Below are 140837 nucleotides of genomic sequence, written 5' to 3' on the forward strand. Positions count from 1 at the left end.
GTAGTAAGCCAGCACTACATATAGGAGAATATAGCACTACATACCTCTCACATCCAGTGATATCTTCTGGGGGACAAGGTGGCTAAAAATGGCCAATTGTGCGGTCTTGAGTTTTTTTTCTGTTACGGCCTTCACCGAGCGGAAATATTTTTTTATATTTAATAGCTCACACATTTTCGGACGTGGTGATATGTAATATGTTTATTCTTTGTAAATTTTATATGTAAAATTGGGAAAGGGGGAGATTCAAACTTTTAGTATTTTGGTGGGTTTTTTTAACTTTTATTTTTTTTTTACTTTTTATTTAATAACCATTTCTTCCCTTAGGGACTAGAACCTGGATCTTTTCATCCCTTGTCCTATTCACCCTGATAGAGCTCTATCAGGGTGAATAGGATCTCACCCTCTCCCTGCTGCCCTTTGCTTTGTGCACACAGCAGCAGGGAGGTTACCATGGCAGCCAGGACTTCAGTAGCGTCCTGGCTGCCATGGTAACGATCTGAGCCCCAGCAGTGTAATCTGCCACTGCCACCAATGGAGGGGATGGGACCCTGTGGTCACCATATAACAATGAGGGAGGGGGGGCTTGTGGCCAGTGATAATGGGGGGGGGGCGAGAGGGCGCACTGCACCACCAATGAATGTAATTAAAGAGGACCTTTCATGGGTCCAAAGAATATGAACTTAGTAGCAGGCTGCTTAGAGAGGCGCCCAGGGATCTAAGTGCGCTTACTATTATTCCTGGGCGCCGCTCCGTTCACCCGCTGTGGCCCCCGGTATTTTCAACATTCAGAGCAAGGAGGAGGAGACGCCAGTGTCTCTCCTTCTCCCTGACAGCAGCGCTGTCCAATCGCAGCGCAGAGCCAGAGAGGAAAAAAAACCTCCCTGGCTCTGAGCTGCGATTGGACAGCGCTGCTGTCAGGGAGAAGGAGAGACACTGGCGTCTCCTCCTCCTTGCTCTGAATGTAGAAAATACCGCGGGCCACAATGGGCGAACGGAGCGGCGCCCAGGAATAATAGTAAGCACACTTAGATCCCTGGGCGCCGCTCTATGCAGCCTGCTACTTAGTTCGTATTCTTTGGACCCATGAAAGGTCCTCTTTAACTCATTTATACAAGTGTCGGCAGCAGTATAACGGACCCGGCACCCGGCCTCAATAACAGGGCATGCGATCTGCAGCAATTAACCCCTCAGATGTGGAACCTGAGGGGTTAATTGCCGCGGGTCGCACGCCCTGTTATTGAGACTGGGTGCCGGGTCTGTGATACCGCTGCCGACACTTGTATAAATATGTTTTACATTCATTGGTGGCGCAGTGGCCACAGCTCCTCCCCTCCTCCTCCCTGCTATCCTCCCATTGGTTGTAGTGGCGGCCGCGTCACAGTGGAGAGGGAGGGACTCCTTCCTTCTCCACTGTGCTAGTGAAAAGAACGCAGGCTGCGCAGGAGCACGGCAGTACAGTCGCAAATGGCGACAAGACTAAAAAGGCTTGTCGCCATCTGCAAATTTTAAGGCGCATTGGCGACCGTTTTGGTCGCCATCTGGAGCCCTGGGACTGAAACATTCAAGTGAAGAGCTTAGCCCCGCCCAGGCCAGTGATACTAGTTGTGACGTCACTGGGCCTGCAGTAAATAGCGAGAAGGCCGCAGCGCTACTGCCAGCGCCACTGCCATCTCAAACAGCTGATCGGCAGGGGACCCCCGTGTCAGACCCAGAGGAAAGATCATCAGTTTAAAATAATTATAGAACTCCTTTAAGGGGAATGTTCATGCACAGAAAGGCACTGTCCAATCATTGCTGGCAGTGGCAAACTGAATAGGAACACATTTCTTTGTCAAGGGGACAGGTAGAACCCAGATGGCAATTTACCCATCAATTTCTAATAGAAAAAATAGCGGAATGGAGAGTGATAAGAATAGATGCTCCAGAAATAATATTAATGTTCATTGGGAATGCAAGTAGTTACCAAAACAGACATGTCAGAAGCAGGGACAGGCCCTTTTTAAACCTGTATGACGTACAGTTATGATTTTGGAATGACAGGAACGGAGGAGCGGTGCCCATGCAATCACTGTGTGAACTAGCATTGACTTACATCTGCGCTGATCCCAGATTCTATCAAGTGACCACGGCATCTAGGCAGTTAGACAGAGGGAGGGAGCTCCCTCTGCCTCATTTGAAGGGGTTACCTCCCAGAATAAGTGATGACGGATCACTTGGGGTCCAACCGATGGGACTCCTAATGATCTGAAGAACGGAGTCCCCTCTCTCAATGGAGCAGCAGTGCACATGACGGTCAGTCGCTCCTCTTACTTCTATAGGATGGACGTACACATCTTTATACCACTTCACATCCGGGCCATTTCCCCCTTCCTGACAAAGCCATTTTTTGCAAATCTGACATGTGTCACTTTATGTGGTAATAACTTTAAAACGCTTTTACTTATCCAGGCCATTCTGAGATTGTTTTCTCATCACATATTGTACTTCATGACAGTGGTAAAATTGAGTCAAAAAATTTCATTTTTAATTATAAAAATTTTTTACAAGAAATTTGGAAAAATTAGCAAATTTCAATTTCTCTACTTTTATAATAGATAGTTAAACCTCCAAAAATAGTTATTACCTTACATTCCCCATATGTCTACTTCATGTTTGGATCATTTTGTGAATGTCATTTTATTTTTTGGGGACGTTAGAAGGCTTAGAAGTTTAGAAGCAAATCTTGAAATTTTTCAGAAAATTTCCAAAACCCACTTTTTAAAAGGACCAGTTCAGGTCTGAAGTCACTTTGTGAGGCTTACATAATAGAAACCACCCAAAAGTGACCCCATTTTAGAGACGACACCCCTCAAGGTGTTCCACAAGAATTAATGGAAAATGGAGATGAAATTTCAGAATTTCACTTTTTTGGCATTTTCCAAAACTCAATATTAGCCATAGTTTTTTTGTTATTTGGGCGATTGTCTTATGTAGGGGCTCATTTTTTTTCGGTATGAGATGACGGTTTGATTGGTACTATTTTAGGATGCATATGACTTTTTGATCGCTTGGTATTACACTTTTTGTGATGTAAGGTGACAAAAAAAATTGCTTTTTTGACACACTTATTTAAAAAAAATTTAAGGTGTTCATCTGAGGGGTTAGGTAATGTAATATATTTTTATACAGCAGGTTCTTACGGATGCGGTGATACCTAATATCTATACTTTTTTTATTTATTTAAGTTTTACACAATAATATTATTTTTGAAACAAAAAAATAATAATTTTAGTGTCTCCATAGTCTGAGAGCCATAGTTTTTTTTATTTTCTGGGTGATTGTCTTAGGTAGTGTATAATTTTTGCGGGATGAGATGACTGTTTGGTACTATTTTGGGATGCATATGACTTTTTTATTGCTTGCTATTACACTTTCTGTGATGTAAGGTGACAAAAAATTGCTTTTTTGACACCGTTTTTATTTTTTATGGTGTTCACCTGAGAGGTTAGGTCATGTGATATTTTTATAGAGCAGGTTCTTATGGATGTGACAATACCTAATCTGTATACTTTTTTATTTACTTAAGTTTTACACAATAACAGCATTTTTTAAACAAAAAAAAAGATATTTTAGTGTCTCCATATTCTGAGAGCCATAGTTTTTTTTTATTGTCTTAGGTAGGGGTTCATTTTTGCAGGATGAGATGACTGTTAGATTGGTTCTATTTTGGGGGGCATACGCCTTTTTGATCGCTTGGTTTTGCACTTTTAGTGATATAAAGGTGACCAAAAGTGTTTTTTTAGCACAGTTTTTATTTTATTTTTTTGACGGTGTTCATCTGAGGGGTTAGGTCATGTGATATTTTTATAGAGCCGGGCGTTACGGACGTGGCAATACCTAATATGTATACTTTCTTTTGTTTATTTAAGTTTTACATAATATCATTTTTGAAAAAATAAATAAATCATGTTTTAGTGTCTACATATTCTGAGTCATAGTTTTTCTATTTTTAGGACGATTGCCTTAGGTAGAGTATAATTTTTTGCGGGATGAGATGACTGATTGGCACTATTTTGGGGTGCATATGACTTTTTGATCGCTTGCTATTACACTTTTTGTGATGTTAGGTGACAAAAAATTGCTTTTTTGTGGCACTGTTTAATTATTATTTTTTTATGGCGTTCACATGAGGGGTTGGGTCATGTGATATTTTTATAGAGATGGTTGTTACGGACGCGGCGATACCTAATGTCTACTTTTTTAATTTATTTATTTTACTTTAACACAATAGCATTTTTTAAACAAAAAAATGATGTTTTAATGTCTCCATGTTTCCATGTTCTGAGAGCTATTCTTATGTAGGAGCTCATTTTTAGCGGGATGAGGTGACTGCTTTATTGGTACCGTTTTGTGGGACATACCCCTTTTTAATTACTTCGTGTTACACTTTTTGCGATGTAAGATGACAAAAATGGCTTTTTTTAAAACAGTTTTTATATTTTATGGTGTTTATCGGACAGGGTGGATCATGTGATATATTTATAGAGCCGGCCGTCACGGACGCGGCAATACCAAATATGTCTATTTTATTTATATTTTCCAATTTAAAAAAAAAAAAAATTCAATTACTTAATTGGGGATAAATTTTTTTTTTTTTTTTTACATGTGAATTTTTTTTTGTATTATTATTTTTTTTTTACACTTTGTGTCCCCCATAAGGTGACACAAGACCTCTGGGGGACATTCGACTTCATTTTTATTTTTTCACTATTGATTTCTCCTGTAACTGGGGCTGACATAGAGTACACCCCACAGAGTACACCGCTGTCAACGGGGATCCGGCAGTTTGCGGCTTTTAGCTATGCTGGATATGGTGGACTTCAGCAGGCTGTTTCTCTGCTGATACAGCCTGCTGGATATCACGAGTCAGATGTGAATGTAGGGTAAGACATGTCTAAGTTGGTAATACTTGTTTAACTTCTTAAGGGCTTATGCACATGGACGTACTAGGGCTTTGTGAAAGCTCTACATTGTAGTGAGTAGTAATGTGGCACCCATAAAAGTCTGAGGCCATGGATGGAGCTGGTAACTGCCCCCAATGGGAAGTACTCAATGGGAAGAGCTGTGTAGTTCCAGCAAGCTACTTGGGAACAGCTTATTGTCGGGGACCCCGCCAATTAGATATTGTTGACCTGTCCAGGGGAGAGGCCATCAAGAGAAAAATCCTGGAATAGCCCTTCAAATAGGTTCTCTGCTATATTTAGATATTTATAAGATCCACGATTAGAGCAAACTGATTGGTATAACAGCAAACCTTACGTATAACCTTTGTGTAACTGGTTCTCTGCAATGGTCGTCTGTCTTCCTGACACTGGAAGTTTTGGTGGCCACTCAGTACATGATATAACATCTATTCAGGCTATGGACACCTTCAAGGCAATTTTTTTTTTTTGTAAACTAATGTACTTTACTCATTTAGGGCTAAAACAATTTTTTTTCTATTGGTCTTTATTAAAAGTTTTCAGCTGTTTCTGAGTTACAGGGGTTAAAAATCAGTCTATTTCCAAGCTGTCACATTCTGTTTTCTTTGAATCCAGTCATCTGACGGCTCACATGTTGCTATTAGCTCCGATTTCCTGATCTCAGAAACATTCATAGCTCAATTCTGATCCAACTGATAGGAATATGGCTTAAATAATTATTTATGAGGTCAGAAGATCAGAGATAAGAGCTACACATAAGACGTTAGAGATTCAAACAAAAAAGAACATGAATTTTAACCCCAGGACTCAAAAACGGCTGAACTTTTTTTTAATAAAGACCGAATGATTTTTAGCCAGAAATGAGTAAAATACATAATAAAAAAAGACCTGAAGGTGTACATAGCCATCTTGCAAAAACATCTGGAGATTTAACAAAACAGGCACAGATTCCAGACCACAGGGACAAAATGAAAAATCCAACGTGAATGATTTCTACTACTTCATATCATGAATTAGCACATTTTCCTCTTTGGATTTCCACAGTCTCTACTAGGTTAATAAGGCTACGTTCACACGACCAAACAAAAAATGCCACGTATTCTGGTGTAATATGCATTCAAACTATCAAACACCTTCCCACTGATTTCTATAGGAAATATACACCCAAATGCCTAAACTAATATGACACACACAATTACAGGAATGTAAATGGGGACATTTTTGGCTTTACTCTAAAGTCATGTAGAAAAACACACATTATAGATCACTCATTTATTACAGCAAAAAAAGAGTCAGAACATTACAATACAGCTGCTCAGACTTCCCATATAGAAGCAATGCTGGATTATAAAGTGTTTGAGCACAAACAGCATAAACTGTCACCAACACTATACGGAAAGCTGTTGACCCTGTATAATAAGCTGGAAGCCTGAAGGTGTTTCGCAGGACTTTGCTGAATACATGATGGGAAGAAGAATGTCAAGTTCATAGGAACATTCACCTATTCTGGCTCTAACAACGGGTCATTTTTCTTCATGAATGACAAAGTTCTCCAAAGTGAGTCCATCTGCCAAAATCCATTTACTGTTTCTATATAGACAGTCACCTGCAATATCCAATTTCTTAGAGCAATAGAGCCATGTCCAATATATTTAGATGCTGGTGTGCTGTAGGAGAATACTGTTAAGAACTGTACTTGTATAGTAATAACGTGAAGGGTCCAAAGTCCACGTATGGATGTAGGAACTTAAGACTTCAGATTTTGCTATTGATTCTAACACATACAAGGACTGTGGGATAACCAATAAGAATTCTCCATTAAACAACACCCAGAAATGGGGAGACATGGAGCACATGAAAGTCAAAGAGGAACCTCCAAACTAGCAATTTTCCAAATGATTCGGTGATCCCAAAACTGCAAGGACTATTCGACAGCATCTCTTAAGCAGTATTACAGAAAGACACAAATCCTTGTTCTTTGTGTGCAATACTGAAATATCTCCTCACAATCCCAGCGATTTCTGCACAGTCAGCCTGGCTATCTTGTCAAACTGCTCCCGGTCTTCTCGCCACATCTTGGACGCATCCACATTTGCACCACTTTCATCATTGGGTTCTGCAAAGTGAAGAAAAAAATAAATAAATAAATATATATATATATATATATATATACAGTCAGGTCCAGAATTATTGGGACATCATCACAATTGTAACATTTTTGTCTCTTTACACCACCACAATGGATTTGAAATTAAACAAATGTGCTTTAACTGCAGACTGTCAGCTTTAATTTGAGGGTATTTACATCCAAATCAGGTGAACGGTGTAGGAATTACAACAGTTTGCATATGTGCCTCCCACCGGATCCGGCCTTCCGGCAAGTGTTAAGGATTTTTGGCCGGAGAGAAAACTGCTGCATGCTGCAGTATTTTCTCCAGCCAAAAAACGTAAGAGGGACTGAACTGATGCATCCTGAACGGATTTCTCTCCATTCAGAATGCATTAGGATAAAACTGATCGGTTTTTTTTCCGGTATTGAGCTCCTGTGACGGAACTCAACACCGGAAAAGAAAAATCGATAGTGTGAAAGTACCCTAAAAGGTCATAAACACTTATTTAAGCCACATCCTTATCAGTAAGATAAGTGCTGAGCTATAATAAGTGGTTATAAGGTCAGAGATCAGAGATAAGGAGCCCTTCAGTTCCCTTTCTAATGGAGTAGAGAGAAAACAACATTGCTTACCGGTAATCGTTTTTCTCGATACCCATGACGGCACCCTGTGCGACTCAGGACCTCCCATCAGGACAGGAAACCTGAGAAGATAAAAAGGACACACCTCCACACAACACCAGTAGAAGAAATAAATTGTTCTCCGGAGAGAAGTGACAAAGGGTTAAAAACCCCCTTTTTTTTTTTTTTTTTTTTTTTTTTCTATATTACGTCATATAGACCTGGCAAAAAGCCATCAACAAATATATATATATCTGCTTGGGAAGGGAAATATCGGGTGCCGTCATGGGTATCGAGAAAAACGATTACCGGTAAGCAATGTTGTTTTCCCCTCACCCATGACGGCACCCTGTGCGAGATAAACTATAAGTAGAACCTAGGGGGGGGCCACAGCCTGAAGGACTTTCTCTCCAAAGGAAGCATCAGAATGGAGCTGTAATCTGTAATGTTTAAGAAAAGTATGCGGGGAGCTCCAGGTAGCCGCCCTGCAAATCTGGGCTAACGATACATCAGCTTTCTCAGCCCACGAAGTAGACACCGCCCTCGTAGAATGGGCCCCAAAACCTGAAGGGGGGGGGAGACCCAGGGAAATATAAGCTCTAGCTATGGCCTTCTTCACCCATCTAGCAACAACCCCTCGGGATGCTTTTTTCCCCCTATTTCCTCCTAAAAACTGAATCAGGAGGTTCTCGTCCTTTCTCCAAGGAGCCGTAACATCTAAGTAGACTAACAAGCATCTCTTGACATCCAAGCAATGAAACTTTTCCTCCAAGCTATTGGAGGGGTTAGGAAAAAAGGAAGGCAACACAATGTCTTGGCTCCTATGAAAATCGGAGACAACCTTGGGAAGAAAAGAAGGCAAGGGCCTAATAACTATCTGGTCATCCTGGATGATCGTATAGGGCGGAAATGCCGAGAAGGCCTGGATCTCCGATATCCTCCTAGCCGAGGTAATAGCCAGGAGGAAAGCCATCTTAATGGATAAGATGTCAATGGGAACCTCTAGTAAGGGTTCAAAGGGTCTATCGGTTAGGGCCGTCAAGACCCTATTTAGGTCCCAAGGAGGGGAAAGAGGTCTAACGGAAGGACAGATTCTGGCAGCGGCAGAAAGGAAACGCTTGACCCACGGGTGGTTTGCTAATTGGAAGTCAAAAAAGTAGCTCAAGGCCGACACCTGAACTTTTAAGGTGGAGGCCTTGAGCCCTTTGTCTAACCCTGCTTGTAGAAAGTCCAAAACCTTAGGGATTTCAGGAGGACTAAATGGATCAGGGCTAGAACCCAAAAAGGAAGAAAAGACATTCCACACCCTATTATACTTCCTAGCTGTTGACGCTTTTTTGCTACCTAGAAGGGTGGAAACAACTTTGCTAGAAAGCCCTCTCTTCAACCAGATGTCCCTGTCAATCTCCATACTGCCAACTGAAGAATCCCCGGATTGGGATGCCATACAGGCCCCTGGGAGAGTAGATCCTCCCTCGGAGGGATCACCCAGGGAGGGCCCCTGGCTAGACTTAAGAGGGTGGGGTACCAGATTCTCTTGGGCCACTTTGGGGCTATCATGATTATGGTGGCTCCCTCCGTCCGTACTTTTTTCAGAACCTGCGGGATTAGGGAAATAGGTGGGAAGGCATAGCCGAGTTCCTGGCTCCAATCCTGAGCCAGACTGTCTACCGCTGTAGGATTCTCTGTGTAATCTAGGGAGAAGAACCTCTTTGTCTTCCTGTTCTTCCGGGTGGCAAAGAGATCTATAGTTGGGGTCCCAAACATTGTTACAATCTGGGAAAAAACTTCCTCGTTCAGACTCCACTCTGCCTGCCTGAGTTCTACTCGACTTAGAAAATCGGCCACCGTGTTCTCTTTCCCTTTCAAGTGTATTGCGGATAAGACCAGGTTCCTGTCTTCCGCTATTTTGAAAATTTCCTGGCAGAGGAAGATTAGGGATGGTACTTTTGTCCCGCCTTGATGATTTATATAGGCCACTGTTGTTGAATTGTCCGAGTAAAATACCAACTTTCTGTTGGAGACCTCTGGAACTGCCACCTTTAGTACTCTTTCTACCGCCTTGAGCTCCTTGTAATTTGACGTGCAGACCCGGGTTTTTAAATCCCATCTTCCCTGCCAGTATTTTCCTTCTGAATGAGCTCCCCAGCCCCACGGACTGGCGTCTGTCGTTATCAGCATGGGTTCTATGAAGGACCAAGGCATTCCTATCGAGAGGTTCTTCTAGGACGTCCACCACAGAAGGGAGTACCTTGCTCTGGAGGAAAGATGAAATTTTCTCTCTAGTGTTTGTGGAAGACCATTCCAAATCTTCAAGATATCTGACTGTAACGGTCTCGTGTGGATCTGAGCGAATGGTACGGCTGGAATTGTAGCCGTCAGGTGCCCCAGTACTGCCATCGCTTCCCTGATGGAACATTGGAAGGACCGGAAAAGGAACCAAACATGCTCTATTGTCGAGGACACTTTCTTCTGAGGGAGGAATGTCTTCTGAGCCGTAGAATCTAGCTGCATTCCTAAAAAGGTGCAAACTTGAGAAGGGGTTAGACAAGATTTTTCTTGATTCATTTTCCACCCCAGATCCTTCAACAGAGAGCACACCAGGGTGAGCTCTGCTTGTAACTGCTCCCTTGTTTGGGCTATGAACAAAAAGTCGTCCAGATATGGTACTACTACTATCCCAGATGATCGAAGGAATGCCACCATCTCCGACACGACCTTGGTGAAAATTCTCGGGGCTTGAGAGACCCCAAACGGCAGTGCCCTGTATTGTAGGTGCAGAAGTTGGCCCCGTACTTGGACAGCCGTCCTTAAATACTTTTGGGAGGAAGAGTGAATTGGGACGTGATAATAGGCATCCTCTAGGTCTATACTTGCCATCCAGCAACCCTGGTATAACAGGTCTAAAGTTGTCTTTATAGTTTCCATCCGGAATTTTTTGTATCTCAGGAATTTGTTTAGACGCTTTAGGTTCAGAATCATACGAAAGGAACCATTGGGTTTCTTTATTAAAAAGAGTGGGGAGTAAAACCCCCTGCCCTCCTCCCTCCCCGGGACCTGGCAAACCACTCCTTTGTCCAACAATAACTGAACCTCTCTCTCCAGAACTGTGGATTTTAGAGGATCCTTTGGAGTTGGAGTGTGGGTGAAAAAGACTTGGGGATAGGAGCGGAACTCCAACCTGAATCCCTCCGCTATCCCCCCCAAAACCCACTTGTTTTGGGTGACGTTCGCCCAAGCCGGGAGAAAGGCAGAGAGTCTCCCCCCAACCTGGAGTCTGGCGTCATTGCTTGTCTTTTGGTTTGTTATCCTGGGATTTAAACAGGAAACCGCTAGTTTTTCTTGGAAATCTATCCCTTTCCTTCCTATCATAGGGCTTACCCCTCTGTTTTCTAAAGCCCTGCTGGGGTTTACGAAAAAAGGGGGGTTTTTGAGGGACAGGAAACCCTTTTTTCTTGTCAGATGCCTTCTCCAAGATGTCATCCAGGGAGGATCCAAACAATCTATCACCCTCACACGGAAGGGCACACAGCCTGGCCTTAGACCCCTGGTCACCCTTCCATGACCTAAGCCAAATGGCTCTTCTAGCCGCATTTGTCATAGCTGAGGACTTGGCAGCAAAGCGCATAACATCCGTAGAAGCATCCGTTAAAAAATCTGCCGCTTTAGCAAAGGTGGGAAGAGAAGCTAAGATTTCCTCCCTGGGCTTTTTTTTTTTCCCTCAGATGTTTCTCTAGCTGTTCAATCCACAATCTTAAGGACCGGGATACCCAAGTGGCTGCCACTGCGGGTCTAAGACAAGTAGCGGAAGTTTCCCATGCCCGTTTAAGGTATATATCTGCTTTCTTATCTAATGGGTCCGACAGGCAACCCAGATCATCAAAGGGGAGGGCAGATCTCTTAGCTATCTTAGCGACTGGAGCATCTACCGTAGGAGCCCTATCCCAGCTGGAGGAAACTTTCTCTTCATAAGGATATTTCCTTTTCACCGAGGAGGGTAAGAAAAACTTTCTATCAGGATTCTTCCATTCTCTATTGATGATCGCTTGCATGTTATCATGAATAGGGAAGACCCGATGTTTTTTAGGGCCTAATGCCTGAAAGGCCTGGTCCGCAACTGATCTGGTCTGCTTAACTTCTTCTAATTGCATGGTTGCTCTGACCGCTTTTAATAACGGCTGCGTGTCCTCTGGGGAAAAGAAGGATCTCCCTGAATAATCTTCATCCGAGGAGTCCGAATCACTAGACAATAGTTGTCCGGATTCTCCGCCATCTTCGGAAGAGTCCAACTCAATACTGTCGTACTCTGTATCCTTTCCTGGTTTATCTGGGGACCTGGCACGGCTCTTACTGAATGCTTTAAAGGACGCCTTAATAATAGATTTCATGGATTTAGTAAGGGTCTGGGATTGCTCTGCTACCAGATTATCTATACACGCTGAGCATAACGCCTTCTGATAAGATGCAGATAGGGGCACTTTACACTCCGCACATTCCTTGTGTCTTGTCTTAGAAGATGATTTTTTAGGTGGTTTAGGGATCTAAAAACAATCATAAGAAACACCATATTAGAATAAAAAGGAACGCTCTCACCCTGAAGCTTTTCCTTTTTTCCCCATCCTCAGACCGGTACCGGACTTGCAGGCCTCAAGGGTTCCTGGGGTTCAGCGCGTCCTTCTGTAGGCTCCGACATGATTGCCCAGGATCGCTACGTGGCACATCCAAATTGTGCCCCAGCTGGCTGCCTGAACCTGCCGCCGTATTTGTATTTTAAAGGACGCGCTCCGGCCTCTACTTCCGGGTCCTGCACGGGCTAAGCCCCGCCCCCCCCGACGTCATCTCCAGGAGACGGCCCCGCGCATGCGCATAAGCGCACGGACGCGCGGGCGCCATCTTGGAACTGGGCAGAGCGAGGAAGAGCATGGGGAGCCGCCTGGACACGGCCACAGCGGCTCCCCGCAGGGCCGGAGAGAGGGCAAGCGCAGGCAGACTTATGGGGAGCGGCTTCCGGCACGGCCACAGAACTACCGCTCCCCAGGGATAGGACTTCCCACGGCACTCAGCCACAGACCTTCCCCAGCTCCGGTGTCTTGGAGGTACGTCTTCAGCAGTGCTGCTTCTCAGGATCTCCCATCCGGAGGACAGGAAACCTGAACTGGTGTTGTGTGGAGGTGTGTCCTTTTTATCTTCTCAGGTTTCCTGTCCTGATGGGAGGTCCTGAGTCGCACAGGGTGCCGTCATGGGTGAGGGGAAAATACAGATCCTGCTAGCTGTGCAGGGAAAACAACTCATCATTTTTAATAAAGAACAATTGAAAACATGATTTTTAGCTCAAAATGAGTACAATGCAATAAGAAAAAAAGCCACCAAAGGTGTATATAGCCTTTAAGTTAAAATATTGGCATATTTATTATGTGCTTTATACACTTTCTATGCTTCACTAGACAAGGGGCATGACTTAGTGGTAGGACGTGGCTTAGCACATGACAATGTGCACAAATATTTGCACAAAGTAAGCCAACCAATAGGTGGTTTGAAGATACGCAGAAGTATCCAAAATGTCTAGCAATAGCCAATGTGATCCATTAGATGGAACTGCCTGGTCTAAGTTTACACTGTCTACATATTAGGATTATTATATCTTCCTCATTGCCTTTCTTTAGTGCTGGACACACTGCAGGAACCAAGCAGCCAAGAATAAAAAATTTTTAAAAAACTACAGGTCCCCAAACACGTTAGTGCATTTTCGGCCGAACCTGCCGACAACGGCGGGTTCTGCAGACACACTAATGTGTGTGGAGAGCTCCTGACTATTCCCTGACAGATGGAATGGGCGAAAGGAATATTTTCATCTGATACTTTTGTTCTCCTGGGAGAAAATGTATGTATTCTCACCGCTCCCCATTTAATACATGTACACCTTCTGCTGAGCTGAACGTGTATGTGTGACCTGTACGGGAGTCAGAAGAGAACAATCGATTGGACGACAGCTACTAAACGTGTATAGCTGCCCTAAATTTGGACTGTTTTTTTCAATCGATGTGTCAGTAGAATGTGGTGCTTACCTGGCTCTGATGTGTATCGTAAAAGTGTAAAGAGTTTAAATGGGTAGCTCCATCTCAGCCATTCATGGCTGAGACCAGAACACCTGTCCTATGCGGCAGCCAGGGGTTGCCTATTACGGACACAGGTTAGTGAGGTATGGGAGTTAGGGAAGCAGCATAGCACCGCAAGCGACACAGTTTGTGTAACTTGGGAGCTCTAGAACCGGGGAGTTCCCTGTGCTATGCTGTTTCCGTCAATCCCATTCAATTGTATAGGAGTTACAGATAGTTACAGGAGTTAGCATATCCTGTTTAATTGTTTCCATAACACTGGCCACCTTTGGTCATCGCATAAGATGGGTGTTCTCATCGCAGCCATAAATGGCTGAGTTGGGAAGACCATTCTAAGTTACTTTTCTAGGAGACATGGCTACAGATCACCATACCTGCCAACATGCTTACGACTGAGAGCAGAATTTTCTCAACACTTTGCACAGGACTCCACCTCTCGGCACTGCTCTCATAGCCCATGGGGTCATCTCCTGGAGCGTGTAGGATTGAGATGCACACCCTGCCATCAGGATAAACTGCAAGAAAAGGCACAGTACAGGATTGTCCACATGCATGAGAAAATCCTCCCAACCAATGAAAGAACGTGCCCCACATTTACTATGAAGTGTCCCACTTTATTATCAATTTTTTGAGACAAAATTCTTGCACAACTCATTTTAGACAATTATTATTGAGTTGAGCCAAAATGAATGCTTTTTTCAAAATCCTCAACAATTTCTTGCTAAACTGGAATGTGGGTGGCTTTTGTCTACCTTTTAGGGTCCATTCACACGTCGGCAAAATGGGTCCGCATCCGTTCCGCAACCTTTTATATTCAATGGGGCCGGAGTGTGCTGTCCGCATCCGCATTTGCGGATCCACACTTCCGCATCCGTGCTTATGTTTCCGCCAAAAAATAGAATATGTCCTATTCTTGTCCGCAATTGCGGACAAGATTAGGCAGATTCTAATATAGTGGCGGCGATGTGCTGTCCACAAGTTGCGGAATGCACATTGCCAGTGCCCAAGTTTTGCGGATCCGCAGAACACTTACGGACGTGTGAATGGACCCTTAGATACATTTAGAGGGGTTGTGCTATAAACGGCTTTTCACTCTAAAGAGTATTTTCATCAAGTTCCTTCTTGGATTGCTTTTCTTTTCCAATTTTACATAATTTGCAGTTTTCTCTCATCTCCCATGCTTGAATCTTACTTCCTGGTGTCCCATCATGCCTTAACCCCTTTGGGACACAGCCCTATTTCACCTTAAGGACCAGGCCATTTTTTGCAAATCTGACCAGTGTCACTTTAAGTGGTGATAACTTTAAAACGTTTTGACTTATCCAGGCCATTCTGAGATTGTTTTTTCGTCACATATTGTACTTCATGACACTGGTAAAGTGAAGTAAAAAAATATATATATTTATTTATAAAAAAATACCAAACTTACCAAAAATTTGTAATTTTTTTTTCCAAGTTTCAATTTCTCTACTTCTATAATACATAGTGATACCTCCAAAAATAGTTACTACTTTACATTCCCCAATTGTCTACTTCATGTTTGGATCATTTTGGGAATGATATTTTATTTTTTAGGGATGTTACAAGGCTTAGAAGTTTAGAAGCAAATCTTGAAATTTTTCAGAAATTTTCAAAAACCCAATTTTTAGGGACCAGTTCAGGTCTGAAGTCATTTTGCAAGGCTTACATAATAGAAACCACCCAAAAATGACCCCATTCTAGAAACGACACCCCTCAAGGTATTCAAAACTGATTTTACAAACATCGTTAACCCTTTAGGTGTTCCACAAGAATTAATGAAAAATAGAGATACAATTTCCAAATTTCACTTTTTTGGCAGATTTTCCATTTTAATAATTTTTTTCCAGTAACAAAGCAAGGGTTAACAGCCAAACCAAACTAAATATTTATGGCCCTGATTCTATAGTTTACAGAAACACCCCATATGTGGCCGTAAATCGCTGTACAGGCACACGGCAGGGCGCAGAAGGAAAAGAATGCCATATGGTTTTTGGAAGGCAGGTTTTGCTAGACTGTTTTTTTTGACACCATGTCCCATTTGAAGCCCCCCTGATGCACCCCTAGAGTAGAAACTCCATAAAAGTGACCCCATCTAAGAAACTACACCCCTCAAGGTATTCAAAACAGATTTTACAAACGTTGTTAACCCTTTAGGTGTTCCACAAGAATTAATGGAAAATGGAGAGGAAATTTCAGAATTTACATTTTTTGACAAATTTTCCATTTTAATCCATTTTTCCCAGTAACAAAGCAAGGGTTAACAGCCAAACAAAACTCAATATTTATGGCCCTGATTCTGTAGTTTACAGAAACACCCCATATGTGGTCGTAAACTGCTGTACGGGCACACGGCAGGGCGCAGAAAGAAAGGAATGCCATACGGTTTTTGGAAGGCAGATTTTGCTGGACTGTTTTTTTTGACACCATGTCCCATTTGAAGCCTGATGCACCCCTAGAGAAAAAAAACTCCAAAAAAGTGACCCCATTTTAGAAACTACGGGATAGGGTGGCAGTTTTGTTGGTACTAGTTTAGGGTACATATGATTTTTGGTTGCTCTATATTACACTTTTTGTGAGGCAAGGTAACAAGAAATAGCTGTTTTGGCACCGTTTTTATTTTTTGTTATTTACAACATTCATCTGACAGGTTAGATCATGTGAATTTTTTCAGTTTTCGGGCGATTACCTTGGGTAGGGTATGATTTTTGCGGGATGAGATGACGGTTTTATTGCCACTATTTTGGGGTGCGTGTGACTTTTTGATCGCTTGCTATTACACTTTTTGTGATGGAAGGTGACAAAAAATTGTTTATTTAGCACAGTTTTTATTTTTAATTTTTTACGGTGTTCATCTGAGGGGTTAGGTCATGTGATATTTTTATAGAGCCGGTCGATACAGACGTGGCGATACCAAATATGTATACTTTCTATCCTCCCCCCCCCCTTTATTTTTTAACAATTTTTTTTTTTTACTTTATTTGGGGAAAATGACATTTTTGTTTATTTTTACTTGAAAACTTTTTTTTAAAAAATTGGGGGGGGGGGCGCTTTATTTTTTCAACTTTTTTTTTTCACTTTATTTTTTGTCCCACTTTGGGACTTGAACTTTTGGGGGTCTAATCCTTTACAACGCATTCCAATACTTCTGTATTGGAATGCATTGGCTGTATGAGTAATACTGTGTGTATTACTCATACAGCTTCCGGCCTGTGAGATCCAGGGGGCTGGATCTCACAGGCTCGTCACCGGAAGGCAGCGCGATGCCTTCCTTAGGCATCGCGCTGCCTTCCATGCATGCGGGTCCCCTCTACAGCCGCATGGGGACCCGATGGCGCCGCCGCCGCAACCGCAGGTAAAAGCCACACACCGCAGGTCTGAATTGACCTGCGGTTTGCGGCGATCGCCGACACGGGGGGGGGGGGGGGGGTCACGGGACCCTCCCGCGCATTTAGCCAAGGTGCCTGCTCAATGATTTGAGCAGGCGGCGGTGATCGGAAATAAACATGACGTACCGGTACGTCATGTGTCCTGAAGAGGTTAAAGGGATTCTGTCATCTCGTTTTCGGTATAGAGCTGCGGACGAGCTCGCGCATCACGAGATTACGGCAATCTGACTGTGACAAAAGGAGGAGATTAGGAGGACATAGGCGGTGCTGGACTCCTTCACAGGGGGGCGTGGCTGGGCACCAGGAAGGTTCGTACAGCCCATTGGGCACCTTACAAAGCTCATTTACATATCTCTAAAATCATTTTTTAAAGGGCTTCTGTCACCCCACTAAAGTCATTTTTTTTTTTGGGCTAGTTAAATTACTTATATTGCGATATATGAAAATATAATGGTCTTACTTACTTTGATTCAGCAGTTTCTTCTAAAAACGAAGTTTTATAATATGTAAATTAGGTCTGCCCAAACCCCTGAAGACGCCAGATCCCTGGCGAAACATGTCGGGTGGCAGATTGTGAACTTAGTGTTTTAACCAGCTAGCGGTTTGCTCAGTGATGGCCCAGCAATGTATATTAGCGAATTGACTAGCTAGGACCTGCAAACACTGATTCCAAGATAGGAGACTGCAAAGTTACGGCAGACACTGCGCAGCACAGTGCTTAGCCGTGTGGAAATAGAGGAGTCTACTAAGCAACCTCTATTGCTGAGCAGATATCCAGGCAGCCACATTGCTCTAACTGGCCATTTAAAGGGACAATGCAAACGCAGCTGAAAATTTTAAACTTTAAGTGTGTTATAGGTAGGAATGATTTTAGGGATGCAAAATAAATGTTATATATTAAATATAAAATTCTAGCACGTGTTAATCTAGAGACAACTAATGGTCTTATATGACCAATTGTAAATAAATAATTGATTGTGTCTCAACACGTGTGTAGGGGTCAGTTTGTAAAGAGAGTTAGCCTGTGTTCATTCGGCGCAGGCGTCCTCAGTGCGCCTGCGCCGATGACGTCTTCTATTTCGGTGATGTCATCAGCGCAGGCGCACTGAGGGAGTTCTGAGGAGGCGAGCCTCCTCATCTCAGAGCGCCTGCGCCGAATGAACACAGGCGCGCGATTTTTGAAATGCCGACAGGGCTGGCCGGAGGAGGAGATCCCGGCTGGTCCTGTCAATCAACACGACGAGGGGGCGGTTTTCTGCAGCAGCTACCAGCAAGTAGCTGCCCTACTTGCTGGTAGAGACCTAATCTACATATTATAAAAGTTCGTTTTTAGAAGAAACTGCTGAATCAAAGTAAGACCATTATATTTTCATATATCGCAATATAAGTAATTTAACTAGCCCAAAAAAAAAATATGACTTTAGTGGGGTGACAGAAGCCCTTTAAACAAAGTAAAAGCACACAGCCCTATAGGACCGGTATATTGCGGACATGCTAGCGGCAATCTAGCCGTGCATGCAGGGCTGTGGAGTCGGTAGATAAATGTTCCGACTCCGACTCCTCAGTTTTATGTACTTCCGACTCCGACTCCCCGACTCCTCTGTATTAATATGCGAATGTATTTTATACATTCCTTATTAATCAATCAAGTGGCTGGATAGTAGCAGCAGGCATAAACATCAGGAACAGGATCTTTACCAGTTCAAAAATACAAACCACATTATTTGGTTGTATTAGAACAGAAACAAAGCTTATCTATAATGAACCAAAAACAAAATCTGTAAAACCTAGAAATGGTTTATATTAATCTTGAAATGTAGTTATAGGCTTAGCAAATGCAAATCAATTCAATGTAGAGTTCTAAGGAAGAGAATTGCCTCTGCCAGATCCTCTTTCATAGAGGCTCTTAAGTCAGACTTTATTATTTTTAGGGCTGGAGGTAGTTGGGCTGCTGCTTTCTCCTTTGTGTGCTTATCTGCTGCTGAAGATAGGGCAGTGGGAGGATCCAGGAAGGGGCATTTATTCTAAAACATGATTTCCCTAGTAGAATCCCATAGTCATGTTTAAAGTTTAAGCTAACAATCAGAGTTTACAAGTTTTTATAGCCTTAGCTAAATGACAGCATTTTTTCCAATGGTTTACAGCTTCAGTCTTGAACTATTGGCCCTCCATTCCCTTCACTTATACAAGTGTCTCTAGTCCTGCAAAAAACATATTTATTTAATCCCTTATCAGTGAGAGGCTAGGTTACACATGGACGCTGCGTTCCCTGTAAAAGCAGAACACAACACTATGGAAAGTATAAGTATTGCAGCTCCTAATTGTGCGTTGCGTGCCATATAGTGAAGCATATGAAAAGCATGCTTCTTCATGGTCACTTAACGTGTTCGTTTTGCGGTTACGTGAGGCACTGCATGCATTGGTCTTTATTCTTACAGTAGAGAAGTCATTAATTATAACTTTTTGTGAATTGGGACATTTAAACTTGCTTTTTTTTTTATTCCAATCTAAATTTAGTAGGAGTCGGAGTATTGTTTGCCGACTCCGACTCCAGGTACCCAAAATTTCCCCCGACTCCGACTCCTCGACTCCGACTCCACAGCCCTGCGTGCATGTCCGCATCTCTATAACCAAAAACGAGGTGACAGAATCCCTTTAAGGCAGTGAGATGTGTCCTGACATAAGAAGGACATGTAACACTAACCAGTTCATTTTCTACCTGCTAATGCCCACGATTTGCAAAATTCATCATTATGTTTATCTCTCAGTCTGTCTATTATCTATCTGCCAGTCTATCTATGCATCACTGACATGTAATGGACATTGCACATAGAGGAGTGGTTATTGAATCAAGGGATTGGAAGCGCTGTGAGCATGTGCGTCCTGTATTATAAGGCTTCACTGCAGGACATAACCAACAGCAACTGAAATCAAAACAGATTTGTCACAGGGCACACTGGGCTAATAATTTTAGAATAAGGCTACCTTCACATTAGTGTTTTTTGCAGATCCATCATGGATCTGCAAAAACGCTTCTGTTACCATAATACAACCGTATGCATCCGTCATGAACGGATCCGGTTGTATTATGTCTTCTATAGCCATGACTGATCCGTCATGAACACCACTGAAAGTCAATGGGGGGCAGATCAATTTTCTATTGTGTCAGAGAAAACGGATCCGTCCCCATTGAAATTCGTCCCCATTTCTGTCCGCACCACATCGCGGACAGAAAAACGCTGCTTGCAGCGTTATTCTGTCCGCGATGGGGGCGTAACCAAGCGGAACAGAATGCATTTTGGAGCTTTCCATTTCGTTCAGTTCCGTTTTGTCCCCATTGACAATGAATGGGGCCAAAACTGAAGCGTTGTCTTCTGCTATTGAGATCCTATGACGGATCTCATCAGCGGAAATTAAAACGCTAGTGTGAAAGTAGCCTTAGGCAGTTTTGATAAATAGTTGTATTTGTGATAGAACAGCGATATACATTTATATTAGTGCCACAACCACTTTAAGAAGCTGAAATCCATGATTCTGGCACATTCAAGTGGGGCATAGGTCTTAACTTTTTGGTGGACAGAACTGTGGCTCGGAGACAAGATTCTGGTGCAGTGGGACAGATTTCCAGGGCATGTGGAAACATTTTCTGCAGAAGTTAAACCAACTAATAGGTATATAAACTAGACTAGACAGTATAAAGTGGCACCAGATTTATCATCCAGCATCGGCTGCGCACTTTCAGACTGTCTGTCTACAAATTAGTCAGGATTAGGAAATATGGGCCAGTGCCAGTGCCGTGCAGTCAGGTATTAGCTAGTGATGCTGAAGTGCATTCCTGGCTTGTGTAAATAAAGGCCAGGTGCACCGTGTGTTACATAGGACCCTGACGAAGCTCCTGTCCTCATCATGGGAAGTGGTTTACAGCTTCCAGCATCTGTTACTGACTGGTCTGAAGTATCTCACAAAACTGAGTCCACCCCTCACATTTTTGTATATATTTTAGTATATCTTTTCATGGGACAACACTGAAGATCTGACACTTTGATACAATGTAAAGTAGTCAGTGTACAGCTTGTATAACAGTGTAAATGTGGTGTGCCCTCAAAACAACTCAACACACAACCATTCATGTCTAAACTGCTGGCAACAAAAGTGAGTACACCTCTAAGTGAAAATGGCCAAATTGTGCCCAAAGTGTCAATATTTTGTGTGCACACCATTATTTTCCAGCACTGCCTTAGCTCTCTTGGGCATGGAGTTCACTAGAGCTTCACAGGTTGCCACTGGAATCCTCTTCCACTCCTCCATGATGACATCCCGGAGCTGGTGGATGTTAGAGACCTTACAATCTTCCACCTTCCAATTGAGGATGCCCCACAGATGCTCAACAGGGTTTAGGTCTGGAGACATGCTTGGCCAGTGCAGCACCTTTACTCTCAGTTTCTTTAGCAAGGCAGTGGTCGTCTTGGAGGTGTGCTTGGGGCCGTTATCATGTTGGAAGGGATCGGATCATAATCTTCTTCAGTATGTCACAGTACAGGTTGGCATTCATGGTTCCCTCAATGAACTATAGCTCCCCACAGCCAACAGCACTCATGCAGCCCCAAACCATGTCACTCCCACCACCATGCTAGACTGTAGACAAGACATACTTTCTACTCCTCACCTAGTTGCCGCCAAACACGCTTGACACCATCTGAACCAACTAAGTTTATCTTGGTCTGATCAGACCACAGGACATGGTTCCAGTAATCCATGTCCTTAGTCTACTTTCACACTCGCGTTTTGGCTTTCAGTTTGTGAGATCCATTCAGGGCTCTCACAAGCGTCCAAAACGGATCAGTTTGCATTCTAATGCATTCTGAATGGAAAAGGATCCGCTCAGAATACATCAGTTCAGTCTCCATTCCGCTCTGGAGGCGGACACCAAAACGCTGCTTGGTGGTTTTGGTTTCCGTCTGACGAAACTGAGCCAAACGGATCAGTTCTGACACACAATGTAAGTCAATGGGGACGGATCCGTTTTCTATGAATCAATCTGGCACAATAGAAAATAGATCCGTCCTCCATTGACTTTCAATGGTGTTCAAGACGGATCCGTCTTGTCTATGTTAAAGATAATACAAACTGATCTGTTCTGAACAGATGCAGACGGTTCTATTATCTGAACAGACCCGTCCATGACGGATCCGCACAAAATGCGAGTTTTGAAAGTAGCCTTAGTCTGCTTGTCTTCAGCAAACTATTTGCAGGCTTTCTTGTGCACCATCTTTAGAAGAGGCTTCCTTCTGGGATGACAGCCATGCAGACCAATTTGATGCAGTGTGCGGCGTATGGTCTGAGCACTGATAGGCTGACCCCCCCCCCCCCCCCACCCCTTTAACTTCTGCAGCAATGCTGGCAGCACACATACATCTATTTTGAAAAGACAACCTCTGGATATGATGCAGAGTATGTGCACCCAACATCTTTGGTTGGCCATGGCGAGGACTGTTCTGAGTGGAACCTGTCTTGTTATACCACTGAATGGTCTTGACCACCGCGCTGCAGCCCAGTTTTAGGCTACATGCACACGACAGTGAAAAAAAAAGTCCGTTAAAAACGGACACACTGTCAGTTTTTCATGGCCATTTTGCATCAGTGTGTGCATCCATTTTCTGTCCGTGTGTCCATTTTGCATCAGTTTTTCATGTCCGTCAAAAACGGACATGAAAAATTGATTAATTTGATTGGCAGTTATTTCTAGACCCACCCTTCTGAGAACACCCACAGGATGCTAGGCCCCCAGCTAAAATAATTTCCCTCATACTGTAGGATTTTTTATTTTTTTTTACTGCTCCTAGCTTTAATAATGCCCCCATGTAGGACCCCAGCTAAATAAATGTCCCGCACAGTGTATATATATTTTTTTTTTTTTTTTACTGCCCCCAGCTTTAATAAGATAGATAGGACATGTCTTATTTTTGGACGGACGCTATTCACTGGCCGTTAAAAGAACGGCCATGTGAATAGCCCCATGGACCTTCACTGGTGCTAAAAATGGCCGTGTGACGGCCGTTACTTAGACGGCTGTCACACGGCCATTTTTAACTATCGTGTGCATGAGGCCTTAGGGTGTTGGCAATCTTCTTATAGCCTAGGACATCTTTATGTAGAGCAACAATTCTTTTTTTCAGATCCTCAGGGAGTTCTTTGCCATGAGGTGCCATGTTGAACTTCCAGTGACCAGTACGAGAGAGTGTGAGAGCGATAACACCAAATTTAACACACCTACTCCCCCACTCACACCTGAAACATTGTAACACTAACGAGTCACATGACACCGTGTAGGGATAATGGCTAATCAGGCACAATTTAGCCAATTTCACTTAGAGGTGTACTCACTTTTTATTGCCAATGGTTTGGACATTAATGGCTGTGTGTTGAGTTATTTTGAGGGCACACCAAATTTACACTGTTATACAAGCCGTACACTGACTACTTTACATTGTATCAAAGTGTCAGATCTTCAGAGTTGTCCCATGAAAAGATATAACTAAATATTTACAAAAATGTGAGGGGTGGACTCATTTCTGTGAGATACTGTATGTAAGAACTTGCTTTATCTATGCTAGTGACCTGCTTATACTGTATTTCTAAAAGGCTATGTACCACCCTCAGAGGCAATTTTTGTTTAAGATTGCATTTTACTCATTTTTGGCTAAAAATCCTATTTTTCAATTGGCCTTTATTAAAAATATTGAGACATTCTGTCACAAAGGGTTAAAGGGAGTCTGCCACCACCATTTGGCCATATACAGTGCTTACATTGTCCTATAGCACACCTATACATGAATGTTATGGTACCTTTGTCTTTTTCTTTACACTTGCAGAAGTTGGAAAAACAAAGTTTAAATAATATACAAATGAGCACTCGCAAGTGCCCAGGGGCGGCGTTCACTGTGTTGGACCCAAGGCTGTTCTGCCTTTTTTTATTGTTTCCCCGCCCCAGCCTCTGCCAATGCCCGCCCTCCTATTCCCTTGCATCATCCTTCAGTCCGGCAGAGATCCCGCGTCTGCGCACTGCCTCGCCGGTCCAGGGCATGCACACTGCGATGCCCATTGTGGACACGGCATTGCTTTAACTACTGCGCATGCGCTGGCGAATGCCACCATGCCGCTGGTTTCGCGCCGTTCACCAGCGCCTGTTCATCTCAGCTATGTACACAAAAGGGATTCCATATTTTTAATAAAGACCAATTGAAAAAAAAAATTTTTAGCTCTAAGTAAGGCTACTTTCACACTACCGTTCAGAGCGGGTCCGTCTGATGTCTGCACAGACGGATCCGCTCATATAATGCAGACTTGGGATCCGTTCAGAACGGATCCGTCTGCATTATATTGTAGAAAAAATTCTAAGTGTGAAAGTAGCTTCAGACGGATCCGTCCAGACTTTACATTGAAAGTCAATGGGGGACGGATCCGTTTGGAAATTGAGCCATACTGTGTCAAATTCAAACTGATCCGTCCCCATTGACTTACATTGTAAGTCTAGACGGATCCGTTTGCCTGCGCACGGCCAGGCGGACACCCGAACGCTGCAAGCAACGTTCAGGTGTCCGCCTGCTGAGCGGAGCGGAGGCTGAACGCTGCAGGACTGATGCATTCTGAGCGGATCCGCATCCACTCAGAATGCATTAGGGCAGTACGGATGCGTTCGGGGCCGCTTGTGAGCCCCTTCAAACGGAGCTCACAAGCGGACACCCGAACGCTAGTGTGAAAGTAGCCTAAGTATAATGCAATAATAAAAAATGCCCCCAAAGGAGTGCATAGCCTTTAAGTCTTTATTTTACCAGTTTTCCATAGAGTTCTAGACTCAAGTTACAATGGTTTCACCTTACAGAGGTTGTCCTGAAACCAACTAATACTGTAAACCTAACACTGTATACTACAAGCTTAAAATATACACTTCATAATGTACTTACTGTTTGGGTGAAACATCTCACAGGTAAACCTCATTTTAGGTGGACTCAGAGGATAATCGAGAGGAAAGCTGAGAATTGCTGGGAATACTCCGCACTCAAAACATGTGTCTTCTGGGCCCCTATAAAAACATTAGAAAGATAAAATTACATTAGAAAGATAAAAACAACATTTATAATATTTATGGGAAAAAAAGGAATTTCAGTATTTTTCACCTCATAAGACGCAATTCCCCCCCCCCACCACCACCCCCCCAAAATGTGAGGAAAATGCCAGTGAATAACAATGATCATTATGGAAGCACTCATTAGTACTGGAGGAGCAGGAAGCGGTGAATGCAGCTCTCCCTGGGCTCTGTACTCAACTCTTCCTTGTCCTCTGCCATCGGTTGTGCTGTGACTGTGCACAGTGTGAGGCCGCTCTGATCTTACGCTGTGCACGTCAGGTAACAGCAGATCGCGTGGCAAAAAGAAGAGATGGAGCTGGATCCTGGGAGTGGAGGTGGCGGCATCTAGAGCAGGTGAGGTAAGTGGATTTTTTTATTTTAATTGCTCTGTGCAATGGGTTCTGTACTAATGTCTGGGGGTCATTGACAATGGATGGTCTGATCTGAGGTCTGAATGGGGCCGTTATCTGAGGTCTGGGAGTCATTTACATTGGGGGTCTGATTTGAGGTCTGAATAGAGGGGTTCTTCATATTGGGGGTCTGATCTGAGATTTGATTGGGGGGTAATTTACATTTTGATCTAAGGTGTTATTGGGGTCTTATTAACATTGGTGTCTGAGCTGAACGATTGAGGGTCCGATTGAAAGTCTTATTAAAATTGGGGGTCTGATTGGGGCTTTCAGCTGAAGACTGATTAACATTGGGGGTCTGATCTGAGGTCTAATGAAAAAATATATTTTTCTCTTATTCTCCTCTAAAACCTAGGTGCTTCTTATAGGGCGAAAAATATAAAAAGTATAGCTGTGTTTCCATTAAAAAGGAGAAAGGAAAAATAAAAAAAACAATCCTATTACTTTGCGATTAGCTATTACAATGTGATGTAGGTATGGTCTGCTTTAGAAGTGAGTATACACATATCATTGCATAAAAAAAATAATTCTGTTCAATACAGGATCACACAAATTTCAATACTATGTCTAGTTAGACATCCAGGTCCTAAGAAGTTGCTCTTTAATTTAAGAGAGTGCAAATAACAGATATATTTAAAAAAGGACAAATGGTCACAGCGGGAAAATATCACAGTGTATTATTCTTCAGAATGAAATACACTAGGATATTCACGTTTAACACATAAGAGGAACAAACTCATTATGAAGCCATCTTTTCATAAAAAAATAAAAACCCTTACCAATATACTGCACAGCGCTAAATCCATTAGGCACCACGTTCACATGACCAAAAGATGGTAGAAGACAACTGTTGGGGTATATGAATGGCATAGAGGGGGTCCCAGACCAGGAAACTTGTCTGTTTGCAGAGTGGAATGCCTCTGAAAATAATGGATCCATCTCTGCCAGAAGCGTCACAGCCAGGGAGAAGCCTATTGAGAAACAGGGCAGTCTCCTCCTCCCTGTACCGATGATATTAATTAGCATACCAGGCGGGAAAAGTGAACGGGGGGCACAGCAGGCGAATGGAGCGGCGCCCAGACAAACTAGTAAACGATATTACATCCCTGCACTATGACCTTTAAAGTGGCCATACACAATAAATGGCTGTTGGCCAAACACTCATTTGGCCAACGGCTATTCCACTAGACTTCTCCATGTACATGCTTATGAACTGAGATATGGGAGTAAGATTCTGCCAGATACTGTGGCTTACCTCCCTTGACAGCAAATGATCATGCATGCTATTATTCAACAGGACCAATCCTGTTTATTCATAAGATGAGGCAAATTTTGGCAGAATCAGTGGGTTAGTCCAACTTTAGTCTAATGTGCATGAAAATTTTTTTAAGAAAAGATATGATACATCTATAGCAGGGGTGCACAACGTTTCCTGGTTGGGGGCCACATTGCCAGAATGAACCAATGACGAGGGTCGAAATTAAAATTTAAAGGTGTATTAACAACTGAAATATTGTACTCATGGCATATTGAACACACATTATATACCATTAATGTCTAGTTACACTTCCAGGACTCCCATCTAATGGCAGAAATACATGTAAGCAGCCACAAGACATAGGCATACATGTCTGTTACCAGATGGTTGGGGGCCGCACAGAATGGTATCAAGGGCCGCATGTGGCCCCCGGGCCGCAGGTTGTGCACCCCTGATCTAGAGGAAGCAAGGCGAAACGCACATTGGGGTTGGTTTTTTTCACTCCTGGCCTCTGTTCTGTATTACTCTCCTATGCTACTTTTTGCACTTATTTTTCTTTTAATGATGGTTTTGTCCTTACCAGGGTATGTGAGATCGTATTCCAACTTATCAGGTTAATTCCTGTTGGGATTTCTATCTGCAAGGTTACAGTAGCTACTGGTATGGCTACTTATGGCACTTGTGCAATATTATTTGTAGCTAGATGGGTACATAGGTGTACTTTAGTGATAGGTACTTTAGATTTTAGCGATATGTGTATAATAATTATTACTGGCACAGCATACCCTATGTGGATGTGACAATGCGGCCTTGAATGACCAGGGTGAACTAATACTGTCATAGTACCTTCATGTATTGCTGCTATTTATTTTATTTTGCATTATGTTGTTTGATGTATGATTTGTTCTACTAATACATTTTTGTGTAATATCATATGTGCGCTTTTGAATTGGTGTTTTGTTATACATTTCTGCACATATTGCAGTCCCCTTGGATTGCTATATGTGGTGGTTCTAATCTGTAGCACAGTGTAAATGCCAGATTTACCATTCATACCTCAAGTAGAGCTTGCTGAAGCTTTAATCTGAGACTTTATAACTGATGACCTGTCCTCAGGATAGGTCATCAGTATCTGATCGGTGAGGGTCCGACACCCGGGACTTCTCTCAGCTTTTCCTAGGTCAGTGACGACACGTTCATTGGTCACATGGTCTAGGCGCAGCTCAGCCCCACTGAAGTGAAAGGAACTGAGCGCTATACCGAGCACGGCCGCTATACAATGTACAGTGCTGAGCTCGGTAAGCTGCGAGAAGACTGTGGCGCTCACAGGAGCGTTGGTGCCTTCTCAAACAGCTGATCAGCGGGTGTCCCGGGTGTCAGACCCCCACCGATCAGATACTGATGACCCATCCTGAGGACAGGATTACTTATCATGAAAACTCTTGTAAACTAGTTATTACCCAGGCTCCCCAGAAAGGGATGTAACTAATGCATGGTTGAATAGAAATGTTTAGCAGACACATACATCCTACTATGGGTTTATCCTCATCCCTACAGCTCCAGGTGTGGATCCGCTGCATGTATTACACATGTGTCATTTGACAAACCAATAGAAAAGCCAGCACAGTTTCACCTATTATAAATGAAAGGGAGAGAAATAAAGCAGTTTCAGTTAAAAACACTTCAAAGTCCCTCCATAGTCATGTGTGCCTTTTTTTCTTTTCTTTTTTGTTTCTTAGGCGGAGAAAAAAAAAAAAAAGCACATACACAAGACAACACATCCTAGGAAATCAAAGCGTGCTCTAATGGCAAGGTCACGGCGCTCCTCTTAATAGGCAGGGTGTGTGAGGCTATAATTGAACTATCTGCCTGCAAGGCACGTCTTAAAGGATACACGTCATGGAAGAGAGAGGCAGCTGTTTCAAGTGGACAGAGGCTCCACATCATAAACCATCAACTAAGATTAACACTTTTCAGTATAATACTGGTCTTTAGAGGGGCCAAGCAAATGCGGGAAGACGTATTTTCATAATACCAACATCATAGAAAATGAAGGGAAGCAGGAAGAGAACACAAGGCATAAAGTAGGGATGAGAATAAACGGATGATGCTTTAAAGGGATTCGGTCACCAAGTTTTAGGCTATAGAGATGCGGACATGCACGGCTAGATCGCCGCTAGCATGTCCGCGATATACCGGTCCTAGAGGGCTGTGTGCTTTTATTTTCTTTAAAAAAGGATTTTAGAGATATGTAAATTAGTCTTGTAAGGTGCCCAAGGGTCTGTACGAACCCTCCTGGTGCCCAGCCACGCCCGCCTGTGAGCAGGAAAACAAAATACGTCCCACGGCGCAAATTACCGTCAACCAGTCACCAGGATCAAGAAGGAATATTTTATTGCAGCAATACAACGCGTTTCGGGGAATCACTCCCCTTCATCAGGTACAAAGAAGCTGCACAAGTGTAACAGCACTGTGAAGGAGCCGAGCACCGCCTATGTCCTCCGAATCTCCTCCTTTCGTCACCGATAGATTGCCGTAATCTTGAGATGCGCGAGCTCGCGAATGCGCAGTTCCTTCCCTGAGGCTGATGCCAGCACAGGGAAGGAACACTATACCGGCACTGCGCATCGCGAGATTACGGCAATCTATCGGTGACGAAAGGAGGAGATTCGGAGGACATAGGCGGTGCTGGGCTCCTTCACAGGGGGGCGTGGCTGGGCACCAGGAAGGTTCGTACAGACCCTTGGGCACCTTACAAGACTAATTTACATATCTCTAAAATCCTTTTTTAAAGAAAATAAAAGCACACAGCCCTCTAGGACCGGTATATTGCGGACATGCTAGCGGCGATCTAGCCGTGCATGTCCGCAGCTCTATAGCCTAAAACTTAGTAACAGAATCCCTTTAATAAGCTACAATAGCCATATGATATGTCACTGGTTGTTAGATGCTATACCAGACACAACCCATGGACTAAAACAGCACCATTTCTGGGAAACGAAAATGTCTTTTTTGTGAAACCTCAATCAATCTCTTAGGCCTCTTTCACACGGGTGAGATTTCCACGCGGGTGCAATGCGTGAGGTGAACGCATTGCACCCGCACTGAATCCGGACCCATTTATTTCTATGGGGCTGTGCACATGAGCAGTGATTTTCACGCATCACTTGTGCGTTGCGTGAAAATCGCAGCATGCTCTATTTTGTGCGTTTTTCACGCAACGCAGGCCCCATAGAACTGAATAGTGATGGACCATGTGAGGAGCGCAGTGACGTCACCACAGGTCCTTTTCCTCAAAGAAAAAGAAAGAGAAGAAAGAGAAGCCGGGCTGCGCGAACAAGTGGATTAAGGTGAGTAAAAAATTTTAAATTTTTTTTTAACCCCTCCATCACTATTTTACTAAGCATTCTGTATTAAGAATGCTATTATTTTCCCTTATAACCATGTTATAAGGGAAAATAATAAAATCTACACAACACCGAACTCAAACCCGAACTTCTGTGAAGAAATCCGGGTTTAAGTACCAAACATGCCGATTTTTCTCACACGCATGCAAAACGCATTAAAATGTTTTGCACTCGCGGGGAAACATCATGCATTTTCCCACACGTCACCCGCATCTTTTCCCACACGTCACCCGCAACGCCCGTGTGAACCCAGCCTTAGAATGGGGGGGGGAAAGGGTGGACCAAGTAAAGATTGTGTCCCCCCGGACATAAATTGCACTTGACACAAATGAAGTACCGGTATATGTCCCCTGACAATATTTTTTGTGATAATTCATGATTGGATTACATTAAAGGAAATGTGTTACCAAAAAACAGGCTATTGTTTAAATCATGTTTTTATGTTTAATATATTTTTAAGGAATTTTTGGTGAGGTTCTTTTTAATTTTCCATGTCAATATCTATATTTAAACAAAAAACTATCACCAGTGAGGTCTTGTGTACTGCTGAGGCCAGTGGTTGGCTACATCAGTGACGGCATGGAAAGTCATCACTGCGGCCAGGAAGAGGACATCAACAGCAGGCGAGAAAAAGGGTGAGTATTAACTCTTTTGTTAGTTTTCCACATTTACAAGAGCTACAAGAGAGTGTTTCATTAAAGGGGTTATCCAATTTCTTATCCCCCCTCCCCATGTGCTGGGCCCCTCACTGATAATATACTTACCCCGCTCCCCTCCTGGTCCCTGCACCACCGCTGCTGCTTCTCCGTCTCCCGGCACACGAATGAAAACATCCGGTGTGGGTGGGGGGGGGAAGCAGCCAATGGCAGGCAGGGACGAGCCTTCCTAGCGTCACCCGCGATTCTAGGGAGGCTCGTCCACCCCCCCCGACACCAGATGTTTTCATCCGTGTGCAGGGAGAAGCAGCGGTGCGGGGACCAGGAGGGGCGCCCGGAGAGAGGTAAGTATATTACCGGTGAGGGACCCGGCACATGTGGGGGGGGGGGGGGGGGGGGGGAGTTGAGAAACTGGATAACCCCTTTAACTCTGACAATCCTTTTAACAGATGCATCCACCTGCAGTGCCTTCCATGGAGCTTCTATGCAAACAGCACATTGCCACTCCAGTAGCCAGACAGGACCGTCCACGGCACCTTATATATTTTTTGCAAATCTGACATGTGTCACTTTATGTGGTAATAACTTTTAAACACTTTTACTTATCCAAGCCATTCTGAGATTATTTTCTCCTGACACACTGTACTTCATGACAGTCATAAATGTTCACCTTTATTTATGAAAAAATCCCAAATTTACCAAAAATTTGAAAAAAATCACAATTTTAAAAATTTCAATTTCTCTGCTTTTAAAACAGAAAGTGATACCTCATAAAATATTTATTACTTAACATTCCCCATATGTCTACTTTATGTTGGCATCATTTTGGTAATGTAATTTTATTTTCTTAGGACGCTAGAAGGTTTAGACTTTTAGGCCCCCTGCACACGATCAGGATTGCGTGCGGATTTTCCGCGCGGATTTGCGTGCGGAAAATCCGCACCGTAGGTCATGTCCATTGTATTCTATGAGAATTTGAAATTCTCAATGCACACGATGCAGATTTTTTTCCGCGCGGATTTTGACCTGCGGTGCGGATTTTAAAATCCGCGACATGTCAATTAATTTTTTTTTTCCTGACCGGATTTTCTTCATTCACTTAGTGAAATCCGCATGCGGAAAATCCGCACCGAATCCGCACCCAAATCCGTATGCAAATCCGCACCAATTAATGCGGATTGACCGCACGGATTTGCCTGCGGATTTCAGTGCGGATTCTCCGCACATGAATCCTGATCGTGTGCATGTAGCCTTAGAAGTCAACTTTTTTAAGGACCAGTTCAGTTCTGAAGTCACTTTGTGGGGCTTACATAGTGGAAACTCCCCCCATAAATGACCCCATTGTAGAAACTACACTCCTCAAGTTACTCAAAACTGATTTTACAAACTTTGTTAACCCTTTGGCCTCTTTCACACGGGCGTTGCGGGAAAATGAGCGGGTGTGTTACGGGAACACCCGCGATATTTCCGCGCGAGTGCAAAACATTTTAATGCGTTTTGCACTCGCATGAGAAAAATCACGCATGTTTGGTACCCAAACCCGAACTTCTTCACAGACGTTCGGGCTTGGGTTAGGTGTTGTGTAGATGTTATTATTTTCCCTTATAACATGGTTATAAGGGAAAATAATAGCATTCTGAATACAGAATGCTTAGTAGGTGATCAATTGAGGGTTAAAAAAAAATAAAAAAATTAACTCACCTTCTCCTCTTGTTCGCGTACTTCTCGTTCTCTTCTTTACTTCTTAAAAGATGAGCTGTGGGCTAAAGGACCTTTGGTGACGTCAGATCACATGCTCCAATCACATGGTCCATCACCTTGGTGATGGACCATGTGATTGGAGCATGTGATCTGACGTCACCACAGGTCCTAGCCGGTAGTTCATCTTTTAAGAAGTAAAGAAGAGACCAGGAATTACGCGAACAAGAGGAGAAGGTGAGTTAATTTTTTTTTTTTTTTTTTTAACCCTCAATTGATCACCTACTAAGCATTCTGTATTCAGAATGCTATTATTTTCCCTTATAACCATGTTATAAGGGAAAATAATACAGTGAATAGACTATCACCTAGCAACCATGCGTGAAAATCGCACCGCATCCGCACTTGCTTGCGGATGCTTGCGATTTTCACGCAACCCCATTTACTTCTATGGGGCCTGCGTTGCGTGAAAAACGCAGAATATAGAGCATGCTGCGATTTTCACGCAACGCACAAGTGATGCGTGAAAATCACCGCTCATGTGAACAGCCCCATAGAAATGAATGGGTCGGTATTCAGTGCGGGTGCAATGCATTCAACTCACGCATCGCACCCGCGCGGAACACTCGCCCGTGTGAAAGGGGCCTTTAGGTGCTCCACAAGAATTAAAGCAAAATGGAGAAAAAATGTCTAAATTTCACTTTTTTGGCACATTTTCCATTTTAATCCATTTTTTTCTTTAACACATCGAGGGTTAACAGCGCCAAACAAAACGTAACATTTATTACCCTGGTTCTGAGGTTTACAGAAACACCCCACATGTGGTCGTAAACTGATGTAAGGGCACACGGCAGGGCGCAGAAGGAAAGGACTGCCGCATGGTTTTTGGAAGGCAGATTTTGCTGGACTGGTTTTTAGATGCCATGTACCATTTGAAACCCCCTGATGCACCCCTACAGTAGAAACTCCCAAAAGTTACCCATTTTGGAAACTAGAGGATAAGGTGACAGTTTTATTGGTACTATTTTGGGGTATATACGATTTTTAAAGTTTTTTGTGAGGCAAGGTAACAAAAAAATGGCACAGTTTTTATTTTTTACAACGTTCATCTGACCGTTTAGATCATGCGCTATTTTTATAGAGCAGGTTGTTACGTATGCGGTGAAATCAAATATGTCTACTTTCTTTGCTTGTTTGTTTCAGTTTTGCATAATAAAGCTTTTTTTTTTTAAATGTTTTTGTGTCTCCATTTTCTGAACGCCATATTTTTTTTCTGCCAATCGTCTTGTGCAGGGGCAAATTTTTTGCAGGAAGAGTTGACGTTTTTATTGGTACCATTTTTGGGTACATATGATTTTTTGAAAATTCATTATTACACTTTATGAGGCAAGGTGACCCAAAAAATGGGTTGTTTTGCCAGTTTTTATTTAGTTATTTTTACAACGTTTACCTGAGGGGTAAGGTCATGTGATATCTTTCTAGAGCAGGTCGTTACGGACGTGGCAATACATAATATGTATACTTTTTCTTATTCATTTAAGTTTACACAATAATAGCATTTTTTAAACAAAAAAAAAAAGATGTTTTAGTGTCTCCGTAGTTAAGAGCCATAGCTTTTTTATTTTTTGACCGATTGTCTTAGGTAGGGGCTCATTTTTTGCGGGATGAGATGACGGTTTGATTGGTTCTATTTTGGGGGGCATACGCCTTTTTGATCACTTGGTGTTGCACTTTAAATGATGTTAGGTGACAAAAAAATGGCTTTTTTGGCACTGTTTTTATTTTTATTTTTTTACGGTGTTCATCTGAGGACTTAGTTCATGTGATATTTTTATAGAGCAGGTTGTTACGGACACGACGATATCTAACATATCTACTTATTTTTATTTATTTCACTTTAACACAATAATATTATTTTTGAAGCAAAAAAACAAACATATTTTAGTGTATCCATTGTCATATTTTTATTTATTTTTTTGGGCGATTGTCTTAGGTAGGCTCTCATTTTTTGCGGGATGAGGCGACGGTTTGACTGATACTATTTTGGGGGGCATATGCCTTTTTGATCGCTTGGTGTTGCAATTTTTGCGGTGTAAAGTGACAAAAAATTGCTTTTTTTGCAAAAGTTTTTATTTTTTTACTGTCTTCCCCTGAGGGGTTAATTCATGTGATATTTTTATAGAGCTGGTTGTTAAGAACGCGACGATACCGAATATGTATACTTTTATTTTTTTTCATGGTGTTGCACTTTTTGTGATGTAAGGTGACAAAAATGTCTTTTTTAAAAAGTTATTTATTATTATATTTTTTTTTTTTACGGTGTTTATCGGACAGGGTGGATCATGTGATATATTTATAGAGCCGGTCGTTACAGGAGTGGCGATACCCAACATGTATGTGTTTTCTTTTTTTTTTCTAATATAAAATCAGGGGAAAGGGGCGTTTTTTTCTTTTTTTACTTGAAACGTTATTTTTTTATTAAAAACTATTTTTTTGACTTTTTTTTTTACTTTATTTCTGTCCCACTCTAGGACTTTACTTTTGGGGGTCTGATCCCCTCTGCAATGCATTACAATACATCTGTACTGTAATGCATTGCCTGTTAGTGTATTACACTGAGTCATAGGCCTCATGCACACGACAGTATTTTTTCACGGTCCGCAAAACGGGGTTCCGTTGGTCCGTGATCTGTGACCGTTTTTTCGTCTGTGGGTCTTCCTTGATTTTTGGAGGATCCAAACGGATCCGTCCTGAATTACAATGCAAGTCAATGGGGACGGATCCGTTTGACGTTGACACAATATGGTGCAATTGCAAACGGATCCGTCCCCCATTGACTTTCAATGTAAAGTCAGGAGTTAATATACCATAGGATCGGAGTTTTCTCCAATCCGATGGTATATTTTAACTTGAAGCGTCCCCATCACCATGGGAACGCCTCTATGTTAGAATATACCATCGGATTTGAGTTAGATCGTGAAACTCAGATCCGACAGTATATTCTAACACAGAGGCGTTCCCATGGTGATGGGGACGCTTCAAGTTAGAATATACTGAGAACTGTGTACATGACTGCCCCCGGCTACCTGGCAGCACCCGATCTCTTACAGGATGCTGTGATCCGCACAATTAACCCCTCATGTGCCGCACCTGAAGGGGTTAATTGTGCGTATCATAGCTCCCTGTAAGAGATCAGGGGGCACACCCTCCTCCCTCCCCAGTTTGAATATCATTGGTGGCCAGTGTGCGCCCCCCCCCCCGCCCTCTATTGTTTTGTCATTGGTGGCCAGTGTGCGCCCCCCCCCCTCCCCCTCCCTATTGTATTATCATTGGTGGCCAGTGTGCGTCCCCCCCCCGCCCCCCCCTCCCTCCCTCTATTGTATTATCATTGGTGGCCAGTGTGCCGGCCCCCCTCCCTCTATTGTATTATCATTGGTGGCCAGTGTGCGCCCCCCCCCCCCCCCGGCCTCCCCTCTATTGTATTAATATCATTGGTGGCCAGTGTGCGGCCTCCCCTCTTCCACCCCCCCCTTCCCCGATCATTGGTGGCAGCGGAGAGTTCCGATCGGAGTCCCAGTTTAATCGCTGGGGCTCCGATCGGTAACCATGGCAACCAGGACGCTACTGCAGTCCTGGTTGCCATGGTTACTTAGCAATATTAGAAGCATCATACTTACCTGCTGCGCTGTCTGTGACCTGCCGGAAGCTCCTCCTACTGGTAAGTGACAGGTCTGTGCGGCGCATTGCTTAATGATCTGTCACTTACCAGTAGGAGGAGCTCCCGGCCGGTCACAGACAGCGCAGCAGGTAAGTATGATGCTTCTAATATTGCTAAGTAAGGGTAGGCCGCACACTGTGCCACCAATGAAAATAATACAATAGAGGGAGGGGGGGGGGGGGGCCGCACACTGTGCCACCAATGAAAATAATACAATAGAGGGAGGGAGGGGGGCCGCACACTGTGCCACCAATGAAAATAATACAATAGAGGGAGGGGGGGGGGCCGCACACTGTGCCACCAATGAAAATAATACAATAGAGGGAGGGAGGGGGGGCCGGGGGGGGCCGCACTGGCCACCAATGAAATTAAAACTGGGGAGGGACGGGGGTCTTCCCCCTGCTGCCTGGCAGCCCCTGATCTCTTATAGAGGGCTATGATATGCACAATTAACCCCTCAGGTGCAGCACCTGAGAGGTTAATTGTGCAGATCACAGCCCCCTGTAAGAGATCGGGTGCTGCCAGGCAGAAGGGGGCAGTCATGTACACAGTTCGTAGTATATTCTAACTAGAAGCGTCCCCATCACTATGGGAACGCCTCTGTGTTAGAATATACTGTCGGATATGAGTTTTCACGAAGTGAAAACTCATCTCTGAAAAAGCTTTTATGCAGACGGATCTTCGGATCCGTCTGTATGAAAGTAACCTACGGCCACGTATCACGGATGCGGATGCCAATCTTGTGTGCATCCGTGTTCTTTCACGGACCCATTGACTTGAATGGGTCCGCTAACCGTTGTCCGTCAAAAAAATAGGACAGGTCATATTTTTTTGACGGACAGGAAACACGGATCACGGATGCGGCTGCAAAACGGTGCATTCTCCGTTTTTTCCACGGACCCATTGAAAGTCAATGGGTCCGCGAAAAAAAAACGAAAAACGGCACAACGGCCACGGATGCACACAACAGTCGTGTGCATGAGGCCATACACTAAGGCCTCTTTCACACGGGCGTCATGTTTTTGGCCCGGATAAGATGGGGGTGCGTTACGGGAATATGCACGATTTTTCCGCGCGAGTGCAAAACATTGTAATGCGTTTTGCACGCGCGTAAGAAAAATCAGCATGTTTGGTACCCAAACCAGAACCCGGACTTCTTCACAGAAGTTCAGGTTTGGGTTAGGTGTTGTGTAGATTTTATTATTTTCCCTTATAACATGGTTATAAGGGAAAATAATAGCATTCTTAATACAGAATGCTTAGTACAATAGGGCTGGAGGGGTTAAAAAAAAATAAAAAAAAATAAAAAAAAATTTAACTCCCCTTAATCCACTTGCTCGGGCAGCCCGGCTTCTCTTCTGTCTTCTTCTTTGAGGAATAGGACCTTTGATGACGTCACTGCGCTCATCACATGATCCATCACCATGGTGATGGATCATGTGACGGACCATGTGATGACCGCAGTGACGTCACCACAGGTCCTTTTCCTGTGCAGAGCAAAGATGAAGACAGAAGAGAAGCCGGGCTGCGCGAGCAAGTGGATTAAGGTGAGTTAAATAATTTTTTTATTTTTTTTAACCCCTCCAGCCCTATTGTACTATGCATTCTGTATTAAGAATGCTATTATTTCCCCTTATAACCATGTTATAAGGGAAAATAATAAAGATCAGGTCCCCATCCCGATCGTCTCCTAGCAACCATGCGTGAAAATCACCGCTCATGTGCACAGCTCCATAGAAGTTAATGGGGCCAGATTCAGTGCGGGTGCAATGCGTTCACCTCACGCATTGCACCCGCGCGGAAATCTTGCCCGTGTGAAAGGGGCCTAACAGGTTGCCTAGGAGACCAAGCCTGAGGCTGGATCTCCTGGGCACCCGTAGAAGGCAGGTCCCGATGCCGTGCAGGGCATTGGGCAGCCTCTGCACGGCATCGGGCTGTCTTCTCACCCATCGGGTCCCCGCCACAGCAGCGCGGGGACCCGATGGGCTCCCTCACCCACCTCAAATCCCTTCTATGTCGCGGTCAGCGCTGATCGCGGCATAGAAGGGGTTAATATGCTGGCATTGGCTTGTACAGTCATGCCGGTGGATACAGCAGGGGCCCGGCTATCAGTGACTGCCGGACCCCTGCAGTGATCGGGCGCACAAGTTCAGTCAGTTTTGTCTGCGATTGTGTTGTTTTTTCCGCGCGGGTGCAATGCTCACGAGCGTGATAAAAAAAACTGAAGGTTTACAAACAACAACTCTTAGCAACCATCAGTGAAAAATGCATTGCATCAGCAACTACTTCCAGATGCAATGCGTTTTTCACTTCTAAGGGGCCAGGGCTGCATGAAAAACGCTGAATATAGAACATGCTGCGTTTTTCACGCAACGCAGAACTGATGCGTGAAAAAAAAAATGCTCATGTACACAGACACATTGAAATGAATGGGTCAGGATTCAGTGCGGGTGCTATGCGTTCACATCACGCATTGCATCCGCGCGGGAAACTCGCTCGTGTAAAAGGGGCCTTAATCAGAATCACTCCCGTCACAATCAGGAGCACACCGATTGCACAGCTCTAAAACAGAAGCTACAAATTCCGCATGGCTTCACTGTCTACACACACAAGTTGTTTTTCTCCTCTTTTCTGCTAATGAGCTTGTATGGCAACAGTGGGGACTTTTAATACCCTGCAGTTCTGTGATATAGGCAGCTCTGACTTGTAAAGGAAAATATTCCAATAAGTGTATGTTACTGAATAGCTTTCCAGACAATTCTCTGACATACACAGATCAGTCATAATATCATGTAGCTCCCCCTCCCCCTTTTCATGCTACCAAAACAGCTCTGATCCAGCGAGGTGAGGACTCTACAAGGCCACCGAAGTTGTCCTGTGGTATCTGGAACCAAGATGTTCGCTGCAGAGCCTTTAAATGGGTAAACACCCCCTAAATGCTTGGATCCTACATACTTACCTGGTCCTGGACTCCTGCGTCCCTCCGATCCCTGGACGGCCGCCACTGCATCTCCCCATCGTGCAGAACACAACATCCGACGATGTGGAGTGCAGCGAATAGCATGCCGCGACAGTGACCTGCCCCTTGCATTATGTGTGACGTCACCCGTGATGCTAGGGGAGCATCTCACCGTGGCGGCCTGCTATTGGCTGCACCCACCATCGTCAGATGTTCTGATCTGAACCATGGGAATATGCAGCAGTGGCCTTGCAGGGATCCGGAGGGACGCAGGCAAATATGTTCTGTATGAGGCAGGGGTGTTGCTAGGTTAAAACATTTGGGGCCTGGGCCCCTGATGTTTTGTCCCAGGCCCCGAATGTACTGCCTGCCAGATAGATACAACTGTATTGCCATCCTCAGGACGGCAATACAATTGAATCTAATGAGCTGCAAGAGCAGAAGGACCTGTGATGACATCACAGTCCATGTGATCAGTTCTTAATGCAGTAGATGAAAAGGACCTGGGATGATGTCACCATCATGCGACCAGTGCAGGAGAGGACGGCACAGCAGTGAAGAGAATTCCTGGGAAGAAGCTTTGGTGAGGTCTGCTACATGAGGAGAGGTAAGTGAAGAGAGCGGCAGAGCAATGCTGGGAGTTGTAGTTATTTAACTGGGACTGTATGTTAGGGATGAAGGGAGGGAAGTTATTTACATGGGACAGTGGGGTGGAGTGATGTTATTTACATGGGACTGAAAGTTGAGGGGGTGATGTTATTTACATGGGGATGCATGTTGGAGGTGGCTGGGGCACAGTGATGTTAATTACATGGGACTATATATTGAAGTCAGCTGTGGGAGGGAGCGATATTATTTACATGGGACTGCATGTTGAAGGTGGCTGGGGAGGGGATTATTTTATTTACATGGGACTGTATGTTGAAGGTGTCTGGCAGAGTAATGTTATTTACATGGGACAGAATATTAAGGGGTTGATGGGACTGTATGTTGAAGGCGGCCGGGGAGGAGGTGATGTTATTTACGTGGGACTGTATATTGGAGGGGGCAGGAGAGATGGTGTGATGTTATTTACATGGGACTGTATATTGGAGGGGGCTGGAGAGATGGTGTGATGGTATTTACATGGGACTCTATGGCAGAGGGAAGGAAATAATGTTATTTACATGGGACTGTACAGTCGTGGCCAAAAGTTTTGAGAATTACATAAATATTGGAAATTGGAAAAGTTGCTGCTTAAGTTTTTATAATATCAATTTGCATATACTCCAGAATGTTATGAAGAGTGATCAGATGAATTGCATAGTCCTTCTTTGCCATGAAAATTAACTTAATCCCCCAAAAAAATTTCCACTGCATTTCATTGCTGTCATTAAAGGACCTGCTGAGATCATTTCAGTAATCGTCTTGTTAACTCAGGTGAGAATGTTGACGAGCACAAGGCTGGAGATCATTATGTCAGGCCGATGAGGTTAAAATGGCAGACTTGACATGTTAAAAGGAGGGTGATGCTTGAAATCATTTTTCTTTTATTGTTAACCATGGTGACCTGCAAAGAAACGCGTGCAGCCATCATTGCGTTGCATAAAAATGGCTTCACAGGCAAGGATATTGTGGCTACTAAGATTGCACCTCAATCAACAATTTATAGGATCATCAAGAACTTCAAGGAAAGAGGTTCAATTCTTGTTAAGAAGGCTTCAGGGCGTCCAAGAAAGTCCAGCAAGCGCCAGGATCGTCTCCTAAAGAGGATTCAGCTGCGGGATCGGAGTGCCACCAGTGCAGAGCTTGCTCAGGAATGGCAGCAGGCAGGTGTGAGCGCATCTGCACGCACAGTGAGGCGAAGACTTTTGGAAGATGGCCTGGTGTCAAGAAGGGCAGCAAAGAAGCCACTTCTCTCCAAAAAAAACCCATCAGGGACAGATTGATGTTCTGCAGAAAGTATGATGAATGGACTGCTGAGGACTGGGGCAAAGTCATATTCTCCGATGAAGCCTCTTTCCGATTGTTTGGGGCATCTGGAAAAAGGCTTGTCCGGAGAAGAAAAGGTGAGCGCTACCATCAGTCTTGTGCCATGAATAAAGAATGGTACCAAAACACCCTCAAACAGCAACTTCTTCCAACAATCCAACAACAGTTTGGTGAAGAACAATGCATTTTCCAGCACGATGGAGCACCGTGCCATAAGGCAAAAGTAATAACTAAGTGGCTCGGAGACCAAAACGTTGACATTTTGGGTCCATGGCCTGGAAACTCCCCAGATCTTAATCCCATTAAGAACTTGTGGTCAATCCTCAAGAGGCGGGTGGACAAACAAAAACCCACTAATTCTGACAAACTCTAAGAAGTGATTATGAAAGAATGGGTTGCTATCAGTCAGGAATTGGCCCAGAAGTTGATTGAGAGCATGCCCAGTCGAATTGCAGAGGTCCTGAAAAAGAAGGGCCAACACTGCAAATACTGACTCTTTGCATAAATGTCATGTAATTGTCGATAAAAGCCTTTGAAACGTATGAAGTGCATGTAATTATATTTCACTACATCACAGAAACAACTGAAACAAAGATCTAAAAGCAGTTTAGCAGCAAACTTGGTAAAAACTAATATTTGTGTCATTCTCAAAACTTTTGGCCACGACTGTATGGTGGAGGGGCTGAGGAATTATAATTTCTGAGGACACTAAACTAAGGAATATAAATACTGGAGGCATTGCAGGGCGAGCATTATAACAGTAGGGGACAATATAAATACTGGGGGACTGTAGGGGCATCTTAACAGTAGGGGGCAATATAAATACTGGGGGCACTCTGGGCTCTATAGGAGGGACTTATAGATCCGCATTATTTCTACTAAGAGCACTATGGGGGCCTTATTACTACTGAGGGGCCTGCAGAGAGCTTTATTTCCACTGGGGGAACAATATGGGGTCTTATTTCTACTGGAGGCTCTGTAAAGGTATTATTAGTACTGGAGGGCTCTTCTACTAATGGGCGCATTACTATGGGGAAGATTATCTGTATGGCACAAATTTTTCTTCAGGATAGTATTTGGGGGTACAGAAAAGTGAGGAAGCCAAGATGTCTGTGTGTTACACTCTGCAGAGACGGTGCGGTTGAGAGAAGTTGTCCAGACTGAATGGAGAAAATGATGACAGAGATGATCTACATCGGAGGAGACGTCACCTGGGAGGGACTGGATGTGAGAGGTACATGCTGCTGTATAGCAAGTACAGTAAAATGTCTTCAGTGCTAGTGTTTGCGGGCTAGGGGAAAGGGGGGCAGTTGGTCGACAGAGAATTGGGCTATATGCATTGGGGCTTGGGCCCCAGATCTTTTGAGACCCTAGTCCCTGGTATAAGGGACCTGGGGGGCCGCTCATGCCCGTGTCCATTACGTTTTTTTTGTGGCCCATATGCGAAAACATTCACTTCAATGGGTCTTCAAAAAAAAAAGAATAATACGGAAATTATTCCATGGCCATTCCGCAAAAAAATTGAATATGTCCTATTATTGTCTGCAATACGGACAAGGATAGGGCTGTTCTATGGAGGGCTGGACATTTTGTTTCTGCAAAATGCAGAATACACGCAGCCCGCGGACCGCAAAACACCCAACGGTTGTGTGCATGAGCAGTAAAGGTAGGTTTATACAACAGCCACTGTAAGGAGTTAAACATAGCTCTGCAACGTGCCATAATAGCACCTTAGCTAAGCGCACGCCATCAGTGGTGGTTAGCATGCAGTTTCAACAGTACAATACACTGTAGAGCTTGTGCTTCTGATGGGGTGTCTTACACTGAGGACACCGAGTTGAGTAGATTGAGTGGAGCCAGTCCTTCTAGTGCACACTGCGGAGCTAATTGCTTCATACAAGGGAAGAGGACTTACCTTTCTGTCATGCCTAGGGCGGCTGGTGCTCAGTAGTCTTACACTGCCTGCTACTGACATAGACTTCTAGGTCTGACTACTGCAGTTCTCACCTATTGTGAGCCCAGTATGCTGTGACCATACAGTACAGACAGCGGTATAGGTTAGTGCCGGAGGCTTGAGCTATAACGGAGTCTCTTAGCTATGCCTGATATACGCTCTCTGTCCCAGGCCTGATTGAAATTTGTTTATGGCTCGAGAGTTTTATATTGAGAAACCTAATAAAAAAATGTATTTTATATTTAAAAGGTTCTAGCAGGCAGCAAATAATATTTCTATCAACTACATAAAACACAGTTTCATTTCTTGACGCGTTTCACTGTCACACCAGGAGAATAAAAAACAAAACACCTCCAAACAATGTGAAATAAAGTACAGGTGCCTGCTACGAAGGCAAACACTTTATGCAGCAGCACACTGCTCCATGTGCAAAGACACATGCAAATGTGGATACATCTGAATTGCATCGGGAGGAAATACCTGATGGTAGACTCCGGTTACTGCGATGAAAGACGCTTTAAGGAGTTAAAACATATGCTAGTTACAGTCTTCGCCCCATGGGCAATTGCATGAAAACATGTCATCACGTTTAGAGTGCTAAGGAAATTTAAGGGGGTCCGACACCCAGGATCCCCACCGTTTCAGCTGTTTGAGAAGGCACCGGCAGCTTTTCCTAGGCCATGTGACGTCACGTTCATGTGTCAAATGGTGTAGGCACAGCTCAGCCCAACAGAAATGAATGGGGCTGAGCGCGATACCAAGCACAGACGCTGTATTATGTACGGCACTGTGCTTGGTAAACTGCGAGAAGGCCAGAGGATAGGTCACTAGTTATAAAATCTCAGAAAACCCTTTTAACAAGGTACGCAACATATTGCCAGTCACAAACCATAGACCCTTCCATTCCCTTCCTAAGGTACGGTACCTGGTATAAAGATTAAAGGGGTTGTCTCACTTTAGGAAATAGCATGTAAAATGTAGAGAAAGTTAATACAAGACACTAATGTATTATTATTACCTATATTGCTTCCTCTGCTGGCTATATTCATTTTTCCATTACATTATACACTGCTTGTTTCTTTGGTTATGACCACCCTGCAATCCATCAGTGGTGGTCGTACTTGCACACTATAGGGAAACACACTAGCCTGCATGCGCTCCCAGGGTCCCGACCACCAGAAAGGCCGACACTTTTTCCTATAGTGTGCAAGCATGGCCACCGCTACTAGATTGCAGGGTGGTTGTAACCATGGATACGAGCAATGGATAATATGATGGAAAAATTAATATAGCCAGCAAAGGAAGCAATATGGATAATAACAATACATTAGTGAGCGACTTGTATTACCTTTCTCTACATGATAAATGCCACTTACTAAAGTGAGACAGCCCCTTTAAAGGGGTTGCCCAAGTTATTCTTTTATTCTTTGTGTGTATCTTAAGAAAAGTAATGTATTTTGAATTGTGGCCCCTTTCTCATACTTTCCTGAGGGTCACATGACCTATGACATAAGCTTCTTTCCCTGCTCCAGCCTAGGGCCTACCCTCCTACCCTGTACACAGAACATCATTAAAGTCTGATATGTGGGCTGTGCTTGCTGGAGGGACAAACCACGCCCCCTGTGCATGGGTCCTTACTACTAATATCTACAGGCTTAGCTGTCTGGTCATGCTCCATCCACCCTTAGCGGAGAGCTGTCAGGAATGTCCAGTCCATTAAGAAGACATCCTAACTGCCAGTTATATGGGCCTTAGGAAAATCAGCACTGAGGTGTGAAAGTGGGCAGAGCTTGTCAGATCAAAGCCACGCCCCCCTCACGTTACTGGCGGTAGAATGGCTTAGCATTAGCTTTTATAACCCAATAAGCAGAAGAGGAATTCCAGTCACGGTGAAAGCTAACAGGGTGGGGGTGGGGGTGGGGGGGGGGTTTACTGGACTAGAACAAGGCAAGTACTTTGCCTGTATAAATAGAATAAGCAGCAAGTTGTAAATGGCCAGGAGAGCAACCAGAAGAAAGAATGCCTATGTGAGGTCAGTGCAGCATGAGAAGATGGATCCATCAGCAAAGAGAACCAAGACAGTTCAGGGGGAGAGTAAAGGCAGTCTTAGGGCTCTTTCACACCTGCGTTCTTTTCTTCCGGCATAGAGTTCCGTCGTCGGGGCTCTATGCCGGAAGAATCCTGATCAGTTTTATCCTAATGCATTCTGAATGGAGTGAAATCCGTTCAGGATGCATCAGGATGTCTTCAGTTCCGGAACGGAACGTTTTTTGGCCGGAGAAAATACCGCAGCATGCTGCGCTTTTTGCTCCGGCCAAAAATCCTGAAGACATGCCGCAAGGCCGGATCCGGAATTAATGCCCATTGAAAGGCAGTGATCCGGATCCGGCCTTAAGCTAAACGTCGTTTCGGCGCATTGCCGCATCCGATGTTTAGCTTTTTCTGAATGGTTACCATGGCTGCCGGGACGCTAAAGTCCTGGCAGCCATGGTAAAGTGTAGCGGGGAGCGGGGGAGCAGTATACTTACCGTCCGTGCGGCTCCCGGGGCGCTCCAGAGTGACGTCAGGGCGCCCCAAGCGCATGGATCACGTGATCGCATGGCACGTCATCCATGCGCATGGGGCGCTCTGACGTCATTCTGGAGCGCCCCGGGAGCCGCACGGACTGTAAGTATACCGCTCCCCCGCTCCTACTATGGCAACCAGGACTTTAATAGCGTCCTGGCTGCCATAGTAACACTGAAAGCATTTTGAAGACGGACCCGTCTTCAAATGCTTTCAGTACACTTGCGTTTTTCCGGATCCGGCGTGTAATTCTGGCAAGTGGAGTACACGCCGGATCCGGACAACGCAAGTGTGAAAGAGGCCTTAGCTGACACCCCCAATTATTTATGAGAAGAACGTCACAGAATGTTGTTAAAAAAAAAAAACACAGCTCTGCAACTGCATGTAAACAAAGGGGCCAGAGCAGTACAAAGTATGTGTGGAATTTTTCTTTTGGTAGACCTCACCTATCTAATGTATATATTCCTCACCATCAGGTTTGCAAAGTGTCATTTTTTTCTGTAACTCAAAAACAACCCAAAAAACAGAAAGAATTTCCAAATATTAAATAGATGAACGTGTATCAATTCCCGCGACTTGTCAACGGAATCACAGAAAGCAAGGAATAAAACGTAACTTTTAATAGCTAATTTAATATTAAATCACTTCATATTACTCTAAGATTTAAGTAGGCGGCAATCCATATCTCATATTTTATATTTGTGAACCATAAACACAGAACCAAATCTACAAGGGGAGACCAACATACTGGGTGCACTAGGGAAACAACCCCTTTAACTTCCTCAGAACAAGCACTGTGCAGACACTGCGCCAGCAAGGAATTTTGACACATTGCAGCTCAGCAAAAGGCCGAATTGTAAGAAAGCAGCTTTGGATGAGAATATACTGAGAACACACGTGGGACAATTTCTGCATGAAAACTAATTTATGAATGTTAAAATAGGGTCTACAAATGAAAGCTACATTAGCAAAATGACAAAAAATGCTAATACAATGAAAACAAATTAAATGTTCTGATGCATATTTACAGCTTGTTTATTAATAATTTTACTTTGCTGAACGCTAATTTCTACAGTAAGATTGTGCAGTTCAACTGTAAAAACAGAAGGCGGATGTGATAGATGACACACTAAATATAATGAATGCTTTAAAGCTATTAAAGATGTTTTTATATCCCCTCCCAAGTGTTTCATAAGTAATTTGGAGAATTACCAGCAGCAATAATATACAATTCCATCAAAGGGGAATTCCTAAGTAAGAGGCAAAAAAACATAAAAGATAATTATTACAACCTCCAGACAAGCAGGTGAGAAGGGTACGTAACCCGCCAATCCCACAGCGTTGTTAACTGGTTCCCATTCACACCCTGAGGACGGAGGATTCTTTTTTTCTCCATTTTTATTTTTAATTCCGTCTTCCGAGAGACATACAGTTAGGTCCAGAAATATTTGGACAGTGACAGAATCTTCACGATTTGGGCTCTGCATGCCATGACATTGAATTTGAAATGAAACAATTGAGGTGCGATTGAAGTGTAGACCTTCAGTTTTAATTTAAGGGGTTGAACAAAAATATTGTGTGAAACATTTAGGATTGCAACCCTTTTTCTGCAAGCCTCCTCATTTCAGGGGCTCAATAGTAATTGGACAAATTAACATTACATAAATAAAATGTTAACTTTTAATACTTTGCAGAGAATCCTTTGCAGGCAATGACTGTCGGAAGTCTGGAAGCCATGGACATCACCAAACGCTGGTTTCCTCCTTTGTGATGCTTCTCCAGGCCTTTACTGCAGCTGTCTTCAGTTGTTGCTTGTTTGTGGGTCTTTCTGCATTAAGTTATGTCTTAAGCAAGTGAAATGCATGCTCAATTGGTTTGAGATCTGGTGATTGACTAGGCCATTGCAGAATATTCCGCTTCTTTGTCTTAAAAAACGAATGGGTTGCTTTTTCAGTAAGTTTTGGGTCATTGTCCATCTGTACTGGGAAGCGCTGTCCAAACAACCCTGCTGCATTTGGTTGAATCTGAGAAGTATATCCCTGTACACTTTAGAATTGATCCGGCTGCTTCTGTCCTCAGTCACATCATCAATAAACACTAGTGACCCAGTGCCATTGGAAGCCATGCATGGCTACACTGCCTCCACACGTTTAACCCATGTGATGTGCTTTGTATCATGAGAAGTTCCAAGCCTTCTCCATACTTTCTTCTTCCTATCATTCAGGTTGATCTTAGTTTCATCTGTCCAAAGAATGTTGTTCCAGAACTGGGCTGGCTTCTTTAGATTTTTTTGGGCAAAGTGTAATCTGGCCTCTATTTTTGACGATGATTCACCTTGTGGTGAACCCTCTGTATTTGCTGTCATGAGGTCTTCTCTTTATGGTAGACTTAGAGAGTGTTCTTCACTTAGGTGGATGTTGTGAATAGGTTTTTCTTGACCATAGAAAGGATTCAGCGATTATCCACCACCATTGTCTTCCGTGGACATCCAGGCCTTTTTTGAGCTCACCAGTGCGCAGTTTTTATTTTATTTTATCAGAATGTACCAAACTGTTGATTTGGTCACTCCTAACATTTCCGCTTTCTCTCTGACGGAATTCTTTTCTTTATTTTCAGCCTAATGATGGTCTGTGTCACTTCCATTGAGGGTTCCTTTGACAGCATGTTGTGGGTTTACAGTAACCACTTCTAAATGCAAGCGCAACACCTGGAATCAACTCCAGACCTTTTACCTGCTTAATTGATTATGGTTTAACCAGCAGACCAATAAATAGCTTTTGAGATAATTGTCCAATTACCTTTGGTCCCTTGAAAAAGTGACAGCTACAGATTTAAGAGCTGTAATTCCATTTTAAATTAAAGCTGAGAGTCTGCACTTTAAGGCCCATATTAATTATATGACTGTATCTTGAATATGTATCGGTAAACAGCTAAAATGCCAAAACTTATGTCACTGTCCAAATTTTTCTGGACCTAACTGTAACTTGCTATTTTAATTTTTCCATTGATGTCACTGTATGAGGACTTGCTTCTTTGTGCAACGAGTTGCACCACTTTCGGATATATATATATATTTTTTTGTTTGGTAATAGAAAATAATGGGGCCTCCGTCGTAGATTCTGTCAAAACAGAGGAAAGAAAAGTCTTCTGAATGGAAACCGAACTGACTCCATTATAGTCAGTTAGGATCTGTTTAGCTCTGTTCAGGTCAGTTATGTGCCAAATCCGACGTTTCAATTACTTTAGTTGTTCTGCTCATATAATGAGAGGGTGAATGCATGTGTCATCTTTTTTCTTAATATTTATTTTGTTAAAGAATTTTTAATTCAGAAAAACCGTCCACTACACAATGGAAGAAGAGGTGTACTTCCGGCGCCAGCGCTTCTCTGAAATAGCTGATCGGCAGTGTGCGGGTGTCGGGTACCCAACGATAAATTCACTGATGGCAGGCCATCAAAATTAAAAACTTAAACAAACCCTTAAAAAAAAAATACTCACATTAACTAGGGAACTAACAGAACACTTACATGGTGCCCTCTTTTTCATCTTCCAAACTGCAGATCTGCAAATTCCCAGGCTCCTCTTCTGCCATCCAAGATGGCCACACTGCTTCCCAGACTATCTGATGCACACTGTTCATTTGGTAACCCAAGGAACTTCATGCTCTTGGATTGGCCAGCAATGTTCATGTGAGCAGTGCTAGCCAACCCAAGGACAGCAGAAAGTATAAAAACTACCAAATGAACAGTATGCCTCAGGCAGTCTGAGAAGCAGTGTGGCCATCCTGGATGCCAGAAGAGTAGCCTGGGAATTTGTGGATCTGCAGCTAAAAATATAAAAGGAGGGCATCATGTAAGTGTTCTGCTCATTCCCCAATTGAAGTGTTTTTTAAATCTTGAACTGGAGGGTCGTTTTAAAGGGGTACTCCAGGAATTAAGAAAATGAAAATACTTAAATATTACTTTACTATAAATATATTCCCAAATACCTTTCTTGTGTTAAAATGGCTCGTTTTGTCTAAAGAGCAATGATTAAGAGATATACAATGGCCATCGTCCAATTAGTATATACAAAACCTGTCCTAATCACACAGGAGGACAAGTTACTTCACAGCACTGAGGTACAGAGCCGCCTCATCCTCCTCTCTGCTAGTCAGGAATTATGATCCTAAACACAGCTGATAACCTCTTTAGCTGAATCTCTGTAGAAATGGAGTTCATGAGGAGACATGAAGTACTGAGAGGACATACAGGACAGGCTGTGGCAATGAAGACTGCATACATGTGCTGCTGCTCATCAGTCACATCCCCACCCTTCTCTATTTCATGTCTCTTCATGAACTGCATTCCTACAGGGATTCAGCTGAAGATCAAGCAGAGCAGAGAGGAGGATGAGGCAGCTCTTTAGCTCAGTGTTGGGACGTAACTTATCCTGCTGTGTGATTAGGACAGGTTTTGTGTGTACTAATAGGACGGCGGACATTTTATTTCCCAACGATTGCTCCTTAGACAAAATAAGTCATTTTAACTAATGAAAGGTATTTGGGAATATATATATACACTGCTCAAAAAAATAAAAGGAACACTTAAACAACACAATGTAACTCCAAGTCAATCACACTTCTGTGAAATCAAACTGTCCACTTAGGAAGCAACACTGAGTGACAATCAATTTCACATGCTGTTGTGCAAATGGGATAGACAACAGGTGGAAATTATAGGCAATTAGCAAGACACCCCCAATAAAGGAGTGGTTCTGCAGGTGGTGAGCACAGACCACTTCTCAGTTCCTATGCTTCCTGGCTGATGTTTTGGTCACTTTTGAATGCTGGCGGTGCTTTCACTCTAGTGGTAGCATGAGACGGAATCTACAACCCACACAAGTGGCTCAGGTAGTGCAGCTTATCCAGGATGGCACATCAATGCGAGCTGTGGCAAGAAGGTTTTCTGTGTCTGTCAGCGTAGTGTCCAGAGCATGGAGGCGCTACCAGGAGACAGGCCAGTACATCGGGAGACGTGGAGGAGGCCGTAGGAGGGCAACAACCCAGCAGCAGGACCGCTACCTCCGCCTTTGTGCAAGGAGGAACAGGAGGAGCACTGCCAGAGCCCTGCAAAATGACCTCCAGCAGGCCACAAATGTGCATGTGTCTGCTCAAACGGTCAGAAACAGACTCCATGAGGGTGATATGAGGGCCCGACGTCCACAGGTGGGGGTTGTGCTTACAGTCCAACACCGTGCAGGACGTTTGGCATTTGCCAGAGAACACCAAGATTGGCAAATTCGCCACTGGCGCCCTGTGCTCTTCACAGATGAAAGCAGGTTCACACTGAGCACATGTGACAGACATGACAGAGTCTTGAGACGCCGTGGAGAATGTTCTGCTGCCTGCAACATCCTCCAGCATGACCGGTTTGGCATTGGGTCAGTAATGGTGTGGGGTGGCATTTCTTTGGAGGGCCGCACAGCCCTCCATGTGCTCGCCAGAGGTAGCCTGACTGCCATTAGGTACCGAGATGAGATCCTCAGACCCCTTGTGAGACCATATGCTGGTGCTGTTGGCCCTGGGTTCCTCCTAATGCAAGACAATGCTATACCTCATGTGGCTGGAGTGTGTCAGCAGTTCCTGCAAGACGAAGGCATTGATGCTATGGACTGGCCCGCCCGTTCCCCAGACCTGAATCCAATTGAGCACATCTGGGACATCATGTCTCGCTCTATCCACCAACGTCACGTTGCACCACAGACTGTCCAGGAGTTGGCAGATGCTTTAGTCCAGGTCTGGGAGGAGATCCCTCAGGAGACCGCCCGCCACCTCATCAGGAGCATGCACAGGCGTTGTAGGGAGGTCATACAGGCACGTGGAGGCCACACACACTACTGAGCCTCATTTTGACTTGTTTTAAGGACATTACATCAAAGTTGGATCAGCCTGTAGTGTGTTTTTCCACTTTAATTTTGAGGGTGACTCCAAATCCAGACCTCCATGGGTTGGAAAATTTGATTTCCATTTTTTTATTTTTGTGTGATTTTGTTGTCAGCACATTCAACTATGTAAAGAACAAAATATTTCAGAAGAATATTTAATTAATTCAGATCTAGGATGTGTTATTTTTGTGTTCCCTTTATTTTTTTGAGCAGTGTATAAGTAACATTTAAGTATTTCCAGTAATTTTATTTTTTTAATTCCCGGACTATTGACATTTATATTTACCGTATATACTCGAGTATAAGACGAGTTTTTTGGCACATATTTTTGTGCTCAAAAAGCCTCCTCGTCTTATACTCGAGTCTAGTCCAGCTCCGGTAATACAGGCAGTGCGGGGGGCGGCGCTCAATCACTGACGTCACGCGCCTGCGCCGCCTAGTGGGAGAAGGCGCGTGACGTCAGTGAGTGAGCGCCGCTCCCCGCACTACCTGTATTACCGGAGCAAAGACAAAGTAAGAATACTGCTGTGAGCGTCGGGGAGGGGGATCTGTGGATGGCACTGTAGGGGGATCTGTGGATGGCACTGTAGGGGGATCTGTGGATGGCACTGTAGGGGGATCTGTGGATGGCACTGTAGGGGGATCTGTGGATGGCACTGTAGGGGGATCTGTGGATGGCACTGTAGGGGGATCTGTGGATGGCACTGTAGGGGGATCTGAGGATGGCACTGTAGGGGGATCTGTGGATGGCAGTGCCATCCACAGATCCCCCTACAGTGCCATCCACAGATACCCCCTCCCCTAAACAGTGCCATCATGGCACTGTTTAGGGGAGGGGGGATCTGTGGATGGCACTGTTTAGGGGGGATCTGTGGATGGCACTGTTTAGGGGGGAGATCTGTGGATGGCTCCCTGTATTTAATGCAGAGTGTGTGTGTATATAATGCACACACTCTGCATTAAATACAGGGAGTCACCCTCTTGCAGATGTGTGTATATAATGTAGATTGTGTGCATTATATACACATACACTCTGCATTATAGCTGCATTTCCCACCCTAGTCTTATACTCGAGTCAATAATTTTTCACATTTTTTTGGGGTAAAATTAGGGGCTCGGCTTATACTCGGGTCGGCTTATACTCGAGTATATACGGTAACTTACATTATCAAGGCTTCCCATTCAAAGAAATTTTCTTCATTTATTGGGCCTGCAAGACAAAAAAATTAAATGTGCCTTCTGATCATAACACAAAAGGTATACAATTGCATTACTACTTAAAGGGAGTCTGTCACCTCCATATGGCCATATACAGTGCTTACATGGCTCTGTAGCACACCTATACAGGATTGTAACGGTACCTTTGTTCTTTTCTTTAGACTTGCACAAGCAGGAAAAACTAAGTTTAATTCATATGCAAATGAGCACTCGCAAGTGCCCAGGGGCGGCGTTCAGTGTGTAGGTGCCCAGGCTGCTCTGCCTTCTTTTCACTTTGCTCCTCCCCAGCCTCTTCCTTTGCCCGCCCTCCAAGTCCAGACCTATCGATGAGGCAAGAGACTTGGTGGGCGGGCAAAGGCAGAGACTGGGGAGGAGTAAAGTGAAAAGAAGGCAGAGCAGCCTGGGCACCTACACACTGAACGCCGCCCCTGGGCACTTGCGAGTGCTCATTTGCATATGAATTAAACTTAGTTTTTCCTGCTTGTGCAAGTCTAAAGAAAAGAACAAAAGGTACCGTTACAATCCTGTATAGGTGTGCTACAGAGCCATGTAAGCACTGTATATGGCCATATGGAGGTGACAGACTCCCTTTAAAGACAATGACAAACCTGAAAAAAATGTTTCAAAGAATACTCGTCATAAAACCCCTTGACTTTCTCACAATATACTGTATTTTTAAGGCGCTCATACAAATTACATAAATGTGGGCTGAAATGGCCAGGATAGGTCATCAATATATAGGACCGGAAAACCCCTTTAAGTGCAATGAGATGACTAGATTAGCAACTGCTCAATTTCTCCCTAGTTTTCTGGTGAAAAAGACCCCCATATGTAGTATGCTCTCTGACTGACTGGGGGAGTGATAATATACCCAGCAATTAGCGATGTTACCCCTGACTCTGGGGTTATCTACAGTTACACAGTGAGGACAAAAAACTGCATAAAAGATCCATTTCAGAAGCAGGTTTTTTTATTTGCACGGTGTGTACTAGACCTTTCATGAAATCTGATCCACATTGCTGGTATTGTAAAATGCTGCACATTTGCCACAAGCCCTGTGTGGATGTACCCTAGAAAGGCTTTTATGAAGAGCTGAGATGGTGAGGTTATGTCATGGAAACGTACCTGCCACAATCCCTTCTGGTGGATTCAGTGTTAGTTCTGAAATAAAAATAGAAAGGAAAAATTAGATCAAAATGAAAAAAAAAAAAAAAAAAAAACCCTAATAAGAAATAAGGATGGTTCCACTAGTTTAATTGGCTGATAAATGTTACACTATTCAGTATATTTGGAACCAGTACCACTTGGAACCGAACCAAAAGTTCGGGAAATGTTTTTTTACAGTACAAATTAATTTCTGATGTCATTATCTGAAGTCCTTTGGCTCATCGGAGCCAATACATTCTAATACTGTACGGAGCTCCTGCTCCGTACAGTATTGGAACAAAGTTTTATGCGAATCGACTTCGCTCAAATCCCTACTGCTGAGCATATGGGTTAATATGTAGGAGAAGGTGGACCAGAATGTCAAGCACAGGAGATGCATAAGGGGGCGCTAACGGAGAGTAAAATGAAATGCACATAAAAATCTAACAATATTTTTATTGCATGTAAATCTCTATACTATTTTGCCTGAAATGCCCTATTCCTGGGAAAACTCCTTTATGGTGCATGATAGTATAGCCAGGCAAGTCCCAAATCTCCGTTTTTAAATTCATCAGGCGTGTGAAAAAAACCAAGTGGTTAATGAACATGAATTGTGCTAACTGTCCTTAATTGTCAAGTGTTCTCCATTTTTAAGTCTCTATGCTTAAATGTCTTTGGCTAACATAACATCTATGAGTTATTCAAGAAATATAGGGGCACATTGATTAGGACCGGCGTTTTAGATGCCTGTCTTAATAAAGCCCCTGCTCTGGAGGTTGATTGCCGAAATTATGAAGAGGCTCCGGTCTTCCCATAAGTTCAGCGCATCCAGCGCCAGTTCTAAATGTAAGACAGCTTCCGAGCTGTCTTACAATTATATCATTTTCTACGCCTAAGGCCTCGTGCACGCGACTGTGCGGTCCGCAAACCGCAGATCAGCAAAAAACAGAAGCCGCCCGTGTGCCTTTCGCAATTTGCGGAACAGAACAGGCGGCCGTCAATGTAATGCCTATTCTTGTCCGCAAAGCGCGGACAAGAATAGGACATGTTATATTTTTTTTTGCGGGGCCGCGGAACTGAGCAACGGATGCGGACAGCACACGGCAGCAGATCTGTCTGATCTGCTGGAAATCGTGGCTGTCGGCCAGACAAAAAAGAATTGCATGCAACGTTTTTTGTCCAGCCGAAACCCTGCATTTATGTCGGTTCACTGCCAGACTTCATTGCAGTCAATGGGGATCTGGCGGTCAAGTAGAGGATCTGGCAACGTTCTGTGCCGGTACAGCCTGCCGGATCTCCTAACATCCGCAGGGAAGAATGTGCTCTGTGAGGCAAGAGCTTCCAGACCAACTGTTCTCTGTCTCGTCCAGATAATAGGATAAAACTGTCCCACAATTAACACAAATTCCAAAAGACAATTTTCAGAAAAAAGGAAAGTGAAAAAGAAGGACGTGACACAACAGTTACATGCAACTAACGGGGTGACCCTACAGCTAGTCCTTGCGTAGATCTAGCCATTCCAGAACTCATACAGAATCTAAGTGCATACAATAAATGTGAATTATTATGATTTATAATAGGTCATCATTTTCTATAGATATTTCCTATTAATACAGGCTCCAGTTTCTGAGTGCTCGGGCCATACAATGTCTACAGACTAGGAGCTGGGAGAGAATGCACGTATTTCAAAGCCTTACTCCTACTCTTAACCACATCCCATTGATAATTACTAGATTGAAGAGCCTTGTTTACATCCATTACTAGTGCGGGGCTTTTTGTGTTTGGGCGGCTTCTAACATCCAATCCTTTAGCCAGCAGCTTTGAAGTTCAGCTTTCGTGACCAGGAGATGGTCAGAGTCCAGTCAGCTGTCTGTGGCCAGACCTGTGACTCAGAGGGCACACCAAGGCTGGGCGCTGACAAATGTGCTCAGTCCAGATAGGAAACCTTTAGATAAGGAGCAGCAGTCCGTAACAGACGGCCAACCTGAAATTAACACTTCTCTGAGTCAGCCTCTTAATTAGAAGGGTTTAGAATCCTGTCCTATATGGCACCCACTGACCCTACCGATAAAAAGTAAAAAAACATAGCGTGGCCTCGTTTAAAGGGTGTTTCAGTAATATTTTTAAGAATGCTGGTCAGAAGGGGTTAAAACTTAAAAATGAATCTCGTCTCCATTCCAATGCTGCTCCAGTTTCCGCTGCTCTTTACCTCCTGGTTTTGGCTCGGCACGGAGGCCGGTCACCACTACGGCCAGTACAGCCAGTGATGCCTGGCATTTCCAATGTGTCGAGCCAAAGCCAGAAAGTACAGAGCAGCACAATGGGGAGGGAGGGAATCAGCGGAGGTGAGCCGTGATTCTTTTTAATTTTTAACCCTTTGTGACCAGTATTCTTAAACAACAAAATACAAAATAAAAATAATAAAAAATATGCATATATCTGCCACAGACTAGCTTTAAAGAGTATTTTTTTTACTGTTGATCTATCCTTTGAATCGGTGGCGGTCCCGGGTGTCTGATACCAATCTAGCGGATAGGTGTAGAAAAATAAAGGCTCACAGCTCTGGTGGTGATAATGTAAAGGACAACCTCTAGGTATATGCACCACAAGTACGAGCAGACTGTAAGAATTCAGTGTTAGTTCTTACGAATAAGGCCTCCTGCACACGACCGTTTTTTTCCCCCGTTTACTGGCCGTTTTTTGCGTTCCGTATACGGTCCGTATATGGAACCATTCATTTCAATGGTTCCGCAAAAAAAACTGAATGTACTCTGTATGCATTTCGTTTCCGTATTTCCGTTTTTCCGTTCCGTTTAAAGATAGAACATGTCCTATTATTGCCCGCAAATCATGTTCCGTGGCTCCATTCAAGTCAATGCATCCGTATGTCTTCCGTTTCCGTTCTTTGCTGAACCATCTATTGAAAATGTTATGCCCAGCCCAATTTTATCTATGTAATTACTGTATACTGTATATGCCATACGGAAAAACGGAACGGAACAACGGAACAGAAACGGAAACACAACGGAAACAAAAAACGGAACAACGGATCCGTGAAAAACGGACCGCAAAACACTGAAAAAGCCATACGGTCGTGTGCAATAGGCCTAATAGAAATCCTCAAAACCTACTTACCAGAGAAACACTGATAGAGCAATGATAATAATCTGTAACTTGCACCTGTCACCAGATACATACCTTTAGGACATGGTTTGCTGCACTGTGGCCATTTATAGCATACAGTCACATTATATCTGTGTACCTTTGTTTTCATAGTATGCTGAGCTAACCGCACAGTCCTTCAATTTAAGAGAAAACGGAAACCAGGAAAGCCTCCATTAAAAGCATTCATTTTCTCCGACCGCAGTGGTCATAGAGTCCGTTTCTCAGCAGCCGATCACAGCTGGGGTTACGACAATGCATAAGGGAAATGTGCAGAGTAGGAATGTGATTAAAAGAAAGGACTTCAATTAAAGAAGTTCTGTAAGGCCTCATGCACACGACCGTTGTGTGCACCCGTGGCCGTTGTGCCGTTTTCCGTTTTTTTTCGCGGACCCATTGACTTTCAATGGGTCCGTGGAAAAATCGGAAAATGCACCGTTTTGCAGCCGCATCCGTGATCCGTGTTTCCTGGCCGTGAAAAAAATATGACCTGTCCTATTTTTTTCACGGCCAACGGTTCACGGACCCATTCAAGTCAATGGGTCCGTGAAAGAACACGGATGCACACAAGATTGGCATCCGTGTCCGTGATCCGTGGCCGTAGTTTAGTTTTTATACAGACGGATCCGAAGATCCGTCTGCATAAAGCTTTTTCAAAGCTGAGTTTTCACTTCGTGAAAACTCAGAACCGACAGTATATTCTAACACAGAAGCGTTCCCATGGTGATGGGGACGCTTCTAGTTAGAATACACTACAAACTGTGTACAAGACTGCCCCCTGCTGCCTGGCAGCACCCGATCTCTTACAGGGGGCCGTGATCAGCACAATTAACCCCTTCAGGTGCGGCACCTGAAAGGGTTAATTGTACTATCATATCCCCCTGTAAGAGATCAGGGCTGCCAGGCAGCAGGGGGCAGACCCTCCCCCCCTCCCCAGTTTGAATATCATTGGTGGCCAGTGCGGCCCCCCCCCCTCCCTCTATTGTAATAATTCGTTGGTGGCACAGTGTGCGCCCCCTCCCTCCCTCTATTGTAATAATTCGTTGGTGGCACAGTGTGCGCCCCCCATTGCCCCCCCCCCTCTATAGCATTAACAACGTTGGTGGCCAGTGTGCAGCCTCCCATCTCCCCCCCCCCCCTGCCCCCCATCATCATTGGTGGCAGCGGAGTTCCGATCGGAGTCCCAGTTTAATCGCTGGGGCTCCGATCGGTAACCATGGCAACCAGGACGCTACTACAGTCCTCGTTGCCATGGTTACTTAGCAATAGTACAATAGTAGAAGATTAATACTTACCTGCTGCTGCGATGTTCGTGTCCGGCCGGGAGCTCCACCTACTGGTAAGTGACAGTGACAGGTCTGTGCGGCGCATTGCTAAATGAACCGTCACTTACCAGTAGGAGGAGCTCCGGCCGGACACGAACATCACAGCTCCCAGGTAAGTATGAATCTTGTACTATTGCTAGTAACCCGCTGCCACCAATGATCGGGGGGGGGGGGGGGGGGCGCAAGATGGGAGGCCGCACACTGGCCACCAATGTTGTTAATGCTATAGAGGGAGGGGGGCCAATGATTGCCACCAACGATTTATTACAATAGAGGGAGGAAGGGGGGGGGGGGGGGGCGCACACTGTGCCACCAACGAATTATTACAATGGAGGAAGGGGGGGGGGGGGGCCGCCCTGGCCACCAATGATATTCAAACTGGGGAGGGGGGGGGGGGGTCTGCCCCCTGCTGCCTGGCAGCCCTGATCTCTTACAGGGGGATATGATAGTACAATTAACCCCTTCAGGTGCGGTACCTGAGGGGTTAATTGTGCTGATCACGGCCCCCTGTAAGAGATCGGATGCTGCTAGGCAGCAGGGGGCAGTCATGTACACAGTTTGTAGTATATTCTAACTAGAAGCGTCCCCATCACCATGGGAACGCCTCTGTGTTAGAATATACTGTCGGAAATGAGGTTTCACGATCTAACTCATATCCGACAGTATATTCTAACATAGAGGCGTTCCCATGGTGATGGGGACGCTTCAAGTTAAAATATACCATCGGATTGGAGAAAACTCCGATCTGATGGTATAAAAGGGACTCCGGACTTTACATTGAAAGTCAATGGGGACGGATCCGTTTGAAATGGCACCATATTGTGTCAACGTCAAACGGATCCGTCCCCATTGACTTGCATTGTAATTCAGGACGGATCCGTTTGGCTCCGCACGGCCAGGCGGACACCAAAATGACATTTTTTTCATGTCCGTGGATCCGCCAAAAATCAAGGAAGACCCACGGACGAAAAAACGGTCACGGATCACGGACCTACGGACCCTGTTTTTGCGGACCGTGAAAAAAAACGTTCGTGTGCATGAGGCCTAAAGCTGACACGTCCTAAGCTCCAAGGATTCAAACGTCTGCTTAAAGTCTGCTACTCAATCGACAGGAAGGTTCTTTGTGATCTTAAGCCCCAAAGTCCCACTCCTCTGTCCACCCCCCTTCCTGCAGTCACACTTTCACCCCAGACACAAGTAAAAGAGCAATGAAATATTTGGGGAAAAATACTGACAACAAATTATCCAGAAGAAGGATGGGGAGGAAACAATCAAACACAAATTTTTGTGTAAAAGGCCACATTCACCAAATTTTTGAAACCACAGGAGTGACCTGGACAGAGGTCAGTGGCAGGGGACATAGATTTGAATATCAGGTGCACAAAGAGCCAGCCATGATCCTAATTTACAAAGTAGGTGGATCTCAGCACTAAGAAGAGCAAGACTGGCATATTAAGTGTCAGCGTCCCACACAATTGGACATCTAATATACCGCCATCTGTATATCTGCTTGTGGGTGGGCACAGAGGCCCTGATTGAGCTTTTCCAGAGTCCTGGGATATGATACAGGCCCGGTTATGTAGGAAAACACTAGAATAGGCAGATTTACATGACTCTGGAAGAGCTGGGTGCCAATCTCTGTGGGCACTATAATGCCTGCCACATGGTCACTCAGAACAGACATTACTCAGAAAAGGTGCACCTTTAATCACCACCTGATAGGTCATTGAGACATGGCCAAAGAGGTTACTGGTGAGGGTCTGCGTCACTAGAAATGCCCCCTGAGAGCCATACTCCTTTCTCTTCTGACAACCATTATAGTGGACTGGAGAGTTAAAACGAAAAAAATCTCTCGGAAGACGAAGGGGATTGCGGTTTGATCATAGCCATAGTCATAGCCCCTGCCAATGGCATCTTCTGACATTGCTCAGTCATAAGACAGAAGATACTTTAAAGGGGTATTCCAAGATTTTATTACTGAGGACCTACCCTCAAGTTAGGCCATCAATATCTGACAATTGGGATCCAACATCCCACTCGCCCACTAGAGAAGCTTCAAGGGCCCGAACTACACCACTGGTTACAGCAGCGCTACAGTTACCAGTTCCATGCACTGCACAGTGTTTATCCAGTGCCCAAGCTACTCTGAAGCAGCTGTTCATGAGGGTGCAGGGTGTGGGGCCCCTGCCGATCAGATACTGAAGGATAAGGCTACTTTCACACCTGCGTTTAGGTGCGGATCCGTCTGGTATCTGCACAGACGGATCCGCACCTATAATGCAAACGCTTAGATCCGTTCGCATTACCATGAACAAAAAAAATAAAAAAAATTTTTTTTTGTTGTTCATGATAATGCAAACGGATCCGTTTTGACTTTACATTGAAAGTCAATGGGGGAAGGATCAGTTTGAAAATTGAGCCATACTGTGTCAACTTCAAACGGATCTGTCCCCATTGACTTACATTATAAGTCTGGACGGATCCGTTTGCCTCCGCTCGGCCAGGCGGACACCCGAACGCTGCAAGCAGCGTTCAGGTGTCCGCTTGCTGAGCGGAGGACAAACGGTGCCAGACTGATGCATTCTGAGCGGATCCGCATCCACTCAGAATGCATTAGGGCTGGACGGATCAGTTCGGGGCCGCTTGTGAGAGCCTTCAAACGGAACTCACAAGCGGACACCCGAACACTAGTGTGAAAGTAGCCTTAGTCATCAATATTAAAATCCTGGAATACCCCTTTAAAGGGATTCTGTCACCTCTTTTTACCCTATAGAGATGCGGACATGCACGGCTAGATCGCCGCTAGCATGTCCGCAATATACCTGTCCCATATCTCTGAGTGGTTTTATTGAGTGTAAAAGATGATTTTATATATATGTAAATCAGCCTGGTAAGGAGCCCAAGGGGCTGCACTAACCGTTCTGGAGCCCAACCGCGCTCCCCTGTGAAGGAGCCCAGCATTGCCTGTATCCACGAATCTCCTCCTTGCTCACCAAGTCAGATCGCCGTAATCTCTCTATGCGAGCTCGCGCATGTGCAGTCCCTTCCCTGAGGCTGATGCCAGCACAGGAAAGGAACACTATGCCGGCACTGCGCATGCGCGAGCTCGGGCATCGCGAGATTACGGCAATCTGACTTGGTGAGCAAGGAGGAGATTGCTGGTTACAGGCGGTGCTGGTTGGTCTCCAGAACGGTTAGTGCAGCCCCTTGGGCTCCTTACCAGGCTGATTTACATATATATAAAATCATCTTTTACACTCAATAAAACCACTCAGAGATATAGGACAGGTATACTGCGAACATGCTAGCAGTGATCTAGCCGTGCATGTCCGCATCTCTATAGGGTAAAAAGAGGTGACAGAATCCCTTTAAGGACTAATGTTTGCTGTCTACCGGTAACAAGCGTCAATCGACAGAATAGCAAGTCAGTCGGCACACAGCCAAGTACTGTACTCCCCACCTCAAGCAGCCACATAGAAAATACATGGTGCAGCACCGCACATGCTCGACCAGCCGCTCCATTCATTTTGGTGTACAGGGTCCCCAGGGGACAGGGAATAACAATCAGACTGATGGGGGCAGAGATCGCAATAATGCCTGTACAAGTGTCATAGATGCCTGTTCAGTCTGAAGTGTATTAATACGCGTCAGATTTTTCCCCGCCATTCATCAGAGCAGTGCGGGCTGTCACATTTGCTTTTATGATAGATCCGGCAGGCTGTTTCGGCTGGGAACAGCCTGCCGGATGCGTCACTGCCGGAATTTCCGACCACCCCTATTAACTATAATGGGGACCTGCAGAGATCCGGCTGCAACCTGGTTTTCATCTGGCTGATTCTTGGCATGTTTGCTGCCGGATCTCCGCCAGTCCCCATTATAGTCCAGCAGTGCACACCGCCATTGTAATTACACTGCACCACTGCTCCACAGATGACACGTAGTGTAATAACCAGGAAGCAGCGTTAGCATTGGAGCGTCGCATCCTCTTCAAAAAGCTGATCAGTGGTGGTGCTGGGTGTCAACAGATCATCAATATAAATGTCAGGACAACCCCTTTAGCATCATGTAGGCCTATGTATTGTTTATTTGAGTTACTGCAACTTTCATACTCCTCCTTGGCTAAAAATAGAGGAGTACTTTTACTCTTCTGGAAAAAATGTAGAGAGGTCTCTGGGTGGGGCCCCGACCACTGATCACCGATCTAATGCCTCAGTCACACGTCCGTGCTCAAATCTATGAGAAGGTGGTCAGTGATGCATCCGTGGCTTTCATGGACCCATAGACTATAATGGGCGTGATGGATCCGTGAACACGGACAAAATAGAGTATGCATCCGTGCTAAAACACTGATGTTTGAATACACACATTGAAATGAATGGAGACGTGTGCTGTCCGTGGAGAACACGCACAGCACATGTCCGTGGAACACCGACGTGTGAATGAGGCTTAATAGTTAACCTCTCTTCAGTGCATAGAGGATGGCTTCTAGCGAAAATACCCCTTTAGTGAGCACAAATAATAAGGTGCAAATTGGGGTCACCCGTTTTGTCCAATTTATTGGTAGTAATCCGGATGGATTTAGAGAGGAGACATCACGAACTTTGTAAAATGCACTAATATAATACTATATAAAAGTTGCTCCATTACAAGGAACACTTACAGAAAGAGAGAAAAGGAGCACGTTCACACAGGTCAAGATAAACGTGGTCCTAAAGACATGTCAACAGGGAGACATTAATGGGATGAATACATCTGAATGCACATCTGTGTCACCGGCATTTATTAGGATGTGGTATAAGGAGTGAGGAGCGGAGGATTTGCGCCCATATAGATGTACAAGACGTATATACCTTCAGTACAGCTCTGGGGCTCCAGAACATGTTGTGGAGGGTAATGGAAGTCCGATGACTCACAAAATACGTCACTCAGTAATAATCAATACAATGCCACCTATTCACCACTTCTTTCTGCTTTGAGGACAACATTAAACTTATGACCCAGAAGATTCTGGACGAGACACTGCCTTAGATCACATTACGTATGATCAGGGAGAGATCAGTCTAGGACCGAAGAACATAGTAAACAATGCAAGAGTAAAGTATTCATAGGACTAGGGCTGCAGCTATCAACTATTTTTGTAATCAAGTATTCCATCAATTAATCCAACGATTGAGTACTCTAATAACAAAAAACTAATGAAAAGAAAACATTTTCTTTATAAAAACACATCAGCCCCCCCCCCCTCCGTGCCATCAGCTGCCCCCCAGCGCCACTATCTCCCCCTCCTAGCCATGTCCCCAGCGCCAGTGAAATAAAATACTGACCTATCCTGTAGGGGTGCCGCTCCACAGCTCATCCTTTTCTTCTCCGCACGCTGCGTACAGCGTCAGGTCATAGTGCACGTAAGCGCGCACTATGTCCTGAGATTGTGTCAGGAGGAAAGTGCAGCGCGGTGCGGTCGGTAGGTGACCACGGAGTGGTGAGTAATAGCAAGCGCTTCACTCCCGCTCCGTGGTCACATGACACAAACGAATCCTCAAATTACTGGATTTAATCGAGTAATCGTTTCAGCTCTACATAGGAGGTTAGAGAAGAACAAAAAATAGGCACATTACACTTGAGATTGGAACTGTGTTGTGGCTCCCTCTTCAGGCGATCATATATACTACATGCCAAAGTCATGAAGATGCAGCACTATTTCTGAAAGAAAGCAGTCATGTTTTTCTAATCCTGGACAACCCCTTTAAAGACTATGGACACCTTTTGGGGGCATTTTTTAATACTGCATTCTACTTAGCGTATTTTCCGCTTTATAAGACACACATTTTTTCCCCCAAAAGTTGGGAGAAAATGGCAATGCATCTAATAAAGCGAATACTAGTGAGAGCTTCCATTGTGGAAGTGCTGACTAGTATGCAGGAGTCACAGGGAGTGAAGCGCTGCCGATACTCAGCTCTCTCTGCTTGATCTTCTCCGGGCACCGCGCTGCACTGTCCTGACTGCGTACAGCATCAGGACGTAGTGTGCACACCATGACCTGACGCTGCACCTGGGGGCCCAGAGAAGATCAGGGAGTGCGACTGCGGAAGAGACCACTGGACCTGATGAGTGGTGGCAAAGCAGGAGAGGTAGGTAAATGTATTTATTTTATCTCTGATGGGCATCTTATCTGAGGTCTGACATGGGGGTCTGATGTAAGGTCTGACACGGGGGTCTGATCTAACATGGGGGTCTGATGTAAAGTCTGACATGAGGGTCTGATCTGAGGGATTCGTTTGGAGGTCTGTTCCAAACGAATTTTTTTCTTATTTTCCTCCTCACAAACCTGAGGTTAAAATTAATTTCTACAATTAGTTAAAAAATTGTGAACAGTTTTCCCTCTTTTACTTTCACTGAAGGGAGCAGAAAAACTATGGAACTCTCTGCCTGAGGAGGTGGTGATGGTGAGTACAATAAAGGAATTCAAGAGGGGCCTGGATGTATTTCTGGAGTGTAATAATATTACAGGCTATAGCTACTAGAGAGGGGTCATTGATCCAGGGAGTTATTCTGATTGTCTGACTGGAGTCGGGAAGGAATTTTTTATTCCCCTAAAGTGGAGAAAATTGGCTTCTACCTCACAGGGGTTTTTTTGCCTTCCTCTGGATCAACTTGCAGGATGACAGGCCGAACTGGATGGACAAATGTCTTTTTTCAGCCTTAGGGTCCATTCACACGTCCGTGAATGAATCCGCATCCCTACCGCAAATTGCGGACCCATTCATTCTCTATGGGGCAGGAATCGATCAGGACAGCACACAGTGTGCTGTCCGCTTCCGCATTTCCGGAAAAAAAATAGAACATGTCCTATTATTGTCTGCAATTGCAGAATAGGCAGTTCTATGGGGGTGCCGGCCGGGTGTATTGCGTATCCGCAATACACTACGGACATGTTAATGGACCCTTACAAACTACATTAGTTTGTCACTGCACCTGCAGGCTGTTGCTTCTTCCCAGTGAATCCAGCAGATTACTGCTCTGTATCCATTATCTCTAGTCCCTTAACCCCTTAGTGACACCAATAAGTCTTTTAACATCTGTCACCGTCTTTTTACAGCGGCCCAGTCTAAGCAAAGCACGGGTCTCCTGTGCAGCAGAAACCTGGGGCTTTGTTCTCGTATGAGACACCTTGGGCCGTTTCACCCTTTAAATGCTGTGGGCAATAGCGTTCGGGGCACGTAAGCAGTTACAAAGAGAGCAGACTGCCTCGTTCTCCCACTGGCACCCTGCGAATGAGATTCCGGGGGGGTTGAAGACGAAGTTAGTGCCCCAGGCCTGCCTCCAGTGTTTCCCAGCAGGCTGCCCCTCTCTGGCGTACCCTGCTGGTGAATGTCAGTATAGCACTGACATTTAAATGCACTGCACTATAGGAATAATGCAATGAATTTTAGAAGCGATCAAAAGATCACCTATTACAATCCCCTTGTGGAAAATGTAATGGTTAACCGCCTCCGGACCGCCTAACGCAGGATCGCGTTCCAGAGGCGGCAGTCTCAGGCAGAGTCACGCATCGGCGCGTCATCTCGTGAGACATGAGATTTCGCTCAAAGCCGGCCCGCGCATGCGCATCACGGGCCGGCAAAAGTTAGAGGGGTATTACATCACCAGCCTGCCAGCCAATGATCGTCGCTGGCAGCCTGGCGATTTTTAAAAAAACGAATCACAAGCCATATAACACCTTATATTTATAAATATAAGGTGTTAAATGGCTTCTGTGCTCCTCTGCTGGTCCTTTTGGTCGGTTGGTCCCAGCAGAGGAGCAGACATCACAGTGAGTACACCCAACACCACACTTAGCCCCCAGATCACCCCCCATCACCCCAATTAACCCCTTGATCGCCCCTGTCAATCACCTAGTGAAAGGGAAAAAAGTGATCAGTGTAAACTGTCACTTTTTTTTTCCACTGGTATTGACTGTTAGGTTTTAGGATAGTTTAGGCCCCTTGGTTAGGTAGTTAGCGATCATTTAGCGCACAGCCCACCGCACCGCAGTCACTGATTCGCTGATTAGCGTATCACTAATCAGCATTTGTACTTTTATAGTATCTGTAAGTGATCAAAACTGATCACAGTCAGATCTATAATTGTATTAGTGTCACCTTAGCTCGCCCTCCACCCAAAACGCAGTGTTTGCCCGATCAGGCCTGATCGGTCGCCCACACGTGCGTTCACCCACGCCCGCCCCGCCGCAGTGACAAAAAATTTTTAATTTTTTTTGATCACTGCACAATCACTTTACAAGCGCTGCGGCGATAAAAAAAATCAGTTTTGATATTTGAGCTGTTCTTGACTGCGGAGCTCTTGGACATAGTCGTGGCAGAAACAAATCGGTATGCCACTCAATTTATAGCCACCAACCCGGGAAGCTCATATGCCCAGCCTTTCCGGTGGAAACCAGTCCAAGATTCCGAATTAAAAAACTTTCCGGGCCTTCTCCTCAACATGGGTCTAACCAAAAAGCATGAATTGCGGTCATATTGGTCCACGAACCCAATTCATCACATGCCCATGTTCTCTGCTGCCATGTCCAGGACACGATTTGAGGCCATCCTGCGTTTCTTGCACTTTAGCGACAACACCACCTCGAGTCCCAGAGGCCACCCAGCTTTTGACCGGCTCCACAAAATTCGGCCCCTCATAGACCACTTCAACAACAAATTTGCAGATTTGTATACCCCTGAGCAAAACATCTGCTTAGACGAGTCCCTTATACATTTTACCGGGCGCCTTGGCTTCAAACAATACATCCCAAGCAAGCGCGCCCGGTATGGGGTCAAATTGTATAAGCTCTGTGAAAGGGCCACAGGCTATACCCACAAATTTCGGATCTATGGGGGTAAAGATCAGACCCTGGAGCCGGTCGGTTGCCCTGACTACCTGGGGAGCAGTGGGAAGACAGTCTGGGACTTGGTGTCACCCTTATTTGGCAAGGGGTACCATCTTTATGTGGACAATTTTTACACAAGTGTGCCCCTCTTCAGGCATTTGTTCCTAGAACAGATTGGCTGCTGTGGCACCGCGCGACCTAGTCGCCGGGGCTTCCCCCAACGGCTCGTTACCACCCGTCTTGCAAGGGGGGAGAGGGCTGCCTTGTGTAACGAAGAACTGCTTGCTGTGAAATGGAGAGACAAGCGTGACGTTTACATGCTCTCCTCCATTCACGCAGACACGACAATACAAATTCAACGGGCAACCAGTGTCATTGAAAAGCCCCTCTCAGTCCACGACTATAATGCACTCATGGGAGGGGTGGACTTCAATGACCAGATGTTGTCTCCTTATTTAGTTTCCCGACGCACCAGACGCTGGTATAAGAAGGTGTCTGTATATTTGATTCAATTGGCTGCATATAATAGCTTTGTTCTCTACAGTAAGGCTGGGAGAACAGGATCCTTCCTCAAATTTCAGGAAGAGATCATCGCGAACCCCCTGTATCCAGGAGGTTCCGTGGCCCCATCCACCAGTGTAGTGAGCCGTCTACACGAGCGACATTTCCCCAATGTCGTTGCTGGTACCTCAACCCAACCGTCACCCCGAAAAATATGTAGTGTCTGTAGCAGGAGTGGAATAAGGCGTGACACCCGCCATTTCTGTCCTGACTGCCCTGACCACCCTGCCCTATGCTTAGGGGAGTGTTTCCGGAAGTACCACACACAGGTACACCTAGCATAGGGATTGCATCTCACAGGACAGACACACAGGGCTATTAGGGCCCTTTCACTCACAGCTGCTGCAAACCTCTCCTTTCACCTGGGACAAAGTGCATAATGTACTTCGCCACATCTTTGGGCGATTTGCGCTTTGCACATTGTCCCATGGGGAAGGAGAGGTTTGTCCTATAAAGGTAAAAAAAAAACAAAAAACAAAAAACACCGGTAAGCAAAAAAGTTAACTTTCTGTTCAAAAAGTTAAATAAAGTTTATATGTTCCGTTCAAATGTTATTATAAAGTTAATAAATTTATTGCGTTGCGGCCTGGTTTTTTCTTTTTTGTTTTGTTTTTTTTACCCTCCAGGTTGACCAACCGATCGACTAGCTGCAGCACTGATGTGCATTCTGACAGAAGCATTGCGCTGCTGTCAGACTACACGCAAGTCGGTGTATGCGGCGCTGCAAGACGAGATTTCTCCTCTGCAGTAAAAGATACGTTTGCCGAGGCATATGAGCTGAGGAGGCGGCAGTGTTCATATGCTTTGGCAAACACTTTGTATATAAAAAAAAATAAAAAATCCCGGCAATGATTTATTTATCCACATCGATTGATGTGAATGGAGAAATCGGGTTTGCCAGGGCATACGGGCTAAGTGGGTATGGATGTTGGGCGGAGCTCCTATGTCCTGGCAGACGCCTTTCCCCTCCTTTTTTTTTTTTTGCCAGAGATTTATTCATCCACATTGATCGATGCGAATGAAGAAATCTGTGCCGTTCATTTTTTCTTTTTAGCCCAGAGGCTGAACGAAAAAAAAAAAAATCTCATTACCCGTATGCTCAATATAAGGAGAATAGCAGAAACTCCTAATGCTGGCCATACATGTAATGATTGCGGAGACCCTCAAATGCCAGGGCAGTACAAACACCCCACAAATGACCCCATTTTGGAAAGAAGACACCCCAAGGTATTCGCTGAGGGGCATATTGAGTCCATGAAAGATTGAAATTTTTGTCCCAAGTTAGCGGAAAGGGAGACTTTGTGAGAAAAATAAATAAAAATCAATTTCCGCTAACTTGTGCCAAAAAAAATTCTATGAACTCGCCATGCCCCTCATTGAATACCTTGGGGTGTGTTCTTTCCAAAATGGGGTCACATGTGGGGTATTTATACTGCCCTGGCATTTTAGGGGCCCTAAAGCGTGAGAAGAAGTTTGGAATCCAAATGTCTAAAAATTCCCTCCTAAAAGGAATTTGGGCCCCTTTGCGCATCTAGGCTGCAAAAAAGTGTCACACATGTGGTATCGCCGTACTCAGGAGAAGTTGGGGAATGTGTTTTGGGGTGTCATTTTACATATACCCATGCTGGGTGAGATAAATATCTTGGTCAAATGCCAACTTTGTATAAAAAAATATGGGAATATGGGTATATGTAAAAAGACACCCCAAAACACATGTCACAAGTTAGCAGAAAATGATTTTTTTATTTATTCATTTTTATTTTTTCTTACAAAGTCTCATATTCCACTAAGGCCTCATGCACACGACCGTTGTGTGCATCCGCGGCCGTTCCGTTTTTTTTCGCGGACCCATTGACTTTCAATGGGTCCGTGGAAAAATCGGAAAATGCACCGTTTGGCTTCCGCGTCCGTGATCCGTTTTTCCAGTCCGTGAAAAAAATAGGACCTGTCCTATTTTTTTCACGGATAACGGTTCACGGACCCATTCAAGTCAATGGGTCTATGAAAAATCACGGATGCACACAAGATAGTCATCCGCGTCCGTGATCCATGTCCGTGATCCGAGTCCATTTTTCCTATACTTTTCAATGCAAACTTAGTTTTTATTTTCACTTTTCATGTTCGTGGATCCTCCAAAAATCAAGGAAGACCCACGGAAGAAAAAACGGACACAGATCACGGAACGGAAACCGTTTTTGCGGACCGCAAAAAAAACGTCCGTGTGCATGAAGCCTAACTTGTGGCAAAAAATAAAAACTTCCATGAACTCACTATGCCCATCACGAAATACCTTGGGGTGTCTTCTTTCCAAAATGGGGTCACTTGTGGGGGTAGTTATACTGCCCTGGCATTTTAGGGGCCCAAATGTGTGGTAAGGAGTTTGAAATCAAAATGTGTAAAAAATGCCCTGTGAAATCCGAAAGGTGCTCTTTGGAATGTGGGCCCCTTTGCCCACCTAGGCTGCAAAAAAGTGTCACACATCTGGTATCGCCGTACTCAGGAGAAGTTGGGCAATGTGTTTTGGGGTGTCATTTTAAATATACCCATGCTGGGTGAGAGAAATATCTCTAAAAGACAACTTTTCCAATTTTTTTTATACAAAGTTGGCATTTGACCGAGATATTTCTCTCACCCAGCATGGGTATATGTAAAATGACACCCCAAAACACATTGCCCAACTTCTCCTGAGTACGGCGATACCAGATGTGTGACACTTTTTTGCAGCCTAGGTGGGCAAAGGGGCCCACATTCTAAAGAGCATCTTTCGGATTTCACAGGGCATTTTTTACACATTTTGATTTCAAACTACTTCCCACACATTAGGGCCCCTAAAATGCCAGGGCAGCATAACTACCCCACAAGTGACCCCATTTTGGAAAGAAGACTCCCCAAGGTATTTCGTGATTTGCATAGTGAATTCATGGAAGTTTTTATTTTTTGTCACAAAAAATATGAGACTTTGTAAGAAAAAAAAACAAAAACATATTTTTCCGCTAACTTGTGACAAAAAATAAAAAGTTCTATGAACCCACTATGCCCATCAGCGAATACCTTAGGGTGTCTACTTTCCGAAATAGGGTCATTTGTGGGGGTTTTCTACTGTCTGGGCATTGTACAACCTCAGGAAACATGACAGGTGCTCAGAAAGTCAGAGCTGCTTCAAAAAGCGGAAATTCACATTTTTGTACCATAGTTTGCTATAACTTTTACCCAAACCATTTTTTTTTTTTTTACCCAAACATTTTTTTTTTATCAAAGACATGTAGAACAATAAATTTAGAGAAAAATTTATATATAGATGTCGTTTTTAAAAAAAAAATTTACAACTGAAAGTGAAAAATGTCATTTTTTTTGCAAAGATTTAGTTAAATTTCGATTAATAACAAAAAAAGTAAAAATGTCAGCAGCAATGAAATACCACCAAGCTCTATTAGTGAGAAGAAAAGGAGGTAAAATTCATTTGGGTGGTAAGTTGCATGACCGAGCAATAAATGGTGAAAGTAGTGTAGTGCAGAAGTGTAAAAAGTGGTCTGGTCATTAAGGGTGTTTAAGCTAGGGGGGCTGAGGTGGTTAAAACAAAGTTTTAAAAAAATTGAAAAAAATTCCACAAAAAAACGCTTTTCAATTGAAAAAAATTGAAAAAATAAAATCTCCACATATTTGGTATCGACATGGGTCTAAGGATCTGCACTACACAACAGAATTGCTGCCTTTTGCTTATTCGCCACCAAAAAAAAAAACATAAGAGCAATCAAAAAGTATTATGTGCCCCAAAATAATACCAATGAAAACTACAAGCCCTCAAAGAAAAAGAAAAAAAATTATGGGTCTTGGTTAGCGATGAGCGAACCCGAACTGTATAGTTCGGGTTTGTACCGAATTTTGGGGTGTCCGTGACACGGACCCGAACATTTTCATAAAAGTCTGGGTTCGAGTTCGGTGTTCGGCGCTTTCTTGGCGCTTTTTGAAAGGCTGCAAAGCAGCCAATCAACAAGCATCATACTACTTGCCCCAAGAGGCCATCACAGCCATGCCTACTATTGGCATGGCTGTGATTGGCCAGTGCAGCATGTGACCCAGCCTCTATATAAGCGTTGCAGCTGCGACGTTAGGGCGAGATTAGGCAGTGATTAACTCCTCCAAAAGACTTCATTCAGTGATCGATCTACAGCTGTGGATCATTGAACTGCTGCTATTCAATTGTTCAGTGTTTTTAGGCTGCCCAGAGCGTTTTTCAGTCACTTTTTTCTGGGGTGATCGGCGGCCATTTTGTGGCTTGTGGTGCGCCAGCACAAGCTACCACCAAGTACATTTAACCATCAATAGTGTGGTTATTTTTTGCTATATCCTACATCAGGGTCAAGCTTTCATCAAGTGCATTTAACCATCAATAGTGTGGTTATTTTTTGGCCATATACTACATCTGGTGCAGGCTGAGCCTGTGTCACCCAAGTGCATTTAACCATCAATAGTGTGGTTATTTTTTGGCCATATACTACATCAGGGGCAAGTTGAGCCTGTCACACAGCGCCTAAAAAATAGGCCTCACATTTATATTCATCCAAATCTGTCATTACTGCTTTAGCTGGTCAAGTTATTTAGTGTCCGTCAAAGCACAGTTTTTGTTCTGGGTTGAAAAACAATTCCCAAATTTGCAATTCTCAAAATTAGTGGTTTCTGCTGTATCAGGCCTACTTTAAATCTATCCCTAAAAAGGTATATTAGATTCAAGGTGCTGATAGGGTAATTCTCAAGAACTTCACACACACGCTACAGTGCAGATCCAAGTCTAATTCTGTCCGTAAACGTATACCTGTCACCCAGCGCCTAAATAATAGGCCTGAAATTTGTATTCAGCTAAATATGTCATTACTGGTGTGCCTGTATTAGTGTAATACGGTACCTAAATAGATAGCCAGATAGTGTTAGGTGTCTGTAAAAAAAGGCCTGAATTTGAATTCAATATATTGGCCCGAATAATATTTTTCTTATTGTGGTGAACGGTAACAATGAGGAAAACATCTAGTAAGGGACGCGGACATGGTCGTGGTGGTGTTAGTGGACCCTCTGGTGCTGGGAGAGGACGTGGCCGTTCTGCCACAGCCACACGTCCTAGTGTACCAACTACCTCAGGTCCCAGTAGCCGCCAGAATTTACAGCGATATTTGGTGGGGCCCAATGCCGTTCTAAGGATGGTAAGGCCTGAGTAGGTACAGGCATTAGTCAATTGGGTGGCCGACAGTGCATCCAGCACGTTCACATTATCTCCCACCCAGTCTTCTGCAGAAAGCGCACAGATGGCGCATGAAAACCAAGCCCATCAGTCTGTCACATCACCCCAATGCATATCAGGGAAACTGTCTGAGCCTCAAGTTATGCAGCAGTCTCTTATGCTGTTTGAAGTCTCTGCTGGCAGGGTTTCCCAAGGGCATCCACCTAGCCCTTCCCCAGGGGTGGAAGAGATAGAATGCACTAACGCACAACCACTTATTTTTCCTGATGATGAGGACATGGGAATACCACCTCAGCACGTCTCTGATGATGACGAAACACAGGTGCCAACTGCTGCGTCTTTCTGCAGTGTGCCGACTGAACAGGAGGCCAGGAATCAAGACTGGGTGGAAGACGATGCAGGGGACGATGAGGTCCTAGACCCCACATGGAATGAAGGTCGTGCCACTGACTTTCACAGTTCGGAGGAAGAGGCAGTGGTGTGACCGAGCCAACAGCGTAGCAAAAGACAAAGAGGGAGCAGTGGGCAAAAGCAGAACACCCGCCGCCAAGAGACTCCGCCTGCTACTGACCGCCGCCTTCTGGGACCGAGCACCCCAAAGGCAGCTTCAAGGAGTTCACTGGCATGGCACTTCTTCAAACAATGTGCTGACGACAAGACCCGAGTGGTTTGCACACTGTGCCATCAGAGCCTGAAGCGAGGCATTAACGTTCTGAACCTTAGCACAACCTGCATGACCAGGCACCTGCATGCAAAGCATGAACTGCAGTGGAGTAAACACCTTAAAAACAAGGAAGTCACTCAGGCTCCCCCTGCTACCTCTTCTGCTGCTGCCGCCGCCTCGGCCTCTTCCTCCGCCTCTGGAGGAACGTTGGCACCTGCCGCCCAGCAAACATGAGATGTACCACCAACACCACCACCTGCGTCACCAAGCATCTCAACCATGTCACACGGCAGCGTTCAGCTCTCCATCTCACAAACATTTGAGAGAAAGCGTAAATTCCCACCTAGCCACCCTCGATCCCTGGCCCTGAATGCCAGCATTTCTAAACTACTGGCCTATGAAATGCTGTCATTTAGGCTGGTGGACACAGACAGCTTCAAAAAGCTCATGTCGCTTGCTGTCCCACAGTATGTTGTTCCCAGCCGGCACTACTTCTCCAAGAGAGCCGTGCCTTCCCTGCACAACCAAGTATCCGATAAAATCAAGTGTGCACTGTGCAATGCCATCTGTGGCAAGGTCCACCTAACCACAGATACGTGGACCAGTAAGCACGGCCAGGGACGCTATATCTCCCTAACTGCACACTGGGTAAATGTAGTGGCGGCTGGGCCCCAGGCGGAGAGCTGTTTGGCGCACGTCCTTCCGCCGCCAAGGATCGCAGGGCAACATTCTTTGCCTCCTGTCTCCTCCTCCTCAGCTTCCTCCTCCTCTTCTTCCACCTGCTCATCCAGTCAGCCACACACCTTCACCACCAACTTCAGCACAGCCCGGGGTAAACGTCAGCAGGCCGTTCTGAAACTCATATGTTTGGGGGACAGGCCCCACACCGCACAGGAGTTGTGGCGGGGTATAGAACAACAGACCGACGAGTGGTTGCTGCCGGTGAGCCTCAAGCCCGGCCTGGTGGTGTGCGATAATGGGCGAAATCTCGTTGCAGCTCTGGGACTAGCCGGTTTGACGCACATCCCTTGCCTGGCGCATGTGCTGAATTTGGTGGTGCAGAAGTTCATTCACAACTACCCCGACATGTCAGAGCTGCTGCATAAAGTGCGGACCGTCTGTTCGCGCTTCCGGCGTTCACATCCTGCCGCTGCTCGCCTGTCTGCGCTACAGCGTAACTTCGGCCTTCCCGCTCACCGCCTCATATGCGACGTGCCCACCAGGTGGAACTCCACCTTGCACATGCTGGACAGACTGTGCGAGCAGCAGCAGGCCATAGTGGAGTTTCAGCTGCAGCACGCACGGGTCAGTCGCACTGCAGATCAGCCCCACTTCCCCACCAATGACTGGGCCTCCATGCGAGACCTGTGTGCCCTGTTGCGCTGTTTCGAGTACTCCACCAACATGGCCAGTGGCGATGACGCCGTTATCAGCGTTACCACTTCTATGTCTCCTTGAGAAAACACTTAGGGCGATGATGGAAGAGGAGGTGGCCCAGGAGGAGGAGGAGGAAGAGGGGTCATTTTTAGCACTTTCAGGCCAGTCTCTTCGAAGTGACTCAGAGGGAGTTTTTTTGCAAGAGCAGAGGCCAGGTACAAATGTGGCCAGACAGGGCCCACTACTGGAGGACGAGGAGGACGAGGATGAGGAGGAGGTGGAGGAGGATGAGGATGAAGCAGGTTCACAGCGGGCTGGCACCCAACGCAGCTCGGGCCCATCACTGGTGCATGGCTGGGGGGAAACGCAGGACGATGACGATACGCCTCCCACAGAGGACAGCTTGTCCTTACCTCTGGGCAGCCTGGCACACATGAGCGACTACATGCTGCAGTGCCTGCGCAACGACAGCAGAGTTGCCCACATTTTAACGTGTGCGGACTACTGGGTTGCCACCCTGCTGGATCCACGGTACAAAGACAATGTGCCCACCTTACTTCCTACACTGGAGCGTGATAGGAAGATGCGCGAGTACAAGCGCACGTTGGTAGACGCGCTACTGAGAGCATTCCCAAATGTCACAGGGGAACAAGTGGAAGCCCAAGGCGAAGGCAGAGGAGGAGAAAGAGGTCGCCAACGCAGCTGTGTCACGGCCAGCTCCTCTGAGGGCAGTGTTAGCATGGCAGAGATGTGGAAAAGTTTTGTCACCACACCACAGCTAACTGCACCACCACCTGATACGGAACGTGTTAGCAGGAGGCAACATTTCACTAACATGGTGGAACAGTACCTGTGCACACCCCTCCACGTACTGACTGATGGTTCGGCCCCATTCAACTTCTGGGTCTCCAAATTGTCCACGTGGCCAGAGCTAGCCTTTTATGCCTTGGAGGTGCTGGCCTGCCCGGCGGCCAGCGTTTTGTCTGAACGTATATTCAGCACGGCAGGGGGCGTCATTACAGACAAACGCAGCCGCCTGTCTACAGCCAATGTGGACAAGCTGATGTTCATAAAAATGAACCAGGCATGGATCCCACAGGACCTGTCCATCCCTTGTGCAGATTAGATATTAACTACCTCCCCTTAACAATATATTATTGTACTCCAGGGCACTTCCTCATTCAATCCTATTTTTATTTTCATTTTACCATTATATTGCGGGGCAACCCAAAGTTGAATGAACCTCTCCTCTGTCTGGGTGCCGGGGCCTAAAAATATCTGACAGTGGCCTGTTCCAGTGGTGGGTGACATGAAGCCTGATTCTCTGCTATGACATGAAGACTGATTCTCTGCGAACATGAAGCCAGATTCTCTGTTACGGGACCTCTCTCCTCTGCCTGGGCCTAAATATCTGACAGTGGCCTCTTCCAGTGTTGGGTGACGTGAAGCCTGATTCTCTGCTATGGGACCTCTCTCCAATTGATATTGGTTAATTTTTATTTATTTTATTTTTATTTTAATTCATTTCCCTATCCACATTTGTTTGCAGGGGATTTACCTACATGTTGCTGCCTTTTGCAGCCCTCTAGCTCTTTCCTGGGCTGTTTTACAGCCTTTTTAGTGCCGAAAAGTTCGGGTCCCCACTGACTTCAATGGGGTTCGGGTTCGGGACGAAGTTTGGGTAGGGTTCAGATCCCGAACATTTCCGGGAAGTTCGGCCGAACTTCTCGAACATCCAGGTGTTCGCTCAACTCTAGTCTTGGTATACAGTGGTGCAAATACATTCACTGTCATGGGGGGATCCGTGGATGACACACTGTCATGGGGGGATCCGTGGATGACACACTGTTAGGTCTTATGCACATGAACGTATTTTCTTTCCGTGTCTGTTCCGGTTTTTTTTTGCGGACCGTATGCGGGGGGGTCCACAGAAAAAAAAACGGAAGTTACTCCGTGTGCATTTCCGTTTCCGTATGTCCGTTCCGAAAAAAAAAATCCTATTTTTGTCCACATTACGGACAAGGATAGTACTGTTCTATTAGGGACCAGCTGTTCCGTTCCGCAAAATACGGAATGCACACCGACGTCATCCGTATTTTTTGCAGACCACAAAATACATATGGTCGTGTGCATGAGCCCTTATGGGGGATCTGTGGATGACGGATTAAATAAATGGACTTTACATGTGAAAACTCTGAGGGGTTAACTGTTGCTGATCGCAGCTCCCTGTCATAGAGGTCAGGTGCCAGCTATGTGATTCTGCCGCCGGCACCCGCCTCCTGTATTTGTATTAAACGTTATAACTATCGTCATTGGTGGCGCAGTGATTCGCCATTTTTTTGGTACCCTTGTCCCCCCCAAAAATAGGACAGGACCTTCCATAAAATGCAGAATGCACGCAGCTTTTTTTGGTGTTCTATTTTTTTCACGTGGTATCGAATGGTATTGAGTATCGCAATACTTTTTTATGGTATCGAAATCGAATCAAAATTTTGTTATCGAGACAACCCTAATCAATACTATATATGTATAGTTTTGCTTATATTTTAGTACTTAAAAATCTTTTTTTTCTTTTCACCGCCATATTCTGACCCCTATAACTTTTGTATAGTTATGTCTATGTAGCTGTGCGAGGGCTCATTTTTTGTGGGATATAGTTTCTGTTAATACCATTTTTGGTTGTGTATGACTTTTGATCACTTTTTAATCAATTTTATGGGGAGGTAAAGTGATGAAAAAAAACAGCAAATGGGCCAGTTTTTTTTCGTTACCCCATTCACCATGAGATACTTTTTTTTAAATTTAAATAGTACGCGTGTTTCCGCACTTAGCGATGCCCATGATATTTCTTTTTATTGTTTAAGTATTTTGATTTTGAGGAAAGGGAAGGTGATTTGAATTTTTATGTTTTTTATTTTTTTATATTTTTTAAAACTTTATTTTTTGTTGTTTTTTTTTTACTTATTTTTTTTAGGTCCTTAATAGATCACAACATGCAATCATCAGATTGCAATTTGTAAAGGGTAATGGAATTTTCTCCATTATCCTATCCAGAAATACTGTATTTTTCCCTTTATAAGATGCACCGATGATAAGACGCACCCCAGGTTTCAGAGGAGGAAAATAAGAAACAAATATTTTTCATCAGACCCCCATATCAGGACATCGGATCAGACCCCCATAACAGCCCTCAATGTCAGAACCCCATCAGCCCTCAATGTCAGAACCCCAACAGACTTTATATCAGCCCTTTATTTCAGACCCCCATCAGACCTCATTGTGAGACCCCATCAGACCTCCGATCAGTGCTCATTGTGAGACCCCGATCAGCCCTCAATGTGAGACCCCATCAGACCTCAGATCAGCCCTCAATGTCAGACTTCCTTGCCAGAACCATCAGACCTCAGATCAGAATAAAATAAAAAACTCCTCTTACCTCTCCATCTCCGGCAGCAGTCGCACTTCCATGTCTTCTCTGGCCCGCTCTGCACTAGCTCCTCAGGATAGGTCATAAATTTTTACTTCGGCGGGGGTCTGACACCCCCCCCCCCCCCCCCTTCCCAGCGATCAGCTGTATGGGGAGACGGCGTGCGCAGCGCCCATCTGCCGTCTCCCTTCTCTCTTTCTGTCTGCCGCTTCTGTTCCATAGACAGAAAGAGAGAAGGGAGCCGGCATATTCGCACGTTGTCTCCTCAAACAGCTGATCAGCGAGGATAGGTCATCAATAGAAAAAGCCCGGAAAACCCCTTTACAATCTCAGAAAACTCTTTTAAACGTGGCTGAGCAGAGATGCCAGATACAGCCCATGGTCCAGAGTGGCGCTGTTTCACAGGGAAAAAGAAGATTATATATCAAATCTTATACCCTATAAATAAAGTCATACTTTATAAACTGAAAACTGCCTAGAGATTTCTAGAAATGGTTGGGGAAAACGTCACATCAATGATCCTGGCATCTCTGGGTCTTGTTAACAAGGCTCAGATGTAGTTATCAGTAACTTGTCCAGCCCCGTCCAATCTACATATCTCTGAATAGCAGGAGGGCTTGTAGAACTCATTCTGCCATCAAATTCTGTTTGAAGGCCAAATGACATTTGAAGTCTTCTTCTCTAACACAAGATGGTCCTTTTAAGATTGTCCCTCCGAGTAGTCCATCAGCACATAAGAACGCGCATGACGCTAGAGGTTACATTCTCAGTGGGGTGCTGTCTCCATCTAGTGGTAAAAAGCTGCAAATTCCAGGAGTTTATATTTTAATTATAATCCATAACTCCAATTACTGTATAGTCTCTGCCTTACAGACCAATTGTTTTGTTGAGCAAATCAAGGTCATACATGTTATAACCAAACCTTAAACATGGGTTTGGACGGGCACTCCCCAAAGGTGATGCAACATGACCAAAATACAATCAGATTCCTAGTGGCAGGCATGCTCAGCAGAGGAAAGGTTCCAACATGGCTGATCTTTCAAAGTATAAGAAGATTACAAAGCCTTATTGAATTCCAGTTTTCTTCTGTTCAGCAAAATGATAGAACATGTCCTATACTCTGACGCAAAATGCAGACCACGGACCCACTGAAGTCCATGGCTCCGCAAAAAAAGTGGATGCAACTCGTGCTTTATCTGTATTTTGCAGACCGCCAAATACATATAGTTGTGGGCGTGAGGCCTTACTCTGCTAAACCCCATTCACACCACGCTTCTGTGCCTTTCCTTGTGTGCACACTTTCATTGATCCTGTTCAAGAAATCCAGAAACATTTTTGAGGGATCGGAACGCACATGAGTATCACTTGTTTCTGGATTGTAATATCACAGACTAAAGCCCCATTCACATTGCCAGATATCATTATGGCTTGCACATTTTTGCACGGTAGGATCAGGGCTGAGTTGCAGTGCCAGACTCCACATACGTATGGACAGCACTGTGCTGTGTACTAGGGTTGCACCGGGTATCGAATTATCGATACCCAATCGATACTTTTGTACCGATATGGATTCGCATTTTACCGATACTAGGCTGCACTACTGTGCAGCCTAATATCAGAGAAGATAGCGCGCACTGCTCTCAGCGCGCCATGTTCGCCCAGCAGCACAGGGGAGAACGAAACAGTCTCTCCCTCCCCCTGTGCCTGTGCCGCTGCCACCAATGAGAAGACAGAGTGGAGGAGGAGGGGAGGGGCTGTGGCAACTGCACCACCAATGAAGATTACTCACCCATTAATTCAAATACAGGAGGCAGGTGCCAGTTGCAGACTCATATAGCCGGCACCCGACCTCTATGACAAGGCGCTGCGATCCGCAGCAGTTAACCCCTCAGGTGCGGCATCTGAGTGGTTAAAGGGGTTGTCCAGGTTCAGAGCTTGTTTACAATAACACACTGCTGGGTGGACGCTTCTGCCCAGCAGTGTGTTCGGTGACGCCACCGACTCTGATGGGCGTGCTTTAGCGCTGCCCTACCCATTTTACTGGCTAGCGCAGCGCTAAAGCACTCCCATCAGTGCCAGTGACGTCACCGGGGTTCCTGGCAGCCCCATGGAGAGCCCGGTTCGTCACCGGAACCCCTAAAAATGCCTTTGTCCTGCGCAATCTAGCGCAGGGCAAAGGAGAGCATCGGAATATGAACTGCTCTGATGCTCAAGTCAGGGGGGCTGCCTAGGTGAAAATGGAGGTATGTCTGGGTTCAGCTCTGAACCTGGACAACCCCTTTAACTGCCGTGGATCGCAGCTCCCTGTCAGAGGTCGCCTCCTGTATTTGAATTAATCGGTGAGTTATCTTCATTGGTGTATTAGAAACATTGATGGCACAGTGCGCCCCCCCCCCCCCCCCACCCCTAAAGTCATTGGTGGCAGTGGCCACAGGGTCCCCTCCCCTCCTCCTCATCGGTGGTGCAGTGGCAGCTTCTGATCGGAGCCCCAGCAGTGTAATCCTGGGGCTCTGATTGGTTACCATGGCAACCAGGACGCTACTGAAGCCTTGGCTTTCGGCTCCCTGCTGCTGTGTGTACTATGCACAGGGCAGCAGGGCGAGTGTGAAGTTCTATTCACCCTAATAAAGCTCTATAAGGGTGAATAGTAGGGATCGACCGATTATCGGAAGTACCGATATTATCGGCCGATATTCAGGATTTTGTACATTATCGGTATCGGCATCTAACCTTGCCGATATACCGATAATGAGTATAAAGTGAATACTAGTGAGCGATTCTATTATGCAATGGGTGCCGGGAGCGGGAGAGAAGTGCAGCAAGCGCTTCCGATACTCACCCTCCCTGGTTGTCTTTGATGGGGCCTGCTCTGCACTGTCCTGACCCCGTACAGCGTCAGGACGTAGTGCAACGTGGGTCGAAGAACACAGGGGAGCGAGACGCTGGACCAGGAGATGAAGAGGAGCTGCGGCACAGGAGGGGTCAGGAGTTTTTTTTTTTTTTATTCATCTCAGGTCTGATAGGGGTTAATAAAGGTCTGATCTGAGGTCTGATAGGGGTTTATAAAGGTCTGATAGGGGTTAATAAAGGGCTGATCTGAGGTCTGATAGGGGTTAATAAAGAGCTGATCTGAGGTCTGATAGGGGTTAATAAAGGGCTGATCTGAGGTCTGATAGGGGTTAATAAAGGGCTGATCTGAGGTCTGATAGGGGTTAATAAAGTCAGTGAGGGGGTGGATGGTGTGGAAATTGGCATTTGGCACTAGAATATTATAAATGTAAATTATAAATTGACTACCAACTTTAGGACTTTATTAATTTATAATTTACATTTATAATATACTAGTGCCAAATGCAAATTTCCACCACCTCAGTGACTACCAACTAATATAATATATATTATGAGATATAAAATATCGGTATAAATTATCAGCTATCCGCCTGAAAGTTCAGATTATCGGCATCAGTATCGGCTCTAAAAAATCAATATAAGTCAATCCCTAGTGAATATGACAAGGGATGAAAGATCCCAGGTTCTAGCCCCCAAGGGGAAAATAGTTAATAAATAAAAAGTAAAAAAAAAAATTGTTAAAAAAATTACCCCCTTTCCCAATTTTACATATAAAATATATAAACAATAAATAAACATATTACATATCACCACATCCGAAAAGTCCAAACTATTAAAATATTTAAAAATATCTCCTATGTGGTGAACGCCGTAACAAAAAAAAAAAAAAAAACGCGTGATTCGCCATTTTTTAGTCACCGTGCCCAAAAAGACTTACATTACTCTTACCGGTAATCGTTTTTTCCCTTTAGCCTCCACAACGGCAGTAAACATGGAGATTATCCCGCCTTCTCAGGGACAGGAAAACAGCTTTGTGGACCAGCCCATATAAGGCCCCCTCCCTCTTACCTCTCCAGTTAGTAACCTAGTACTCAGAGATAAATGCAAGGAAGGTTTAATAAAGAACAAAAGTAACAAATATCAGAGCCAGTCTGCTCTAACTTAGAAGAACATATATATTTCATTAATAGAATATACACATATAAGTATGAATACGTATTAAATAATGTATATCTAAATATAGTAGATTTTTTTCCCCTTTTTTTTTTTTTTTTTTGGGGGGGGAATTCCTCCTGCCGTTGTGGAGGCTAAAGGGAAAAAACGATTACCGGTAAGAGTAATGTAAGTCTTTTCCCTACGCCTCCACAACGGCAGTAAACATGGAGGAAGTAACATAGGATAATAGCCTAGGGTGGGACAACTGCAGATAGGACTCTCCGCCCAAAGGCTAAATCCCTATTTGCAGAAACATCTAACTTGTAATGTCTAAAAAATGTACATGGATTGGACCATGTGGCTGCACGGCAGATGTCCTCTAAGGAAGCTGAAGCACCCTCGGCCCAGGATGTGGCTAGGGCCCTGGTAGAGTGAGCTTTGAGAAACGGTGGAGGAGGAACACCCTCTGTCTGGTAGGCTAGATAGATACAGGACTTGATCCATCTTGATATTGAAGTTTTGCTGGCAGCTTTCCCCTTCAACATGCCCAGGTACTGAATTAGAAGTTGATTAGTCTTCCTAATCTCCTTAGTGGCTTCCAGGTATTGGAGGACACATCTCCTGACGTCCAGGTTATGAAAAAGTCTCTCTTTTTCGTTCTTTGCCTGAGAACAAAAGGAGGGAAGGATAATTTCCTGTTGGCAGTGGAATTTAGAGACTACTTTTGGGAGGAATTCAGGAGCATGTTTTAGTGTGATCCTGTCGTCAGAAACGGAAAGGTATGGAGGCAGGATAGAAAAGGCTTGTATTTCGCCTACCCTTCTGGCCGTAGTGATGGCTAGCAGGAATGATGTCTTAAGAGTAAGAATTCTTAAGGGTATATCTGTAATAGGCTCAAATGGAGGGTACATAAGCTTGGACAGTACCAAGCTTAAGTCCCAGGGAGGCACTAGGGATCTTAACCTAGGACGAATCCTGATGGCCGCCTTAAAAAACCTTTTTATTATTTCCATGTTAGCCAGTTTACAGTCCATAAATACACTCAAGGCTGCTATCTGAACCTTCAAAGTACTTACTGCGAGGCCTTTATCCAACCCAGCTTGGAGAAAGTCCAGTATGAGGGACATCTGAGGTTCTCCTGATGGGTCGTATTTATCCTCCCGAAGAGTAGAAAGGATTTCCAGGCCCTCAGATATATTTTCGAGGTGACTGGTTTCCTACTAAGAAGTAAGGTGGAGATCACTTTCCTAGAGAAACCTTTGTTCCTCAGGATGTTTCTTTCAGCCTCCAGGCCGTCAGACGGAGTTGGGCGACTTGAGGATGAGAGACCGGACCCTGAAGTAGAAGGTCTGGGCGAGGAGGGAGGATCCAGAATTCTTCTCCTGCCAGAATCTTCAGGATCGGAAACCATGATCTGCGGGGCCAAAATGGAGTGATCAGGATGATTCGTACTCTTTCTTCTAAAATCTTTGCTATGACCCGCTGTATGAGGGAGAATGGTGGGAATGCATATAACAGGATTGGCGGCCAGGGTACCGAGAGCGCATCCACCTTTAAGGGTTGATCTTCTACCGCCAGAGAGTAGAAATTCGGAACCTGTCTGTTTTTTCTCCTGGCGAACAGGTCGATCTTCGGCGTTTCCCACCTGGAACAGATCTGTTTGAATACCTGAGGGTTTAGCATCCACTCTCCTGCGTTTAGCTGGTCCCGGCTGAGGAAGTCCGCCACCTGATTCTCTTTTCCTCTCACATGTGCTGCTGAAAGGGACTGAATATTCTTTTCTGCCCAACTGAAGATTTTTGTCACCACCAGGGCTAGTGACAGGCTTCTTGTGCCGCCCTGTTTGTTCAGGTATGCCACTGTTGTAGAGTTGTCCGACAAGATCTTTACATTCCTCTGTAGGAGGGAGGGTGCAAATGTCTTCAGGGCTTCCCAAACCGCGGACAATTCTCTCTTGTTGGAGGAGGCTTTTTGCAGAACGAGACCCCACTGGCCTTGAGCTAGTTTCCCTTCCATGTGGGCTCCCCACCCTTGTTGGCTGGCGTCTGTAGTAATAACTACCTGATCCGATGGTCTCCAGGGTACTCCTTTCAAAAGATTTTTCCGATCTGCCCACCAATTCAAGGATGTTTTTACTGCATGAGGGATTTTTACCTTCTTGTTTAAGGATGTTTGTTTTTTGTCCCAGGTTCTTAAGAGAAATGATTGGAGGGTTCTTGAGTGGAACTGTGCCCATTTTACTGAAGGGATAGTGGATGTCATTAGACCCAGGATGACCATCATCTCTCTGAAAGAGACCAAGTGTTGTTTCTGAAATCTTCTCACTGTTGTGATCAGGCCATCTTGTTTCTGTAGAGGAAGAAAAGAGATCATTTTCTCCGAGTCCAACAGTACTCCTAGAAAGTTTATCTGGGTTGAGGGTATGAGACAGGATTTTTCCGTATTGATTATCCACCCCAGGTTGGTAAGTGTGGTCCGGATTGTCTGGAGCTGCAGGAGTAACAGATAGGATGATGGGGCTGCTATTAGGAAATCGTCTAGGTACGGAAAAAATAGAATTTCCTTTAGGTGAAAGAACTTGGATACTTCTGTTATGACCTTCGTGAAAAGCCTTGGGGCTGAGCTGAGACCAAACGGAAGTACCCGGAACTGGAAGTGGCACAGCTCTCCCTTGAACCATGTTGCCAGTCTGAGAAATTTCTGATCCTCCTTCTTGATGGGTATATGGTAGTAGGCATCTGCCAAATCTAATGTTACCATGGCGCCGTTTTTTGGGATCAGGCTGATGACTGTTTTTATGGTTTCCATCTTGAACCTTTTGTATATGATGTATTTGTTTAACATCTTCAGGTTTATTATTAATCTGAACGATCCGTTTGGTTTCTTTATCAAGAAGATCGGGGAGTAAAACCCTTTCTTCTGTTCTTGCTTTGGGACTGGGATGATGGCCCCTTTCTCCAGCAGAAGTCTCAACTGATGATCCATAGTTAGTTGGCTTATCTCCCCTGGACGAGGGTTCTCCATATACCTGTCTGGTGGGCAGGTTTTTAACTCTAGACTGTACCCATTTTTTATGACTGACAGCACCCATGGAGAGGCCTGGATATTTACCCAGGCTGGATAGAACTGGGACAGTCTTCCTCCCACTACGCTTTTGGCGTCATTGAGTAGAGGTGTGGGCCGATTTGTCAGGGTTAAACAGGAACCCTCTGCCTTTACCCCTATTGGACTGCCAGGTTGGTCTAGTGTCCTTTCTTTTTTGGTCCGGCCTACCTCGTTTCTGGGACCGAAAGGACCGTCTTTGTTGAAAAAATTTTGATTCTGTAGGAAAGCCCTTTTTTCTATCTGAAGCTTTCTCTAGAATGTCGTCCAAGGCCGTACCAAACACCCTATCTCCCTCACATGGTAGAGTGCACAGCTTGTTTTTAGAGGCTGTGTCACCGGACCAGGTACGTAACCATACTGCTCTTCTAGCAGAGTTAGAGAGGGCAGCAGATCTGGCTGAAAGCTTCACTATGTCTGCTGACGCGTCTGCCATAAAATTAGCGGCTTGTTTTAGCATAGGTATAGAAGCTAGGATGTCTTCTCGTGGAGTGCCTGACTCTAGATGTTCCTCCAACTGTCCCAACCAAAGGCCCAGGGTTCTAGCTGTATAAGTTGCAGAGATCCCTGGTCTTAGAGTGGCCGTAGAGGATTCCCACATCTTTTTAAGGAGGCTTTCACATCTTTTGTCCATCGGATCTTTCAGAAGGCCGAGGTCTTCAAATGGAAGGGCAGTTTTTTTGGAGATTCTTGCTACTGGGGCATCTACTTTAGGGGTCTTATCCCAGGCCACAGAATCATCTTCCGCGAAAGGGTATTTTCTCTTTAACCACTTAGAGGCGGATTGTTTTTTCTCAGGGTCTCTCCATTCTGAGTGTATTAACGCTCGGATGTTAGGGTGGACGGGAAAAACTCGTTTTTTCCTGTCCCCTAATCCAGCAAACAATTGGTCCTGTACTGAAAGGGGTTCTCTGGGCTCTTCCAGGTTTATTGTAGCCCTAATAGTTTTCAGAAGGGAATCCGTCTCCTTAACTGAACAGAGAGGTTTACCGCCTGCTTGATCTGAAGTATCAGAATCAGACCCAGAGGAAATTTCACCTTCATCCAGGTCAGAGTCCTGCATATTAGAGACTATGGCTCCTGAGGTAGATGGTCTGGGAGGCAATGTATATAACTTAGCTTCTACAGCTGCACCCACTTCTTCTCCGATTATGGTTTTCAGACTTTCAATTAAGGATGGGGTCTCCTCTGACACAACCTTGTCACAACACTTTTGGCACAATGATTTCTTGTATGTACCAGACAGCGATTTCTTGCACATTACGCATTTTTTCTTCAAAGGCGGATCCTTTTTTGAGGATTCTTTACCCTGAGAGACACAAAGTTAGAGAGGAAAGTTTTATCCTTAGTCTCTAAAAGAGAAGGGTAAAGAACCACCACCAAGGAGACCCCCATACAGGATAAAGCACCCTGTTATTTTAGTAATGGGAGGAGGCTTACCGGGCTAGAGGGCCTGGAGGTATCTGTGGGCCGCCTGGGCGAATCGTCAGCTTGCTGGGACATCTTTCTCAGGAGAAGAGCGCAGGAGCTGCATCTGGACGCCGGCAGCCGCGCTCTTTTACTTCCTGGTTCCCACTGATGACGACATATGCCCCGCCCCCCCCTCGCGTCACGCGCCGGCCTTCCGACGTCACATAGAATCCAACTGCCGGCGCGCGCGCATAGGGGAAGAAGTGGGGAGCGCTCCCAGGCCCAGGAACGCTCCCCCGGCTCGCAGAACAGGGCCGGTCCGCACTGGACGCGGGTCCAAAGCCCGGGGTGGCCAGCAACGCTGGGCTTAAACCACAGGGAAGGAGGAACTTTTATAGAGTTCCGCGACCCTATCCCCTGCCTCAGCCCTCCGGCCAGAGCCGGGATACAAACCGAAAAGGCTGGGCGCGTGACTGATCCATCCGGCAAGTCCTGACCTTCTGAGGGACAGGAAAACAACTGGAGAGGTAAGAGGGAGGGGGCCTTATATGGGCTGGTCCACAAAGCTGTTTTCCTGTCCCTGAGAAGGCGGGATAATCTCCATGTTTACTGCCGTTGTGGAGGCGTAGGGAAAAAAGGATAGGACTGTTCTATTACGGGCCGGACGTTCCATAAAATGCGAAATGCAAGCAGCTTTTTTTTTGTGTGGTATCGAATACTTTTTTATCGTATCGAAACCGAATCAAAATTTTGGTATCATGACAACCCTACTGTGTACTGCAGGGCCGCCCCTCCATTCTGCAGACAGGCAGGGGTCACATGGAACGCCCACTTATCATACACCGATAACCCGGCCTGCAATTAAAACCCCTTTAGGCATATTTTATAGCAGAAAATACACAAGAATCCGTAAAAAAAAAAGGTTTTTTTTATGCGGCAATGGCTGCGGATTTCACCATCTTCATTATCTGCAAATGGTGAATTAGGGTCTATTCACACATCCGCAACTGTTTTGCGGTCCGCAAAACACGTACACCGGCCACGTGCGTTCCGCGTTCGCACATGGCCAGCACTATAATACAAATGCCTTTTCTTGTCCGTGGCTACGGAAAAGAATAGAGCATGTTCTATTTTTTGGAAAATGAATGGGTCCGCACACGTTCCACAAAGAAATCCGGTTTGCACACAGATGTTAAAGGAGTTTTCCATGAGTACATTTATGAAGGCCTATCCTCAGTAAAGGTAATCAATATATGATCGGTGCGCAGGTCCGCACCGCCAATTAGGCGAGGTGAGGTGATCGCCTCAGGCGGTGATGCCCTGGAGATGAGTGGGGAGCAGCGGCAGGGCCAAGGGAAATAAGCAATTCCATTCTATGCGCTCATCTCTCTATATTCAACTGTTTCGCCGTCCTCAGCATTCTGCGGCGGGGCACGGGAGTGAGGTCTCCTTGCCCCGCTGTTCCCTCTGACAGGCTTCACGCCTAGTGTCTGTAGACTATCAAAGGCCAGAGCAGGTGGCGCGATGACATCATCATCATTGCACCACCTGAGCTAGGCAGCATACAGCGCGGCACACAGGCCGGAAGAGGCACCACATTGAGGTAAGTATATGAGTTTTTTTCTTTTTCCATTTGACACCATGTGATTGGCCAATATGGAGAAAGAGAAAGAGGAGCACCATGGGGTCATCTACTGGGGGGCATTATAGCCTGGCACACATTATGCGGGGCACTATGGGGGAGAGGATCACCATGGGGGTATCTACTGGGGTCACCATATAGGGGCATTATATACTGGCACACATTACGGGGGGACTATGGGGAAGGGGGGAGAGGAGCTTCTACTGGGGCACTATATAGGGGCGTTTTATACTGGCACGCATTATGGTGGGCACTATGGAGACACTGGTTCTACTGGAGGTATTTTTTATACTGGCACACAGTATGGGGCATTGGCACATGTTATGGGGGCCCTACAAGGACATTGGCTCTACTGGGGCACTAGGAGAAGTATTTTTTGTACTGGCTCACATTATAAGGCCTCATGCACACGACAGTTGTTCTGGTCCGCATTCGAGCCGCAGCTTTTGTGGCTCGGATGCGGACCCATTCACTTCAAAGGGGCCGCAAAAGATGCGGACAGCAGTCCATGCGCTGTCCGCATCTGTTGCTCCTTTCCGTGGCCCTGCAAAAAAAAATAGAACATGCCCTATTCTTGTCCGTTTTGCGGACAAGAATAGGCATTTCTACAATGGGCAAATTGCGGAAGGCACACGGGCGGCTTCCATGTTTTGCGGATCCGCAATTTGCGGACCGCAAAAAACGGAACGGTCGTGTGCATGAGGCCTAAGGGGGAATTTTTCTACTGTCACACATTATAAGAATTATTACTACTGGGGGCATTATGGTGAGCTTTATTACTACGGGGGGACTATGGAGAACATGGCTACTAGTATGGGCACAGAGGGGGCATTATTACTGTTGGGGGCACAATAGGGGCACTATTACTATTAAAGGGTTGTCCGGGTTCAGAGATGAACCAGGACATATCCCCATTTTCACCCAGGCAGCCCCCCTGATGTTAGCATCGGAGCATTTCATGCTCGAATGCCCTCCTTTGCCCTGCGCTGGATCGCCCAGCCGGCTGCCAGACACAGGGCAAAGGCATTTTATGGAGTTCCGGTGACGAACCGGGCTCTCCATAGGGCTGCCAGGCTAAAGCCCGCCCATCAGTGCCGGTGACGTCACCGGGCTCACTGCTGGGCGGAAGCCTCCGCCTGGCAGCCCTATGGAGAGTCCGGTTCGTCACAGGAACTCCAGAAAATGCCTTTGCCCTGGAGATTTAGCGCAGGGCAAAGAAGAGCATCGGAGCATGAACTGCTCCAATGCTCAAGTCAGGAAGGGGGCTGCCTGGATGAAAATGGGGATATGTCCTGGTTCCTCTCTGAACCCAGACAACTCCTTTAAAGGGGTATTCCCATCTCAGACAATGGGGGGCATATCGCTAGGATATGCCCCCATTGTCTGATAGGTGCGGGTCCCATTGCTGGGACACGCACCTATAACAAGAACGGAGCGGGAAGAGCTATGGCTGGAGGACCCCAGAATTTCCGGGGTCCGTCCACCACCAACCGCTGTTCCCATAGAAGTGAATGGGATCGTACCGCACATGCGCAGCCCCGGCTCCCATTCATTTCTATGGGGCCGACGGAAATAGCCAAGCCAGGTGGCTCGGCTATTTTCAGCGGCCCCATAGAAATGAATTGAGGGCAGCAGCGCTTGCGCAGTGCACCCTCCTTCACTTGCAGTGCCCCGTTCTTGATATAGGTGCGGGTCTCAGCGGTGGGACCCGCACCTATCAGACAATGGGGGCATATCCTAGCCATATGTCCCCTATTGTCTGAGATGGGACAACCCCTTTAAGTGCTCTCTGGCAGAGAATTATTACAATTGTTGGGCTGTTTCAATTGTCACCTCAGGCAGTAGAAAGGCTAGGTGCACCCCTGCTGGTGAGGGTCCAACACCCGGCACCCCTGCTGGTGAGGGTCCAACACCCGGCACCCCTGCTGGTGAGGGTCCAACACCCGGCACCCCTGCTGGTGAGGGTCCAACACCCGGCACCCCTGCTGGTGAGGGTCCAACACCCGGCACCCCTGCTGGTGAGGGTCCAACACCCGGCCCCCCTGCTGGTGAGGGTCCAACACCCGGCCCCCCTGCTGGTGATGGGTCCAACACCCGGCCCCCCTGCTGGTGATGGGTCCAACACCCGGCCCCCCTGCTGGTGATGGGTCCAACACCCGGCCCCCCTGCTGGTGATGGGTCCAACACCCGGCCCCCCTGCTGGTGATGGGTCCAACACCCGGCCCCCCTTCTGGTGATGGGTCCAACACCCGGCCCCCCTGCTGGTGATGGGTCCAACACCCGGCCCCCCTGCTGGTGATGGGTCCAACACCCGGCCCCCCTGCTGGTGATGGGTCCAACACCCGGCCCCCCTGCTGGTGATGGGTCCAACACCCGGCCCCCCTGCTGGTGATGGGTCCAACACCCGCCCCCCCTGCTGGTGATGGGTCCAACACCCGGCCCCCCTGCTGGTGATGGGTCCAACACCCGGCCCCCCTGCTGGTGATGGGTCCAACACCCGGCCCCCCCAGCTGGTGATGGGTCCAACACCCGGCCCCCCTGCTGGTGATGGGTCCAACACCCGGCCCCCCTGCTGGTGATGGGTCCAACACCCGGCCCCCCTGCTGGTGATGGGTCCAACACCCGGCCCCCCTGCTGGTGATGGGTCCAACACCCGGCCCCCCTGCTGGTGATGGGTCCAACACCCGGCCCCCCTGCTGGTGATGGGTCCAACACCCGGCCCCCCTGCTGGTGATGGGTCCAACACCCGGCCCCCCCTGCTGGTGATGGGTCCAACACCCGGCCCCCCTGCTGGTGATGGGTCCAACACCCGGCCCCCCTGCTGGTGATGGGTCCAACACCCGGCCCCCCTGCTGGTGATGGGTCCAACACCCGGCCCCCCTGCTGGTGATGGGTCCAACACCCGGCCCCCCTGCTGGTGATGGGTCCAACACCCGGCCCCCCTGCTGGTGATGGGTCCAACACCCGGCCCCCCTGCTGGTGATGGGTCCAACACCCGGCCCCCCTGCTGGTGATGGGTCCAACACCCGGCCCCCCTGCTGGTGATGGGTCCAACACCCGGCCCCCCTGCTGGTGATGGGTCCAACACCCGGCCCCCCTGCTGGTGATGGGTCCAACACCCGGCCCCCCTGCTGGTGATGGGTCCAACACCCGGCCCCCCTGCTGGTGATGGGTCCAACACCCGGCCCCCCTGCTGGTGATGGGTCCAACACCCGGCCCCCCTGCTGGTGATGGGTCCAACACCCGGCCCCCCTGCTGGTGATGGGTCCAACACCCGGCCCCCCTGCTGGTGATGGGTCCAACACCCGGCCCCCCTGCTGGTGATGGGTCCAACACCCGGCCCCCCTGCTGGTGAGGGTCCAACACCCGGCCCCCCTGCTGGTGAGGGTCCAACACCCGGCCCCCCTGCTGGTGAGGGTCCAACACCCGGCCCCCCTGCTGGTGAGGGTCCAACACCCGGCCCCCCTGCTGGTGAGGGTCCAACACCCAGCACCCCTGCTGATCAGCTATTTGAAAAAAATGCTGAAACACTCCGGTGAGCGCTGCCACCTCCTCACAGCAAACCAAACACAGTGCCACACACTACACAGTGGCTGTGCTTAATATTGCAGCCCAATCCCACTGACTTGAATGTGACAGAGAAAGGAGAATAACCCTTTAATAGTGACTGACAAGAAGCCAATAATACACAATATACGGGGAAACTGGACTTAGTAGGCAGGTCAGTACTCCCAGTAAGGAGATGTACTGTCAGTCTTCGGTGTGACAGGACTGATAACGTGTGCCACGTGTGTAGAAATACCTCCGTCCATGTATTATAGCTCTGGCTACCACCTAATGTTCCTACACAACTCACGTTTATATTCGGCCATAAGCCGTTTAAGTGCAGTCCCCGCCATCACCGGAACCAGGTCGCCTCCGTTGTTTGTTTACGGAAATTCCCGAATCTGCTTCCGGGACACGTCAAAGAGCCGTAGTCCCTCCGCGCATGCGCAGTCTACGCCCATCATCTGCGCAGGCGCGGGGGTGAAAGCGGTGAATCCCTGCGCGTGCGGTAAAGGGAGCGCCGCGGGCTTTGGAGTTTGACCGCGTTCGGACATAAATAGCGCGAGAACCGGAGGAACGTGTCTGTCTTTAGTGAATGTCTGTTGAGAGAACGTCTGTTTAGCGCTAAATAGGAAGAAATAGTGTATAAAAGTACATGGAAATCACTCAGGTGTCCTCTGTGAGGTTGTTACAAGTTTTATTTATTTGTATCAGTAAAAAAAAAAAAAACGTAAAAGGCAAGAGAAAGTATTAAAATAATAAAAGAGTTTATAAATGATATTAATTGTGTGCACCGGCTTTATTCCAGCTCCGATTTCCATGGCTGCAGTGGTGACTAATGATGTCCCAGATGTTCTCTATGGGAGACAAGTCCAGGGACCCTGCAGGCCATGGCACCATGTTCAGGCCACACACGCTGCTCACAGGAGCACAAGCAACTTGCGGCCTGGTGGTGTCCTGTTGAAAAAAAACTGTGCACCTCTTGCTGTCATCCCAATTCTTAGTTTTTCCAACCTCCGGGACATGCGACATTGAGCAGTGCTGACATCTTGGCCTAGGTGTGTAGCGATCTGAAGTCCTAAACCAAGGTCTTGCAGGTCAAGGTCCATCTCTGTTTCCAACAACTGGCAAATTGATTAACAGGTGGCGTTGTACAAAAATCTCACACAAGTTGATCTGATTTTTGAGGTTTCATGTGGCTAAAAAACTTTGGTTGGCCCTCCCACATGCAGCAGATTGGAGCTAGGTGCTTGCAAATTTGATCATCTGCAGATCTTGGTGACACCTGCTACTTCCTCAATTTGCATAAACGTACGGTTTGTCCTTGGTGTTGCAATTTTAATGTTGAGGAGTGTATTTTCAGACAACCTCTTTAAAGGAGCTGAACCTGGACATATCCCCATTTTCACACAGGCAGCCACCCTGATATTAACATCCTCTCCTTTGCCCTGCTCAGGGAAAATACTTTTTTGAAGCTCTTGTGACGTACCAGGCTATTCATGGGTAAGGTAGGAGGAGGCTTCCTCCCAGCAGTGAGCCCAGTGATGTCACCGGCACTAATGGATGGGCTTTAGCGCTGCCCAAGCCTGTAAAACAGCTAGGGTAGTTCGCGGCTATACTGGGCAAGTGTCACGAGGGTGTCAAGAGCCACGCCTGACTCCGTTATACCCAGGGTCAGGAAGTCGCAGCGGGTGGCTGCGCGCTCTGTGTGTAAAGATGGTGCTGTTTCTTAATGGTAGCTTTCTGGGTTTGCCTTGCAACCCTTTTTGGCTCACTCAGGGATCCGTAGCTTCTTCTCCTCAGCTGTTTCTTGTCCAGCACTCCCAACCTCCTTATATTCCCCTCTCCCACTTCTTTGGTTGCCAGATATAGAGCTTCCTGCCTGGACTTCTATACTGACCTACTGGAGCTGTGTAGCTGTGTTCCCTGGTTGTTGTTCCAGAACGTTACCCTCCGGATCCCTGTTGGGCCTTTGTGGTCTGCCGTGGTCGCCCACCTGGGATTATATGTTTGTCTGTATTGTCTGTCCTCTCCCTGGTGTTTTCCTTTAGTGTTAGTGGTGCGGACTAGTGTTCCCACCGCCCCGTTCACTACGTAGGGCTCATCTTAGGGAAAGCCAGGGTTTAGGCACGTGATCGGCGTACGGGTGAGGAACCCGTCTAGGGACGTCAGGTGCCAGCCTCAAGGTGAGTCAGGGGTCACCACCTTTCCCTCTCCCTTGGACAGGGCCTTCCCATTTCCCTCCCTTTGCGTGACGCCGGTCATTACATTATATCTGGCCCTTATTTTGTGTAGGTAAAAAGAAAAAAATTTACTTTTTCTTTCTGCCTATCTAGAATCCAGCATGGATCCTATTGCTGCTTTGTCAAGACAACTTCAAGGCCTGTCTTTGGAGGTGGCAGGATTTAAGGCATCGGTCCTCCAGCAACAGCAGCAATTGCAGCAGACCGCAAGCCCAGCGGTTGCTATGGGTAACCAGGTTGCTGCGGAACCCAAGGTTGTTCTTTCTGACATTTTCTGTAAGCTATATTTTAAGCTGCGCCCTTACTCCTCTGGTAATGAAGAACAGCGGGTGGGGGTTGTTATTTCCCTGCTGCAGGGGGACCCGCAATCCTGGGCGTTCTCTTTACCCACTGATTCCCAGGCTCTCCGGTCAGTGGATGAATTTTTTGGGGCCTTGGGTCTCATATATGATGACCCTGACCGAGTCGCCCTGGCTGGTAGCGGAGTATTGCTAAGAGTTCCGTAGGAACTACTAACCCCAGGCTGTGTGGAGGATGTCAGCCGGGGGGTATACGTTTCCTCCATTCGTACATCTCAATTTGTGTTGCCAGCAGCTGTTGTTTTTGGTGTTAAGAAGGAGACTATTTCTTTCTTTCTAGACAGTGGAGCAGGGGTAAATTTGATAGATGCCCATTTTGCCCACACTATGGGTTTGTCTCTCTGTCCGCTACAGAGACCTATTCCCATATTCGCTATTGATTCTGCTCCTCTGTCTCAGAGAAACCTCACTCACATTGTCCATAACTTACACCTTCGGGTAGGGGACCACCATAACGAGTGTCTTTCATGTTATGTTCTGGAGGGGCTCCCCACTCCGGTGGTGTTGGGTCTTCCCTGGTTGGTAGCGCACAATCCAGTGGTGGATTGGCAGGCCAGGGAGATATTGGAGTGGAGTGAGCATTGCAGAGAAAATTGCTTAAATAGCAATTGCTTAGTCGCTTCCATAGCTACTCTACCTACATTTGTTTCGGACTTTGAGGACGTTTTTTCTGAAAAGGGTTGGCAGAAGTTACCACCTCACCGTCCTTATGATTGCCCGGTTAACCTGATTCCCGGTGCAAAATTACCCAAGACCAGGTTATATAATCTTTCGGGTCCTGAGAGACAAGCCATGAAAGATGATATCTCCGAGAGCTTGGCTAAGGGACACATCAGACCCTCTTCTTCACCCGTGGCTGCAGGGTTTTTCTTCGTTAAAAAGAAAGATGGGGGCCTGCGTCCTTGCCTAGATTTCCGCGAACTAAACTGGATAACCATCCGAGACCCATACCCTCTTCCCCTCATTCCTGACCTGTTCAATCAGATTGCGGGTGCTAGGTGGTTCTCCAAACTTGATCTTAGGGGGGCCTACAATCTGATTCGTATCAAGGAAAGGGATGAGTGGAAGACAGCTTTTAACACCCCTGAGGGGCATTATGAAAATCTAGTCATGCCTTTCGGTCTGACCAATGCTCCTGCTGTCTTCCAACATTTCGTTAATGACATTTTTAGTCATCTTATCGGCAGGTTTGTGGTGATATACCTAGATGATATTTTAATTTATTCGTCTGATCTGAAAACACATGAGGTGCATGTCAGACAGGTACTGCAGGTCCTACGAACGAATAAATTATATGCGAAAATTGAAAAGTGTGTCTTCGCCGTTCAGGAAATACAGTTCCTAGGTTATTTATTATCTGCTTCAGGTTTCCGTATGGATCCGGGGAAGGTCCAGGCAATTTTAGATTGGGATCTTCCTGAGAACCTCAAAGCACTGCAACGGTTCTTGGGCTTGGCAAATTTCTATAGAAAGTTCATTCAAAATTATTCGGTGATTGTCAAACACCTTACTGACATGACTAGGAAGGGGACTGATTTTTCTAAATGGTCTGACGCCGCTAAAATTGCTTTTTCCTCTCTAAAAGAGAGGTTTACCTCGGCACCTGTACTAATCCAACCTGATGTCTCCCAGCCTTTTATTGTTGAGGTAGATGCGTCAGAGGTGGGAGTGGGGGCTGTGCTGTCTCAGGGTCCGTCTCCTGGCAAATGGCGTCCTTGTGCTTTCTTTTCTAAAAAAACTATCTGCAGCGGAGAAGAACTATGATATTGGCAATAGGGAACTGTTGGCTATTAAGCTGGCGTTTGAGGAATGGCGTCACTTTTTAGAGGGGGCACACCACCCTGTCACGGTGATTACAGACCACAAAAACCTTCTGTACCTCGAATCAGCTAAGCGTCTCACCCCTAGACAAGCTAGGTGGTCGCTATTTTTTACCAGGTTTAACTTTTTTATTACCTATCATCCTGGGGCAAAAAATACTAAGGCAGATGCATTATCTCGTAGTTTCCCTGGAGGGGGTAATGTGAGTGATCCGGTACCCATTCTACAAAGAGGAGTGGTTGTCTCTGCGGTACACTCTGTTCTGGAGGGGAAGGTGTTAGAGGCCCAGGGGGACGCTCCGGTCTCTTGCCCCTCAGAGAAATTGTTTGTACCGTTAAACCTGCGTCTCGAATTATTAAAGGAACATCATAATTCGGCACTTGCTGGGCACCCGGGTAGTAAAGCAACCTTGGAGCTATTGTCTCGTCGTTTTTGGTGGCCAAGGTTGCCTCAGGATGTAATGGATTTTGTGTCTACTTGTTCTACTTGTGCACGCGCAAAAGTCTCTCATACACGTCCTGCAGGGTCTTTATTGCCACTTGTCATTCCCAATAGGCCATGGACACATCTGTCAATGGATTTTATCAATGACTTACCTTTGTCTGCAGGTAAAACAGTTATCTTGGTAGTAGTAGACAGGTTTAGTAAAATGGTACACTTCATTGCGTTACCCGCACTACCTAATGCTAAGACTCTTGCTCAGGTATTCATTAGTGAAATCGTGAAGCTTCACGGGGTCCCTTCCGATGTTGTTTCGGATCGGGGAACCCAGTTTATTTCTAAGTTTTGGAAAGCTTTTCGTTCCCGTTTGGGGGTACACTTGTCCTTTTCCTCGGCTTTCCATCCTCAGTCGAATGGACAGACTGAGCGTACCAACCAAAACCTTGAGACATATCTAAGGTGTTTTGTGTCGGAGAACCAGGAGGTGTGGTCATCATATTTACCGCTAGCCGAGTTTGCCATAAATAATCGCCGTCAGGAATCCACTGGTAAGTCACCATTTCTTGGTGCATATGGTTTTCATCCCCAATTCTGTACTTTCAAAGAGGGGGGGTCTTCTGGGGTTCCTGAAGAGGAACGGTTTTCGTCATCTCTTTCATCTGTATGGCAGAAGGTGCAAGCTAACTTGAAAAATATGGGAGGTAAATATAAATGCATGGCTGATAAGAGACGGTCGCCAGGTCCGGACCTAGGAGTGAATGGCTATGTGTGGTTGTCTACTAGGAATATTAAATTAAAGGTTCCCTCTTGGAAACTGGGTCCTAGGTTCATTGGCCCTTACAAAATAGTAGCCATCATTAACCCCCTGGCTTTTCGCCTGGAGCTACCTCAGACTTTTAAAATCCATAACGTCTTCCATAAGTCGTTACTCAAGAAGTATGTTCCACCTCTAGAACCGTCACCGCTGCCACCCCCTCCTGTTGTTGTGGATGGTAATCTAGAGTTTCAAATATCCAAAATTGTTTATTCTCGTCGGGTCCGCCGCTCTCTTCAATATCTGGTGCATTGGAGGGGTTACGGTCCCGAGGAAAGAATGTGGGTTCCAGCGTCTGAGGTAAACGCTGACAGGTTAGTTCGGGCTTTTCATGCCTCTCATCCTGAGAGACCTAGTCCTGAGTGTCCGGAGGCCCCTCGTAGAGAGGGGGGGTACTGTCACGAGGGTGTCAAGAGCCACGCCTGACTCCGTTATACCCGGGGTCAGGAAGTCGCACGGGTGGCTGCGCGCTCTATGTGTAAAGATGGTGCTGTTTCTTAATGGTAGCTTTCTGGGTTTGCCTTGCAACCCTTTGGCTCACTCAGGGATCCGTAGCTCCTTCTCCTCAGCTGTTTCTTGTCCAGCACTCCCAACCTCCTTATATTCCCCTCTCCCACTTCTTTGGTTGCCAGATATAGAGCTTCCTGCCTGGACTTCTATACTGACCCACTGGAGCTGTGTAGCTGTGTTACCTGGTTGTTGTTCCAGAACGTTACCCTCCGGATCCCTGTTGGGCCTTTGTGGTCTGCTGTTGTCGTCCACCTGGGATTATATGTTTTGTCTGTGTTGTCTGTCCTCTCCTTGGTGTTTTCCTTTAGTGTTAGTGGTGCGGACTAGTGTTCCCACCGCCCCGTTCACTACGTAGGGCTCATCTTAGGGAAAGCCAGGGTTTAGGCACGTGATCGGCGTACGGGTGAGGAACCCGTCTAGGGACGTCAGGGCAGTCAGGTGCCAGCCTCAAGGTGAGTCAGGGGTCACCACCTTTCCCTCTCCCTTGGACAGGGCCTTCCCATTTCCCTCCCTTTGCGTGACGCCGGTCATTACAGCAAGGATGGCACGCACATGTCCCTCTCAGAAATGTACCGAAAGTTACATAACTTACAAACGATAGGCTTGGTGAAAGGAGCTTTTAAGCCCTTGGAAAGGGAACTGAGTGATCAAAAAATAAGCAAAAAATTGAGGGAAGGCCTTGAATTAGTAAGACGAGCAATATACAGTGAACAATGGAGGGAGACACAACAAAGGATTAGCCATAGGGCGACGTACGCCTTTAACTTGTCATACCGAGATGCCCCGGCCCATTACCTACGGCAATGCCCCAAGTGCGACCTCTCAAAAGCCGGACTTCTTCATGCTTTGTGGGAGTGCCCAAAGGTGCAACCGCTATGGCAACGGTTGGTGGAGACAATAAAGGAGATTTGGGGAGAGATAGTGGGGCTAACACTGCAACAGTGTATTTTTCACTACATACCTAAAAATCAGGAAGAGGAATTAGGGACAATAGTGGCGAAAAGAGGAGTACATATATTATTGATGTCAGTAAAAAAAATCCCTTTTACGACACTGGCTGCAAACAGAAGTACCATCATGGGAAGAGGTAGTTGGGACTATGAAGAATGTGCTATATCTAGATAGATTGGAGGTAGAACAGGACAAAGAAGGATTGATTGAAAAATACATCAAGAAATGGAGGGAATTCATCGAGAAGCAGTTGTCTAATTGTGAAATCCAGGAACTTATGGCCCCCTTCAAGTTGACTAAGTGGTACCTAGAGGTGCAATTGGCGAATAGATTGGGGAAGTTGGCAACATAGAAAGATATAGGAGAGACCTAAGCTTAAGATAGGATATAACCTGTAATAATAGGGAGAAGAAACCACCATAGTTTCAGACGAGTGTTCACGGGGTTGGGTGCAGTTGGGAAAGAGGGGTTCGAGGGGAAGGGCGGGGGGAGGGAATTGGAAAATTGTGAATTGAGAACCATAAAAGGATATCTTGTGGTGTTGATATAAGCTGATGTTTGTTACAAAATGCCATCTTTGTATGTCAATATATGCTTATTATATGTGAAATATATGGAAAATTCTCAATTCAATAAAGAGAATATAAAAAAAAAAAAACAGCTAGGGTAGCGCTAAAGCCCACCAATCAGTGACGGTGATGTCCCCGGCAATACTGCTAGGCGAAAGGGTGCATGGGGAAGGATCCATAGAGAGAACACAACAATCAAGGTGGTCCCACAGATACTCAATTGGGTTAAAGTCTGGAAAATTAGGGAGCGAGGGTAGTACTTGGAAGTCTTGGTCATGATCACCATGCCTGGACCATGTTTGGTCATGCAATGTTGGACATTTCTAGCCATGTGACATGTTGCATTGTCTTGCTGGAAGATCCCATCCACCCTACGGAAGACAATCAGCATGTATGGGTTACGTGATCTGCATGAATGGATTCATACCCAAATCGGTTGAGAGTGCCTCCCACATGGATGGTGGTCCAGAGAATGCCACAAAAACATTCCCCAAACCATAACGCTGCCACCTTCCAGCAATGGTTGCAGGGTTCTTAGATGTTTCTCAGCTGACAAGCCAACATCCATCTGTTAGATGAAGCAGAAAACATAACTCATCGAGAAGACAAACCTTTACAATTAGTGGAGGTCCAATTCTGATACTGCCATGAAAATTTAAGCTTTTTCTGCTGATGCAACTTCATTAGCAGAGGTGCAGTGACCGTCCATCTGCTTCAGAGCCCCATATGCAGTAGGGTTCGCTGAACTGTTGTTTTAAACACATATCTGGTAGCCCCCTGGTTCATTTTGGCAGTGATCTGCTTCACTGTAGCATGTCGGTCCGCCGTTGCGCACCTCTCACATCAATAGCACATGGTGCTCCACAGTTTCCACGTTGCTTATTCTCAGTAGTGCCATTTGTCCACTTTAAGAAGTAATATCACCCGTGGCCCAAAAGTCTATGATCATCCCATTTTGCAATTCTGATAAATCGCCCCTTTTTACTCATGACAGCGATGAGTAATACAGGGAGTGCAGGATTATTAGGCAAGTTGTATTTTTGAGGATTAATTTTATTATTGAACAACAACCATGTTCTCAATGAACCCAAAAAACTCATTAATATCAAAGCTGAATATTTTTGGAAGTAGTTTTTAGTTTGTTTTTAGTTTTAGCTATTTTAGGGGGATATCTGTGTGTGCAGGTGACTATTACTGTGCATAATTATTAGGCAACTTAACAAAAAACAAATATATACCCATTTCAATTATTTATTTTTACCAGTGAAACCAATATAACATCTTAACATTCACAAATATACATTTCTGACATTCAAAAACAAAACAAAAACAAATCAGTGACCAATATAGCCACCTTTCTTTGCAAGGACACTCAAAAGCCTGCCATCCATGGATTCTGTCAGTGTTTTGATCTGTTCACCATCAACATTGCGTGCAGCAGCAACCACAGCCTCCCAGACACTGTTCAGAGAGGTGTACTGTTTTCCCTCCTTGTAAATCTCACATTTGATGATGGACCACAGGTTCTCAATGGGGTTCAGATCAGGTGAACAAGGAGGCCATGTCATTAGATTTTCTTCTTTTATACCCTTTCTTGCCAGCCACGCTGTGGAGTACTTGGACGCGTGTGATGGAGCATTGTCCTGCATGAAAATCATGTTTTTCTTGAAGGATGCAGACTTCTTCCTGTACCACTGCTTGAAGAAGGTGTCTTCCAGAAACTGGCAGTAGGACTGGGAGTTGAGCTTGACTCCATCCTCAACCCGAAAAGGCCCCACAAGCTCATCTTTGATGATACCAGCCCAAACCAGTACTCCACCTCCACCTTGCTGGCGTCTGAGTCGGACTGGAGCTCTCTGCCCTTTACCAATCCAGCCACAGGCCCATCCATCTGGCCCATCAAGACTCACTCTCATTTCATCAGTCCATAAAACCTTAGAAAAATCAGTCTTGAGATATTTCTTGGCCCAGTCTTGACGTTTCAGCTTGTGTGTCTTGTTCAGTGGTGGTCGTCTTTCAGCCTTTCTTACCTTGGCCATGTCTCTGAGTATTGCACACCTTGTGCTTTTGGGCACTCCAGTGATGTTGCAGCTCTGAAATATGGCCAAACTGGTGGCAAGTGGCATCTTGGCAGCTGCACGCTTGACTTTTCTCAGTTCATGGGCAGTTATTTTGCGCCTTGGTTTTTCCACACGCTTCTTGCGACCCTGTTGACTATTTTGAATGAAACGCTTGATTGTTCGATGATCACGCTTCAGAAGCTTTGCAATTTTAAGAGTGCTGCATCCCTCTGCAAGATATCTCACTATTTTTGACTTTTCTGAGCCTGTCAAGTCCTTCTTTTGACCCATTTTGCCAAAGGAAAGGAAGTTGCCTAATAATTATGCACACCTGATATAGGGTGTTGATGTCATTAGACCACACCCCTTCTCATTACAGAGATGCACATCACCTAATATGCTTAATTGGTAGTAGGCTTTCGAGCCTATACAGCTTGGAGTAAGACAACATGCATAAAGAGGATGATGTGGTCAAAATACTCATTTGCCTAATAATTCTGCACGCAGTGTATAGTGGCATGCAAAAGTCTGGACACCCCTGGTCAAAATTAATGTTACTGTGAACAGTTAGGCAAGTGGAAGATGAAATGATCTCCTAAAGGCATAAAGTTTAAGATGAAACACACTTGTCAACATTTTAAGCAAAATCAGTGTATTATTTTGGTTTTGTACAATTTTAGAGTGAAAAAGGAAAGGAGTGCCTTGTAAGACGATGGGAACCCCAGGAGATTTGAGCTCGATAACTTTGACCAAGGTCTCAGACCTTAAATAGCCTGTTAGGGTTAAAAGGGTTTTCTGAGGTTTTTATACTGATGACCTATCCTTTGGATAGGTCATCAGTATCTGATCGGTGGGTGTCCGACACCCAGGACCCCCGCTAATCAGCTGTTTGAGAAGGTACAGGCTCTCCTGTGAGTGCTCGCAGCTTACCAAGTACAGTGCCGTACCTTGTATAGCGGCTGTGCTTGGTATTGTACTCAGCCCCATTCACTTCTATCAGAGGGAACTGCTCCTAGCCCACGTGAACAATGAACATGACGTCAGTGGTCTAGGAAAAGCAGCAAGAAGGCCGCTGCACTCACAGCCTTCTCAAACAGCTGATTGGCGGGGGTCCCGGGTGTCGGACCCCCACCAATCTGATACTGATGACATATCCTGAAGATAGATCATGAGTAAAAAATATCTCGGGAAAACCCCTTTAAGGCCTCTTTCACATAGGCGAGATTTCCGCGCGGGTGCAATGCGTGAGTTGAACGCATTGCACCCGCACTGAATCCGGACCCATTCATTTCTATGGGGCTGTGCACATGAGCGGTGATTTTCACGCATCACTTGTGCGTCGCGTGAAAATTGCAGCATGCTCTATTTTGTGCGTTTTTCATGCAACGCAAGCCCCATAGAAGTGAATGGGGCTGCGTGAAAATCGCAAGCAAGTGCGGATGCGGTGCGATTTTCACGCACGGTTGCTAGGAGACGATCGGGATGAGGACCCGATCATTATTACTTTCCCTTATAACATGGTTATAAGGGAAAATAATATCATTCTTAATACAGAATGCTTAGTAAAATAGGGCTGGAGGGGTTAAAACATTTTTTAAAATAATTTAACTCACCTCATCCACTTGTTCGCGCAGCCCGGCTTCTCTTCTGTCTTCTTCTTTGCTGTCCAGGAGGAAAATGACCTGTGGTGACGTCACTGCGCTCATCACATGGTCCATCACATGATCCGTCACTATGGTGATGGATCATGTGATGAGCACAGTGACGTCACCACAGGTCATTTTCCTCAAGGAAGAAGAAAGAAGAGAAGCCGGGCTGCGCGAACAAGTGGATGAGGTGAGTTAAATAATATATTTTTTTTTTTAACCCCTTCAGCCCTATTTTACTAAGCATTCTGTATTAAGAATGCTATTATTTTCCCTTATAACCATGTTATAAGGGAAAATAATCAAATCTACACAACACTTAACCCAAACCCGCACCCGCATTAAAATGTTTTGCAGAGAGAAGAATGGATTCAATGAAATTCCATTAAAGTCTGGAAGCAAACATAACACCAACGGTAGAAAAGATGAAGTTGAATAGAGGATAGCTTCTACAAATGGATAATGACGACCATAAACACGCTTCAAAATCCACAATAGACTACCTCAAAAGGTGCAAGCTGAAGGTTTTATCATGGCCTTCTCAGTCCCCTGATCTGAATATCATTGAAAATCTGTGGATAGACCTCAAAAGAGCAGTGCATGCAAGATGGCCCAGAACTCACAGAAATGGAAGACTTTTGCCAGGAAGAATGGATGAAAATCCCTCCAGCAAGAATTGAAAGACTCTTGGCTGGCTGTGATACCTGCCAAAGGGGTGCTACTAGGTACTAACCATGCAGGATACCCAAAGTTTTGCTTCAGGCCCTTTTCCTTTTTTGTTATTTTGATAAAAGTAAAAGATAAAAATAAAAAAAATAGTTTTTTCTTAAAATACAATCCACCTTTATGCCTTTTGGAGATCATTTCATCTTCAACTTGCTTAACTGTTGACAGTAACAGTAATTTTGAAAGGGGTGCCCAAACTTTTGCATGCCACTGTATGTGTGCAAACAGCCTATCACACACTTATGTGTCACAAATTTCGGTTGGATGTCTGTGCATTTCAAAACCAAATCTGTGTCCAAGGCCTTTAACCTTTTGAAGAAAAAAAAAGATGTACAGGAAGTTGTAAGTCAGTTTGCCAACAGTTTGGAGTGTAGAGGAGACATTTTTCAACCACTTGCCAAAATATGCATCTTTGGGATGTGGAAAAACTGATAAGCCTGGTCCAGGAACGCCCAGAGCTGTGGGACACCAGGACCAATCTGTACCATGACAGGATCAAAAAAGATGGCTACTGGGAAGAAGTGGCAAGACACATGAGGCCTTCAGAACGGGACCGAGCAAACAGCAGAGGTCGTGCTGATTTAGGCGAGTGCAAGCAATGTCGTTTTGTGTCCTGGCCCTGTGTTGTCCCTGATGATTTTGCTACTAGTTCCACGAGGTTATATTTGTGTCCCTTTTATGGACAGGCTTAACTCTGGTCTGGCCTGTGCATGTGTTGTCATAGATTTTGTGTTCCAATTTCGCCATCACCACCATGTTTTAATGCATGTCATGACCTTTGCTCCAGCACACAGTAGTAATGTCTACACAGCCTGCGCCCTTTACAGTTTGGGACACATGTCACCCTGTTCTAATGGATCTGGCGACATCTGTCCCCTTCCCATAAAATATTATTGTTAAAAGGGCTACCCCAAATCTTTTCCTACTCCATGCAATTCTCTAACATTAGTATCCAGTCGTCCATGTCAGTACCACAATGTACTGTCCGACATTGCCCTGGTGTGTATTTTGTGTAGCGTTTGCTGATCATGTCCGTTTTAAAACGCTGCTGATACCCGTACCTGCCCCGCCATGTTGGACAGGACATTGTTTTGCTGGTGTGAAGTTTGGCCTGGTGAGGTGACAGTGTAAGCGACGAGCAGAGTAATCCCTGCTAGATGATGTGTAAACGCATTAGCTGTATATACAGAGCTAACTCCCACTGGGCCATGCCTCTGCCATTTACTTATTGTGGCCGGCCCATGGACCTGTGTGACCTGTTATTGAGCGATGCCCTACTGTACCATGTGCTGTGCATTCTCCCCTTTTAGCCTGCTTTTAAAGCTATTTTGTTATTGGCATCTTTGGATGTTACTTGCACTTTATTATTGTTGGTGATGGAAATTATATATTTTATGTAGTGTTTTATGTTTTCACAGTGAAGAACACTAAGACAAGATGGAACAGTTTCAGGGACCAGTTTCGTCGTGAAATAACAGAGATGGGGAGCAGTGGTAATGGCGCTCCCCGCAAATGCCGTACATCTACACGCAGCAGTTGCGTTTCCTTAGGCCAGTGATGGATTTGAGGCCTTAAGTTCTTATTTGAAATGAAATCATGTTTGGAATTGTATATATATGTCGCTGGCCACTATGAGAATATTGCAGACCTTTCTTCCAGGTTTGGTCTGCAATATATGATGGCGGTCGTCTATCCATCAGATTATCTTGTTTTTACAGAAGATGCACAGTTAGGGCCTTTTGTGGGCCCAATTGCATAATCCTGGGTAACGATGGTTGTAACTCCAGAAAGTGTTTATGCACAGAATATGGATCACACATTTTTAAAAGTGTCCTTTTCTAAATTTGTGACTTTAGACTGTTGAAGTGGACATGCGCTTGAGATGTGTGTATATAAACCTTATATTTTTTAAATGCAATTCGCCCTCTTTCTTTTATATACACGGCACAAATTTCAGAACTTGGTTAGCTCCTGCAGGTGTCAACATGTTTTTGTGTTGGACAGCTCCAAACACCCAGCAACCTACAAAATGTTCGGTTGCTGTTTGAACACTGTACAAAGCAACAGTCCTACAATTGTTTGATTATATAATGTGGGCCCAAAGGTTTTTTTTTTTAAATCAAATCGTTTTTATTAAACAATAAATACATAATTAAACATAATACAATACGTTGCATTTTTCTTTTCTTTACATTATCCACCGTGTGGGTTCAGTGAACAACAGTACTCATAAGTATATCACCACTCAGTTTATCATGAATCCGTACAATACGTGAACACTTGCTAAAACAAATATTTTGGACATAAAATTACCTAGAACTTAACCTTCCCAACCTCCCTCCCCCCCTTACCCTACCCTAACCCCCCAACCCTAACATCTGGTCTTGACCGTCACAAGCCTATATAACCACATGGGTATGAGATAACCATTCACTCCACATTTTATCGAACTTCTGAGGACACCCTCTCTTCACATACACCCCTTTTTCGAGTATCAGCATGTCATGCACCTTCCGCTCAAACTCACTCAGTGTGGGCGGACTCCCCTGGATCCACCTCATAGCAATCAGTTTCCTGGCCACATATAGCAATCTCCCCACAGCAACCCTAACCGGTTCATTCCCTCCAATTTCAGACACATACCCCAGAATACACACCTTAGGATCTTTTTGAATTTCCAATGTCAGTTTACTATTAATCATATTTCTAACTTCCTCCCAATAATTACCAACTACTGGACAAGACCACAGCATATGCAACAAGTCTGCACCATCTTCCATACACTTTGGGCACTTATCATCACTTCTTACTCCTATCTTTTTCAGGAACACCGGTGTTTTGTACACTCTATGTATGATAAATAGTTGGGACAGTTTGCCCTGTTCACTTAAGGAAACCTTGGGGACCGCTTCTAATATATCTTCCCACTTATCCTTAGACATATCTCCCACGTCAGCCTCCCATTTTTTCATTCTTGAAAGCGGATATCCCTCTAAAAATTTTTCCAGTAGGAGAGCATACACCTGTGATATTAACCCTCTTTTTCCCCCACCTGACGGAAGAACAAGCTTATGAACCACCTCCATTTGAGCTATCTCACATCCTTTCCGCAACGGGACCTCAAGGGCATGTCTTATTTGAAGATATTTATAGAACCACTCCCTAGGGATATTAAATTCCTGCTGCAGGTTTTGAAATGATTTACATATCTTGTCCTTAATTAATTGTCCAATTCTCGTCACACCATAAGTTTCCCAATTCCTAAGTCCTGGTATGGCAAATAGTTCTGGCAACAAGTGGTTCTTTCCAATAGGGGAAAGTTCACTAATACCTCCCACTCCTCTTAGCAGCTTCACCTTTGCCCAAACTTTTTTCATAAGTTCAATAAGAGGGAGTTTTTCCCTCCCTGCATGCATTCCTGAGCCCTCCAGAATGCCCATGAGGTCACGACTGCCCAACCAATGCTGCAATATCCGCCCAGTCATGTCCGGTGCTTGTAGATCAATCCATCCCTTAAAATGCTGACATTGGGAAGCCAAAAAATAAATCCATGCGTTAGGGACAGCTAGGCCCCCTTCCGACTTAGAATACTGCAATGTCTCCAGTTTGATCCTAGCCTGTCCATACTTCCAAGTAAGATCTCTAAATATAGAGTGAATTTTCTTGAATCTATCCAGAGGGATCCAAACTGGAGCATTATTCAGTATATATAACAGTTGGGGCATCATAACCATTTTTAAAAGGTTAACTCTACCTACCACCGAAAGAAAGAGTCTACACCATGACCTCACTTTAAGCCTAAAAATAGCTAGCAATGGGGACAGATTTAGTTCTTCAAAATCCGCTAGTCTTGGTGTTATATGTAATCCCAGATATTTAAATTTATCCACCCAGGGCACCAAACTATCTACTTGTCTGCCTGCCAGGGCCTGCCCGTCAATTGGCATCAAAGAGGATTTCTGCCAGTTTATCCGCAGTCCAGAAAAGCTACCAAATCTGTCAATCAATGCCATGGCCGCATCCAGAGACGCACCAGTATCGCCCAAGAAAAGTAGAGTATCATCAGCGTACATAGCCACTTTATTGTGCAGCTCGCCGTATCTAAACCCCTCTATACTTGTCGATAAGCGAATATGTGCCGCAAGCGGCTCTATTGCAAGAGCAAACAATAAGGGCGACAGTGGGCATCCCTGCCTGGAACCCCTGGCAAGGGGAAAACAGTCTGACAACCCTCCATTAGCTCTAATTCTCGCCTTAGGACTAGAATACAGAACCTGTACCCACTGAATGAACCGCTCACCAAAGCCCATAGTTCTCAGGACCCCCCACAAATACCTCCATTCCACACTGTCAAACGCCTTAGCGGCGTCAAGCGCAAGTAAGGCCCTGTCACCACTGTTGTCCGCCGGAATATTTAAACTAGTGTACAGCCTACGAAGATTAATAGCCGTCGATTTTCCTGGCATAAATCCCGTCTGGTCCGGGTGTACTATGGTCAGAATTACCTTGGACAGCCTGTTCGCCAACACCTTCGCCAGGAGCTTAACATCAGCCGTGAGAAGTGAAATTGGCCTGTAGGAATCCGGTATTTTAGGATCCTTTCCAGGTTTAGGTAAAACCACAATTATAGCTTCCTGCATCGAATGTGGTAGCGAACCTGCCTCCAATGAGTGTTCAAACACCTTAAGTAATTCAGGGAGTAATATCCCCTGCAGCTTTTTGTATACCTCTACTGGGAGACCATCAGCTCCAGGCGCCTTACCACTTGCCATGTCCCCAAGTGCAGCTTCCAGTTCCTCAAGTGTAATCGGCTCCTCTAGCCTCTCTCTATCTTCTTCTGACAACACCGATAACTGCGCCTCCCCTAGGAAATCATTCAGGGCCTCATCAGAACTAGATCCTGTGGAAGTATATAGAGATACATAAAAGCTTTTTAAAATATCTAATATTCCTTTTGTGTCCTGGCAACTGTTCCCCATGTCATCTCTCAATTCCTGAATACAAGAGGAGCCCCTCTGGGCCTGCGAGACCACCGACAACAAATGACCCACCTTCTCTCCTTCCTCAAAAGATCTCTGACGGTAAAAGCTTCTTTTTCTATCTGCGGCCTGGACCAGATGACATCTCAACTGCTCCTGGGCTACCTCCAGCGCCTCACTACTAACCATAGTGGGGGATCTACTAAATTCTCTCTCAGCCTCAGCCACTAGTACATGCGCCTTGACATCCGCCTCTCTGGATCTGGATTTATGCTTGTTAATTTCTTTCATCAGAACTCCCCTCAGGAATGCTTTCATGGCGTCCAATACACCTGGTATCGAAGCCGACCCTATATTGATATTGAAAAATTCCTTAATTTCCAGAGAGATCCCAGACAGGTCACCCAACACATTCAGCCAATGAGGATTACACTTCCACAGCCTCGGTCCCTGTCCGAGCACCCCCAGGCGCAAGTCAATCTGCACCAGAGAATGGTCCGACAACGACCGAGGATGATAGACGACATCCTTAACTAGTGGTAGCATTATATCATTAACAAGGGCCAAATCCATACGCGATAGCGAATGGTGCGTGGCGGATCTACACGAGAATTCACGCTTATCTGGGTTACGCAATCTCCATACATCCTGTACTCCTACCTCACCCAAAATATTCCTGAGAGCCGCACTCCCCGGTGAACCACCTGCTCCCTCCACCCGGCATCTATCTAGGGAGTCATTCAGCGTGCAATTAAAGTCCCCAACCAACAGCCACGGCAGCCCAGGGAAGTCCTCCACAAAATCCATAATCTCTCTTATTAACGGAGAAGCAAACGGTGGAGGCACATACACAGACACCAGCACCACCTGTATTCCATCCACCTTACACACAACACACACATATCTACCCTCAGCATCCACACAATCCTGCATATGTTCATACCTGATACTACTATGCACAATCATACTTACACCTCTAGAATGAGAGGAATGAGTTGAATGTAACGCATAAATCACCCAATTTTTACTCATCCAGTGTAAATTTTCTCCAGTCAAATGCGTTTCCTGAAGGCAACATATAGCCGGCTGAAACCGCCCCAGATACTGGAAAATACACTGTCTTTTCCGTGCATCAGCCATCCCTCTCACATTCCAGCTTAAGACTCTAATCACCTGTGACATGGTAAAACTTCAAACCATATTTGAATCTCATAGCCCACTCAGATAACATTCGCTCATAGTTCAAGACCTTAACCCTTCCCCCCAACCTTTTCCCTGCCCCCCCACCCCCCTCCCTCCCTCTCGTATTCAGGTTACTGTAACTGGGGATCACTTTCCCCTCAGTATCCGCTTCACACATTAAAACAGGGCAATCCGAGAGCAACCTGCCCCCCAACCTACAATAAACATAACAGTTTATAACACGTTTCCTCAGGTAGAGAATCCTCCCCACATCTGAGAAATACATTTTACTATCATTACTGCCTGCTCCCTCCTCAGGAACTACCATGTGGTAGCATTACATAATACACTCCCTAACTGGTGCAACATTTAAAGCAATCCTAGAGTGCAAATGCATATATAACTTGAACATAAGAAACGTATATCTGCCTCCTTCAAGTGTCCAGGGCACCACTTCTCAATTGTCGCTCGTGGACGTCCAGCCACTGCGTCGCCTCCTCCGGATCTTCAAAAAATCTGGTGGATCCCAATGCCACCACACGCAGTTTAGCAGGAAACAGCATAGCGTACTGGACTTGTAGAGCTCTCAGCCTTTTCTTTATATCCATAAATCTACTTCTCCTCCGCTGCACTTCGTTGGAATAATCCAGAAATATGGACACTTTCACCCCATTCAGGACCATCTCCTCATTGTCCCTTGATTGCCGCAGGATAGTGTCCCGGTCTTTAAAATGGAGTATCTTCGCCAATATGGGACGGGGAGGTCTGCCAGGCGGAGGCGGCCGCATGGGGACTCTGTGCGCCCGCTCCACCGCATATAACGAGGATAGACCTTTTTCATGAAATAGTTGGTGCAACCATTTTTCCACAAATTCGGTGGCATTATCCCCCTCCGTCTTCTCTGGCATACCCACAATCCGCAGGTTATTCCTTCTGGACCTGTTCTCCAGATCATCTGTTTTGGCGTATAACGCAGCTATATCTTTAGCAGTTGTTTTTGCCGCCATTTGCAAAGGTTGAATAACGTCCTCAATAGTGGACACCTTCTTCTCCAATTCAGAGGTGTGTTCTGTGATTTTATGTAGGTCATGCCTAATTAAAGACACATCCGACCTCAGGCTGCCCACCTGTACTGTAAGCACCTTCAGTGTGCTGTTACAACTGGCCACTGCGGCCATAATATCTTTTAGAGTAGGCTCTGCATCAGCCACAACTTTAGGGCCTACCGCGTCTTTTGCCGGCCGTGCAGGGGTTAATGGCGGCCAATTCACCGCATCTAGGGCCTCCCCATCGGTGGATTCATCCTCTTGTCCAGAGGAGACATGAGCGTCCATCTCCTTCTCCTCAGCCCAGTCTCCCCCAGCGCTATCCGTGCGAGCAAACCTGCTCAGCTTTGCGGCAGCCGTCTGTCTCAGCTTGGGCTGTAAGGCCGGCCCCTCTTCTTCCTCGGCGCCATGCCGACTCACCTCTGGCCTGTCATAGCGCGGCCCTTTACCGGACTTCCTAGGCATGTCGGCTCTCAGAAATTAAGCACAGCACCCTCCTGTCGCCTCTCAACCACCAGGTAGGAAAGGATCGGCGATATAAGGGGTTGCTAACACTCTAAAATCAGGATGTCTGCAGGAGCTCAGTGCGGTGCGACCTACTCCATTCGCTCTCAGGCCACGCCCCGGGCCCAAAGGTTTTAGGGCAAACATTCCTATTTCGTACCCTTGTGGGATCTGTGCAGGCTCACCTTATTGTAGACAGGCAGCACTATGTTTGCCATCATTGCATAGTATTTTTTAACAGTCATTTTTGTATAAAGTAATATATATTTTCATATGTTTTTGCCCTACAGTACTGTGGACAGTCTGGAGGGCCCTGACCTGGAGGAATCTCAGCATTCAGATGTCGGAGGTGCTGAGACACCAGCTGTTTTCTCCCCGGAATCAAGTCCAATACATACCCCGGCTGAAGAACAGGAACACCAGCCTAGGGAACCTGCGAGGCCTGCGGAAGTGATCCCCGAAGCAAGCCAAAGGCCCCAGATGAGGCGAAGGAGGGCTGCCCCTCAGGCTTCTTCTGGGCTAGTTACCAAAGAAATGATTGATTCTCAAGTCATTCAGTACCTAGCCCAGAAGAGGACTGAAGGGCGGGGGGAAATTCTGCTGAAGGTCCTGGCTCCATTATTGCAGCGGGTCCTGCAAGAAAAACACACCACGTGCATGGCTTCAATAACCTTGGTCTTAGAGATGTATGCCTACCCATACCGGGGGGGACATACATTCTCTTATTGATCGAGTCAGGTGCCAAGTTGTGTTGGCCCAAAATCCCCAGCCCACCAGCTTCCCACCCCGGCCACCCACAGGCCAAGGTTCATCTTTCCCCCCACAAAATGTTCGCGTGTCCCAGACCCCAACACCCCTTTTGTCCAGGCCAATTATTCCTGCCCATATCCCACAGAGGCCCAGGATCCTGGACAGGTTCGCCCAGAGCCCTCATATGGGCCAGTATCCTTCACAAGGGATCTATTTGATTTGTAATTGTATTGTTTAATTTCTTTTAATTTATTATTTTATTGTGTTAATATGGGAGACATGGCTTGTCTGTATTTTTTGGTTTGGGGGGCTAGGGTTAAAGCAAAGAACTTGTTGAAAATTAATATGCCTTATGTTCTTGATTGTCCCAAGAATTACATATTCATTTCTACACATTTCGAAAAAACATACACACACAATCCTTCAAATACTATCATTTTAATATAATCCACATACTTTTCAAAGTAGTCATTTGCCAATAAGGTATAAGAAGGTTATTGGGACCATATTGCAAATAGATAAATTATGTTTTTATAAAGGACACTTTTTGCTTGCGAGTGCTGTCAGTTTTGTATGCGATTGCGGGTGACATGTGGATTGCATACATTTTTCAAGCGCGTGAAAAAAACTGATCCATCCTCTACATTCACCTGTTACTGCAAACACATATAAATACCTCCAGCATGCCTTGGTTTTTTAGACAGCTCCATTTGTTTGGGGAGTTTTGGTCGTTTGGCGTGTGTGTGTGTGTGTGTTTGGTGATTGGATTTCCATTTGCAGGATGTCCACTTTCACTGTATCATCCACTGACCATGTCTTCTTGCACTGGCTGGTCTCCCGCTGTTTTGGAGAGCAGCCAGAAATGATTGAGGAGGAACCGCAGAGGAAGTGTATGTGGGTGCATCCTATTATTTTGCAGCGGGCCAGTAAAGGTCAATTTTTACTCTGACCTCCGTGCGCACACTCTGAAGTTCTTTAATTATTGCCACATGTCGGTGGCTATTTTTGAACGGCTGTTGGGGGAGTTGAAGCCTGCCTTGACTTTCCAGGACACTAACATGCGGTGGAGTGTGTCACCTGAAGAACGTCTTATTATTACTTTAAGGTAAGACTATATTATCGTACTCATACATGAATGACCCACTGTTTGCCAATACATAGCAGTTTTGTCTATGGCCTGTGTCTTCATAACTTTACCTATTTTATGTCTAAGTACTAGTAAACATGTATTTTATATAGTTCTTTTTATTCATTAATTGTGTGTGCTTTTGGGCCAGCCACTTTGTCTAAAGTATCTTGTTGTACTACCAAGTGATTGATTAGTCACACTAGATTCAAGTTCCGCGGGGATTAATTATTCTAATCCTGGCTGTAATGATGATGATATGTCACCTGTGTGTATATGGTAATGGTGTTGAAGTTGATTTAGCTAAATGCTATTCCTTTCTTTAAAGGGGTTCTGCAGTTTGTTTAAACTGATGTTCTATCTACCCTCTGGATAGGTCATCAGCATCTGATCGGCGGGGGTCCGACACCCGGGACCCCCGCCGATCAGCTGTTTGAGAAGGCAGCGGCGCTCCAGGAGGCCTTCTCACTGTTTACCGCAGGCCCAGTGATGTCACGACTAGTATCAACTGGCCTGGGCGCGGATAAGGCTACTTTCACACCTGCGTTCGGTGCGGATCCGTCTGGTATCTGCACAGACAGATCCGCACCGATAATGCAAACGCTTGTATCCTTTCAGAACGGATGAGTTTGCATTATTCATAAAAAAAAAAGTCTAAGTCAAAACGGATCCGTCTTGACATACATTGAAAGTCAATGGGGGATGGATCCGTTTTCAATTGCACCATATTGTGTCAGTGAAAATGGATCCGTCCCCATTGACTTACATTGTAAGTCAGGACGGATCTGTTTGGCTCCGCATCGTCAGGCGGACATCAAAACGCTGCAAGCTGCGTTTTGGTGTCCGCCTCAAAAGCGGAACGGAGACCAAACGCTGCCAAACTGATGCATTGTGAACGGATCCTAATCCATTCAGAATGCATTGGGGCTGAACTGATCCGTTTTGGGCCGCTTGTGAGAGCCCTGAACGGATCTCACAAGCGGACCCAGAAACGCCAGTGTGAAAGTAGCCTAAGCTCCATTCAAGTGAACAGAGCTTAGCCTCAGCCCAAACTCCATCAGCCGTCAGGGGTCAGACATCAGGTGTCAGCCCTCAGCCTAAACTCCATCAGCCGTAGTAATAGAATGTAAAATATGTTTACAGCAAGCGCTGGTACCACAGACCATTGTCCTCACACATTATATATATATTATGGACACTAATACCAGGCACCAGTACTGTATACAAGTTTCCTTGGTGTATAATGGAGGCACGCTGTGTTCAGCCACTGACATACACGGGCTTCTCTCCAGCACACATTACATCAGCATTCGCTAGAGACTGTTTCGCCTACAAGTGAATGAGATTCCTTTGCTAACAGCAGATGGCTCAATAGTTCAGGGGTTAGGGTGCTGGCCTTGTAAACCAGGGGTTGTGAGTTCAAATCTCAATGGCACCTTCAAAGTTTTTTTTTTGTCTGTTAATATTTGTACTATTGCTTGCTTGTACGTCAAACCGCAGTTGCATTGATTTGTGCCCCCATAACAGTAAAAGAATCAAATTATGACATATATGCCATCATCCACCCATCATAAATCTACTCCCATCATCTCATTTATCATTCATCTCTCTATCTATCCTGAATTATGTGTAAGCAGACCTGTCATATTTATATGATAACGGAAAGCATATTTCATATGATAAATTGTGCTAAAATGTTCTTTGCTTACTAAACGGAATAAGTAATAGTATAAATATTAACAGACAAAAAAAAATGATTGTGAAGGTGCCAGCAAGATTTGAACTTGCAACCACTGGTTTACAAGACCAGCACTCTAACCCCTGAACTATTGAGCCATCTGCTGTCAAGAAAGGAATCTCATTCACTTGTAGGCAAACCAGTCTCTAGTGGCTGCTGATGTAACGTGTGCTGGAGAGAAGCCCGTGTATGTCAGCAGCTGAACACGGCATGCCTCCATTATACACCAAGGAAACTTGTATCCAGTACTGGTACCTGGTATTAGTGTCCATAATATATATATAATGTGTGAGGACAATGTTCTGTGGTACCAGCGCTTGCTGTAAACATATTATAAATTCTATTACTACGGCTGATGGAGATTAGGCTGAGGGCTGACACCTGATGTCTGACCCCTGACGGCTGATGGAGTTTGGGCTGAGGGCTGATGGAGGGGGTATTTTTTGACTGACATCTGAGAGACGAGGGAGTTTTCAGTTAGGGGGAGGGATTTTTGGCTAACGTCTGAAGGAGGAGTGAGTTTTGGCTGACGGAGGAGGGAGTTTTGGCTGACAGAGGAGGGAGTTTAGCCTGACGGAGGAGGGAGTTTGGTCTGAGAGAGGAGGACTGATGGAGTTTTGCCTGACGTCTGAGGGAGTTTTGGATGAGGGAGGAGGGAGTTTTGGCTGACGGAGGAGGGAGTTTAGTCTGACGGAGGAGGAAGTTTGGTCTGAGGGAGGAGGACTGATGGAGTTTTGCCTGACGGAGGAGGGAGTTTTACCTAACGTCTGAAGTAGGAGGAAGTTTTGGATGAGGGAGGAGGGAGTTTTGGCTGACGCAGGAGGGAGTTTAGTCTAACGGAGGAGGGATTTTGGTCTGAGAGAGGAGGACTGATGAAGTTTTGCCTGATGGAGGAGGGAGTTTTGGCTGACGTCTGAGGGAGGAGGGAGTTTTGGATGAAGGAGGAGGGAGTTTTGGCTGATGGCGGAGGGAGTTTTGGCTGACGGAGGAGGGAGTTTAGCCTGACGGAGGAAGGAGTTTAGCCTGACGGAGGAGGGAGTTTAGCCTGACGGAGAAGGGAGTTTGGTCTGAGAGAGGAGGACTGATGGAGTTTTGCCTGACGTCTGAGGGAGTTTTGGATGAGGGAGGAGGGAGTTTAGTCTGACGGAGGAGGAAGTTTGGTCTGAGGGAGGAGGACTGATGGAGTTTTTCCTGATGGAGGAGGGAGTTTTGCCTGACGTCTGAGGTAGGAGGAAGTTTTGGATGAGAAAGGAGGGAGTTTTGGCTGACGGAGGAGAGAGTTTAGTCTGACGGAGGAGGGAGTTTGGTCTGAGGGAGGAGGACTGATGAAGTTCTGCCTGACGGAGGAGGGAGTTTTGGCTGACGTCTGAGGGAGGAGGGAGTTTTGAATGAGGGAGGAGGGAGTTTTGGCTGACGAAGGAGGGAGTTTGGTCTGAGGGAGGAGGACTGATGGAGTTTTGCCTGACGTCTGAGGTAGGAGGGAGTTTTTGATGCGGGAGGAGGGAGTTTTGGCTGACGGAGGAGGGAGTTTAGTCTGACGGAGGAGGGAGTTTGGTCTGAGGGAGGAGGACTGATGGAGTTTTGCCTGACGGAGGATGGAGTTGTGGATGATGTCTGAGGATGTCCTGATATGTATGCCATACAGTTGATACTAGTCGTGATGTCACTGGGCTTGCAGTAACAGTGAGAAGGCCACGGTGCTCCTGGAGCACCGCTGCCTTCTTAAACAGCTGATCGGCGGGGGTCCCGCCAACCGACTGGACGTACCACAGCCAGCACACCTTCCTGGCTCAACTGGCCCACCAGCGTCTTATGTGGTTGTAGGGGACGAGGGTTTTGCCCTTTCTACCCACCTCATGCGTCCCTTTCCCAGGCGAGGTTTGGATGCAAAGAGGCGCACTTTTAATTATCAGTTAAGTAGGGCCAGAAGGTTTGTGGAGTGAGCCTTTGGGATTTTTCTAATATATGGCGGGTTTTTCTTTTGCCCATCCAGCTGGCCCCAGAAAATGTCAATGTGGTCCTCAAGGCGTGTGTAGTACTGCACAACTGCATACGCACCTATGAGTCGACACCTGATGAAGACGCGCAAGTCTACAGTCCGCCATCAGGAAGAGACATTTTACAACTTGGAAGAACTGGATCTGCTGGACTAAGAGGGAGGGACCTTTTTTCAGAATATTTTATGTCCCCTATCGGTTCATTCCCTTTTCAGCAGTAGTACTCGACTCATGGAAGTTTGCCTCTTTATAGTGCACAGCAAATGATTGATAATAGTGCTGGATAGCCATGTTTTATCAAAAGAAATGCTGAAAATTTAAAACAGTTGTTAAATCAGAAGCATAGGAATGAGGATGTGCGATTTAGATTCTCTCTTCATATTAATACAATTTATACTATAACTTCTTTTTCCCCCCTCTGAATCAGCACTCCTCCCCATGTGGCTTAGGTGCTTTTAATTAGCAGAAGTCTGCAAAGGGTCTATAAATTCCTACCACATCTCAGTTGGAGTTCCTGAGAGGTTGTGAACAGGTGAGCTCTTTGCACCAGTTCACATGCGGCGCTGGACGGCGGCCGTCGCTGCTTCTGTGCCGTGCTGGTGGAGTGATGGGACCCGGGGCCCAGGTAGCCTCACTGTATAGTGTGGCCGCTGTGCGGCTGCTGGATCCCGTTGCCTGCTGGAGCGGTGTGGGGGCACGGTGGTCGCCGCACGGCGCTTAGAGTAGGTTCCCACTTAAACAAGAGGCAACCTTGTCGCGGTAAGTGGGCCTATGCTCTTTGATCAAACTGTATACTAATTGCCTCTTTATAGTGCACAGCAAATGATTGATAATAGTGCTGGATAGCCATGTTTTATCAAAAGAAATGCTGAAAATTTAAAACAGTTGTTAAATCAGAAGCATAGGAATGAGGATGTGCGATTTAGATTCTCTCTTCATATTAATATCATGGAAGTTTGTGTTTGCCAGTATTTTTGTTTTACCTGGATGGTTATTTTTTAGTTAGTTTTTGTATTTTTTTTGTTAGGGACTCGCAAGATAATGAGGACCCTTGACGTGGGTTGCGAGCTTACATATTTTACTTACATATAATTGTTTTCCATACGATATGTGAAATATGTACTAATACCTCATTCATTGCAGGTGGCAAATGTAGCCTAAAATGTATTGTTTTCCCATCATCATTAATAAAGTTTTATTTGGCCTCATTCTCATATATTTAAAAATATCATTACATGGGCGGAGCCTAGCTGCAGAGCCAAATGCACGCAGGCTAGCGAGTTCTGCTGAGGGGACTGAAAGCAGGCAAAATCAGCTTCTTTACCCTTGCCAAAATGGGCAGACTTATGAAAGACAAGCTCAGGGACACCCCTGGTCATCTTAAAACACCCGAGGGACAGGGCGAGTTGGATCGCTTCGTGAAGAAAGCGGCCGTGTTACAGCACAGGGGACCCGACAAGATAGTGGTGCCTGCAGAGCCCGCGTTCCAACGGGAAGCTACGGACTCTGAAGAGGGAGAAGGCAGTGAGGCAGCTGCTCCTACCACAGGGGACCATCTCCCGGTCTCCAGAGCATTCATGCGCCGGTAGAAGCTCTGGACCCAATAGTCCAGGAATTAAAGGATTATAAGCGCGACCTACAGCAACTTGGTGACAGAGTGGATGCAGCCGAGACAGCCCAATATTGAATTTGGTTCGGTGGTGTCACACGCGTTAGATCATGCCCAGGCGCACATGAATTACTTATATACCCAGCTGGAGGACCAAGACAATCGCGGACGCCGCAACAACCTACGGCTTAAAGGTTTTCCTGAAACCATACAACCAGAAGCTATTGTGCCCACGTTGTCAAGCTTCTTTAATGAGCTCCTGGGTGCAGAATCCTCCACGGCAGTGGAAATGGATAGGGCTCACCGAGCTCTGAGGCCACCACCGGGTCCCACAGAACCACCTAGGGACATAATCTGCAAGCTGGCAAGTTTCCAGATAAAGGAAAAGATTATAAAAGCTGCCCATGCCTCAGCGCCACTGCAATTTATGGGAGCCAACATCTCTGTTTATCAGGACCTTTCCCCTTTGAAGCTCTCAAGCCACTGTTGGATGTACTAAGAGAAAGAAAAATCCTACATAGATGGCTATACCCTTTTGGATTACTCATCAACGCACCAGAAAAGAAGTTGGTGATTAGATCTCATGCAGACCTGAGGCGGGCATATGACCTCCTAGGAATTTCCGATCAACAAATCCAAGAATTGACGGATCTTCCAACCCTGCCTTTACCTGTTTCATGGACCTCAACAAGACCGGAGAAGGCGCCGAGGCAGAGGAGACGTCAGGAGATCCGTACGCCATGGAAGACAGCACCAGTGTCAGAATGAGACAATTCCAAGGGTTGTGTAAGATGACATGCCTTTGCAAACCCCTCAGGGGGAGTGATGTACTATATGTGTCTAATCTATCCAGTATTCTTACCCATCTCTCCTGCCTCTCCTTCTCCAAGTGCCTTTTGCTGGACTTAGCTTACTTTCTAGTGATATGTTTTACACCCTAGATATAGCAGTATTCGCCCATGTTTCATAAAATACCTGTATTTCCCAAAAATTCCTCTAGATGGCAACCTCCACCTCACAGTCTCCTTTACATGCCTGAGGACACATTTCAGCTTCTTACAGGAGTATCAGTTTACGATTTCAATGTTCTTTTTCACTATTTTCTGTTTTTATTACGTTCAGTCCTATTGCCGGTCAAGTGACGTCAATATCCTAATAACATTATAAAAGACGGCGAGGAAATTGTTCATGTACATGTTCATGTTCGTCTGACATTACAGTTACAGGTTTTTGGTGTGAGAGTAGAAAATGACGAATGTACAAGGGAAAAGATGACTGAGGCTTTCCAGTGGGTGCGGGTCCTTCCTATCACCTTCACTCTGAATTTTTATGTGCCATGTGCGTTATTTACCGTTCAATTAGATGGCTACGGTTAAGGCTACTTTCACACTTGCGGCAGGACGGATCCGACAGGCTGTTCACCATGTCAGATCCGTCCTGCGGCTATTTCGCCGTGCCGCCGGACCGCCCCCATTGACTATAATGGGGACGGGGGGCGGAGCTCCGGCGCAGCACGGCGGTGCACGAAAGCCGCCGGACTAAAAAAACCTGACATGCAGTAATTTTAGTCCGGCGGCCTTTCACCATGCACTGCCGTGCTGCGCCGGAGCTCCGCCCCCGTCCCCATTATAGTCAATGGGGACGGAGTGGCGGTCCGGCGGCACGGCGAAATAGCCGCAGGACGGATCCGACATGGTGAACAGCCTGTCGGATCCGTCCTGCCGCAAGTGTGAAAGTACCCTAAAGTGTGTTCCTTTAACGTTAGGGGTATGAATGCGCCTGCTAAGAGGAGCCAAATATGTAATATGCAAAAAAAAACACTTTCGTAAGGGGCATATCCAATGTCTAGGCCACTTGATATAATCAATGGTTCCATAGTGATGCTCCGGACACTTGCAGATAATAAGGGGAGATATATCTTTGTTAAGGGGACAATTGGAGCCCAGATGTACACCTTTGGTAATATTTATGCACCAAATAAGCTGCAAGCACTTTGGATCAGAGCGATGTTAACTGAATTCCAAAAATTTGCGGAAGGAGTGATCGTCCTGGGGGAGGGGGGGATCTCAATGTGGCAATGTTTCCGGAGATTGATACATCTGTAGGTACGTCCTCTCTTTCATTAACTTCTCTCAGACATATACATAGTAACTTTGCTAAAGCAGGGTTGGTCGATGGTTGGAGAACGATGCACCCTAATGAAAGGGACTACTCTTACTACTCGCCGCCACATGCCTCATATCAGAGGCTAGATTATATCTTTGTCTCTACCACGGTGTTACCATACTGCACAGATACGTCCATTGGATCATTAACTTTATCAGATCATGCTCCTATATTTTTACAATTTATACAAAAAAAACACTCCCAAGAGTGAAATGATTTGGAGACTTAACGAGACTCTCCTTCACAATCCTGATTATGTGAACACTATGATGGCAAAGTTGAAGGAGTACTTTACACTTAATGACTCAGTGGACGTGTCATCTGGTGTAATTTGGGAGGCAGATAAGGCGTTCATGAGGGGTCACTTTATCTCATTAGGTGTTCATGTAAAGAAAAAAAGTGAAGTGGAAATTTTACAGTTACAAAAGAGAATACAAGAACTTGAGTTAAAACATAAGAAGCATCTAAAGGGCGACACGTTACACACTCTAGATATACTCCGCTCGCACATGAAAGATTTACTGAATGTGAGGACGGCCAAGGTTTATCTCTCGGCCAAATATAAATATTACGCTAATGGGGATATGGCTACCAAATTCATGCTTTCACAGTTGAAGAAGAGAAAAGTGAGTTCTTATATCCATAACATACAATCCTCCCAAGCCCACCCATTATATCGCACCGACCAAATTGCCAAACGCTTTACTGAATATTATTCCCAACTCTATAACATTAGGAAGCTCTCTACAACTCTAGAAGAGGCGAATAGGATCAAATCAACAGACAATTGGCTTCATACCCTCAACCTTCCTACGCTATCCATAGAACAAGCCCAAACACTGGCTCATCCTTTCACACTAACTGAGTTGCTTAATGCACTAAAATCCTCCCCATTTTATAAAAGCCCTGATCCGGACTGCTTACCTATGGTATATTATAGTACCTTTAAAGAACAGCTACTACCTAGATTACTTAGGGTATGTAATTCTCTGTGGGAAGGGAAGCACTTACACTCACACACACTTGCAGCACAAATAATGGTAATAACGAAGTACGGAAGGACCCCTCTCTCTGCACAAGCTATCGGCCAATTTCGTTGCGTAACAACGACTTAAAATTAATAGCTAAAACACTTGCGTTGAGACTACAACCTTTACTCCCGCAAGTTAAAAATTTGGAACAGGTAGGATTTGTGAAGAACCGTGAAGGAAGTATGAACACAAACAGAGTCGTTTTTATTATCCAATACGCGCACAAAACGGCCACCCCTTTAGTCCTTCTCGGCACAGATGCCGAGAAGGAGTTTGATAGAGTTGATTGAACATACCTGAGGAGAACTCTGAAGTGCTTTCAAATCCCAGAAGGCTTCATAGACATGACGATGGCGATGTATAGGGACCCAAGTGCCCGCATAATGGTGAACAATACACTATCACCCCCCTTTAAGATAAGTAACGGGACCAGGCAGGGATGCCCATTATCGCTGCTATTATTTATCCTCTCTATGGAACCGCTACTACAAGCCTTTAGACTTAACCCAAAAGTGCAGGGGATCTCGGCTCAGAAGCAGATCCATACCCAAGCGGCCTTTGCAGATGACCTACTTTTGTTTATCAGTAACCCTGCGGACGCATTCCCAGAAGTGCTTGGAATGCTTGATCATTTTGGCACGCTTTCGAACTTTAAAGTAAACCTCTCTAAGTCCCAGGTACTCAACATCACCCTAGACTTACACACCCCAAAACACCTTGAGAGGATTTTACCATTTGTGTGGGCGACAAAGAGCATCCCTTTTTTAGGCATAAACCTTACTCCCCATACATCTAATCTTTACTTAGAAAATTACAAGACCATTCCAAACACAATAAAAAACATTATCGAGGATTGGGATATACCATTCAGTTCCTGGTTCAGTCGTAGGACTCTCATTAAAACAGTAATTCTTCCAAAAATATTATACTATCTGCAAGTTCTCCCAATTGCCATACCTAGAACTTACTTCTTGGAAGTGAGGAAAATAATAACTCACTTCCTATGGAGGGAAGCCAGACCTAGGCTTTCATACTCACAAACTATTAAATCAAACAAAGCCGGAGGCCTTGGGGTGCCGGATTTCTACATATACTATAAGGCCATGCAGGGTCTAGGGCTCTAGAATGGCTAAAACACAGGACTGGCTAGATATACAAATAGAGCAATTTATGTCAGACGTTCCCTTGAGGTCACTAATTCTTGCTAGTGCACATACCGCAGAGTTGGTAAAAAATATTGAAAGTCCGATGACGCGGAATACTGTGCAAATATGGCATTCAGAGCTCGCAAACACCCTGCTTTCCAGCCCACTTTCCCCATTGCTACAGGTGAACGATGTCATGTGGGACTCCCCTAAGGAATTTAGGGCAACACTTAATGAAGCTTGCAAAAAGAATAAGGTGACATTGTGGGAGGTTGTGAGGACTGATACTGAATCCTATGATGTGTCCTCCCAGCATCTTCCTATCACAGGTTTCACTCCATTCCACATAGCTTATTTTCTGAAATATCTCAAAAAGATACAAACCCCAGAAGACGCGAGTCCTGTAGGCTTTGAACAGATGGTCTTGAGCACTAGGGAACCAGCTAAGAAAATATCAAGAATATATTACTCACTTATTCCACAGGTTTTATCACACAAACCCTCATTCATCACTCACTGGGAAAGAGACCTCCAAATAACGTTCTCTGACGCTGAGTTAAAAACTCTTTTTTCCCAAACTAGTAAAGTTTCTCGGTGTGTGCGCCTACAGGAAAACGACTATAAAATGTTGACCAGGTGGCACTACACACCAGAAAGAATACATAAAATGTCCCCGACTTCTTCTCCATCATGTTGGAGATGCCATAGAGGGGTAGGTACTTTTATGCACATCTGGTGGACATGTCCGGTTATCTCTCCATTCTGGACCTCAATCTGTGAGATACTTATCAAATGACACCACAAAAATCTGGAGATGTCACCACAGACATGCCTATTAGGCTTGATGGGTGAATCCCACCAGATGTCTCATGAACATAACCTATACCAACATTTACTGGCTGCCACAAGACTCCTGGTAGCAGCAAATTGGAAGTCTCCTGATGCACCTACAGTGGCACAGTGGCTTATTAAATGTGACCAATTGTTTGATAAGATCTGGGGCCCTTGGAATCTCTTTAGGGCTAACCCTCATTAAAACTGATTAGTGCAATTTAATATACTTCCTCGCCTATATTATTATCCGTCTATGCTTTGTAGGATTTATGATAACCCTAATTATAATTCCGGAAATGTAATAATGACCTAGCAGACTTTTTACATACGATTTGGGCATGTCCGGTGATCTGTGTCTTCTAGGGCAAGGTATTTGAGACACTTGAGCGTAGAACCACACTCAGACCTACATTTAATGTAGAAACTGTAATATTTGGATTTGTCCAACCCTCTACTAATTCCCGTATGCGTGAGGATCTTCTCTGGTCAAAATCACTATTACTAGTTAAACTTACCATTGTTACAAATTGGGGCTCAGAGAGACACCCCAGTTTATCGGACTGGTTCTCTCTGGTTGGTAGGGTTAAGAACTATGAGAGGTGCGCCTCACAGAGTCCACAGCAGATAAAGAAGTGGGAAAAAATATGGTCCTCGTGGACCTAATAAATTGGTGATCGATTATCTCTTCTTTTTTATTTTTTTTGGGGCGCATGTTAGTTATATCAATAATCCAGGGTGGCCAGGCCCCCGAGACAATGAAGGGGGGGGGGGGTTATACACATATGTATTGTGATATGTAATATTATTATTGTCTATTGGTTTTACTATATATGTATACCCAAAAGGGAGTTAATGAAAAATTCACCCTGGAGGGTATTGTTTTTCTTTTTTATCTTTGTCTTCCTCTTGTGTTATAAAGAAAACTAATAAAAATGATTTAAAAAATATATATATATATATATATATATATAAAAAAATCAGGAAAATAAAACTATGTTTATTAACATAACAATAGTCAACTCGACTATATTTTCTTTTTCTGGTAATAACAGAAAATAAAATCCGTATTGTGGGGTTTCGCTCTGGTAGACAGGATTAGCGGACGCAGTATAGAGGCAACAACAAGTTCTTTGGCTCAAACAGTTCAGTGTTTTATTCACACTTTAAGCCTCATGCACACGTCCATGAAACACGGACCGTGTGATACGGGCCTGGATTTCTTCTGAGTGCAGGAGCGCACAGCGTCATTGGTTGCTATGACGCCGTGCACTTCCTGCTGCCGCCGCAGTACAGTAATACACTGGTATGTCAAACAAAAAGACACCTTGCATGTTGGTGGTAATTCACACCATGCGGCAATTCTGCCTCAAAGAGTCCTTGACCATAGCAGCACCAACCTGTTTTCACGCCACAAAGGCAGCAAGCCTACATCCAGACACAAGGCTCCCAGATCCCAAAACAGAGACATCACTTCTGAGCCCAGCTGCCTATTTAAGGACAGCCAGGTGATGCCAAAACCTGGACCCGCACTTAAAATCCGGTCCGGTGTTTGACCTCACCTGGCTGTAAATCAGCCTAGCAGCACATGCTGGGAGGAAAATACCTGTTTTCCCAGACAAAACCTCTCACTGTGTCACAGTATAAAAGAAAAAGTTTATAAATTTACATAACGCCAAGATGGCGAGGGGGAAACCGGATACTGAGGCCCAGGGTAGGTTGATTGGGACTGTTGGGATGGGGGGCCTGAGTACTGGGATGGCCCAGCTTGTGAGGAGGAGGGGACATGCAGGGCATAGGAAACTTCCCCCTGATACTGAGGCCCATATGGCCGCATAGGTGGGCCATAATAATCCCTGGGTGGAGGAAATTGTGGGGGACCCTGTGTGCCCTGGGTATTTTGCTTTGGCCAGGAGCCAAACATGTGCACATGGAGCCACCAATTTTCAAGTGCCGAAAACATTTCGGTCGGGTCGTGGGGGGAGTGGCTGCCTCCAGAACGATTTCAAGAGCCGACCTGGTTTTAAGTAATCGTTCTGGAGGCAGCTGGCCCAAATAATGGGCCAGACTCCGGGCAAAAATATTGTGATGATCCTCCTGACGGGCTCTAGATAAATAATCTAGAACCTGCGCATTAATGTGCATTTCGGCAGGAGGCATTGCCCGTCGTCTGGCCCGGCTGGGTAGAGGCAAACAGCAGTGTAATACAGTGCCAGCAAATCTTTGACAAATATCATGTACACTTTGCTTTTCTTTTTCCATGTGGAAATTGACCTGCGGTGCGGATTTAGAAATCCCCAACCTGTCAATTGTTTTTGCGGATTTTTGGCGCGGATTTCACCCTTTGCATAAGAGAAATCTCTGTGAAAATCCATGCAGAATTTGTTTTGCAGGTATCCTTAGGCCTCTTTCAGACAAGCGTGTCCGTTACTGCTCCTGTGACTGCCCGGCATTATAATGATTTTTAATGCTGTGCGTCTCTGCCTGACCTCACTGTAATGATTTGTACTGACGACATTATGTGAGTACTAATCATTATAGCGGAGGTCGGGCAGAGACACACAGCATTACAAATCGTTATAATGTCGTGTGATCCTGTCACAGGAACAGTGTTCACTACGGGAAATCACGCTTCCACAAGAAACACCTTTCCTGCAGTGGATAAGCTTATCTGAAATTAGCCTTAAAGGGGTTGTCTCACTTCAGCAAACAGCATTTATAATGTAGAGAAAGATAATACAAGGCACTTACTAATGTATTGTGATTATCCACATTGCTTCCTTTGCTGGCTGGGTTCATTTTTCAATCACATTATACACTGCACGTTTCCATGGTTACGACCACCCTGCAATCCATCAGCGGTGCCTGTGCTTGCAGGCAGTGATGGATTGCAGGGTGGTCGTAACCATGGAAATGTGCAATATGGACAATCACAATACATTAGTAAGTGCCTTGTATTAACTTTGCATAATAAATACTATTTTCTGAAGTGAGACAACCCCTTTAAGGTCCAATCAAATGGTGTAGCATGCAGCCAATCCATGGTCACCTGCAGCAGCCAATGCTTGCACGATTTTACCGGGGAAAAAAGCGGCAGACCACTGGCTAACGGGGTGGGTATGGCCACAGTTATAACTGTACACAGGCTGATTATTGGGAGCGAGTGTTCAAACAAACGTTTATTCCCAATAATCGGCCTGTGTAAAGGAACCTTAAGGGTCCATTCACACGTCCGCAAGTGTTTTGCGGTCCGCAAATTGTAGATTCGCAAAACACGAACACCGGCCATGTGCATTCCGCATTTTGCGGACCGCACATGGCCGGCACTATAATGGAAATGCCTTTTCTTGTCCATGTCTGTGGACAAGAATAGGACATGTTCTATTTTTTTGCGGGGTCGCGGAATGGTATGTGCTGTCCGCATCTTTTGAGGCCCCATTGAAAATGAATGGGTCCGCACCAGTTCCGCAAAATTGTGGAACGGATGCGGACCCATTTTGTGGATGTGTGAATGGATCCTAAAGGGATTATACGACTCTTTAAATGGGGCTGAACTGCACCCAGACCACATGATCGATGGTCGTAAGCAGAGAGAAGCGCAGGGCACTAACAGGAGCACCGGGGACTTCTCAAACAGCTGATCGTCAGGGGTCCCATGTGTCGGACCCCCACCGATCATATGCTGATGACCTATCCAGAAGATAGGTCATCAGTTTCAAAGAGTCGGATAACACCTTTAAGTTGTACCTCAAGTTGTAGTGAACTTCTGACATGTCATAGAGACATTTCAGAGGATCTCACAAGCAACTGGGTATTGAGATCCCCATAATAACTAAAAGGGATGCTACATATTGCTGAGCACTGTGGCCCTTTAGCATCATTCAGGGGCAGCGACAATGGGTGATAGTGTTAGGGAAATTTCCCTTCACCTATAATTGTTGGAAGCCAAATTAAAAGGGATTCAAGCGCTCGGGAAACTGACACAAACATTGGATATAGTTGTATCAGATTTCTCTTTAATTCAAAGACAAGCTCACAACAATATAGGCTTGAAACAGAAAAAAAACATCACATGACAAACATGACATTTGCAGTTATAAGATATAGGTCATAAGACCATACCTATGTTTCCAGTCCTCTCTCTCTCCTCTCCCCCTTCCTGAGGCTCAGACTATACTCTCTGCTAGAGAGGAAACCTGGGGGGAGTGGTGTGAGGGTGCAATCAACACACACAAACTGACTTTTTGACCTTGTCTTTAGACATTATTATTTACATATAACCTCTTCTATTTAACCCTGTAAGCTCTCCATTCAATACACTGACTTAAATCTCCCATATAGACAAGATGGAGGACATGTTTATACAAAATGGATTCTCATCCCTCACAATTCCCCCATTTCAAGATATCTTCAGTTCTGCAGCTGGCGTAGGACAGAAGATTTTCTCAATAATCTCTTCTCTTGGTACATACTTTGTGCACCTAAACAGTAGCCTAAGCAATACATATGCTATGAGGATAACTATGGCGACTTGGACAATTGTTTGAAGAATTCCCATGAACCATCCTCCCAAAGTTTTGAACCAGCTGGCAGGGTTGAGGAAGGAAAAGATGCCTCCCCACCATGAGTCTTTGTCTGCACTATTTTCCTGTAACCATTTGTCTCTCATGGCTTTCACCTTTTCTATTCCAGCTTTTACCTGTAGGTTACCTTGGGGATCTATATAATAGCAATAAGCAGGTCCTACAACCTGACACATACCTCCTTCCTTTGCTGTCAGGTAGTCTAAAACCAAGGTGTGTTGATTGATGACAATGATTATCTGGTTCTGGACAATGTTAGAGGTGTTCATGAGTCTTAACACCTCCCATATCTGATCATCCAAATAAGCAGTTGCCACTACTAGCTTGTCCCACATATGCATTACCATGGGGTGAAATAGGGCATACTGGCTGAACTCACAGGACTGTGAGTACAGATCCAACAGTCCTTCAATTTTTCAATGTCATTCAGTCCTTCAAACAGCACCTGATGGTGCCCTATCAAAGTATTGTCCCATTCAACATTCAGTGGACGAAAAACTGCTGACACGCTCACGAGGAGGATCTTCATCCTGTGGTTCCAAGACTTTCTTGCAGTGAGAAGCGTGTATCCAGTTGGGTTTTCCTTCAACCTTTAGGCTGAGTTCACACGGGCGAGTTTTCCGCGCGGGTGCAATGCGGGAGGTGAACGCATTGCACCTGCACTGAATACCGACCCATTCATTTCTATGGGGCTGTTCACATGAGCGGTGATTTTCACGCATCCCTTGTGCGTTGCGTGAAAATCGCAGCATGCTCTATATTCTGCGTTTTTCATGCAACGCAGGCCCCATAGAAGTGAATGGGGTTGCCTGAAAAGCAAGCAAGTGCGAATGCAGTGTGATTTTCACGCATGGTTTCTAGGAGACGATCGGGATGGAGACCCGATCATTATTATTTTCTCTTATGACATGGTTATAAGGGAAAATAATAGCATTCTGAATACAGAATGCATACTAAAATAGCGCTGGAGGGGTTAAAAAAAATAATAATAATTTAACTCACCTTAATCCACTTGATCGCGGAGCCGGCATCTCCTTCTGTCTTCATCTTAGCTGTGTGGAGCAACAGGACCTGTGGTGACGTCACTCCGGTCATCACATGATCCATCACATAATCAATCACCATGGTAAAAGATCATGTGATGGATCATGTGATGACCGGAGTGACGTCACCACAGGTCCTGTTGCTCCACACAGCTAAGATGAAGACAGAAGGCAATGCCAGCTCCGCGATCAAGTGGATTAAGGTGAGTTAAATTATTTTTTATTTTCTTTTAACCCCTCCAGCGCTATTTTAGTATGCATTCTGTATTCAGAATGCTATTATTTTCCCTTATAACCATGTTATAAGGGAAAATAATACAATCTACAGAACACCGATCCCAAGCCCGAACTTCTGTGAAGAAGTTCGGGTTTGGGTACCAAACATGCACGATTTTTCTCACGCGAGAGCAAAACGCATTACAATGTTTTGCACTCGCGTGGAAAAATCGCGCGTGTTCCCGCAACACACCCGCACATTTTCCCGCAATGCCCGTGTGAACTCAGCCTTACAGCGGTGTGGGTGGTCAACAGTACTTGAAAGGGACCATCGAATATTGGATCTAGTCCTTTCATCACATGCCTCTTTATCACCACCCAGTCTGCGGGATGCAAGCTATGAGTTCCTTTTACTGAGTCAGGATCTGGAAGGGAAGCAAACACTTGTTTATCAGTATGTTCAAGCCGTTTTGTGAGGGCCTGGACATACCCAGCGAGATGGTCATTGTTCATCTGTAACTGCTGGGGAAAGTACAACCCAAGCCTGAGAGTGCACCCAAACAAAATCTCAAAAGGAGACAGTCCTGTTTTTTGGTTGGGAGTGGTCCTAACAGAATATAGGGCGAGGGGCAAGGTCTTTAGGTTTCCTGCATGGCTTTCTGGATCTTTAACTTCAATGTGCCGTTGAGGCGTTCAAATTGGCCGCTGCTTTGGGGATAGTAGGCCGTATGAAACGCTCGAATGACCCCTAGCGCCTGCATGACCTCCCTCATTACTTCTCCTGTGAAATGGGTCCCCCTATCTGACTCCATGACTTCAGGAACACCGTACCTGCATATCAGTTCATTGACCAATTTCTTGGCGGTATTCTTTGTATTTGCCTTTGCTACTGGGAAGTCTTCCGGCCATCCTGAAAAGAGATCAACACACACAAGAACAAACTCATACACACCTAGTTTAGGTAGCTGTATATAGTCTATCTGCAATGTCTAAAATGGGTAAAATGGCCTCGGGGTGTGCTTGCTTGGAGTCTTAACTTGACCGGGATTATTCAATGCACAAATCATGCACCCTTGTACAAACCGAGCTGCTACTGTGGGAAATCCTGGTGCAATCCAACCAGCATTTACAACACTTACCATACCACCTTTAAACAGATGGGTAGGCCCATGGGCCTCCTGTGCCATAGCAGGATACATTGGACGAGGTAAACAAGTCCTTTCTTTGTTTCTCCAGATTCCTTGTTCATCAACCTTGGCCCCGTGCTTTGCCCAAAGTTCTTTTTCCTCAGGAGGGGCTTGATCTGTCATTTTCTGGAGCATACTTACAGACACATCTTCAGGCTTCAGTATTTTTACCGGGGTGGGGACAGTCTTTACAGGCTGTAGTGCGGCTTGTTTGGCCGCTTTGTCAGCTCAATCGCTACCTTTTGCCTCCACCATGGTGTGTCTGGTGTGTGCCTTGACCTTAATGATGGCAACTTCCTCTGGTAACAACCAGTGGCCTACATACCAGGGTCGCAGTTGCGACCGGGCCCGGCACTCCAGGGGGCCCAGCCGCCTGTGGACCCCCCCCCCAGGCCGCTGGCAGGGGCCCCTCTGTACTCACATGTAATGGAGCGCTCTGATGGGGCCCGGCATGAAGTACAGTGGCAATTTCGGGCCCCATCAGAGCGCTCCATGCCTCCATTACATGTATAATATGGGGGTGGGGGGGGCCGGAGGGTCAAGGAAGGGGGGGGGGGAGCACACACTCACTCGCACCCGGCCAGGCAGTTCCGTTTCCATAGTGAAGCAGGGAAACCTCTCTGTTCCCTGCTTCACTGATCTTCAGATCGCGCTGCTGGCTGTGGGAGGAGAGCTGAAAGCCCGGCAATCTGCCTCCTCTCATCAGAGAAGAAGGTAAGTATGTGTATTTATTTATTTTTAACGCTGCAGACTGGGGGCAAGGGGGGGGGGGGGTTTGATGGGCACAACTAGAGTGAGGGGGCACAAAAGTTGGCATCTCTACTGAGGGGCACCTAATCTGCCATAACTAATTTGAGGGGGCACCTAATGTGGCATAACTACTGTGAGGGGGGCAGATATAAAGGCATAACTATGAGGGGGCACATATGAAGGCAAAACTACTGTGATGGGGCATGTAATCTGGCATAACCAATGTGAGGGGCACATGTGGGCATATCTAATGTGAGGGGCACATAATCTGGCATAACCACTCTGAGGGGACACATATCTGGGCATATTTACTTTGAGGGGGCACATAACCGGGCATAAATACTATGAAGGGGCACATAATCTGGCATTACTACTGTGAGGGGACACATAATCTGGCATAACCACTCTGAGGGGGCACATATCTGGGCATATCTACTTTGAGGGGGCACATAACTGGGCATAAATACTGTGAAGGGGCACATAATCTGCCATAACTACTGTGAGGGGCACATCATTTGGCATTACTACTGTGAGGGGCACATAATCTGGCGTTACTAGGTGAGGGGCACATAGTCTGGCATTACTACTGTGAGGGGACACATAATCTGGCATTACTACTGTGAGGGGACACAATCTGGCATTACTACTGTGAGGGGACACATAATCTGGCATAACCACTCTGAGGGGGCACATATCTGGGCATAACTACTGTAAGGGGACACATATTTGGCATAACTACTATGAGGGGGCACATATCTGGGCATAATTACTGGGACAGGAACAAAAGTGGGCATAACTACTGTGAGGGGCCACAAGGTGGGCATTAGTACTGTGTGGTTGCACTTAGGGGAAATGTCCTGGATTACCCTGCTATACATTGGCATGGCTCAGTCTTAGAGGCCAGCACAGCGCCCCCTGCTGGTGATTTCACAGGGGCAGTCACCATCCCTTCCTGATGTGATTATTCTTTTTTTCTCACCACAGGGACCTTGTTCTGGATCCAGCGGACATCACGCCGATACCAGCGACACCCTGGATGAGGTAGGACCAGATTTTATTAGGACTGGGTGAGTGTAGCCATGCATTGGGCTTAGGGCTCTTTAACACGAGCGGATCCTGTGCGGGTAATCCGCTGCGTGAAAGACAGCCAAGCCCCGTTCCGGACAGCGAAGACATGGAGCATTAACATGATTGGTAATGCTCTGTGCCTCTCTGGGATCTTTTTACTACAAAATCACAGAGACATAGTTGTCACCGTGATTTTGTAGTAAAAAGATCACAGTCAATCATGTTACTGCTCCGTGTCTCTGCTGTCCAGAATGGGGTTTGGCACTCAGTCACGCAGCGGATTACCCGCACGGAAAGAGCCCTTAGTAAGAAAATCTGCCGGTTCTTTGTAAAAATGTTTGCACTGTGGCCCATTACACTATAGTTACAACACTAGTAGGGGAGGTAGTGGGGGGGGGGGCTTGGAGGCAGGTTGGGGGGGCGACGAGGAGAGGGCCCCATAGATCAGTTTCGTATCGGGGCCCCATGGATTGTGTGAACGCCACTGGTAACAACAGAGAGTTCATAAGTTCTAGTGCAGAGCCTTTATTCTTTATAGCAGGGGTACTCAACTGGCGGACCGCGATCCAAATACGGACCACGGCCGCCAGTTGTCCGGACCGCGGCCATCCTTCAGAGCGCTCCTCCTCTCCTGCACACTGTACCGTGCAGGAGGAGGAGCTTACCGGGGCACTTCCGCCTGTCCCACAGCGCAGTGAGACAGGGCTTCCTCCACATGTAGCGCTCCTCCTCCTGCACACTCTGGTACGTGCAGGAGGAGGAGCTTACCACCCGCCGCCGCAGCTCTGCTCAATACAGCGGCGGGCACAAGAGATGATCGTTCTCAGCAGCGCAGGAGGAGTCTCTCCCTCCCCCTGTGCTGCTGCCCCCGCCGCTGCCAATAAGAAGAGGCAGGAGGAGGAGGGGAGGGGCTGTGGCCACTGCGCCACCAATGAAGAAAACTGAACTGTAATACAAATACAGGAGGCAGGTGGCGGAATCAAATAGCCGGCACCCGACCTCTGTGACAGGGAGCTGCGATCAGCTGCAGTTGAGTTAACCCTTTAGGTGCGGTACCTGAGGGGTTAATTGTAGCTGATCGCAGCCCCCTGTCACAAAGGTCGAGTGCCGGCTATTTGATTCCGGCACCCGCCTCCTGTATTTGTTGTATTTGTATAAGAAACGTTGGTGGCACAGTGGGAAGTGCCAATGAGGGTTAAAAATAATAAAAGAAAATTAACTCACCTCCTCCAGTTGATCGCATAGCTGCCGGTCTCCTGTTCTTACTTCTTTCTTCAGGACCTGTGGTGACGTCACTGAGCTCATCACATGGCCCATTACCATGGTGATGGATCATGTGATGAGCACAGTGATGTCACCACAGGTCCTGAAGAAAGAAGTAAGAACAGCAGACCGGCAGCTACGCGATCAACTGGAGGAGGTGAGTTAATTATTTTTTTATTTTTTAACCCTCATTGGCACTGCCCACTGCGCCACCAATGTTTATTATATTGGGGGGGCACACTGCGCCACCAATGTTTATTATATTGAGGGGGGGCGCACTGCGCCACCAATGTTTATTATACTGGGGTGATGGGGGGGCGCACTGCGCCACCAATGTTTATTATATTGGGGTGATGGGGGGGCGCACTGCGCCACCAATGCTTATTATACTGGGGTGATGGGGGGGCGCACTGCGCCACCAATGTTTATTATATTGGGGTGATGGGGGGGCGCACTGCGCCACCAATGTTTATTATATTGGGGTGATGGGGGGGCGCACTGCGCCACCAATGTTTATTATACTGGGGTGATGGGGGCGCACTGCGCCACCAATGTTTATTATATTGGGGTGATGGGGGGCGCACTGCGCCACCAATGTTTATTATACTGGGGTGTTGGAGGGGCGCACTGCGCCACCAATGTTTATTATATTGACCTTCTACTAAGCATTCTGTATTCAGAATGCTATTATTTTCCCTTATAACCATGTTGTTATAAGGGAAAATAATACAGTGAATAGACTTTCATCCTAGGAACCATGCGTGAAAATCGCACTGCATCCGCACTTGCTTGCGGATGCTTGCGATTTTCACACAGCCCCATTCACTTCTATGGGGCCTGCGTTGCGTGAAAAACGCACAACAGAGCATGCTGCGATTTTCACGCAACGCACAAGTGATGTGTGAAAATCACCGCTCATGTGCACAGCCCCATAGAAATGAATGGGTCCGGATTTAGTGCGGGTGCATTCCAGTATTTTGAATGCCGGATCTGGCACTAATACATTCCTATGGGGAAAAATGCTGGATCCGGCATTCAGGCAAATCTTCATTTTTTTTTTCGCCGGAGATAAAACCGTAGCATGCTGCGGTTTTATCTTTTGTCTGATCAGTCAAAATGACTGAACTGAAGACGTCCTGATGCATCCTCAATGGATTACTCTCCATTCAGAATGCATGGGGATATGCCTGATCAGTTCTTTTCCGGTATTGAGCCGCTGTGACGGAACTCTATGCCGGAAAAGAAAAACGCTAGTGTGAAAGTACCCTAAAATATTAAGTTTAAATCCCCCCTTTCCCAATTTTACATATAAAATATATAAACAATAAATAAATAAACATATTACATAGCGCTGTCCAAACTATTAAATTATTCAAAAATATCTCCTATGCCATTTTTTAGTCACCTTGTCACCCCAAAAAATAGCATAGGACTGTTCTATTATGGGCCGAATGTTTCATAAAATGCGAAATGCACGCAGTTTTTTTTTTTTTGTTGTTTTTTTTGCGCGGTATTGAGTATCGCAATACTTTTTTATGGTGACGAAAGCGAATCAAAATTTTGGTTTCAAAACAACCCTACGCCGATCTGATCGGCGTAGCGTTGTCACGATACCAAAATTTTGATTCAGTTTCGATTTGGCGACTAAAAATTTGATTTGGCTCCTAAATTTTTCAGTTCAGGAGCCAATGGCTACTAGGTATTTTTTTTAGGCTGGAGCACTGCAGGTCCCTCCTCCCCTGCAGCAGTGGCAGCACGTAAGGGAGCTTCAAGCTGCTGGAGAGGGGAGGGACATCACCACTGCCACCAATGAAATAAATGTCACATTTGGGGAGGAAGGGGGGCGTGGAGAGGGCTACAGAGAAGCAGGAACACGTCACTGACTGCAGGGAAGGACTCCAGTCAGTGTCGTGTTCCCATCTCTCCTGGGCCATCTTCTTTAGGTAACCTGATTAAATAAAGTGATTAAGCCCCATCAAACCATGATAGTTTTGTTCCACATCCAATTCCCATTATTGGGGCATTGGATGCGGACCCCTTAGTTTCAATGGAGCGGAAAAAGATGCAGACAGCACACAGTGTGCTGTCAGTATCTCTTGTGGCCCCATTTTAATTAAGGGGCCGCATCCAATCCCCCAATAATGGGAATTGGATGCGGAACAAAACTATCATATGTCTGTTCTGTGGCTTGGGTTGCCACCCGGCCAGTAGTTCACCAGCAAGGCTGGTATTTTAGTTCCCTTGCCGGTGGCAGAATTTTCCTGTAAGGACTGTTAGGCTCCTTTCACACTTGCGGCAGGACGGATCCGACAGGCTGTTCACCCTGTCAGATCCGTCCTGCCGCTATTTCGCCGGACTGCCACTCCCCATTGACTATAGCGGGAGTGGAGCTACGGCGCAGCATGGCAGTGCACGGTGTGAGGGCGCCAGACGAAAAAGTCGGACATGTAGTACTTTTAGTCTGGCGGCCTCTCACCGTGCTGCGCCGTAGCTCTGCCCCCATCCCCATTATAGTCGATGGGCACAGAGCAGCGGCACGGCGAAGTAGTGGCAAGATGGATCTGACAGGGTGAGCAGCCTGTCGGATCCGTCCTGCTGCAAGTGTGAAAGTACCCTTACTAATGAGCGCTTCCATCATGGAACGCTCATTAGTACAGCCTTTACCGCCACCGCTACTTGTGCTAGTAAAAAAAAATATATATTACGGTACCTCCACCTCCATTTGCTCACGCTGTGGAGAACACTCCCTGCTGACTAGAAGCTCAGGACAGGACCTACAAGACGTCATCACGTTAGAGCACCGGTCCTGAGCGTGCAGTCAGCAGCGAATGTTCACCACAGCCAGGTGAATGCAAATTTTTTATTTTTTTTTGCAAAAGCAGAGAAGGGGGGCACTAATGGGGGCAATACTCTTACTGGGGACACTAATGGGGACATTATTCTTACTGGGGCACTAATGTGGCCATTACTAATTCTGGGACTTACCCCGGGCGCAACACTATAACGTCAGAGCGCCCCACGCGCATGTATCACATGATCGCATGGCATCTTTACTGTTGGCGTTCAGCTCGGACCTTCACCTGACTGCAGACCCAGGTATGTGGACCTTTAATAAAACTAGTTGAGTACCCCTGCTTTATAGGCTGGCCTGCAGATGTTAGAAAGTCCCTGGCCTGCCAAATAGGTCCAGTCATGTGCAATACTAAAAGCATACCTTGAGTCTGTGTAGATGTTCACCTTCTTCCCCTTGGCCATTTTACATGCCTCAGTGAGTGCTTTCAACTCTGCCTCTTGTGCTGATATATGAGGTGGGAGTGGTTCAGCTGTACCTACCTCGTGCTGTGTGACCACTGCATATCCAGTATGGAATCGGCCATCCTCTCCCATGAACCTGCTTCCATCTACAAAATACTCAAATTCAGGATAAGAAAGTTTTTTCATGAACGTGTTCAAAACCAGACGATTCCTGCTGCATTAATTGTACGCAATCATAAAGGTCATGTTCAACAAGATCAGTTAAAAGTTCTGATACACCTCCCTCCCCCATTTCTGAATCCGTAATCAGTAACAGAGTAGCATGATTCAGAGTAGTACAACGTTTGAATGAGATGTTTGCAGGCGTGCACACTGTAGTCTCAGTTGTCTGGCCATGGAGATATGTTTTGGTTGCACTTGAGTGAGAATGCCTTGAATGTCATGAGGAGTTTTGAACAGTTACAGGGTAGTCCAGAACAATTTCAGAAGCTTTTTCAATCATGGCTTGCACTGCCACTACTGCCCTGCCCTGCCTCTGGCAACAGGCTCGATGCGAGCAGAAAAGTAGGCAACGGGGCATTGCCGATCTCCGTGTTACTGAGTCAGTACAGCAGTGCTATGCTATGCCCCTGCATTTCAGAACAAAACAAACAGAAAGGTTCGTCATATTTTGGAATGCCCAGAGCGGGGACAGACAGTATGCACAGTTTCAAAGTATGAAAGTTAATAGCTACTTCTGTAAGATAAAAGGGATCAGAAGACAAACAGTCATAGAGGGGCTGCATCAACATAGATGCGTGCCGTATCCAGGGACGGCAGTATAAGACAAGACCCAAAAATACTCTCAAGTTCTGTGCTCTTTTAGGCACCTGTATCTTTTCCACTGCCTCTTTTCATTCGGGGGTGAGGTTCTGGGCACCGTGCGAGAGGCAGTGTCCAAGAAATATCATCTTGTCTTAACAAAACTGCAGTTTATGCCTAGAAGCTTTACACTCATTTTCTTGGAGAAAAATTAGGAGTGGCAGCTTGACAGCTGGTCTCTTTTTTAGCACACAAACGTCATCGACATATTGCAATAAGACCACAGTTTCAGGAGGAGACCAGTTAGCTAGGACAGACTGTAGGGCCTGACTGTACATGGTAGGCGAGTTCTGGGCCCCCTGGGGTAAAACAGTCCATGTATACTGGCTCCCCTTGAAAGTGAAAGCAAAAAGATACTGACAATCTGGATGCAGAGGTACACTGAAAAATGCATTTGCCAGGTCAATCACAGTGAAACAGGTAGCTCTGTGGACGGAACTGGGCACTATTGGGGTTTGTAGGACCGTCACTTTGTTGACTTCTCGAAGATCATGGACCATTCGATATGTGATTGGCTGACCCTTAAAGGCCTTCTTCTTCACTGGAAATAGGGGAGTGTTTGCCGGGGACACAGTCTTGATGAGAACACCTGCTCGGAGAAAATCATCTACAGGGAGTGCAGAATTATTAGGCAAGTTGTATTTTTGAGGATTAATTTTATTATTGAACAACAACCATGTTCTCAATGAACCCAAAAAACTCATTAATATCAAAGCTGAATATTTTTGGAAGTAGTTTTTAGTTTGTTTTTAGTTTTAGCTATTTTAGGGGGATATCTGTGTGTGCAGGTGACTATTACTGTGCATAATTATTAGGCAACTTAACAAAAAACTAATATATACCCATTTCAATTATTTATTTTTACCAGTGAAACCAATATAACATCTTAACATTCACAAATATACATTTCTGACATTCAAAAACAAAACAAAAACAAATCAGTGACCAATATAGCCACCTTTCTTTGCAAGGACACTCAAAAGCCTGCCATCCATGGATTCTGTCAGTGTTTTGATCTGTTCACCATCAACATTGCGTGCAGCAGCAACCACAGCCTCCCAGACACTGTTCAGAGAGGTGTACTGTTTTCCCTCCTTGTAAATCTCACATTTGATGATGGACCACAGGTTCTCAATGGGGTTCAGATCAGGTGAACAAGGAGGCCATGTCATTAGATTTTCTTCTTTTATACCCTTTCTTGCCAGCCACGCTGTGGAGTACTTGGACGCGTGTGATGGAGCATTGTCCTGCATGAAAATCATGTTTTTCTTAAAGGATGCAGACTTCTTCCTGTACCACTGCTTGAAGAAGGTGTCTTCCAGAAACTGGCTGTAGGACTGGGAGTTGAGCTTGACTCCATCCTCAACCCGAAAAGGCCCTACAAGCTCATCTTTGATGATACCAGCCCAAACCAGTACTCCACCTCCACCTTGCTGGCGTCTGAGTCGGACTGGAGCTCTCTGCCCTTTACCAATCCAGCCACGGGCCCATCCATCTGGCCCATCAAGACTCACTCTCATTTCATCAGTCCATAAAACCTTAGAAAAATCAGTCTTGAGATATTTCTTGGCCCAGTCTTGACGTTTCAGCTTGTGTGTCTTGTTCAGTGGTGGTCGTCTTTCAGCCTTTCTTACCTTGGCCATGTCTCTGAGTATTGCACACCTTGTGCTTTTGGGCACTCCAGTGATGTTGCAGCTCTGAAATATGGCCAAACTGGTGGCAAGTGGCATCTTGGCAGCTGCACGCTTGACTTTTCTCAGTTCATGGGCAGTTATTTTGCGCCTTGGTTTTTCCACACGCTTCTTGCGACCCTGTT

At 45.7% G+C, this 140837-nt stretch overlaps 1 protein-coding gene across 1 annotated transcript; it reads right to left on the reverse strand.

Moving 5' to 3' along the window:
* Window positions 1-6221: 6221 nt before the first annotated feature.
* UBE2G2 (ubiquitin conjugating enzyme E2 G2) lies at window positions 6222-92992 on the reverse strand. The gene is made up of 6 exons (XM_040440294.1): window positions 92862-92992; window positions 54211-54246; window positions 53032-53077; window positions 25183-25301; window positions 14186-14326; window positions 6222-7080 (listed from the first exon to the last, which is right to left on the reverse strand). Exons 1-6 carry the CDS (start codon window positions 92902-92904, stop codon window positions 6968-6970), a joined length of 498 nt encoding a protein of 165 aa, XP_040296228.1. The 5' UTR covers window positions 92905-92992; the 3' UTR covers window positions 6222-6967.
* Between the last annotated feature and the right edge of the window lie 47845 nt (window positions 92993-140837).

Source organism: Bufo bufo, chromosome 7 (assembly GCF_905171765.1).
Source record: "Bufo bufo chromosome 7, aBufBuf1.1, whole genome shotgun sequence".
NCBI lineage: Eukaryota > Metazoa > Chordata > Amphibia > Anura > Bufonidae > Bufo > Bufo bufo.

Bases quoted from the DNA above. Each gene is read 5' to 3' on its own strand.
- UBE2G2 (XM_040440294.1), bottom strand. From the start codon at position 92,904: ATGGCGGGGACTGCACTTAAACGGCTTATGGCCGAATATAAAC. The intron at 54,247-92,861 runs GTGAGTTGTGTA...TTTTTATTTCAG, and splicing joins GCTTATGGCCGAATATAAAC to AACTAACACTGAATCCACCA. The intron at 25,302-53,031 runs GTAAGTTACCGT...ATGTTTTTATAG, and splicing joins GAATGGGAAGCCTTGATAAT to GGGCCCAGAAGACACATGTT.